Below are 144,179 nucleotides of genomic sequence, written 5' to 3'. Positions count from 1 at the left end.
AAACAAGAAAAGTTTATTCTTTCACAGTTCTGGAGGCTACAAGTCTGAAATCAAGGTATTTTCAGGCTTGTTCTCTCTCTGAAGGCTCTAGAGAAGAATTCTTTGCCTCGTCTAGCTTCAGAGGTTGCTGACAGCTCTTAGTTCGAAACAGCATAACTCCTATCTTGCCTCCATCTCCAGAGAGCCTGCTTCCCTGTGTGTCTTCTGTGTCTCTGTCTCAAACTACCCCTTTTATAAAGACAAATCCCACCCTAATCCAGTAAGACCTCATCTTAACTCAATTACATCTGCAAAGACCTCATTTTCGAATAAGGTCACATTCATAGGTGCCAGGGGTCAGGACACAGCAAACATATCATTTTGGGGGACACAGTCAAACCCACTGTGATGATGGTGATGCTGATGATGACGATAAGAAGAGAGAGAATAAGAGAAAGAAGGCAAATAATTCTTGAGCACTTAAGTGCCATGCAGCACGCTAAGTGCTCTGCCCGAATTATTTCATATAATCCCCTTAGAATATCTGTGAGAAAGGTGTCATACTCTTATTATCCTCATTTTTTTCAACCAAGAAATGTAGGCTCTGAGAGGTTAAGACTGTTGCCCAGGATAGAGTGAATTCGAGACCCACCCACCCACTTCTGATGGGACCCTGAGCCTAAGCTCCTAACCGCAATGCACTAGCTTTTTACAACACTACCCACTCCCTCTGAGGGTTTCGAAGCCTGATAAATACATCTTCTTCTTAGATTGTTCCTCCAGAGAGGAACTCCTGTATTTGTCCTTCCTTTCAATTCACTTTATGACTTCGAGGGAGACCTCTTCATCTGCAGTCACTATTTCTTTAACACCTAACGCTGTCCACTCTCCCTCTTTATCAGAGACATCATGAATCAGAGCCTTGGCGTCCTCAGCAGACAGCAGAAGCTGCCTAACGAGTATTGATTTTATTTGTTTTTTTACCTCTAATTTTACTGATATCTATTTGTGGAGGAGATATTGGTTTTACCAGAATCATAAGGGACAGATAAAAATTTATTCTTATAAACAAAGATGTTTAAGTTACAAATGCGAGTTACAGGAAAGAAAAATAGGAAGTAAATAATAATACAGGTGGTATGCAGACAGAGCAAAGAAAATGAGAGAGGATGATATGCAATGGCCTTAAGTTTGCAGAACGCTGGGTTGAGAAAGAACTTTGAACCTAACTCAGATTCAGAGGTGTTTTATGACAACCAACAGGAAGAGGAAAATGCAGGCATTGTCCCTGGAAATGCATAGCACGCTCATTAAAACTGGAAATTAAAGGAGTGTGTTTTCATTCCTGCATTTCAAGGCCTTTTCATTGAAAAGGAGATTTCGGTTTGGCTGGTCACTCACAACAGTGACTCATGCAACCACGCCTGTGTTCTCTGTGTTATTAAATATTGCTGCCACAGGGGTGGGTGGCACAGCAGGGCTGGGAGGAGGCAGCCGCTTTATTCGGAAGGTCTGGCAGGCCTCGGACGACGGCTCCTGATCTGAAAGGAGGTGATGTCAGCAAAGGGCAGGCCTGCAGTTTTCTCCCAGGAGCTGGGAGGGAAACGTGGAGAAGACCTATCGAATTGGTTGGTCCCCAAAGAACCAAATGTGCATTGAAGCTGGCACTGCAGAGGTGATGCCTAGTGACAATATATGCGAGGGCCTAATAGAGATGGCTCAACTAAGTGTTTAACTCATTATTTCAGCTTTTGTGTCTCTCATTGTTAAAATAATTCAAAGAATATATTACGGTGCTTTCAGATCAATGGTTTAAATTCGTGCTAAATGAGTCAGAAAAATCAATTAATTTGTAAAACCTTGTGGGTGAAAATAATGTCAGGTCTGTCTTTTTCCAGGCAGCAGATCTTTCAAGGTGATCTGGCTTACAATCTTCAAAGTTTCACTTTGTATATGAAATAAGAGATTTGGTTGGTTTGCTTACATCCTTCATTTATTTCCTAATTCATTCCACGAATATTTATTGAGCCCCTGCCATGTACCAGACACAGTCCTAGGCCCTAGAAATATAGGGATTGAATAAATGCAAGTTCTTACCTTCTTGGAGCTTAAATTTCACAGGGGAGGCAGACAATAAACAGATAAACATACGTCATGCCACATAGTGACTGCGCTTTAGAAACAAACATACAAATACACAGTGGAAGAGTGGAGAGAGAAATGAGGGCCCCTCTGAGGGGAGGACAGTCTGACTAATGAATCAATAAGCATTTATTGAACATCTACTATGTGCTAAACATTCTGTGGGTGGTTGGGGAAGAGTAGAGGGAATAAATAGATGTTTCTGAGCACACGCCTTATGGGCAAGCTATAAGTCACACAAGAGAACAATGATTATAAAAAATTAGGAGTCACTCCCATTTTAGAGTGAAGATATGGGGATTCGAAAAATTTTAATTGCTCTTCACAAACAGAAGAGTGCCAGCACTAAGAATGTCCCACAGATCTGTTTGGTTCTGAAGCTGTTTCACTCACGTCCTGTTCTCTTCTCTGTGCAGACAGAATTGGAGAAGGGACTGATGAATTAAACTCTCTTGCCACAAAGAGATCATCAGCTATCAGATATAAATTAAAAAACAGGGTCCTCTTGACCTGATTATCTTATTTCACCGATGAATTAAAAGTATTTGTGGGTCTTATGCATCTTGGATTCAGTTTTTGGAACATCCATTATTATTGATGATAATGGAAATAATTACAACCCAAAATTTTTTTAAAAAGTGGTTAATGTGCTTTTGAAGAACAGAAATTCTGACTCAGAAAAAAAAAAAAACGGAAGAAAAAAAAAAGTTGAGCACTTTGCAGATATCAAACCCAGACCTTTCTTCCTATGTTCCAGATTCATCTGTCCAACTGCTCACTAGCACCTCTGCTTTGATGTCTAGTCAACATCTCATCCTTAGCATGCCCCAAACTGAATCCTGATCTTCTCCCAGAAAACCGCTTCTCCCACCATTGTTCCCAACTCATATCCTAACTCCATCCTTCCATAGCTCAGGACAAAATCTCAGAGGTAGCCTTGCCTTCTCTTGGTATCCAGGCTCTCAGAAGATCATACTGACTCTCTTCTCAAAATACATGCAAAGTCCAACCACTTCTCTCCATCTCCTTTAGCATCCTGTTCCAAGACGTCATCACCTCTTACCTGGATGACTGCAACAGCTTCTTACGAGGAACTTCCAGCTTCTCTTCTTCCCTCTAGTCAATTCTCAACGCAGCAGACCAAGTGACCCCTTAAAAATGTGAGTTGGAACATGTCACCTTTGCTCAAACGCTTGCTCCCCATTTCACTCAAAGCAAAACCTAAGCTCTTACAGTGGCATCAAAGGACTTTGTGATATGCTCCCATCGCCTCTCTGACTGCTTCTCCTGCTGCTTTCCTCTTGTTCGTCTGCTCCTGGAACGTTGGTCTCCTTGCTTCTCCTCCATGTTCCCGGCACCCCTTCTGCCTCCATGGAGACTTTGCTCTAGGTCTTCTCTCTGCTGTGACACTCTTCCTCCCAGGTATCTATCTACTTGGCTAACTCCCTTGCCTCCTTCAGATCTTTGCTAAAATTCTACATTCCCAACCTTGACCACGCTACTTATAATGCAACCTGCCTTCTCTCCTGCTCTAGTATGCTCAGTCCCCTTTGCCCTCTGTTCTACTTTGTCTTTTTCCCATAGCGTAAGTATCGGCCCCGTCATACTGTATCGTCTATGATATGCATTGTCTGAATTTCCCTGCCAGAAGATAAGCTCCATTAGGACAGATATTGCTATTTTACTCACACCTCTGTTCATGTATTCCAAGCCCCCAAAGCAGTGTCTGGCAGAAGTAAACATGCAATAAATATTTGCAGAACAAATAAATGCATGCCCCAAACAAGAGACACTCCCCCAGCCCATCTACTTAACTTAGAGACCTGCATATTTACTTGTTTAACTGCAAAAGCCTGTAATAGTACTGTATGAAGACTGAGACAATAAGACTTCATTTTTTTTTTTTTCCAGTTAGTCTGCTCTGCTGATTGCATGCAAGCTAGGGATCCTGAATGTCATACCAACAACTCTGGGATTGGAAATAGAGTAACCATGAGTGGTTCAAAATTCACAGCTTGTGTGGGGAGTTCTGCAGTGTGGGCAGCACCTGGTTTGTCTCACAGGCAAACCCTCCAGGATAGGACAGCTGTACTGACATCACTTCGGAGGAGTTCTTATTTAGTTAGAAAATCTGACAAGATGTTCCCCTTTGCATCGTTGTTTATTCCCTTTCCAGAGAGAGAGAGAGATCAGAAGCTTTAGTGCCTCAATTTCTGCTGTAACAAAAATCTATCCACCGTTGTGTGATGAAGTGAGTGGCAGAGCAGCAAGAGGGAGAATACTTACCTACCAAGCAGGTAAGAGGAAATGGATGCAAAGCACAAGATAAGAGGCCTCTTTTGTGGGTATCACAGTCTGTCCTTACATTATCCCTGGAGGGAGAGAGGGAAAGTGGTACCTGTGCAGGGAGGTGGCAGTTGTGGTAGTGGGGAGATGAGGGGGGAAGATGTGAACCACCGTCTTGGGCAGCAGGACAGGGACTCACCAGGGAAGCCCAGTAGGTGTGTCCTAGTAAACTCAAGGCCCATTGGGTGGAAGTCATATGCGTAATGTGTCCATCGTGGCAACTTTATGTAAAAACAAAGAAATACATTGATGCTTAGAAAGAAAAATTAAAGAAGATAAAGCAAAATGCTAACTAATTAAAAAAAAAAGTTAGTCTGTCCATCAGTGTTAACGGAGCTTTTTCACACCCGGCTGTGGTTTTTCTTGGCTCCTCAGATGGGCTGGATGTGGAACAGCTAGGGATGGGCAATTCTGATGCCCTTACTCCCTGCGTATGAAGTAACGGTAGATACCAGGACAATTCCTGCTGAAGTAGGGAATCTATTTTTTTTAAAAAAAAATTATGCATGCTAACTTGTATCAACAGCCTTAAAAATACCCAAACCCTTTGATCCAGTAGTAACCTTTTGGAGTCCCTCTCTTAAAGAAATAATCCTCAACTACCCCAAAGCTTCAAACAAATAGATGTTAAAACTGGTGCATGGGTAAGAGCAAAAATTAGAAACGGTTCATGTGTCCAGTTATAGGAGAATGCTTAAGTCAACCAGAATGGTTAAGTGCACCCATGACACACAGGGCTCAGATTATGTTTGTGTTGTTGTCCACTATGGCCTTGTCTTTCCACAAGAGACAAATTGGGAAATACTTAAACATTTATAAATAATATGGTTAAATAGATTGTGGTCCACCATATAACAGGCAACTGTTAAGAATAATAAATAAATATATATATGCACAAGGAAAGATAGCCATGTAAATAAACTCCATTAAGTAAAGTTAAAATAAAACTTGTGAAGAAAATAAATAAATAAATAAATAAATAATAAAATTTTATAAATTAAAAAAAATAAAACAAAGTCAGTGCACAAAAATTTAAAAAATAAAAAATAAAAATAATTTATATAAATATCTAACCATTGTGCTGTACACCTTGAACTAATATTAAATTAAATCAAATTTAAAAAATAAAAAGTAAACTTCATTAAGGACAGGCTTTTTCTTCCTGCTTTGTTCACTAATACAGTATCAACATATAGAAGAGTACCAAGACATAGTAGATGCTCAATAAACAACTTTTCAGTAATAAATACGTTTCTTAGCAAAGAGAAAAAAATAGGCTACAAGAGAATGTAGACAATACAGTTGATTTGTGTGTGTGTGTGTTATACATGTATTTACATGTATACACACATATACTACTCTATCAGTAAGGATAGGATAGATAATACGGCTATAACAGATAACCGCTAAATGAAACCATCTGTTATTTCTCACTGACTTTATGTGTCCATCATGAGTAGGCTAGGAGCTCTGCTCTGTGTCACCGTCTCTCTGGAACTTGATGAAGCAGCTACAGACTGGAGCATTGCCAGTTGTCATGGCAGAGGGAACAAAAGCCCTGAAGGCCCTTATAGCAGCAATTAAATACTCACAAGTCATTGGCCAGAACTAGTCACATGGTCTAAACTAAAAAAAACAAACTAGCCAGCAATTACAATCATATGTGCCTGAAAGATGGAGAACTGGAAATATTTGGCAAACTGCACTACTACAAAACCATATTGGAAGATACACGTGGAATTGTTAAAAATAGTTATAACGGAAGAAAGAATTCGAGGAGGTGTGAGAGGTTAATTTTTAATTTTTTTGGTATACTACCGTTATTTTTTTTGACATTTCGCAACTAATTTATTATATAAGATACTTTTAGAAGTAAGTATAAATTTTAAAAGCATACATTAATGTAATGAAATATTCTGTAGCCTCAAAAATGTTTAGAAAATATTTTGATAACATAGAGGAGTTTTTATGCTATGATGTTAAGTAAAAAAGGTAAGATAAAACTTCTTTATATAGTATCATTTCAATTGTCTGAAGAAATGCTTAGAGAAAGAACACTAGGAAGAAATATGCCAAAATATTAAGTGATTTATTTGGGTATACTAGGGTGATGAGATTGTCTTGTCCTCCTCCTATTTCTTTAGACTCTGCAAGTTTTCCATAAAGATTAAGTGTTGCTATTATAATATGGATATATACACACACACATACACACACACACTCACACACACACACACACACACACACTAAAAAATGACTGATCTCCAGGGAAAAGATGGCCTGATATGTCAACTTTAACTCTTAATACATAAGTGGACAAATACGCTCAGAACCATAACTCTTCAGAACAAAAAAATAATCAGTAATAAATGGACATTCCCTGTCTCAGAAAACCTTGAATTATATAAAACCCCTGGAAAAAGGGGTGGGATGATAGCACACATAGTTCTTCTCTAGAGTTATTCGTTTAATATAAAATAAGGGGGAAAGCTAGCTTTTATAAGGACTTCTTTCAAATGCTATTCCAAAGTAAGATTTCTACAAAACTTCAAATATCAAAAAGAAATGAATTTTCCATTTTGCCAAAATAGATGATAGTTTTCAACTGGTCTTGATGAGAACACTCAGAAACAATGTTTGGATCCTACTTGTCTTATATATATATAATTGTATCTAAATTTCACATCATGTTGAATCAGAGAATTTTAAAGCTGAAAGGGCTCTTAGAAATAAGATTGAGATGGAAGCTTAAAGAGACAGGAAAAAATAATAGCTAGCATTTATTGGGTACTAGGTCCTTCGTGAAGTGCCTAATAGCAGGGTTTATCAACCTTGAAGCTACTGATACTTAAGGCCAGATAATTCTCTGTGGTGGCGGGGTGAGGTGTAAGATGTTTAGCAGCATCCCTGGCCTCTACCTGCTATATGCCAGTAGCATCCCCCCTCAGTTATGACAACCAAAATGTCTCCAGACATTACTAAATGTCTGCTTAGTGACATTTGAGAACCACTGCCATACAACCTTTTAAAAAAGATCCCTCATGACAACAGAGATATTATCATGCCCATTTTATAAGGGTAAGTACCTTCCTCCTAGTCACAGAGCTAATAAGCGACAGAACCAGGAGTCAAACCCAGCTCTCCATAACTCCAAGTGATAATAATGGTAACTACCAATGAGTAGACATTTATCTATAGTGTCAAGCACTGTGCTAAGCACTTAACATCCATGTCCTCAAAAATCCTCATGTCAGTTGTTAAGAAGTGAATCCACTCATTATTCTTGTTTTTTGTAGGAGCAAACGGAGGCTTAGCAAGGTTATCGAACTTAGCCAAGGTCACATAGCTAAAAAGCTGCAAGTCTGCATTGGAATGAAGCTGTCTGACTTCACACTTCACACTCTTCACCTTCAGCCTGAGGTTTTAGTATACCGCCAATAGAGGATGGGAGAGTTTCGAAAATGTGATTTGCTCATGCAATTAGAGGTAAGACCTGCTGTAATTGAGCTCATTGGTCATTCATTCATTCATTGCATATACTCGAACACTGGGGAGTGAGTATAGCATAGTCTAAAGAGCATGGTCTCAAATCCTGCTCTATCGATTACTAGCACGTTATTTAAGTTCTCTGAGTCTCAAGCCTCATTTTTCTTGTCTGTAAAATTAGGATAAGTGCCTACTTTTTAGGATTATTATCAAGAGAGAATGAAATAATGCATAGAAAATGCAGACCATAGTATGAAACACTAAAAGTGGTAGATAAAATTTATTAATAAATGTTATTATTGTTGTCGCTTCTCAGAAAAAAATTGAGTTGGCTAAGTTCTGAATGCATGCGGAGTTGAATAATATAAAAACAGCCAAGGAAAAAGTCATCATGCAAAGGAAATTCAATTGAAAAGCCAAAGCAATTCTGAAGTAGTCTAATATGATAGCATTTACCTGCTGTTCTATAAGTTAGCTTTTGAAAAAAATTCACATTAGCCCATGTGTATCATTAAAATTTTTTTTAAAATTGCCTTTATGTAGGCAAATGCAATGAGATTTTCTTATAACACAATTGCACTCTATAAAAACTAAAACGCATCCACAATTTTCTAGATTTCTTATCATCATTTTGCCTGTTTCTACTTTGAGGTTTGGGGGGCGAAAAGGAAAACAACTTCTGTTGCTAGGAACATTTCAATAAATGAAGATATTTCTCTGCCCACAAAGATGCCCCCATGAACCAGCTCTTCTGTTCTCCCCCAAACCAAATTACACACAGATGTATGGCTAAGTCTGAAGATGTTTATTAAGGCTAGTCATTTCGATTCTGAATTTAGTTACAGATTCAAGACACCAAATGGGAGGGATAAAAGGAATGGATGAATAATATAAATTCTTTCTCCCAGGGACATTTTGCTTTATCTGCTTTGAATCTAATCATCTGCCCAATTTGTATTTATCCTTACGCAAATTGGTTGAATGTTCTAGAAATCATATGAGAAAGCTAAGTATAATATCTAGAAGTCAGAATACAACATTGGGAAGTCTTATGGTCATTAGTTTTACTTTCTAAAGTTACCCCTAGGTAATATCCATGGAACTAGTTAATGTATCCACCCTGGATGGACCTTTCAGATTCCCATGTGGGAGATTAAATTTAAAAGGAAAATACATTTGAGAAAATATTAAGGTCCATATTAGAATAACCAGATTAATCTTTCTGAGACGTAATCAGGTTAATTTGTCTGGAAGGCAGTAGAGTCTAGTGGTTAGCTATGGGGAACTTTGGAGTTTGAAAAAACTGATTCAAATCCTAGTTTTGCTATTTAACTGCTGTGGCAAGCAGAGTCTGTGATGTCCTCGAAGGATTCTCGTCTCCTGGCATTGATGCCCTAATCGAACCCTCTCATTTTTACTGTGGGCTGGCCTGGTGACTTGCTTCTCACTGATAGAGTATCACAAAAGCGATGGGATGCCACTTCTGTGATGAGGGTTTGTAAGATGTGAGTTCTGTCTTTCTAGAAGCTTTTCTCACCTATCGGCTTCGATGGAATGAGCTTCTACGGTGTGAGCTGTCAGTGTTGGAAAGGGCATGTGCCAAGGGACCGAGGGTGGCTTTCGGCCAACAGCCAGCGGGGACCAGAAACCCTCAGGACAACAACCCTCAAGGAACTGAGTCCTGCTAACAATCAGGTAAGCGAGCTTGGAAGCAGATGCTTCCCCAGTCAGGGCTTCAGGTGAGACCCCAGCCCTGGCTGAAACCTGATTGCAGCCAGTTGAAGCCCATTAGTAGAGACCTAGCTAATCTACACCTGAACTCCTGACCCACAGAAATTATAAAATAATGAAGATTTGTTGCTCTAAGCTGTGAAGTATGAGATAATTTGTTACGTAGCGATAGATAACTAATACAGATGCTGTGCCACCTTGGGCAAGCCACTAAACCTCTCTGAGCCCAAGTTTCTCATCTGTATAATGGGGATGCCAATGCCTACCTGTCAGAGTGGCTGTGAGGATTTGGGAAGCTAAATGCCTAACATTGTAGCTGGTACTGTATAAGCTTACTTTAAAATTTACTTTTATTTTATTGATAACATTCTATATTCACGGTGCACACCAATCTCAGAAGTTAATTAATTCAATGTACAAGAGATTTACATAGATAAGCCAATGCTTTTTAGAAATCACACTTCAGGACCTCCTAACTCCTGCCCAGTGAGGGCTGGGGGAGTCGGTGGTGTGTCTGTAAGCCAGAGGAAAGAAGCCCCAAAGGGAGGCAACAGGAAACAAGCGTCTCAGAGAAAAACCTACCAGAAAGAGGAACATGTATGTGCTTGATAAGAGTGAACTGGTCTACCCGTGGCTCAGTGGTTAGTTTGGCAAATGTGGGAGGCATTGAGGAGTCTCGTACACTGTTGGTGGGAACAGAGGGCACTCTGACAAACCCCGTCAGCAGTTACCTGTGTATGCTCTTTAGCCTAATGACCCCATTTCTACGCACTTATCCTGAAGAAATTATTCAAAAAGTACACCAATATGTTTAAGCTATTCATTTCAATATTGCCTATAAATATTAGGTTGAACCATATGACCATATGTAATTGCCGATATTTTACCATTTTTGATCTATGAAAGACAGAAATTTCATGTAGTTTTGCTGAGAACAGAATTTTAAACAACTGCAGAATCCAAATGGAATTGTGAAACAATGGAATTTTACACACACACACATCCATACTTCTATAGGTATTTTAAAATTGAGATATATATATATATATATATATATATATATATATATATATATATATATATATACCAAACTGCTTACTATGGTAATGTATGGGAAGGATGGAGTTACAAAAAACTATCATTTCTCTTGATTGCTTTAACATTAAATAAAGACCATAACTTTATTAGGTAATTTGACTTTCCTGAAAAATTAAAGAAGTCCCTTAAATTTCACACATGCTACCATTTCTCATAATGCTGGAATACCCAGGTGGCAGACAAAACATGTGACCAAAACACCAATAATGAAAGGTCATAAAAGGAGAAAAAAAATAAAAAGAATTTGATATATGATATTTAAGAAATATAAGCATTTAAGTGCCAATGATGGAAAAAATGAGAATCTCGTTAGGCTTTCTCATTCTTATTTTTAGTATTGTTTTCAATTATAAAGAAAGAGACATTATGATTTCACGTCTTAGGCCTCTAACATCATGGAATTTCTGACATGGCTGTGAGCTCCCCTGGAAATATTGTTTACAGCCAATGGCTTCCTCTAATAAAGCACTAAGGGACAGAACAGGAAACCAAAGCTCTTTGCTCTCTAGTTTTCGAATTCCTCTTGCACTTAGTCTGTGACAAGAAGTGCAGGCCTACCTGTCATACTGATGTGTGGCGCTTGTGGCTGTTTTGCACATGTTGCTAGAGCCTTAACAACTGGGCCATAGGCTGTCCCAGTACAGTGTTAAGCACAAGGGCCAGCGTCGCTCAAGAACACAGGCTGGCTGACTGACATGAGGTCAGTTCTGTTGATGGTCCCATCCAAGGCCTTGCATGAAATGCCGTCAGCTTTGGATAATTTTGTTGTCTGCTGAACAGGTATTACTGGTAAGAAATTCAGAGGGTCAGGTAGGACTAGACTCCATGACTTTTCCTCCCGTCCTGAAGCCGTTCGTTACAGTAATGCTTCCCCGACATGAGGTGTTGCCTTAGTTTCTCATTGCTGCTGTGGTAACAAATTACCACAAACTTAATGGTGTCAAACAATATGGATTTATTGTCTTTCAGCTCTGGAGGTCAGAAGTCCAAAAAAGTTTCCCTGGGCTAAAATCGAGGTACCAGCAGAGCTGTGTTCCTTCTGGAGGCTCCAGGGGAAGATTTGCTTTCTTGCCTTTTACTACTCCTAGAAGTCACTGTCTTCCTTGCCTCATGTTTCCTTCCCTTCATCTTCAAAGCCAGCAGCATCGCATCTTCTACGCTCTCTGGATTTCTGACCTCTGCTTCTGTTGTCACAATGCCCCTCTCTCTGCTCCCGGAGTCACATCGCCTTCTCTTTCTCTACTTCCATCTCATAAGCCTTTCAATCTCACCAGTGACATCAAGGAGAAAGTCTCAGGTGGTGCTAACACATCTTTGGCAACTTTCTAACCCTTGCTAATCTTCCTGCTTTACCCAACAGCAGGCCTCAGAGCTTTTAGCAGACCGCATATCCACCTGGATTCCAGTAAAGTCTTCACTATATTTGTTTTTACAGTTACCTTCTATTAGGAGTTGGTGTGAGTTTTCCATTTTCAGTGGTGACTATACAGTTACTTTAAAATTTAATATTAAAAAATGACTTGATATTTCAAAATATATGAAATGAGTAAATAGTCCAGAAAGGATGCAAATAGGACCCAAAAAATGTGATGGCTGTTCCCAAATGACTGAAGTATGAGAAATACTAGCAGAATGCAAAGAACTGCCTAGTCAGAGACACAGGACCACAAGTTGCCTCTTCTGGGTGACTTTGTCAAGTTCCATTGTGAGTCTCTTTCCTACTCTATAAAATGTACATCATAAATGAAAATAATGTGTGTAACCCATGAGCACATGACAGATCCCAATAAGTAGTAACTGTTATTGTAATTATTTCTGTGATTGATTGAGTGTCAATAAATGAATTCCTTTAATTTTTCCTTTGTCATTCTCTAGGCATGACTTCCTCACACAATACATAGACTTGATAAACATGTCAAGCCTACTCTTGGTGATGAATGGTCTTGGATTATCCCGAATTCTCCTAAGAGACTGAGAGCTTATTTAAAAATTTCCCCTGAACATCATACCTCTTCAGTAGCCCTTCTCCTGATCTCTATATCACAGGTTCCTGGTTCCTATAGGCTGGGATCCCAGGTTCCCACATAAGCTGGCTGTGTTTAGCCATCAGTGGTACCCATGAGATATCGGAGAACAAGATGGAGTTATTTCTCCTCTTTCCTCTTTGCCTTGAGCAATGTCTCTAGCAAGGATTATGTCTTCACCTCGGCTCTAGCCCCAACTGACTGGCCTTCCATGGGACTTCCTTCTACCCAGTGATGCCTGCTTGGTAACATCACCTCTTCCCTCTGTCCCCAGCCTAGAGGTGGGAGTGGTTTCCTGTTGTAGCTAATCTCCGGTTGCCTCACTGATCACTGGCTTCTCAGCTCTTTTTCTGTTTGACTTTGGGCTAGTTATTTAGACTTTTGGAGCCTTAGTTCCCTCTTTTGTGAAATGGGAGAAGTTGTTGGATTGCTGTGAGGGTAAAATGGGAACACATAGAAGCTCAATGAGTTAGCCATTGCCATGGTTACTGCTTGTTCCTAGAGTCCCTGAAACCTCGCTGACATCTACTCCTTCTAGAAGCCTGCCTCTTTTGTCCCCATCATCTTGCACTAGCCCTGTCCATCTAAACTCTCCCATTCTGCTTCCTTGATCACCTTTCATCCTCCTCCTGTTTTTAACCTCGACCATGGGTGAATATGCTCTGCCCTTGGTTCTCCACAATTCTATCCCTACACTTACACCCATGATGTTGCTCAAGGGTTTAACTATCATCTTTACTCATGTAATTCCCAAATCTGTACCCCTAACTCTGAATTCTCCCTGAACTTGTATTACCAACTGAATATGAAGGTAAATATATAGATTTACTGAACCAAAAGGCAGTTTAGAGAACATGTAATCCAAGGGTCTCAAGCTTGGTTCCCTAGTGGGGACCAGGAAGATAACTTAAATGTGTGAGGCAGGCTGGGTGTAGATGACACATGGCAACTGATATTTGGCCTCAGTGTCGGGAAGACAATAGGGCATGGCGGAGGCTATGGGAAAACTGGGGACCACATGCACACGTCCAGTCTAAACAGGGCAGCTGACGCTCAGCTTCAGCCAACTGCTGGAGGCAGAAATCTGGGACTTTGTGCAAAATCACCCAATTTTGAAATGTTGGTAGCTAATTAAAATGTAAAACCCTGTGTAGAATAAACAAGTCACATCTGCTACCAGTTTGCCTACTCTGGTCTGATGCAATGTCCTCAATTTTAAAAGACCAAATGACAAGGGCCCAGAAGGGGTACGCAGTGGATTCATTGTTAACATTTGGCTCAGCTATAATCAGGATCCAGATTTGCTCACTCCAAATTCCCTCCCTCATATGATACTCTTTCAAAACTAACTCATTATCTTTTTTATTTTTTTTTTTTGGTCTTTCTTTCCCAAACTGGCTCTCCCTTCCAAATAACCCATTTCTGAGCACAGACTCAATTTTTCTTGTTTTCTCAGGCTAGAAACCCGCGCCTTTGACTCCCGTCTTACCATCCCTGTATTCATTCTGTCACCAGGTCCTCTCTTTCATAGCATTTCTGTCCTTCCTTTTGTCTTTTCTATTCTGACTGCCAGAACCTTATACCTATCGGGTTCAGGTGTCGGTTGCTCTCTTTATGTCCACTGCCTTCCAGTCAGAACCATGGTCTGTCTTAAAACATTACCTCTGCCTGGCACTCAGGTTTCTTCTGCCTGGCACTCAGGTTTCTTCCGTCTGGCCCCACTGAAGCAGTCTTACTTCCTGTTCTTCCCACAGTTGTATTTCTTCCCTTCCCTTCCTTCTTCTGCTCACATAGTTCATTACCCATGGTCACCTCTAGGAGGAGCTCAAGGCCCTCCTCCCTTCCCTCTGGTTGACTTTGTTGACCAAAGGCAACTGGGTCACGTTAAGGGGTGAAACTTTAGCACAAAATCAGAATTATATTCTGTTTCCTCCTTCTCTTGAAAGCATCCTGGCCAGATTTACCTATTATTAACCCTGGTAACAGTGACAATCATAACAGTACCATTTTTGAGAGGTGACTACATGCAAGTCAAGGTGTTTTTCCTATAGTTTCTCATTTAAATCTCCTCCAAACTCTATGAACTATTCAGTTTTGAAGATGAGGACCCTGTGTCTGAGAGAGGCCTGGGGACTTGCCTGAGGTCGTATGGCTAGTACGTGATGGAGCTGAGATGCTATTCAGCTCTGTCTCCTCCAGAGCCTAGCTCTCAATCCACACATGATGCTTTCCGGCAGCACTGGTGTAAAGTCTGGTGGCGGGGCCCATGCCTCACTTCTCCATATCCTTCATGCCACCTCAGTTTTCTGATCTGTCAAATGGCAATAACACAAATCTGTATCAGTTTCCTAGGGCTGCCGTAAAAATTACCGCAAACTGGATGGCTTAAACAACATAACAAGAATAGATGATCTCTCAGCTCTGGAGGCTGAAATCAAGGTTCTGGCAGGGCCATATTTCCTCCAGAGGCTCTGGGAAAGAATCCTTCCCTGATGCTCTCCTAGCTTCTCGCAGTCACCGGCAATCCTTTGTGTTCCTTGGCTGGTAGCTCTAACACTCCGATCTCTACATCCGTCATCACATGTCCTTCTCTATGTGTCTCTGTGTGTCCTCGCCCCTTCTTCTAAGAACACCAGTTATTGGGTTTAGGGCCCACCCTAATCCAACATGACCTCGTATTAACTTGATGACATCTACGAAGACCCTATTTCCAAATGAGGCCACATTCACAGGTTTCCACGGACATGAAATTCAGAGGGTGCCCCATTCAATCCAGTGTACAACGTTTCAGTGTTGTCGTGAAATTTAAGGCACAAATCCCGGTGCCCAGTCACTCAACAAATGTTATTGTATTTCTCTTGAAATTGTAGGGCAGCCGAGTCCTGGGCTCATGCTGTCTGTGCCAGTCAGCTAACAGACCAACACAGGAGTTGGGATATTTAGAACAAGTGTTTATTGTCAGAGCACAGGTAGCAGGTTAACAACACCTTTGAAACTGCCTTCCTTTCTCAGTCTGGCTCAGGATATTTAAGGGAAAACCTGGGCTTTATTCCAGAAGCTACGTGATGGTTCCGGGGGGGGTTGTCGTGCTTCATGGACCTGTCCCTCAGTGTGGTCCTCCGGTGGCGTTAGCAACCCAGGAACAAAGATGGGACTATTCTGGAAAGAATGCTGAACCAGAGGATTGCGATCAGTAAACGTAAGGGCATTCATCATAAGTTTCAAGGTAACTTGCTATGGCAGGGGATGTTCCAAGCTCTGGGTCAAGCTGCTGGGGACAATCTATTTTTAAGCTATAGGGTAAGGAAAAGTGAGGCCAGCGATGCTGTGAGGCCTCTACTATGGGGGTCCCAACCAGGCTCTTCTTTGCTCTCATCATACCTGCAGCAATAGGCTGAATGTTCATGTGCTGTCTGCTGGACTCAGGTAGTTGGCCTCATCTTAGAGTCTAGACAAACAGGTTTCCACTCCAGCTGCACATCAGAATCACCCAGGGGCATTTTAAAGAACAAAACTCAGGTTTCACCCAAGACAGATCCAATCAGAAACTCCAGGGTGAAGTGTGCGAGTGGGTATATTTAAAAAGCCACCCAAGTGATTGATCTAACACACAGCCCAGGGTTGAGAACCACACAGTGAGACTAATGTGGTCAGAGTCCCAAGAGAGAAAATCCAGATCATGTGATGGAGTTGCCTCTAGATGCAGCCTTTATTCTCCAGAACATTAGCTCAGTACAAAACCGGGCTAGTGCTTGGGGAAGATAAAAACCAGAAAGACTTGTCAGATTCATACTTGCGTAGTAATTCCTTCTTGTGGGAAACAAAGCACTGTTATAACACTAGCAAACAGGATTTGCTTCCAACCAAACTGTGCCCAGTGTGACAAAGGTGGAAAAATAAAATAAAAACAGAGGAGGGTCTGGGTGTGTCTGTAGTGTTTTCCGATGAAACTGATGGCTTTAAATTTAGTCTTGAGCCCCCAATGGCAGAAATGTCATCCAGAGAGGGCCAGGAATCAACTGTAGTTACTTTGCATGGACGCATGACACATCAAAGAAAAGCACAATGCAAGAGGCAGGTATCAAAATGTGCAGAATTCTGTCACCGTTGTCATTCATTTCAAAGTGATCCAAGATCAGGAACCTAAAGAGGCTGAATGGAATTTGAAATCCACCCTCGGGACTCTCAACATTAGTAAGTTTAATTGAGAAGCAAATTCAATTCAATTCAACATGTATTGCTTGAGGGCTTCCCATGTGTCAGGTCCTATTCTGAACAACTGGTATATTCCAATAGCGATATACACCTATCTATCTATCACCTATCTATCGATCAATCGATTGATCGATTGATCTATGGACCTATCTATTCATTATGCCTTGGGGAGCTTACCTCTCTGCAAAGAGCTTAAATTGTACACTAGATATACAATTGGGTTGAGAGGATTGGAACGTTGAGGAGAAAGCTTATTCTTGCTGAGAAAGGGAGAAAAGGATTTTTCACAGCCCAAACAGAGTAACTGCAAAAGATTTAAATGCTTCAGGAGGCTGAGTTCACTATTCAGATGAAGACAATGAAAATCGGAAAGTCAGAGTGAGCCCCCCACCATCATGCCAGAAGGTATTTACAAGGGGTGTTAAGCACTGTAGAGGAGACAAAAGAAATTAAACGGTGAACGAAAGCCTAAGTGAAGAAATTAAATTCAGGTTTCTGGATGAAAAAGAATGAGAATCATTAGTGTAATCTGCTTCAAAGGCCAAGAACTTTATTATAGCAGTCCAGGGTACTTTCAGCCATTCGCGCTTTGCATGCCAATCACGTGCCATTGGACAGAAGCACAGAACTAAGAGACAAGGCTCATTAGCTGCAAGTTGCTCGCCGGGGTTCTGAAGCGGTGCAGTGTCCACTTCTGCAACGATGGAAACGCTCCACGCTGTGCTGTCCAATATGGTAGCCACTGGCCAGATAAAAATATGAACGCCCAGTTACATTTGAATTCCATATAAACAACAAATGATTTTTTTTTCATCTAAATATTTTGGGACATACTTTATCTGAAATTCAAATTGAACTGACTATCCTATTTTTTTTCTCCCTAACTCTAGTTACCCTAGCCGTGTGTTTCTACTGAGCACTTGAAATGTGCCTAGCGGGACTGAGAAATTGTCACGTTATTTAATTTTGATTAACTTAAGTAGCCACATGTGGCAAGTGGCTACCACATTGACCTGCTTGATCTGAAGAGACAGGGCACATGAGAGGACCTCTGTCAGCGTGATTTTATGAGGGACAGTTTTCGAACTCAAATTCTCCATCGCTGGCTCTGAATGTTGGGAAGCCCTGCCTCAGTGCACAAGGAGCCAGTGAGCCAGTGCTGGGAGGTCTTCAGTGGCTTTCTGACATAATAAAGAGTACAATAATCACAAGCAATTTATTGAGCAATTGTTATGTGCTGTGATACACACTAAATCCTGCCAATAACTCTGTAGGTAATATGTGTAGGTAAATATTATCCCCACTTTATGAGTGAAGAAAACAAAGCTCAGAGAGGTTAAGTGACTTGCCGAAGGGCACAGAGCTAGTCTGTAGAATAAGCAAGTTTAAATTCAGGTCGTATGACTGACCAGCCTAGCTTCTAAATGATTATGGGCACAAGTTTTCAAAGCCAAGACTTAAGAAACTCTTAAAGCCAAATTGTAGGTGACGAAGAGGATTGGCATAGGTCTCAAGAGTGCCAAATGGGCACAGAAATTGACCATGAGAGGCAGAAAGAGGGTGAAAGGAGGAATCCTGATTTATCCATGTTTAGTAAGTGGTGGGATTGACTCCAGCCAAGTTACTTAGCTTCCTTGAGGCTCTATGATCTTGTTTTTAAAATGAAGTGAAACTTCATTTTATTTGGGGAATAAGAGGAGAGAATATGCAGGCAACGTCTTGGCATACACTCATAAAAAATAATTGTATATGATAATATACATAATAGTTATATTTTTCCTAATAATGAAAGCAAAATCTGTAAGCCTTACAACTCACCTAAGAGAGTTACAGTGATGTGTAAAAGGTCTCAAGGACATGATTGAACTTTCATGTTGGAGAACATAGATCTACCTGGAACATTTTAGAAATTTCTTTAGCATCTTGAAAAAAAAAAAGAGGGGGATAGGGAACGTGAAAGTCTTGTAACTACCAAGCCTGTGACAATATCAGTGAAGTCAGTAAATTTAAAAAAAAAAATTCATTTTGGGGTTTGAAGTACATATGGCATTTTGACCTAGTCAAAGCTATTTGTTTTCACCTGTAAAAAAAATGATCAAATGTGTAAAACACTGACATCCTCATGGACTTCCCTTTACCCTGGCCCCATCCCATCCCCTAATCCATCATTCCTGAGCCCCACCTGAAGAAGAGGTTCGGGTCAGGACTGAGTAAAGGTAAGGAGCATCTGTGTTTCCATTGCTTAGTAATTACATTGTGTTTTCACATTTCCATATGTTTTGAGTATGCTCCATCAGAAAGAACACCTTCCTTCACAGTGGAAAGATGACAGAGACCTGAGTTATGAGCCCAACTCTGGGACTCTTAACACTTCCAGAGAAGACAATAAAAATGTGTAGATATGTAGAAAGAGATTTATTTTAAGGAATTGGCTCATGCAATTATGGAGGATGGCAAGTCTAAAATCTACCAGGTGGGGTCAACAGTCTAGAGACCCAGGAAGAGCCCATGCTGCAGTTCGAATCCAAGGCCATCTGATGGTTGAATTCCCTCTTGCTTGGAGGAGGTCATTCTTTTGTTCTATTCAGACCTTCAACTGATTGGACGAGGCTCACCCACAATATGGAGGGCAATCTGCTTAATGAAAGTCCACTGATTTAAATGTAAATCTCATCCAAAAACATCCTCACAGAAGCATCCAGAATACTGTTTGACCAAATATCTGTGCACCAGGGGCCAACCAAGTTGATACATAAAATTAACCATCACACAGTGTAACCAGGAATGACTACACCCATTCAAGTAAAGCCCAAGCACTTCTCTCTAAATGAAGCCTCAGGCTTTTAGACCAAGCTCGCTGGCTCAAATCTATAAACCAACCTGGCTCATAATCCTAACAACCTTTATAGTCTAGTTTCACAAATCTGGGCAGATGAGAAATGAGGGAAGGAGGTAGAGAGTGAGGACTTGCTAGAGGCAGATGCCAGAAACAGTGAGAAGGGACAACTCACAGCCTGCCAGTGAGGAGGAGACAGAAGATCTATAAAAAGTAGACAGAACTATAAAAGCTCAGCTGCCTAGGGCCTTCGAGTGTTAGGACAAATTGTTCTGCTTGCTTCATGGAGTGAAGCTATAATACAGCCCAGTACAGCAACCAATGTTCTTAATAATATACCTGGGTCTCTAAATAACAGTGCGTGTGGATTACCTGTTATAAGGGGTGGAATGGAAGAAAAAGGACAGTTTTAAAGGGTGGGGGAAGGGCGTGGTAATCACTAGCTGATGTGCTTTCCCTCCACTCCAATCCTCACTTGCGTATGGGGAATACAGCAAATTATCTGTTGTCTCTTTTATATTTATTTATTTATTTATTTTTCCAGTAGCCATTCCCCTTTTCTCAGGGCAATGGTATCCAGATCTCATTTTAAGAGAACTGTGCTTTCCATCCTCAGGCATGTAATTTGGGTGAGATTGATACCACGCCTTCTCCAGGGGTGGCCCTTTGGCTTAAGCAGATCTAAACATGCCATTTATCCTTTTGATCCTGCTTCAGAGGGGAGCACATATCCCAAATGGCTATTTACTGGGGCGTCTAAGAAATAGAGGCTTCCTTCATCTCCTTACTAGATGGTGTCTCATGGGGGTGTGGTCTAGATCTGCTGTAGCCATTCTGCTCCTGCGAAGGGGGAGCCTAGACCGTCCAACTGATGAGACGAAGTCCTCTGTGGAGATTGAACATAAAGCCGAAACTACAAAAAGGAAAGAGGAGAGAAGTTGAATTCTTATGACATCTGGATCAAACCTCACCTGAAGCTGCCTAGAGTTTTAATTCATATACACTAATGGATTCCTTTTTTCTAATTATACCAATTTAAACGGATTTTTAGTTGTTTGCAGTGAAATGATACCTGGCTGATATAATAGGTGATTCCTGAACAGGATTTTGAAAGAGGAGTAATATTTTGGCCAGAAAAGAGAGTTGAAGGGTATTCCAACAACAGCAATAATAATAACAATATTAATAATATGAACTATAGCAAAAATGTATGCTCCCGAAACTATCTAGAGCTTCACTTACTCCTCACAAAACCATATGAGGTTGGTGTTATGATTATCTCATTTTAGATGAAGCTCAGAAAGATTAAGTGACTTGCCCAAGATCACACAGCTGAGAAGTGACCAAACAGGTCAGCCTGATGACCAGGAATATGTTCTTCTCGAGCTGCCTGTCTGCCTCCTCTAACCTTCCAGGCAGATATGTGAAAAGAAGAGGGGGCTGAAAGACCACTGTCAAAGGAGTGTGAAACCACTGATCTGTATGGTGATGATAGGGTATGGGGCAGGCAGTGAGGCGAAGAGGTTGTAGGACTCAGTGATGGACGAGGTGTAGTTGCAGCCATTACTGTTGTTTATGCAAAAAAATGCCCAAACCTGTAGACAACTTTCGTTAAGAGTTTATTTGAGTCCAAACTAATGACATACACCAGGGAGCAAGATCTTAAATGCTCTGGAGAATAACAGTTTTGTAGTTTCTTATATCTATTTGAAAGTAAGAAGGGCGGGTAAGGAAGAATATGACTGAAGGTAAGAGAGAAAGCAAGGTGGGAATCAGATTACAGGATAGTTAGTATTACCTGCTCTCATGAGGGTGATCAGGCTTTAGAAGGAGTAGTCTGAAGGGGGCATTTCAAAGGTGTGTTAACCTAGACAAGCACACACAGAGTGGACAGGGCTTGCTTAAGGCGAAGATAAACCTTTTATTAAAAAGTTATAGGCCTGGGCATGACCACCCACCATGACCTGCCCCGTTAGGGATTTATGATTAGAGCATCCTGTGAGGTTACTTTCCATAGAACCCCTTTTTTGTCCATATTAGCATCCCTTGGCAGCCATGCAGTTTTGAAGTTACTCACCATCACTGCCAATAGAGGTATCTATGCCCAACCACTGCACAAGTTCAAAGTGGGGTTATCTTGCCAAGACATTATATATTACTTATTCATGCAACAGCCATTGAGTGTCTATGCTCAGGCACCCTGCTTGGTGAGCAAGATAGTCAAGGTAACTGCCTTTGAACCTTACAGTAGAGTTGAGAAAGACAATTTTAAACAAAGTTACACCTGTAAACATATCATTACCAACTGTGCAAAAGGCTGAGGGCCAAGAACAGAGTGCTATAAAAAGAATGAGGGAGACTTAGTTTAGATCAGAAGAGCATGTGCCAGCTTGTAGGGTAAGGCCTTCAGCAGAGGGCTTGATGTTCAAATGAGCAGATGCATTCTAAGCAGGAGAAATTGCATATGCAAAGAGGGAGATTGATTTGCATGTCTAAAGAACCGAAGGAGTCTAAATGGTTGCAAAGTTAGTGGGTGAGAGGTAGGCACAGGCTGGATCTTGTAGGGCCTTGAGGCCACCTCAGGACTTCCTCCTTTAACATTTCCTGGAGGCACTGGGCCAGGCCATACCCAGGGAATAGGGATATAGTGGTTAATAAGGATGATAATAATAATGGCTAATATTTATTAAGTACTTACCACTTGCTATTAGAAATACTGTTTTAAGCACTTTGATGCACCTACTCATTTAAGCCTTCCAGCAACCCTATGTTGGAAGGTTGGAAACTAAATAACTTTAGTTAGAAACAAAGTGATTTTAGTTAGAAACATGAATTTTCAAGGTCGTACAATCAGTAATTGGCAACAGGCAGTCTGACTCCAGAACTCTTAGGCATTTATGCTCTTAATATGGGGGAGTGTCAAGTAAGAAAAGGTCCAAACCTGTAGAGAATTTTTATGAGTTTGAGCCAAACCGACAACAAACGCTAGGGAGCAAGATCTCAAATGCTCCAGGGAATAACAGTTTTGCAGCTTCTTTTATGCATTTGAGATTAGGGAGGGAAAAGAAGATTACACAGAGGCGAGAGAAAGCAAATCGGGGATTGGATTACAGGATAGTTAACAAGATTATATGCCCTCTTGAGGGTGGTATGGCTTATTTCAAAGGTATGTTAACCTAGATGCACAGAAACAATGGACAGGTCTCCCTTAAGGCAAAGATAAACCCTTTACTAAAAAGTTATAGGCCTGGGATGTGACCACCCACCATGACCTGCTTATTATGATCAGATCACCCTGTGAGGTCACTTTCCATAGAATCCTCCCCCTACACAGGAGGAAGAAACTCCTCTACCCACAAGGTTCTTTTAGCCTGATAATCAAATAAACATGAGACAGATTGGCAAGAGAAAATGACCACATTTAATTACATGCATATGTATGGGAACCCCACATACATAGGAGAATCAGAGACCCTACGTACATGGGCGGTTCAAAACCAGAAAAGGAAAATGAGGTAGATATGGCATTCTGAGCTAAGGATCCCCTTGAGGCTTCAGAGAGGAAGAAGGCCATTGCAGGGCAATGGAAGGGCAGACGTTCAGTAATTAGAAGTTTGCCCTGCCCTATAGACAGGCCAGAAAAAAGTTATCTCTGATAATCTCTTATTCTGGGCAAGACCCCTAATTCAAATTCTTCTAGGTAGTTAAAGGGTTGGGGGTGGACAGAAGTTTCTTAAGCCCACAGTGTCTTGGTTGCCTTTAGTTCAGAACAATTTGCATACCACAGAAGCACATCTTGGGGTAACTTGTTCTGAACCCCAACATTAACCACTATGATTTACTGCCTCTTGTCAAAGATTAGAGGACAGTCGTCCTGGTCATTTTAGCCACCCAAACAGTGCTTCAATTGTAGGTAGCTAGTTAAGAAGACAATTTTCCAAAATTGGCACAACATAAGAACTCCTGTGGCAGTTAAAACCAGACCCTTCTGGAGATTTAGATTCAGTAGGTTCACCCTGGAATTTGTATTTTTAACAAGTTTGACCAGTTCTGGCTCAGTAGTTCAGTTCAATGGCTTTTGCTGGACCCCCCTTGTTTGGGGTCAGTCACAGCTTCGCTGATTTTCTAGATGTGTGTCACCTTGTGCAAGCAGCTTCACCTCTCTGAGCATGTTTTTTCCATCTGACTAGAGAAGGTAATGATATAGATCATCTCCTAGGGCTGTTGTGCGGATTAAGTGAGCTGCGCAAAATGCTTAGAGCACTGTCTGATGTGTGAACCATCATGATGTTAATACCATGGTGATGTTGACTAGACGCTGAAGACGCCTCGTGATTAAGTGTCATAGATCACGGCTGGTGCTTGGAGGACTGACCTGGGACAGGGCCCAGTCCTTTTGACCTTAAGGTACGGTTCCCAGATAAAACACAGGCTCCCAGTTAAATCGGAATTTCGGACAAACGACGAAAAAAATGTTTAGCATAAATTGTCTCCCAAATATTGCATGAGACATATTTATACTAAGCAGTCATTCGTTGCTCATCTGGGCGTCCTGTATTTTCATTTGTTAAACCTGTCCACTGCAACTTTAGGGCAGAGCTGGCCCCCATCCCAAGATACCCGCTCTGCGCAGGGGGCAGTACTCTGGGAGGTGGCACTCGCCAGGCACCCCAGTCGATCCCAGAGGGGCCGCTCGAACTCCCGCCCCGCACAGGCAGCACTAGCGGCGCCCCGAGCGGCTGAGCCCCGCCCCGCCCCGCCCCGCACAGACGGTACCGCCCCGCGCGGGCCAAACCCGTCCGTCGGTTGGGTTGTGTGGAGTCGCGCCGCTCCCTCCCACGCAGTGTACTCAGGCGAGGCCAGAGACTCGCTCGCTATGTCGGCTGCGGAGGCGGGGGGTGTTTTCCACAGAGCCCGGGGCAGGACCCTGGACGCGTTTTCCGCAGGTACTGCCCGTCCCGTTACCTGGGGAGGGGATGACTACAGGGCTGCGGAACCTTTCTCAGGGGGAACTTGCAGTCCCGGTGTGCGCGCCACTGGCCGGACCGGGTTCCGGGCTGCACTCGGAGGCTGGGGACTACAATAAAGTCCCCTCCGCCCACCAGCCCGTCCACAGGGCGCAGTGCAGAGGAGAATGTCCGCGTGAGGAGTCTGGTCGTGGATCCTCGCCAGCCTTCACTTAACTTCCCTGAGAGAGAAGATAGAGTAAGACAGCAAAGGAGTTAATAGTAGCGGGGACTCTCCAGTTGGACTTGGTTTCCAAGCCTTGCCTTGGACTCGTTACCCAGCAAATCTGGGCCTCAGTTTTCTCACCTGTAAAATGGGAATAATTATAGTGACGATCTGTGTGGCACTCTATAAGCCCCTGGTGCGTGTTAGAGACCGTTATTTTTATTATGGTCCGTCATCATGATGATTATACTCTGTAATCACGGTTAGTTGCTGTAATATGAGTCATCCAGCAAAATATGAACAGTACCCATCAGAACAGTAGCAAGGGAAGGCAGTCAGGAGTTGCGTGAGAGTTAAATGCTTGGACTTTGGATTTAGGTAACCTGCCTCGCTGCAAAAATGGATTTGTTAGTACCTCATAGGTAACAGATTAAACAGATTAAAAGTGTTCTTTAGCAGATTAGAAGCATTTTTGTAACCCAGTGTCTGACACAGGCTACGTGCTAAGTGAATGTTAGCTCTAGAACTGTAAGTGGAGAGGGAAGTTTGTTCCTGGTTCCTTGGTCCTCTCTGTGGATTTTGCTGCCTGGTGTCAAATTCCTTCCCTTGAACTCACCAGTTTCGTAACCCAAAGGAAGAAGTCACACATGCCCTTCTCCGTCTGGCTTGTGCTCACCTTTCTTGCTCCATTCCCCTCCCCCAGTTCTGCCACACTGGTTTTCTTGACCTGAGTTTAAAAGGACCAAGACCAAGGTCCTTTTCTCAGGACCTTGGCACGTGCTTTTCCTTGCTCCCATAACTAATCTCAGAGCTGGTGGGCCTGGCTCTTTGTCCTCCATCACACCTTGTTTAAAGTTCAATCATTTCGTCAGACAGACTTTCCCTGGCTACCCTATCCAAAGTAGGTTTCTCCTATAATTCTCTTAAAACCTTGTTCTTTCTTTGCAGCTCTCATTATGGAATGTTAAGGTTCTGGAGAGCATGTAGGGGCCAGAAATAAAGCTGTGGTGGATTTTGGAAAATACAGTCTGCTGTATTACCCATTCTCTGAATGTTTTAATATGCCTTTTTTGCCCACTATAAGATTTTTGAGATTTATACATATCGATGTAAGTAGCTATATCTGGTTCACTCATTTTTCTGCTGGACAGTATTCCCTTGTGTAAATGTATATATTATACATTATGTTGTTGGATAAGCTGAGTATCCTCCCTTTGGCTCCCCAGATCTACTCTCTCTTCCCCACTGTGCTCCAGGACATTGAACTCTGTGGGCTTCAATGGGCTCTTCTTGTTGGGTGCGTCCTGAGCAGAGGACGGGGGAAGCAAAAGTCAGGGTGTTTATTCCCCCCAGCTTCCTCCTTGTGGGGTTTCCTTGGACTGGCTGTATTCCTTCCTGAAGGTCACTGCTTCTTTCAAGATAACCTTTCCGCTGGGACTTTTCAAATTTGGATAACCACTTGCTCCTTCCCTCCTTTCAGATGTAGGAGTGTAACAGCTTTGCTTTTTCTATCTTTGGGCTACTAAAGTGCCCAGAGTGTAGTTTTTCTACGCTGAACTCATCCCAAATAACCCCTTTTAAAACCCTCCTTTAATTATTCTATTTTGAGTATGCCTTTATTTCCTCCTAGGATCCTGATATGATGGAGTTGTTTGTTTTTCACTCCTGGTAACAGTGCTGTTAGGAACATTTTTTGGACAAGTCTTCTTGTGGGCCCATAGGGAAGTTTCTCCAGGGCATATAACCAGGAGCAAAGTTCTGGGACATAGGGCATAATCATCTCCAGCCTTACTAGATCTTGTTAAAATGCCTTCCAAAGCCCTGGCACCAAATTATACACCCACCAGCAGTGAATGAAAGTTCCTTGCTACTCTGGTATCTTTGTCTTTTCAGTTCTACAAGTATTTATTATGTTCCTATTGCATTCTCTAGTGTCTGTGGCGAGCAGAAAAAAGAAGGGGTGGAGAAGGCAAGCGGCATGCCCTCAGGGGCTCATAACCTGGGCAGAAAAATATAAATCTTGGCAAGTTATGGGCCCTGTAGACCACTGCAGTGAGAGGAGTTGAGATTTTAAGCACTGGTCCTGGGTGATGGTGGGGCCAGTAACTGAAATCGGGGAATAAGGAGTAGGGTCAGATTTGATGGGACTGATTTGGGAAGTGGTGGCTTTGAGGTGCCATCAGGAAATCAGGCAATTTGTGAGGCATAGGGTATAGATGGGGGTGGAGGTGTGGGTGCCAGAGAGGAGATGGTATTGCTGTAGGAGTCAATGGCATTGTTAAGGGGGAAAGTGTAGAATAGTGGACAGTGTGTATGTAGCTCGGATGCACCAATGTTTATGGGGTAAGAAGAAGAAACAGACATTGAAGGCCTTAGCAGAAAACAACTAGAAATTTTGGAAAATAAAACCAGGAGTTGGGCTTGGGCACCAGAGTTAGGCTTAAGGCAGGGTGGTACACAGGGTCAGATGTTGCAGACATGTAGGTGAATGTTAGCTGAGCTGAGGATGGCAGATTTGATTGTTATGTCACCTTGAAGACAACAATTTCAGTAGAGCTGTAGGGGGAATCCTGGTACATAGTGTTTGAGGAATGAGAGAGAGACTATAAAGTCAGCAAGGATAGGATTCTGTTTGGAGCCATTTAGTGATGCAAGGTAGGCATAAGTTAGAAGCAGCTTAAAGGAAGAATGATGCTGAAGAAGGCTGGAGGGTTTGAAATAATAATGATAAGAACAACAGGAGCATCTAACGTGTTTATGGCAGCCAAGCACTCTACTCTGGGCTATATGTAGGTTATCTCATGTTATCTTCAAAATAGTCCTGTCGAGGTAGCTATTATGATTATCCTCTTTTTACAGTAGGAAAAAAAAATCAAGCTCAGAAAGATGAGGCAGCTTGCTCAAGGTCATATGATTGGTCTGAGATTGGTCTGGGGTTGAAAATGCAAAAGGCAGGATATTTGTTGGAGAGAGATATCCGAGGAGATGAGAAAGGATGGGATCGAGGGCTCAGATGAGGGGTTGGCTCTGGGATCAGATGTACTCTTCTATCCGTCTATCTGTCCAACTGTTTGTCCACCCATCCATCTACCAGGCCATCCATCCACCAGTCTGTCCATCATATGTCCATCTCTTCATCTGTCTGTCGGTTCATCCATTTGCCCACTCCTCAAAAGTACTGAGCACTCGCCTTGTCCCAGCCATTGTGTTGGATGCCAAGTGCAGTGATGAGTGAAAAACAGATGTGAGTCTGCACCTGTGTCACGTAGCCACTTGGAAAGCCTGATTATGTCGTTGTGGTGGGGGTGGGGCTTCCAGTGGAGATTATGGGGATGCTGAGGTGTTGAAGCTTCCTAGCCCATTGGAGCTGCCACAGGGCTGCCAGTAGCACTAGAACCCCAGTCCACCCCCAAGCTGCCGTTCTTGCTGTCACTGACTTTTCCCTGGATTCTAGTTCCTTGTTAGCATTGCTGGCAATTTCAAGAGATGCCTTTGGAGGGTCCGGTGTCAGTCCAGGCTCTGGGAAGGTAGAACCTCGAGCTGGTAGAGTTGCCTCAAAGGCAGGCTTGGAGAGGACGGGAAGGAACTGGCTTTCCCTGCCTGTTACCCAAAGACACACTGCCTGTCGCAGAGGTTTGTTCATCTGAGGCAACAGTGCCTAAAATGACAGCCCTGACAGCTCTCACACTCACTGCTGGAAACCCCCTCCAGAACTGGCCAGGCACACGGTTTGTTTCCTGAGTGAAGCCTGGCAATGAGGAGAAGGAGTGCTGTCCTGGTCTGTTCAGTCTGCTCTGACACAGCACCAGCAGGCTGGTGGCTTTATAAACGCAGGTCTGGAGGCTAGGAGTCCGAGGCCAAGGCCCCTGCAGATTTGGTTTCTGGTGAGAGCCCCCTTCCTAGTTCACAGGTGGCCGTCTTCTCTCTGTGTCCTCACATGGTGGAAGCAGGGAGCAGCTCTGGGGTGTCATTAAAAGGGCACTAATCCATTACTAACCCCTCAAGACTTCATCACCTTCCAAGGGCCCCACCTCTAAGTAGCATATTGGGTGTTAGGTTTTGACAAAAGAATTTTGTGGTGGAGGGAGACACAGACATTCAGCCTTGGCAAGCACTTTAAGACCATTTCCCCTTGGTGATTTACTAGTCCCAGGCACTTCTTCCAGTAGTTACAGGTGAAGCTTGGCTTCAGTCACCCATTCCCTGTTAGCTAAATCTGCTAGGCTCTGTTGACAGATGTTTACAAAAAGTAAATTGCACATGTCTCACCTGAGAAGGCTCACATTCCTCAGGCACGTTCAGATATTCATTTTAATCAGGCGAATTGATAATTATATTTCCTTGACGCATATCCTAATCAAGACCACTTTCTCCTAGCAAATAATCGTCTTTCTGAAAGTTTACAAGATCTGTTTTGAAGAAATTCTCAAAGGGAGAAAAATCAAGATAAAATAAGTTTTAGAAATTACCTGTATTTAATTGTTTTCCAGCCCTGATCTGTTTTCCCAGTTCACTTTACCGCCAGAATATTTCCCCCTTAGCGAACAGGGCTCCTCCATGGTTTTCTTAAGAAGGTTACTTCCCGGACGTTTTAAAGCTCTGCAGCTGTTTCAGAGAAGCAGTTATATCACTGATCCTGAATATTTCTTGGTCCCCTCTGGAATCCCTCTCAAATGCAGAAAGTAAATGGAGTCTCTGTTAAAAAATCTCTCTCCTAAACTCCATCTCTTCCAGGTCTCACCTGAGACCTTTTCTGGGAAGAGTAGACCTGGAGATATTTATGCAAGTCTGAACAGGGTCGAAAATATTACTGTTTAAAATATTCTCACATATCAATGAAGAAAAGGAATAAATGCTTTTAATTATGCCATAATTTAGGCCAACCCCATCATTTATTTGAGAAGGGTTCCTATGACTAAAATAGGAATTTTGATTATTTATCCCCTCCTCATTAACATCATCAAAATTAGTGTGTCAAATTAGAGTGTAAAAAGTTCCCTTTATAACATTTCCAAGAGACAAATGAACTTTATTTTTCAATAAAGGCTGATTCTTTAGACTGCTGAAATTTTATTTTTGAGAATGTCTTTTTTCTTTGCTTTTCTATTTTTTAATAACCTTATCGAGGTACCATAATATTCACTCACTTTATGTTTACATTGGTTTTTTAAAAATTTACAGAGTGGTGCCCCATCACAGTTTTAGAACATCTCTGTCTCCCCAAAACAGAAACCTCGTGCCCACTTTCAGCCTCTTCCTGCTTCCACTCGGTGCAGGCAGCTGCCGCTTTGCTGCCGTAGCTTTGCTTTTTCTGGACGGTCCATACCAATGGAGCCATGTAATCTGTGGTCTTTTGTGACTGGCTTCTTTCCCTTTGCATAGTCTTTTCAGGATTCTCCAGAGTTAGAGCACATATCAGCCCTTCATTCCTTTTTATAGAACGGTATTCCATTGTGTGGGTAACCACATTTTGTTTACCCATTCACCCATTGAAGAATGTTGGATGTCTTCTGGACATTGATGGACATTCCCCCATCTCGACGATGGCTATTAGGAATAAAGCTGCCAAGAACATCCCTGTACAGGTTTTTGTATGGACGTACGTTTCATTTCTCTTGGGTAGATTCCTAGGGTTGGAATTGCTGTTTCACATAGGTAACTATGTTTAACTTTTTGAGGAACCACCAAACTGTTTTCTAAAACAGCTGTGCCATTTTACCTTTCATGATTTTTCCATATCCTTGTTGCTGTCTTTTTTAAAAATTATTATAACCAACCAAATGGGTGTGAAGTGGAGTCTCATGGTTTTGATGTGCATTTTTCTAATGGCTAACAATGTTGAACATCTTTTTTGCCATTTGTAATCTTTGCAGAAATGTCTATTTAGATCCTTTGCTCGGTTTTTAGTAAGGTTATTTGTGTTTTTCTCACTGAGATATCTTCATGTATTCTGGATACAAGACCTTTATCAGATATATTTGCAAATATTTTCTCCCATTCTTTGGATAGTCATTTTACTTTCTTGATGATATCATTCGCAGCACCAAAGCTTTAATTCTGATGATGTCCAAATTATCAACTTTATCTTTTATCACTTGTGCTTTCGATGTCGTATGTGAGAAATCTTTGCCTAACTCCAAATTGTGAAGACTTACTCCTGTGTTTTCTCTTAAGAGTATTGTAGTTTAAGCTCTTACGTTTAGATCTAGGTCCATATTGAGTTAATTTTTATGTATGGTGAAAGGTAAAGGTCTAGTTATTAGAAAATTTTCTTTTTTTTAAACTATGGTAAAAGCCTATTTTAACTACAGTAGAAGCTATTCTTTTGGCTAATGAGTAGAAAAAAATAGTTCAAGAGGGGAATCATAAAAATACCACTTTTTTTAAAAAAACATTTTTAATGTAAGCTATAAATGTGCATTCATTTACCAGTCTTTTGAGGTCGGGCCAAGGACGTGTCTTGGAGTTTGGGTTTGCAAGGCTAGATGGGCCTGCCATGTAGCCTCTCTTGCATAAACATTCATAATGAATCTTTTCCAGTTGGTTTTTTTCCAGTGGAGTAGTCAGTGAAAAAGCACTTGGAAAACACTCTGAGTGAAGAATGCTTCTAGGTTTATATTTCCTTTTTCTTCAAATCTTATACAGTTGTCTCCCCACCACCTAATTCAATAATATTTTTACCAGCTTGCCTTTATTGAGTCTTCCCAAAGCATACGTCTTAGTTTTATTAGAAACAACCCTTTTTATATTCATATTTTTCTGGTTTACATGTTTAATTAAAGTGCTAGCATAAACAGATTTGGGGACAACTCCTGATGGACGGACGTGTGGTGAGCAAACTCTGTGAGGGGCGGGGCCAGAGGTGCATAGGGCATGGGAAGGCCACTAGCTCGCCCTGAGGTATAGTCGGTGCCTTCAAGAGGGTGTGGAGTGTTGGCAGATCCTTCACGTCGGTCTAGGAGAGGTTTGTTAAGAGAGTGTCTGTCTCCTTCACAGAGAGGACTAACTGACAACTTCTTATATTTGTACAGTATGTGATTTTTAACTTTGCCAAACCCTCCAGTGAGGAAGGGCCAGTAACACAGGGCCACAATAGCGGGAGACTCCAGGAGACCCAGAACTGCTGTCAGACACTCAGGAAATATTCGTTGAGTTGCAAGAATGCCCAAACTCTCCATGTCGCCTTATGTAAAAGAAAGAAAACTAGCCATGCTAATGCCACAGGCCCTCATTTGTGAAACGAGGACAGAGCGTTGGCTAGGTCTGTGTTTAGGTGCAGCTGAGCTGATGTATGCAGTGACTTCACCTGTGCACTGGCATCATCAGCGTGAGGCATCATGGCACTTGTGTGATTTTAGGTTCCAAACTACTAAGTGGGAGGGCTTTGAAGAGAACGCAGCTCTTCAGGCTCCCAGCCCTTAGGCCTCCCTGCCAGGTCACACTGGAATAGGACAGAGTTCTCATCTTCCTGCTCCTCCCCACCTGCTCCTTCTTAGTTTTCCGCAACTCACCTGTTCAACCTGAGGTCCAGGAGCCATTCCCGAGCTCTGCTTCTCCCCTCCTTTCCGTGTCCAGGGTCCACAGTCCTGTCCGTCCCACCTCTAGAGCTCACCTTGGTTTTGTTCACCTCTTTCCCTCCCACCTCCCAGCACTGTGACCCTGGCCGCTCCATCTCTCACCCGGCGCCAGCAGCCTCGGCACCCAGTCTTGCCCCGCCAGCCCATTCCCTGTATGGCATTCAGTCATCTCTGAAACAAAAATTGGGTCTGTCACCCCTTGACATGTTTTCTCTGTCACCCCCCTCTTTTTCTCTCTGTTTTCTCGTTCTTCAGGTCACAGTTTAAAAGAAGCTTGTGCCGATTCTCCCAATTCTAAATTATGCCCGCTGTCATTCACCTTCACCCACTCTTTTCCTTTGCGACACTTACTGTAACTTCTGGTTGTGTATTTATTCCAGTGACTTTGATGTCTTTTCCTGCCTCCAGATTATAAATTCCTGGAGGTTAGGACAGTGTTGGCAGTAGTGGACACCCAGTGGCCATTTGGTATGTGAATAAACAAATGAATATGAATGAATACACTACCCCCGGATCACAGGTGTGTATCTGCCTAACCCGTTGCTCATTGCTTGCACATATCATGTGTTCTCTGGACAAAACAAAACAGAAACCAAGGTACTGGACCAATCAGTAGGGCCCTCGTGAACACCGTCCCCCTTGTGGGGGGGCCTTGTGGTTCGGGCAAGGAGGTTCCTGTTACCTGGCAGGGGCCCTCCCACAGAGCTGCGTCTGACCCACCTGGAAACTGCCTTCTCTCACCATCCGGGGCTCTGTTTGCCCAGCCTTGTGCCTCCAGGGCTGCCTCTGCCCCAGAAGAGCTCCGCCACCCACTCCTCTCGAAGCATCCACCGCCTGGGCCAGCAGCCGCCCGCTCTCTTGGCAGGGAAACATGGGGCCGGCGGAAAAAAAATCGAGCAAACATCCACCCAAACAGGCAAACCCTAGTGGAGTTCTACTTTTAACGTGAGAGAGGTTCGCGAAATGCCGTTTTTCCTCCTTGAGCCGTTGTCTAAAACAGCCTTGTCCAAAGCCAGTGATGCTGAGAGCTGCCTGGCCAAGTCATCCTGGCCCATCTGCCTTCTCGGAAGGGCTGCAGATAAGATTTTGGCAGGTCCTTCTTTCCCAAATGGCAAGTGTGGCAGCCAAGCCATGACTCAGAAGCTTTTGTGTATCTCACAAACTACCTTTTGAGTGCATTTAGGCCAAGAAAAGGGAGGTTGGGTAAATTCACTTGGTACTTAGGAAATGTCATTTGGAGACTCTGAGGCTATTGCTGTCACAGTTGATTATTTTGGGAGAGGTGGGGGTCCTGAAGGACACTATTTTTTTTTAACAGCTTCACATACCATACAATTCTCTCTTTTGAAGAGAACAATTCAGTGGCTTTTGGTCTTCAGAGTTGTGCAGCCATCACCACGGTCAGTATTGGAACATTTTCCCCACCCCAAAAAGAAACTCCAGTCGCTTAAGCCGTCACCCGCCTCCCTCCCTCCCAGCCGTAGGCGACCACTGTAGAGAGACACTATTAGCCGTTGTATTCTGGCAGTTTTACGGTTGGGGCATTTGGGTTGTTAAACCAGAAAGAGTCCCAAAGTGGTCAAGATTGTTTTGCTACTGCGTTTCGTTTTGTTTTGTTTTTGTTTACCACTAAAATAAGATTAGTCCCCAGAAAAGATGAGAGAGATTGCTGAAGACATTTAGATGGTGATTCACCGTGCAGATTGCTACTGTGAGAAACTGCAAAAATTGCATTTTGTTGGCTTTTGTTCTTTAGCCAGAAAGCCTCCAGGCGGCTGTAAAGATACCCATCTTTGCTGTTTTATAACTAAAGCAATATCCACAAGGAAAAGACGTGATGGGCAAAGCCTGTAAATATATGTGTATATATGTGTACACATATGTGTGTATATATCACCCAGTGTTTTCTGAACTCCACTGTGTGCTATAGGGAACAAAGAAATGGGTAGGATTTGATAGCTCTATCTGCTAAGACAGGGGCGGGAATAGTCATGGAAATAGAAGCTTACACTTGACTGCTGACTGTGCGCCAAGTCCAAGTGCTTTACGTAGATTAACTCATTAATTCTTCACAACAATCCTTTTGAGGTAGGTGCATTATTACCTTACAGATAAGGAAACTGAGGCCCAGAGAGGTTAAGGAACCTGTATTGTGTCACTTGCTTGGTAAAGGATGGAAATGGGAATTGAACCTAGCATTCAAGCCTCAGAATTGGGCTATACTGGGACTGGGTTAGGACTTCAGGAGATAGAGGCCCAGAGTGGTACAGGGACTTCGAGTCCTTCCCAGGCCCCCGTGTCCCGGTATGATCCATCTCCCACCTTAAATTCACATTTGCCCCTGGTCTCAGGAGTCTGGGTACTTGCCATGCCCTCTGCCTGGGGTGCGTCCCCACAGCTCCTCCCATGCCTGGCTCTTTCCCATCCTTCAGATCTCAGGTCCCATGTCGCTTCACAGCTCCATCTAACCAGAGCTCCCCCACCTACCAGTCGCTTTGTCCGTGGGCCCCCTGGTTGCTTCTGCAGTAGTACGGAGTGCATACACAGTGTTAACACGTTAGTTGTTGACCTGTTCATTGTTCATCTTCCCAATGTTCTATAAGGTCTTTAGGAATGGGACCTGTAGCCTTGCTCACTGCTGAGTCCAGCGACTAGTGTGGCACCTGTCATGTAGTGGATGCTCAAATGGGGCAAGGTGGCAGAGCTGCATCTGCTTGCAGGGGAGGGAGACAGGCGTGGTGGTAGAGACAGTGTTTGAGCTGGGCTGGGAAGGACAAAAGGAATCTCAGTGGTGAGGAGAGCTGGTAGAATGGAGACCATCCCTGGAGGAAGGGGTGTGTTGGAAGAGCAGGGAAGGGCCCATTGGAGGCATCCTGTGGAATGTCTTGTCCAAGGTTTCTGAACCTCAGCATTGACATTGGGCCAGACTATTCTTTGTTGTGGGACTGCCCTGTGTAATGTGGGATGTTTAGCAGCATCCCCGGCCTCTGTCGACTGGATGCCAGACATCTACCTCCCAGTGTGACATCCAAAAATGTCTCCAGACATCAGTGTCCCCTGGGGATCAAAATTATCCTTGGTTTACAGCCACGGGTCTAGTGGGAATAGTAATCCGTACAGCTATGAAAGTTTTGGGTTATGTTTTAGCTCCAAGTGCCAGAATGAGAGAGGATCCATTGCCGTCTTCATTTATCCCTTCACCAAATGTTTTCTCAATGCCTCCCACAGGGCAGGGACCAAACGATGCATGTTGACAATGTACTGGAAAGGGAAAGCAAACACAGGCTTCTCCTCATGGAAGACGGTGCGCCCTCAGCAGGAAAGTTTGAAGATCGGGGTGAGGGTTTTAGGAGGAGTCGCGCTGGTGGTGGTCGCCCGAGGTTGGTGAGGTTGGGAGCGCTAAATGGAGCTGTCCTGGTAGTGCCGGTGAGGATGGCGCACACCCGAGCTCAGAGATGCTGCAGGTTTGGCTCCAGACCACCTCCGTCAGCCGAGTATCGCAATATAGCGCACTGTAACCTTTTTGCTGTCAGAGGACCTGGCCTTCATTTGTAAAAAATACAGTGTCTGTGAGGTGCAATAAAGCAAAGTGCAGAACCAGGGCTGCCCGTGCTGGGGGAGATGGCACGGCTGTGACTGCACGCCGCCTGCTTGGCCGAACGCGCTGACACGTGACTCAGACACCTGTGGGTTGGTGGGCTGGGGTCCATGGTGGCACAACCAGGGCCATCAGGAAAAGGAGCCCGTCTTGTAGGAAAAATGATAAATTTGCTTGTGGGAGTGTTGAATTTAAGGTGACACTTGTCCCGACTGACAGGACAAGCTAGGGGCTTGGACATGTCCAGAAAAACAAACACTGCTTTATACTCACTTTTAGTTAATTCTGTGGCTTCCTAGTCTGATAGAAAAGTGTGGCCCCTGGAGTCCCAATTCATGTGTTATTTTGAGTCATATAAGTTAATAGGAGCCAAAACATTGACTTCTTAAATACTCTTACAATGCAATGATGTGGTGTTGTAATAATAGGAACCTTGTTAACCAGACTGCTGCTGATCAGAGTTGTAACCAGTATCTTATGATTTTAACTGTTTTCCAAAAGGCAAGCTAGATTTATAAAGTGAGGCTTTTCTTTATAAAAATTAAGAAAGCTATTTATCATTGTATTCCACCTTGAATTATTTGAGGTTGCCTATAAAGTAACAGGTTTAACACGTCAAGAGGGCATAAATTATAATATTAGTATTAATGAATGACATGACTGGCTCCCGTAGGCCTTTTCCTAGTTGGGTGATGAAAGTAGTGATTCCTTTGCTTTGGGAGTGCATTTATTATAGTTAGTCATTGATTAAGTGGTAATAGCAAAAGGATCAATGAACTTTTTGATTCTTGGTATATATTAAAAAGTCAGCTTTCATTAACAATTGACAAATATGCCCAAAAGGTATAATAAAAATGAGAGGAAATATATTGGCGGAGACAGATTCGAGAAAACATTTAGTTCATGATATTAAAAGTGCAAATTGTAAAGAGAGATTGCAGTTTGAATACCAGTCTTTCTTTCAGACAGGATATTGGCACATAAACAGTCTCATAGGAAAGATTAATGGTATGGCATTGTGCGAATTCTCAAAGATTTTTAAGATTCTTCTCTGTATGCAGTTGCTTTGTACCTGATGATGCCTAAAGGAGACTCACAGGCCTTTCCTGTCTATAGTTTAATGTCGCCCAAATCCACTGTCCTCTTATCCCTCCGTTTTGTGAGGTGCTTTCCCGTGCAGTCTCCATCAGTTAGCTGGAATTTCGAGGTGGCCAAATCTTGTGCTTCTCTATATGATGGGTAAATCAAATTTCTTTCTAAAGCCAATTTTTCCTTTAAAAATGTTTCTAAGTTAATTGAAAATTTAATTTAGATTATTTGATTTAGGCTGTAGTAACAGATTTTGGTAATTTATGATAGTAATGTAGAGCTTTTTTTTCCTGGTTTGTCATTTGGACAGACTTTAGCTCTCCTAGCTGGATAGTTCTCTGTAATCTCACCCGTGTGATCACCTGCCCCAAAGTCAGGGCTCTGGGGCAGAACAGGCCTAGTTCTGGCCCTCACCCCTGTGGATCATGATCTAGTTATTTGCCCTTGACATTGCTTGGTTTCCTCTTCCACACCACTGAGCAAAATGGAAGGGTTATCATAGATAATTGCTTGCCATTGCAGATGTACACAGGGGCCTGGCAGTGAATTGGGCCAGGTGTGGACTAAGCCGAATTTGGGTGCACATGTGAAGGGGCAGCCACTGGGGCCTGGTGTGGCCAGATTTTCCACAAGAAATCACAAAGCCAAGTGTATGTGTGAAACTCGTGAATTGAAAACGTTGGCAACAAATCAAAAATTTTATAAACACTGTATGAGCCAAACAGAGCACATCTTCTAGCCAGGCCACATCCAGAGATCTGAAGTTTGTAAGTTCTTGGGGAGATCAATTAGCACCCCATAGGAAATGGTCGTTCTGGGCCCTAGCTTGTACCCTGAATCAGCCCTGTGCTGTTGTTGGCAGGGATTGTGAGCATCACAGCGTACTGGGGAAAAGCTCTGGGCCTTGCCAGCATTATCTTTGTGTACAGTCTTCTTATTTACCAAAATGTCCTGTTCAAAGGAAATTTTTTGGAGACAAAAATGTCTTCGTGGAGGTGGACAGCTTTCAGGTTGGGCAGCACATTCCGCCTCTGTGGCTCTCCTCTTCAGATCAGCTTGGCAGCACGGAGGTTCTGAGCAGCGCAGGCAGCTGCTTAGTAACCTTGAACTTGAACCATGTCTAAGTTCCCTAGCCAGGCCTCAGTATCCCCCTCTGGTTAAATGAGAGGGTTGGTTAAAGTAAGTCTGAGAATCCCCCCAGTACTGACAAGTTTCCAGTTCTCCAGTGGGAAAAGGTGGGCCTATAAAATAAGCCTTTGGCCTCCTAGGATGGGTTGCAATAACAGGCTCCGTCAGCTCAGTACAGGGAATTTAAAGGGAGATGATTGGGTGGTAATGGATAATACCAAGAAATACCATATACCTGAGCTGCACACAGACAGGGACCTGAAAACGAATAGGAAAATATGTAAAACCAAACCAAAAACAAAAAAAACAAAAAGAAACGCCACCATTAACAACAAGAAAAAATCCTCCAAGTCATTATTTCAATTTAAACAAAAATCACTTTGCATGTTTCTCATAAAACATGTTTAGGCAGTTCCTTGATTAGTTGAAGGCCAGTGCTCCTCAAACTTGGATTTGCATACAAATTACCTGGAGATTTGTTAAAATGCAGATTCTGACTCAGTAGGCCTGGGATGGGCTGAAGATTCTGCCTTTCCAACAAATGCTCAGGGGATGTTGCTGCTGGTGGTTCACAGGCCTCACACACCTTGAGGACTGAGCTGTAGCTTAGCCTCGCCCTCTGAGCCCCAGAGCAACCGGCTTCATCACTCCCCTCTTGTCATCCTTGCCTCCTCCCTCTGCCTCAGCCCCCATTTCCAGGTAATTCTTCATTTGGGTCATCAGTAATTTACTCTTTAACCAGGCGATCTTATATTTAAGTTCTTTGACTAGGAAAAAATGCCCCCAGCCCCCCCCTGCGTCCCCCACTCCTTGATCTTTAAGTGTCTTTTCTAATGCTCTGATGTTATCAGGATGATTTAGGAATGGACCTCAGTATATCCAAACCTCCATGGCTTGAACTGCCAGAGTAATGCTTTCAGTGAGTTTAAGGAGAGAAGCTGGGCTGTGCCAGGGGCAGACACTCGCTCTGCCCCAGAAGGGATGGCATTGCAAATTCTCCCTGGCTCTTGTAGATATCAGCTAACTAATACCTGTGCCCTGCTCTGATAGTAACTCCAGACTTTGGTGAAATAATTTAATGCAAATGTTAACAGTTCACTTTCATTATATAAAAATTTGCCCTTTGAAGAGATGTACAAGATTCCTCCTTCTAGAACTAAGCCTTACAAGCCTCAAATAACTTTAATTCAGTCTTGATTAAAATTAAGGTGAGACCAAAGACCACAAACTTCTGTAGCAGGAACCTTAAGAGGATCCAGGTGCTTTTCAGAATGCAGAGCCTTGAGTCAACAAGTTGCGTTTGTTAGGTAGGTAATGTAGACAGAATAGTGAAATGTGAGCTGTCATTCATTTTAGGTCAGATCCATTTATTTTGTACCTTGTTATAAAATTGAGATTCTGTGTAAGATTTTACTAAGTAAACAAGTAATAATGAAAAACTTATTTTAATACCTCCAGGAACTATTTACTTTTCAAGACTATGACTGTCTTTGGAAACTATGTTTGTTAAAACGTTTGCTGCAGAAATCTGTTTATAAATTCTGTTGTAGAACATTGATTTATGCTTCAACCTTGGGGTGATATCACCTCCTTGATCTGGTTCCGATTAAATTATCCAGTTTAAACAGGTCTGCAGACTGCCTCAGAAACAGGAACATAGGTAAAAGTAAAAGCATTTATCGATGCAAAAAGGTTATTTTTTAAATAAAATAAATAAATGACGCTAAAAATGAACTTTAAAACACAAATCAGAATCTCAGTTTTTCTCATGGTGCCAAGCTTCAGCTCCTGCAGAAGCCTTACTGACTCCTTCCTGGCCCTTTGTCTTTACTGCCTGACCCATGGATATCTATTACTATGTGATAAATTACCCTGGAAGTTGGCAGCATGAAACAACCCACGTGTATGATCTCACAGTTGCTGTCAGGAATCTAAGTGCTGCTTGCCTAGGGACTGTCACAGGGTTCAGTCAGTGCCAGCTGGGGCTCTGGTCTCGTCTGAAGGCTCAGTTGGGGAGGCCCCTCCTTCCAATTCTCCTGTGGTTGTGGGGTTGGTGCACAGAGGCCTCCCTTGGTCCCTTGCCACGTTGGCCTCTCCACTGGGCTCATCTCATCATGGCAGCCTTTTTTCTCTAGAGTGGGGGCTCCAGGAGAGGAAGAAAGAGCAAGGAAGATGAGAGTCACACTCTCTTCTAACCATTTTACTGAGGTATGATTGACATGTAAAAAGCCGTACATATTTGATGTGTATAACTCGATGAGTTTGGGGATAGTTATACACCTGTGAAACCATCACCATGTCTTCCCAAAGTTGCCTGTTACCCTTGTTATTGCATGTGTGGGTAGTAAGAGGACAACATCTTAGCAGATTTTAGGTGTAGGACAGTGTTGTTACCTACAGGCACTACGCCGTGTGGCAGATCTCCAGGACTTCTTGATGTCGCATAACTGAAACTCTGTGCCCTTTGACCATCACCTTTCCATTTCCCCCGGCCTTCAGTCCTTGGCAACCATCATTCTACTCTCTACTTCTGTGAGCTCGACTACTTAAAAATCTGCATATATATGCGATTGGACAGAATTTGTCTTCTGTGACTGGCTTGTTTCACTTAGCGCAATGCCCTCCAGATCCAGCTGTATTGTCTCATGTGGCAGGATATCCTTCTTTTGTAAGGTTGAATAAATACCCAATTGTATGTGTGTACCACATTTGCTTTATCCATTCATCCATCGAGGGACATTTAGGTTCTTTCTATGTCTTGGTCTAGCCTTCTCCCTGAAGGGACGTTGTATCACCATTTTCGGTTTATTTGAAGGAAGTTACCAGGTTCAAGGATTGCACCAGGATGTGAATTTCCTGGTGCAGCCTCTTTGGGGCCATCTTGCAGTCTTTCTGCCCCACAGAGTAAGGTCTCAGTGAATGAGCCGAATCTGTTACGGTGCTGGGTCGCTGTCCTTAGCCGTGAGCTGCGTACCCCAAGGTTTCAGGAAGTCCTTGTTCAGACTGAGTTCAGGTTGGTTGTGATTTGACTGAGCAGCTAATACTCTAAGCTGTAGGTCAAGGACTGGCAGATTAACATGCATGTACAGTTTCTTCTATAAAGTATGTACAGGTTTGTTTGCATACTTGTCTTTTTAAGTTCCAAGAAAGGACTTAAGAAGGAAGGAAGGCCTAAAGGTAGAAGTCCACTTTAAAATGGCAGCAAGCTAGGTAGGTGTGGTGAGTCAGAGGGTAGCCATGGAATTTAAAGAGGTGACATAGACTGGCTCCTTCTTGCTATTTAGATCTCAGCTTAAACGACACCACCCAAGAGCCTTCCCTGTGCATCCAGTTTCTGTTCACTAGCACTTCCCTCTTTCTCCTGTCATGGCCCTTTCATGGCCCTGGGTACCCTCTGGCTCGATTCTCTGCTTGTTTTATTGCCTGTCTCCCCATGAGAACTGAGCCCAGGAGAGCAGGGACTTCAACTGTCTCAGTCCACCCATGTGAGGTCCATCTCGCGTGGGGTCTGTGAAACAGTAGGTTCTCAGTAAGTGCTTACCAAATAAATGAGTGAATGGAACACACAGACGAGAAGTGATTCCAAGCAACTTTTGGAAATTATAATATCTTAATGACTTCCCAAGGAAATACCACTTATTCAGTTAGCGTACAAAATGCATTAATGTATTTAAAAAAAGAAAAAAGATTGTGGGGTAGTTTTGTCCCTGTCACTTTGCCGCTGAGCTAGGAGGCAAGTCACGTCCCTTTCCTGGGCGCAGTTTCCTTAGAGGACAAATGCGAGGGCTGTAGAACGGGATCTTCAGACTGCTCCTTCCCCAGCCACTAGTCGTCCAGAGGCAGCTCTGTGTTTTCTACATTGGTCTGCCATGCAAGGTTTCGGTTGAAGAAAGGATTCTGTGGCCAAAAAACAAAACAAAACAAAAACCCCAGAACGTTTGAAACCCACACGGCTTCCATGCCTATTAATGGCCATTCCAGCTCTGCAGAGGCGGGCACCGGTTGTGGTTCTTTTGGCAGATCAGAGTAGAGACCTTTGGCCAGCAGAACCAATAGGAAGGGCAAGCCTGATAATTTCGATGCACATGACCTAGCCCCCTTTCCAAGAATCCCTTCTCCCTTCCTTTTTCCCTCCTCCCACCCCTCCAGCTTCACACTTCTCTTATGCCCACATCATGCTGCTTTTGAAATGTTAGCATCGATTTTTTTTTCACATTGACTAACTGATTTCAAGATTTCATTTCTGGCACGGCATTTCCCACCAGATAGCCAGAGCTTCCAAGCTCCAAGTTTTGTAATTAAAATTCTGTCACATCCCCTGAAACGGTGCAAATTGTGCCATTAAGCCTGGCACAGAAGATTTGAAAGCATTTCACCTAGTAATTTAAATATAATACTTTTGGCAGCTTTCAATTTGGGGTATTTTTAATTCTAATTAAAAAACTATTATTGAACATTAATACCTCTGTACAGCGTGCTGCTGCGCCTCAGGGCTCCATCTTGGCCAGCTAGCTTTTAACAAACAGCTCGTTTGTGTGGTGGTTGCAGCCCACGTGGCATTTCTTGGCCTTTGGGAATCACCAGGTCCCAGGCATAATTAGTATAAATCAAAATCCTCTAGACTGTGACAGGAAAATGGTATGTTTGAACAGCAGCTTATTAAAATGACCTACTTAATTTAAGAAAAATATTGTATCCACTCACACGGTAACCTGGGTCCTTTCCCTGACAGATTTTATAATATTTCTTCCTTCTCTTTTTTTTTTTTTCCTTATTTTATTTTATTTTTTTTAAGAAAAGGAAAGGGAATGGAAAGGCCCGTTCTACTTCATCCAGGGTACGGACCCGCAGTTCGGACTGATGAAGGCCTGGTCCACCGGGGACTGTGACAACAGTGGGGATGAGTGGGGCCAGGAGATTCGTCTCACTGAGCAGGCCGTTCAGGCCATCAACAAGCTGAACCCCAGACCCAGATTCTTTGTTCTGTGTGGGGACCTCATCCATGCCATGCCAGGTAAGACGTGGGTTGTTGCTGTGACCTGCTCTCCTTTACCCCGTCATGACCACATTTGGGGGGGCGGGGAAGATTTCTCTTAAAAGATGTCTTCATTTGGGAATGGCTCATTTCTTCTCGTGACTGCCGCAGTATCGTCGAACATCAGAAAGCACACACTCATTTCACATTTAGAATCTGGCGAGATTAATCACAGTAATTAGGCAGAGCTACAGTTCTGATGATCGAGCTTAATGTGAAAAATGGAACAGATTTCCACGTGTCACCTTTCCTTATCTCTAGGGGACAAACTTGAACTGCTTCCAGATAACAGCCATAAATGTAATCTTCTCTTCTCGTTTCCCCTCTTCTTACACTTTCATTTCTCCTGTATTTTTAGTGCTCTTTCAGTTTCAGGTGACAGAAATCTAACTTAACTGGATTAATTTTTTTAAGGTGTATATTACTTTGTGGGACTATAAATTAGATCAAGGGCAGTGCAGGTTTCAGGTCTGGCTGGATCCAGGCGTTCAGCGGTGTTTCAGGACATGGTCTCAGCATTGTTCAGCCCCGCTTTCCTTTGGGTTGGCTTCATTCTCACGCAGGCTCTCTCTGGGTAGTGGTTCCTGGGCATTCTAGGTTTACATCCTTCTTACAGAAACCACAGGAGAAAGAAGTATCTTATTCTTGGTGGTTCAGAGTCCCAGACTGATACCTATGTGGCCCAAATGGCCCGCTGAGGCCAGGGTGTGAGGTCAGCTGTACTGCAGCCACGTGAACGGAAGAGCGGGACGGTTCCACTAAAGAAGAGTAGGAAGCTGACAGTGTGACAATGATAGATGCCTTCTCGAACTCGCCATTATTTTTCTTCCCTACTCTGACAATCTTCTCTTTCAGACAAGAATAAAGCCCACTGAGCAAGTATAGGCAGGTGGAAACCACCTCTGCCTGTCAGGGAGGCAGAGCAGGCACCCATGGTCACTCTTATCTGGGCCCTGGTCTCTGCTTAATGGAATAGCCGTGACCTGGAAAACACTGCAGAAAACACTGCAGTGGCCGTGGCCGTTTGTTTTCATCTGCTGTTACCTTGTGAACAAGGATTCTTGAGTCTGGCGGAGATGGTCAGTGCCTTTAGAAGCTGAGACTCCTTGCAGTAAGGGGAGGTGCACTGATTCCTTCCCAACAAAGCTCACTTGTCTGGCAGCCTGTCTATCCAGAACAATCCCAGAATAGAGATGTGAGAATGGAAGAAGGGCCTCCCAGAATTGCTCTCTCAAAGTCCAGGCAGTGTGGTCAGCAGGGAACACCCTCAAACTTGCCCTCATTCTATTTACTAGTATTTTACACAAAGTCACGAGTGTGCACATGCTTACATCACTGACTCCCTCCAAGTAGAACTTGGTTACGTCATCCCTGGAGGAGCAGCCCGTCCTGCTGGTGGACCTCTACAAAGGTGCAGGACAATGGGGAAGAGAGAAGATAAGGCAGCGGACAAAGACTTAAACGAGGGCTCAGGTTGTTGGGATGCCAGCTTCACACCTTCCCCTGATGCACTAGGTAAACTTGGACAGACCCCTTACCTTCGTAGAGTCTCAGTTTCTGAGCCAAGAGCCCACTGGTACAGCAAGAATTTAAAACCTCAGCGATCTAGGGCTATGCAGTGCAGTGACAGACGACTCTGTATCTCTGTGCAGGTGCTGTGTGTCTCAGCAGCTCAGTCCAGAGACACGTGTATTCACAGGAAGGTGCTGGGTTTCAGTTTGTAGAGGGGTGAAATCTTAGTTGCCTGTGAACTTGGCCAGTTAAGGCTCTTGGCCAAGGGATCCTGAGTGCATAGATTGTACAGTGCTAAGGCGACCACAGAGTGCGCCTGTTTCTAAGGAGTTAGAAATAGTAGTAGGAGTCTTGGTTTGCACGGTAAACCAAGGTGATGTGTTAGTTACTTCGGAGCGGTCTGACTTGCAGTGAGCCCGTGTCTCTGGAATTGTTCGGCCCGGGAAGCACTGTCGCGTCTGCCGGAGCTCTCACTGGACCACACAGCGAGCAAACTTGTTTTTATTGGACACTTGAAAACCAGATCTGAATTTAACATTTTTCTGTTCAGTGGTTTCTTTTAAAATAGAGTATTATGAGAGTCACTAGAATTATATAACATGTTCTTGTAGATGTTTACTGAGTTGTTCTGAATTATGTTAATGTATTCAGTCACATTTCAAAATAAGACTTAAAATGAAAGCTTTCCATGCAATTACATTGCTCTTAAATAAAATAAACTGAACATAAGAAAATTAAAAGATAGTTTTTATGATCAACTCTACCAGTTGGTCAGAAGACCTCATAAATGCGAACTGGCAAACTTTTGAATATGTGTTTTGTATTCATTGTGACCAAAGCAGGGTTTATTTCTGTTCTGAAGATTTGGACTGTTTTGTGGAACTGTAACTGAGCCAGCGAAAGGACTGTAACTGTTTTGAATATTGTGGTCTGAGATTAAACGGAATGTTTTAAAACTAGTTACCATTTTTTAATATGCAATTAGTTGCTTACCCTCGTTTAGCTCATATGCAGAGGCAGACACTAGAAAAGTAATTATTTGCCCCGGCTGCTTAGCACATTATTAACTGTCAAATGTATATATTAATGGGCAAATAAAATCAGGAAACATACTTTTAATTCTACCATAAATAATATCTTGGGCCAAGTAGTTTTAAGTTCAAACTGGAGAAAATGAACTTTATGGATAATTCTTTTTCCAAAGAAAGTCACGGCACGCTTTTGCAATGTGAATATCCGTCGTCATATTTATTGTGTGCAAACTAAGTCCCAGGTGCAGCGCTAGACGTAATCGTTGGAAATGAGAGACCAGAAGGATCTGCGGAGCCTAGAGTCTAGTGAGCGGAGTGGAAAACCAGGGGTGGTGAGAGGAGCCTTTGGAGCCAAGAAATTGAGGACAAAACCCATTGAGTTTTGAAATACGTCTTATTCTGCAGACATCTTTCTTGTTATCTTGGTATTTTCTTATTTTATAAAGCTTCTCTATGGGATAGGCCACATTATAAATAGCGAATGAAGATTTGTACACATGTTGAGGCCATTGATTTTCAATCTTTCACTCTTAAGCCCAGGGTTACTTTCTTCTGTCCTCCTGATGTTGAAGCATTGACCCACTGATACTGTCCCCGGGAGCCTCGTTAGATTTCAGCAATTATGTGGAAGGCCGACAGACTGGAACACGATGATGCAATTAGAGTGCAAGAGATTCCCCTCAGCCTGTAGCGCAGCTTGTTATTAACACGTGTGCCCAGCCTTGTTTATTAAAAATGGCCATGACCAAACAAAACAGGTAATGCAGGAGGAATTCTTCCGTTGGTATAGTCTCCTTGAAGAATTCTTTGTGTATTGCCCTCAACTTGGGCACCTGTTACCTGATTTCCTTTTAGGTGATGATTTGTCCCCAGGAAATCCTCTGTTATGTATATCGAGGCAAGCCTGCATTATTCCAGAAGATAGTGTGTTAGTTTCCTGAGGCTGCTGCTGTAACAAACTCCTACAAATTTAGTGGCTTCAAATAACACAGATTTATCCTCTTACAGCTCTGGAGGTCAGAAGTCTCAAGTGAGTCCTCAGAATCGCCATCCTTCTAGAGGTTTCAGCTTCTAGACGCTGCCCTCGTTTCTTGTAATATGGCCCCTTCCTCCATCTTCAAAGCCAGAAACAGCATCATCTCTCCTCTCTGACTTTTGATTCATCCTCTCATATTCTATTATCCCTACCCTCCTGCTTCCTCTTATAAAAACCCTCATGATTGCATCGGCCGGTTCAGATAACCCACGGTAACCTCTCCATCTCAAATCCTTAACTTTATCACATCTACAAATTACCCTTTTGCCATGTAAGGTAACATATTCACAGATTCTGGGGATTGGGATGTGCACATCTTTGGGGGGCCGTTTTTCAACCTACCACAGATGGCATAGGATGGAACTCAGGGTCTGTTATGTGCCAGGAACTGCATTGCTAGCTCACCTAGTCGTTATAGTTATGAAAAGGAGGTGTCATTGTAATGTCCATTTTAACCCATGGTGGAAATCGGCTCAGAGCAATTAAGTGCTTATCCCAGGGTCACTCAGCTTGTAAATGGTGGAGTCAGGATCTAACTCTAATCTATCTGTTTCCAAACTTCATGCTCTTTCTACTATGGCCTCACTCAAAAAGGGTGGTCCCTGGAGAGCAGCCAGGAGCTCGTTTGAATTGTAGAATTTCTACCCCACTCAGAACTAATGACACAGAATCAGCATTTTAACAAGATGCCCAGGTGAATCTTAGGGACAGTCAAGTTTGAGAAGCACTTTGCTAGACTAAAATGCTCAAGGCCCTGCATTTTTTACTTTTCAATGTGCTATGTACAGTTTTTTTTCTGTACACAGAGGTTTGTGAAAAGATAATGGGGTTTAGCCAGAAAACTCTCATTACCATGCTCTGTTTTACTTTCTAAACAATAGTTTGAATAACTAAAGCGGTGACCTCCACTATGGAGAGCTTCCAAAACATAACTTAGCCAAAATATTCAGGAAGACAACCACACGTACTTGCTTTCAAAGGCTCTCTCTGTGGAATGGACAGGAGAGCTAGACCTGGTTCATTGATTTGGGTCACGTACATGTGCATAATCCCTTATCTGCCATTCCAAAATTCAGAAAGCTCTGAAAACTGAGTTTTTCTTAAGTTTGAAACTAATTCAGTTGGCAGCAAAACTGACCTGAACTGACATGAGGCTATAGTCTCTATCCTATTCAGTGAGAATATTTATATGTTCATATGTTTTGCTAGCAAAATATTACTCAAGCTTGAGGTGTTAGTTAATATGTGCCCTGTGCCCTTTATTAGTATTTTAAAGTTTGAATAACTCCAAATTTCCAATCAGATCTGGCCCAGACTATTGTGGATGAGAACATATAGGTCTACAGTATTGATAACGCTGGATTTATAGATGAAGAAACCGTTTGTTACTAGAAGCACAGGCTTTATCCTCCCTCTGATTTAATGTTGTTCCTTAACTTAACTTCTGCACATCCACTGAGCAGTAACCACATTTCAGTTTCAAAGTTGAAATGATCCCGGGCATCTTATATTTGAATTTTGGGGGATCATTTCTGTTGGGATCAAAGTGACTGAATATGAAAATGGAATTAAATTCAGAAATGATTCTGACAAATTGAAGGAGAAGGTATGTGCACAAAGGTGATTGCTATAGATAAGTGCAGAATAATCCACTTAGGTGGAAAAATCTTAACTTCAAGGTAGAGAAGGACTGGGCTTCTGCAGATATGGCTGTAAAAGCCTGGAGAGTAAAGGCATCAACTGAGTGGTAGCTAGGAGATGCTATTGGAATGCAAAGCAGAATTACAAATGGAATCCTTTCCGTAAAGACCCAAGTGATGCCTGAAAAGCTCTGCCTTAGCCCTCCACCTTAAATTAGATGCGAAGGGCTGGGCCAAGTCCAAATGAGAGGAGCCACGGCCAGATGACCACCCGGACTCCTTTCCTACTTGGAGATTTCTAATTCTGTGTTGAACGGATAGAATTGGCAGATACGGCCATTGAGCAAAGATGGAATGCTTTGATGATTTGGTCTTCAGGCAGAGAATAAGCCATTGTCCTTTCGTCATTCACACAGTCCAGGAGGGTTGGTATTTATTTTCCCCCAGCTAGACAGGCACAAATGCATGAACATAATTCTGGTACAAGACAGACTAAGATAAGCAAAGCCTCAGAGTCATAATTTTGAAAACCAAAGCCAGGATTAATGCTCTGGCCAGGAAAGAGCTTTATCTCATTTCTCCAACCTTCTGCAAGTTCACCTTCCCACAAGCTTAATTCTAAATTCTTAAAGGGCAGTATGTGTGTATCTGTATTGGTGTGTATTTTCATCTCGCAGCCAACACTCCTGGGCATATGGAAGGTATTCAGTGAATGCAAGTCAAATAAATCACTGTTTCCCATGATCCTTAGCAAGTAGCTAGCACATGGTAGGCACTCAATATAAATTTCTATATCAAATGAACAGTCTACTTATTTATTTAACAGATCTCCTTTCAATGCTTGCTTCATGCTAGGCGCTGTTCTAGATGCTTGTGCTATGTCATTGAATAAAACAGACGAGAATCGTGCTTGACCTAGAAATAAGGAATATGGACACATGGAAATATGAAATTCTTTTCATTCTCATCTTTTGTAGGATTCAAACTCAGGTAGATACGGATCTGTTTTATTGTTATTTTATTAGATTTTTAAATTATCCAAGTAACATGTGAATATGTTCTCTTTGTAAAGATTTAAAATCTGTATCTAGAATAAACTGTGTAACTCCCTCAAGTCCTTCTGTTGGGGTCACCATAGTTAAAAGTGTGTACATGTCTTATGTGACATCATTCTGTGCACATTGTTCTGTGACTGACTTTTTACCCTTTCATCTGTCTGGAAAAATCCTTTTATGTAGATACATAGAGGTTTATGTCAGGCTTTTAATAACGGCATTGCATTCTGTGGATTGGACTCTCATAATTGGTTAATCCTCTCTTCCAGTCAGAGCTAGGGGTGATAATCTCCCCGTGTGGGAGCTAATCTAGACAGTGCTGCTATCAGCCTTTCTTCTCCAGGCAGCTTTTCTTTAGGCCTGGAGTCAGAATGGATCGGCTGGGTTTGAGATCTGCTTTAGCATCTGCGTTGAGTGAGCACTAGCCAGTTCACTATGTAGTTCCCTGGAGGACATCGCTTGGGCCTGACCCACACTTCCCTTCCGGAGTATGTCTTTTGTGCAACTAGTACATTAGTCCCTGTCATCCAAGTGATAAGTGCCTGCACTGCCTGCAGCACCATAGGCAAGCAGAAAGTGTCCGCTGAACGAAGCCCTTTTGTCCCTATTACCGTAGGATTTGCTGTTGTTTTTAGAAGAAGCTTAGTTAACTCAGGTTTATTTCCTCAGCTGTATAATTAGCCTTGTGTTTTTATTTTAAATGCCTGTTCTAGGTGCTAAGAAATGCCCGGATTTAAAGACAATGTGCTGTACCGCCAAACCGGGGGTCATGTGGGTGCCAGAGAGTGACACGCCTTAGTTGAAATACACCAGGCCCTGGAATGTGCAGGCAGGCCGGAGCTTTCAGCCAGCCCTGTGGCTCTTGGCTCCTTCACACCCATTGGAAGCTCGGGGAGAGCAGCCAGGCAATCAACAACACTGCCTGCCTTCTGCTGAGGCTGATTGAAAGTGGTTTGAGCTAATTTACCTAATATTGCTAATTAGGGAACTCGGAGCATTACTTGGAGAGTCGTTTCTGATTAGGTGTGTGATCAGAAGCAGCGAGGTTGGCTGTGGTAATCACCCTCCCACCCGGCTAGCATGTGCCACATGGCCTCGTGGCTGAGGGGCCGCGCTTGCTGCTGGCTCTGTCACCTCTTTGTTCCCGGTCCCGGCATCTTAACCTGTGGTTTGTCTTTGTTTTCTTCTTATTTTTTGGCTTTTATTTTATTTTTTAGAATTTTCAATCACAGTTAACATGCAACATGATATCAGTTTCAATGTTAACCTGTTTTGTGCCTTGGACCCCTTGGCAGGTTGGTGAAGCCTCTGGCCCAGACCACCTCTCAGAATAATGTTTTTAAATGCATAAAACAAAACGCATAGATTTAAAAGGAAATCAATTATATTGAAATACAGTTATCAAAATATTTTTAAAATTATTCTGTAGAGTGAAGCGCATGCTTCTTTGTTGATCTGTTATGTAACACGATCTAACAGCAGGGCTAAGAACTACCATAATTTCAAATTGGTGCTTAAACAACATTGCAAGATAGCTACAACAACCATACATAATGGGATGTAAAACCTCTGTGCTTTCTCTTGGTGACAAAGTCACAGGGGTATTAATACATCTGATTTTTTTTTTAATCAGCTTCATAGTAGAAGGAAATGCTAAATGATCAGTTAGAGATGATTAAAAATGTAGTTTCCCCCCAACCCCATCCAGGTTCACAGATCTCCCCAGACCCCAGGTTAAGAGCCCTTATCCATGTACACACAGGGACACACTCCTGCTTGACTAGTTGGAGCTGTCTCTTCATGGTCAATCTGTGGATATTATAATTGAGCAAAGCGTAAACTCAATGGCAGAAACTCTACCTTTAATTAAACGCTCAAGCCTTCTTAATCTCAACGAGGAAAACAGGATGTTTGATTATTCAATGAGATTAAATGACTGAAGCAGAATAATAAGAGCTAGTCAACAGTTGCCCTTTGATTAAGGAACAAAAAAATCCTTTTGTATTCTTTCTCTCTGATTTCCAGTGTTTGGATCAAAAACTGAAAATTGAGAGATCCTTGTCTTATATTTTGTTTGTTTCATGAAACATGAGAAGGCTTAAAACAAACAGAAACACGACATAAAAATATAAGTAAGAAACGACCAGTCATTACCAAAGAAAATACAGGTTGTATAAGAAGTCAAGATCAGAGGGAGGGAGCCAGATACAAATAGCAGACCTTAATGGCTGTTGTGGTTCATAAGATAGAAGTTTAGCCAGAGAAAAAAGAGGGAGTTGTCAAAGAAATAAAATCATACCTGTATCTAAGAGGGACACAGCTTTTCATAGAAAATCTTAGATTTAAAAGAAACTTTATGAGGATTCCCTTCTGGGGCACTAAAAATATAGTCCAATGGGGGACTTCTAGAGGCAGGTTTCTTAACCTGAGTGCCAGGTCCGTGAACAAGGTTCATCTGGCCAGTGAGACCCATAAAATTGGGCAGAGTCCAGGGGGTTTTGCATAGATGCTTTGGGGGTGGAGTGGGGAAAAAGTCTAGCTTGCATCACATTCTTTAAAAGCTCCATGACTCAAAAGGAAGATAAGGAGCCAAGCAGCAAAAATCATGTATGATCTGAGTGGTCTTGTTCTCTACTCCCATCTGAGGACTCTGTCTCTTGTAGCGAGCGGTGACTGTAGAGGCCATTAGGCAGTGAACCTGTGGCAGTCTGCATAGAGGTGCTGGACTAGCCCTCTGAGCAGAACAGCACTAGAGCCTACTGTCACCCTCCGCTCTTCCTTAGGGGTTTTCTGGGGATGGTGGGTGGATGCTGTGAAAGCTTGCAGAGTCCCCTGGCACACCGATGTGGCAGAGACACAACCAGTACCTTGCTAGTTGGTGTTTAGCTGATCAGAATATTTATATCTTTCCTTTCATTGCTTTTTTTCTGTGAACACTCATTTCCTAGAATTGGAATATTTCACCTCCTTAATGGGCCTGTTTTCTGCAACGAATGCAATACTAAAAAGGAGCATGATTCCAAAGGACTTTAATTATCAAGTAATTGGTCAAGTGATCAGATGTGAAGTGAAAAAAATAATGAGAGGTTGGAAAATGGAGCACATTTAAATGCTAAGACTGGTGAAGACATCTGTTTTGTAATATAGAAACTCACCTGCATGTTTGGAATTCTTTATTGTTCCCTCCAGTTCCTGAATAATTTATTGGGGAACCATGGTAGGTTCTTTTCAATATATATTATTTGGGCTGTATGAGAAATTTATTACTCCTTCCTTTTTAAATATATTATTTGGGTGAAATACTGTTGTCATCCATAAATATTCTTTTGAAGAAATTCTGCATTGCTCTCTAAGGTAGCAACGTTAGAAATTTCATTTGTATAATATACCTTCCATAGTCTTTTTTTCCCAAGACACATTAAAGTATATTCTACATCATACCAAAACCCCCTATTATGTCAAACAGTTTATTTTGTTAATTGTATCCTAAGTTGGCTTACAGTAAGTTTCTATAAATGTCTGGGAACAGCCAATGTAATAAGCTGTGGCTGTTAGATGCAAAATTAAATGAATCTTGTCTAATAACATGTATAATTTAAAAATTGGTAGAACCTGATTAAGCTTGATCTGTTAGCAATGTAGGTGCCGGATCACTGCATGAGTAATGTTTATGCTTGCAAAGTTTCAGATCAATGAATTTACATACCTCAATTAATTAGGAAAAGATAATGGAGAAGATTTGAGATGGAAAGGGTTATGGCTCCGTAAATTCTCCAGGATTAGTTGAAAGTAAATGTTTTTAATCGAAGTAATAAATCATTTTCTTAAGTTCCACTCGAGGCTGCTCATGGCACCTTGTTCCCAGTCCTACTCCCCTCTTGTTCCACAAGTCACTGTTTGTGCCCTTGACTATTGGCCGTTGAAATAAGGCAGGTAATTTAACCTTAATTCATTTACTCATTTGTTGTGTGATTAGTAACAAGTAAGTGTGGAGGATCTGCTTATGTGCCTGGTACTGCTCAGCAAGAAACAAACCCAGTGCCTGTCCTCAGGAAGCTTACAGGCTGGTCAGGGAGGGAGGAGGGCAGCGAAAAGCCATACAAATGCGATAAAGTGGCGGCCTTGTGAGTGATACCGCGTGCGTGGTGACCGTGTGGGGAGCGGTGAGCGGTGTGCCGTCATGGTCTGGCAGGGCAGAGGAGGCTTCCTTGAAGCAAGTAGGGTTGGGTCGCCCCGCCATGCTCATGGTTTAAAAAGACCAGACCAAACCAAACACTACCAGAAAGTACGCAGACAAAAAGTCAAATTTCCTGCCACCACTGACCAACTTCTCAGAGAAAAACCACTGTTATTAGTTTTTCACGAACGATGACAGAAAATTGTCATGTTTATGTACACTTGCCCATATAGCGTTTTGTAAAAAGCACAAATGGGAGCAAAGCAGACACAACATCTGTTGACGTGGTTCCTGATGTCTTTCCATAGCATCTCACACACACGTGCTCACTTCAGTGCACAGGATACCAGAAGTGCTGGAGCTGTCCCCGACTGGCAGACAGTTATGTCATGCCTTGTTCTGTCATGACCGGTGCTGTGGGGCCCCTGGCTGGGCCCACACCACTGCATACATGTGCGGCTGTTAAGGACGTGGCCAGGGAGTCAGGTTGCTTAAACTCCTGGGTCCCTGTTTCCTAGCCGGACCACCCTGGGCAAGTTACCTCATCTCTCTGTAGCTGAGTTTCCTTATCTGTAAAATGCAGATAATAATGGTCTCTACTTCATAGGCTTCTCATAAATCTTAAAAAAAAAAAATGTTTACAATACTGTCTGGCCATCCAATAACTGCAATTACTTCTACAAATTGGGTTTTTATTTTTTGAAATAAAAGCTTTATTGAGCTATAATTCCTATACCATATAAATCACCCATTTAAAGTGTACAATTCCGTGGCTTTTAGTATATTCACAGAGTTGTGCAGCCAGTACCACATTCAGTTTTAGAACGTGTTCATCAACCCCAAAAGGAGCCTCCTGCCTGTTAGCACTCACCCCCTATTTCTCTTCAACCTCATCCCCAGCCCCAGGCACCCACTAATCTGCTTTGTGTCTTTATGGATTTGGCTGTTCTGGGTATTTCATATAAATGGAGTCATACAAAATGTGGTCCTTTGTGACCAGCTTCTTTCACTGGGCCGTTTACAGTGTTCATCTACATTGTCGCGGGTATCAGTATTTTGTTCCCTTTTATGTCGGAATAATATTCCATTGTATGGATAGGCCACATTTTATTTTCTGTTGTTATTCTGTGAGATAAATTCTTAGAAACAGTTTTTTAAATCAAATAGTAATATAAAGGAAAGTGGAAATTAGGCTTTTGTCCTAATAATATGGGGCAACTAGTACATTTTACTCTTTTACTCCATTACTAAATAATATCTCTAAAAAGATCAAACTTAGTATCTTCTTTGTATTCCTCATTCCCCCCCACCCCCCCAAAAAAGTAAACATGGAGGGTTTTTAATGTGGAAGCTAAATTCCCAGGGCACAAAGGTGAGGGAAGAGTCCAGGAGTGGCTCGCCTCTCTGCCTCAGGCAGGCCCCAGGTTGCCATCTCAAATAGCTGAGAGCCTATTTTTTGTAAGACTCTAACTCTACCTTTTTACTGAATTTTAATTAAAGATATTTTGTCTGAAAATGAAATCCAAACTTCTGGAAAAGAAGCAGCCACTGTGGAAAACAGTAACTAAGAATAGAATGACTGTGTGACCCAGCAATCCCTTCTCTGGGTATTTACCCCCCAAACCTGAAAACATCTACAAAGATATATGCACCCCAATATTCATAGCGGCATTATTCACGGTGGCCAGGACGTGGAACCAACCAAAGTATCCTTCGATAGATGATTGGATGAAGAAGATATAGTACATATATACAATGGATTGTTACTCTGCCATAAGATGACATACTGCCATTTGCAACAACATGAATGGATCTCAAGATAATCATGCTAAGTGAAATAAGTCAGACAAAAAGTAGAGAACCGTATGATTTCACTTGTGTGGAATATAAATCTGAAAGCAACAAACAGACACGACAAACAGAGACTCATGGACACGGACAGTGGATTAGTAGTTGCTAGATGGAAGCGGGGGAGGGGGGAGGTAGATAGGGTAAAGGGAGTCAAATATTTGGTGATGGAAGGAAGTTTAACTTTGGGTGGTGAAGGAACAGAACACATGATGCAATATACATATGTAATTGAATTGGTATACCTGAAACCTATTTGATTTTATTAACCAATGTCACCCCAATAATTTTAATTAAAAAAAAAAACAAAACAGCAAGTTTACTAAGTTTAGTTGAGCTGCTGGTATTTATAGCCACATGTTATTTCTTTTTAAGTAATCACTTCAAAAAACAGTCTTCCCTGATTCCTTCCTTATCATTAGTAAACTTAAGTGGCCTCTGGACATTGGGAAGAGCTTGTTACTATTAAAAGTAACACTCGTGGCAGCATAGAGCCACTGAGGTAGCTGTATTATGATGAAATAATAGTATTTTTATCCCCTCTCTTGGATGAGGACATTCAGGTCTGACAGCTCACCCAGGACTGCCCGCTGGTGTTATGGCACTGTGGATGAGCCCCGCTCACTAACGGAGAGTGGACTTTTACTGGAACCTCACGAAATACAGCCACCCTAGTACAGCCATTCATAAGATGAATCCTTTGTCTGCTTCCCTCCGGTGGGCCAGGGCTGCATGAAAACTAAGGAAAGAGGGTGCTGAAGGAGGAGGAAAGGGTTCCCTACTCAGCTCTGACGACAGCACGCCCTAGGTGTGCTTTTGGATCTAAACCTACAAAATACAAAATGACCTGTCTTCGTACCTGTGTAAGGGCAAAGCCATGTTTCTGTAGTGGAAATAGGTGCTGTGGAGCTGTGTGTAATCCAGGCCGTCCTGCCAGCCTTGGGCCACATCTGCGCTGTCAGGTTTAGGTTAATAGGATGGTATTGGCATGGGAATTGCTTCTCTTTGTTTAACAGACCAGGGCAGCAGTACTCAAAGATGTCACATTTTAAAATTTCACTTATCAGTAAATTAAAAATGGTCCCCAGAGTCCCTAATCCAGAGATCTCCAAACTCTTGGCACATGCTGTAGGAGACTCACAGCGCTTCCAAACAGGAGACATTTTTTGTTCTCAGTGAGCAGGCCTGCTCACAGCAACCTGCCCCGGACCTCTGGGCCTCCAGCAGCATGAAATTTAGACCATATCATTATAGCAGCCTCTAGACTCCACTAAGGGTGCGTACGATCACCTTGTCCAAACATCTTACATTGCTGTCTTAAACTCTTTGTTCATTCCGAGACATGTAAAATTTAACAATTATTTGGAAAAGACAGAAAAAGATACTTGCCGTAGACATTTATCCTTCTTGACCTCCCACTTTCTTTGAACTCCACTTTTACTCCAGTGTGTGTCTTGGAGGCAGAAACTACCTGCTGTGATTAAAGCCAGGTGTCCTAATGTTCTTTCCAGCCTCCCTTGCAGCTGGGACAAAGGCATGTGACCCGGTCTCAACTACTCAGACCCACTTGAAGCAGATCTTGAATCTTCAGCTGTTGACACAAAGGAGGCAGGCTTTGTCCTGGTGAGGGAGTTGGCAGCTACATCCACTTTCCAGGGGTGGCAGCGGGCCTGGTCCCAGCATTGTGGCATCCAGCATCACCATGAGCAGTGTTGGCCAGGGTGGCGGGTGGTCTGTGCCCAGGCCAGTGTTAATCCCTGGAAGCATTTTTGCATGTGTTTGAGGGGCTGCTTCTGCCCTCTTAGGCTCGAAACCTTGTTGTCCAGCTTTCTGTAAAGCTCACAGCTACCCAATAATCCTTTAGTAAATTGCTTCTCTGCTCAAACTAGCCGGAGCCAGTTGTTTGCAACAGAGAACCTGGCTGATGGGAGCTTCCACAAGCACTCTTTCCAGTTGCTTCCCAGAATACCCTCAGGGCCAGAGTTTGCTCTGTGCCTCACCCTGGGTCCATCTGCCTGGCTATTGCACTTACACCTCAGTTCGTCATGTGAAAATCAAACTCGCTCTCTTGGAGCTTCTTTCTTATTTGGTAGTATGTCATGGTTCCCTCAATCACAAGGATGTGAACTTTTGGGATTCATTCTTGAGCCATCCTTCCTCTTACCCGCTCTCTGCCCTGTTTTGCCCACCCTCCCTGTAGCTCGACTTACGTCTGCCAAGTTAGCCCCAGGCATGCACGCCAGGACCTCACAGCTGCCTCCTGAGTGAGCTCTCTGCCAGCAGGGTGGCCCCTCAACACATTGTCCCTTCCATTGCCTCCCTGATCCACCTTCACTGTGTCCTGTGCTTGGCCCCATCACCCCTGTGGTGTTCTTGTTACAAAATGGCCTCAGTCCTATACCTCTCCCTGCGTCCCCACTCTGCAGCGTGACTTTGCAGCTCTTCCCATTGGGAGGCAGAGTGTGTTTCCCCACATTCCTCCCACCTCGCATTGGCAGAGGAGCAGTGTGAGGCAGTGATTAAGAGCATGCGCAACGGCGTCCATATTCCCAGGCTTCACCCTGTCACGGCCATGTGACTTTCGGCCACCTCCTCTGTACATTTAGGCTGATCATGATGCCTACTTCGGAAGCCTGTTGTGGGATGAAGTGAGATAGTGGTGATAAAAGGGCCGAGTCCCATCTGTGTCGTTGCTGTTGTCACTGTCGTCATTGTCATCATCACCTCTTCCTTTGCAGTTCAGCGCCATTTTCCATCTTCTTGAAAACGTCTCCACAAGTACCAGCTTTTAGTGATTCCTTCTACTTGTAAACTCAACAGTCCATCTGCTTCGTTCGCGAGGTGCCGAGCTCGGGTTGTCGTCTGCTGCATCTGTGTGATGTACAGTCTAGTTAGAGTCTGGGTTTGGAGTCAGAAGATGTGACTAATTAACCTTGTGACTTCAGACTAGTTACTTAACTTCTCCAAGCCTCAGACTCTATAAAACATGGAGAGTAATAGTTGCATCAATGGACAGTGGGAGGGTTAACCGAACACAGGCTGAGAGACGTTTCGCACACCATCTGGCACGTGATGAGCACTCAGTAATTGTAACGACTGTTAGTGGTGTTGCTGCTTGTCTTCCCTCCCAGCTTGTGAACCTCTCGAAGACATGTTCTCTGCCACTTATTCCTTAGTGTCCCAGAACCTACTGCAGTAACTGATGCACAGCAGGTGCTCAAAGCATATAAGCTTTTTGGAGACAGCCAGACCGGAGTTTAAAACTAAGTATCATTTAGGAGATTTTGACCTTGGGCAAGATCCTCGACCTTGCTGAGCACCTGCTTCCTTATCTGGAAGCCAGGGGGGCTAATACCTACGTTCCTGGGTTCTTTGGAAGATTAAACAAGATCAGAAATTAGAGGGCTTGTGACAGCCTTTGATTATGGCAGTAATGGAGTGATGCCCTGGCTTGTTTCCTTTATCATGTGACACTATACTAGGCCACGTAGTATTACTATGTCCCTTTTCCTGCAGGAAGCAAAAATATAAGGAATAGGAAGGGGCTTTTTTTTTTTTCTTAGATTGTCCAGCTCTTACTCAGAATATTCCCAAAGCTTGCACAGAAAACAGCAACAGCCAAGAGAGCCCTATGAAGGAAAGTGGATGTTTGATTACATGATTTGCCTAAATGACTATTTCCTCTTCTGCCTTTCATTGCCATGTATTTTGCTCTGTTTTAGAGCAGTCCTAGCTATCTACCAAATTTATTTGGAAACATGGTCTTTTCAGCCAAATGCTCTGACACACCACCATCTCCTGTAAATAATTACACAGCGTTTGAATCTGGCATCATCTGACAGCACGCTAGGAGCACTTGTTATCCTTTTCTAAAAGACTGCCATTGGGGCTGCTTGGTAGATCATCCTGAAGGAACGAAGCCTGCCTGGGATGCACTGTCACTCACTAGGACGCTTCTGCTGCCTAGACCTCCGTGGAGCATGCCGGCATAGGGTCTGAGGCTCTGTCTGTAAAGTACCAGGTGCTCGGAGGGGGACCAGTCGAGGCATTCAGTCACGTGGGTTTTTCTTTTCATTTTTTTCTCTTTTTCTTTTTGAATTGAAACCTTTTATTTTAATTGAGGTATAATTGACATATAACATTATATTGGTTACAGTTAAATAATAATAATTCAATATTTGTAGATATTATGAAATGATCACCACAATAAGTCCAGTTAACATCTGTCACCATACATACCTACAAAAATTTTTTTCTTATGATGAGAACTTTTAATATCTACTCTCTTAGCACTTCCAGATATGCAGTACAGTATTATTAACTTTAATAGGTTTTTCTTTTCAAGTGTATGAAGGTCCTTCTGTACAGCTCAGGTTGGCAAACTCTATGGGCAGACTGCATTACATGGAGCTCTTAGCATTGATGGTAATGTTTGTAGTTATACTCTGGAGCTCTGTATTACCCCAAATTACGGTGACCAGCCAGTCTGGTTTGCTGGGGACTACTGTCCTGGTTTCAGCACCACAAATTCTCGCATCCTGGGAAACCCCTTAGCTTGGGCAAACTGAAATGGTTGGTTACTCTCAGTGCGCTATAAAGGGTTCTCCTATACCCAGATTATAGTTTGTGAAGATGAACATTTTTCAGGGCATTGTAACTAAAAATTTTAGAAATGAGACATGGAAAGTGGTTGATACATGCACTTAATATAATTGTTCACCAGCCTAGGAAATAACCCACTGGGGACTGAAGGAGCATCGTAGTAGTTGAGATCTATAATTTTAATCTCACGGGTTAAAGTTGTACCCTAGACTTCCCTAAACACTCTTTAATTGCTTACTTTTGTCTGATTTATTATTTTCTTGGCTGGCTTTCCTGTCATTTCTCAAGAGAATCACTAACTGTTGTTAAATAAATACATCTCTGCTGCTGCTTCCCCTGGAGCATTTGCACAGAACTACCCATGTGAGAGGCAGCTCTGTTGCAAGTCACTCCTGTAATTTGTAGCATTGATCCTTGTGACTTTTCATTTGAGGCTCTTATTTAAAACCGTAGTTGTGGTTACCGCTTCAGCACCACGGACAGCACACCGTCCAAACCACCCATCCTGTGGACATCTTATTGTGCCTGTTCTAGGTGATATGCAGTTGAACCAACTTCCGCTTCTTTGAGGCATCTTGCAGAGGAGCCCAGTGCAAATTTTAAATATGCCATTTAAGCTGTATTTTGCATTTCGCTGTCTCAAACATACCTTCCAAATTAGTTGAATGTGTCTAGCTGTTTCATATGATGAAGTAAGAGTGAAGTAATTTTATTATAAGGATGTGAGCCTTCTCAAAAACATTTATATCTGTTGCAAAAAATGATCTAACATCCCATCTAGTAGATAAATAAAGACATATTGAAATACTTACAGGAGGGCCACCCTGGGAGAATTTCAGTGATTAACCCATGGAGGTCACTGTGGTAGTAGTCATAAAAATGAGGCAATTCCAATGCCAAAAGACACCCTTCAGAAACCATTTGACTTCATTTTTGCTGTTTCACACCCTAGACTGTTCATCTGAGTCTTGAATATGCCACTTGCCCTATAACTTTCTGTGTGCAGAAGTTTTAATGTGAGTCTGACCCCACCTTTTCCTGCTAGACTTTAATATTTTCTTTAAGTCTGTCCACTGTCAGGTTAAAGGTGAGCTGTTATTCTCTTGGTCTCTTCTTGTCAGCAATAGAGAAGTTCCTGCCCAAACTGGATTTTTATAAATAGAATGCGCTAGAGAATCTTAGAGGGTCTCTGCAGTTTATCCTTCTGTAACGCAAAGAATGAGCTTGAACTGCGCCCTCATCCCGCAGTTTGTTTAATCAAATTTGGGTAGATAGATTTAGAAATGGTGCCCCGACCAGTGTACAGAATAGGAGGGGGAGCGGCCCATGTATGTGTGTGCACGTGTGTGCACGTCTGTGCCTGTGTGCACATGAACACGCCATAGCAGATCTGAAACCAGCAAGCTCATGAAAGTTTCTTTGAACTAAGAGAGCTTTATATGGTTTGGGTTTGGCTTGAAAACATCCTGTCACTGAACGAGAGACTCTGAAACCTTGACTAGTGGGTTCAGAGGCCACAGTGCTCTTGAGTGTGCCACTCTGTTATTGAGATTGAATTTGAGAACCAAATATCTCTGTTTTCTTCTACCTGAGAAAGCTGTGCCACACAAAGAAATAAAGAATCAGAGCCTAAAAAGACTGACAGCCGGAGAGGAAAGCCGTGAGAACGCCAGTGAGGTCGCATGTGTTGTAATGAAATGACCACGATGAACTTTTCAGTAACTCGAAGCCTCATTCTTGGCTCTGTGGTTCGTTCTTGTCCAGGCTCTCCACAGCCCTCACTGGAGAAGCAGCTACAGTTCCCCTTTTCCTGGGTCACTTACCAAATAGGGCTGGATTTCCCAGTAGCTAGACTTACAGGAGTAACCAGAAAAGGGGGGATTCCCACAGGGAGTCTGATCCAGGTAAAGAAAGAAAGCACCGGCTCCATGTGGCACATAGGACGTATGTTCAAAGTAGCCCATGCAGTGCTGGCGGGAGGAGCGTGGACACCAGATTTTGGAGGAAGGGGGGATTTATGAGAATCTGGAAGAAAGGTGATTCTATTATAGAAGAGATGCCCACTCAAACTAGCTTAAGAAAAAAAAGTGGCTGGGGTTGGGGGAGGGGTCGGGACTCGGGAATTTCATAGACTCCGGGGGCAGGAACTCGATAGAACTGAGGAAGGAGGGAAAGTGTGGGGATAGAGACGGGAGAGGCAGCGTCAGTGACTGGCCCTCATGGCCTCTGCTTCACTGAAGACCAGCTTCCTCGGTTTTGGTGCACGTACGGGATGGTCCGTGTTCTGCCTTCACATTAGTTCCCAGCGCAGCTTTTGAGTGAGATGCACAGATATCCAAGGTCCAATTTCAGACTCCCAGAGAGAACAAACATGTGGTTGGCTCAGTTGGGGACAGATGTCTCCTGAGGCTAATCAGCCATTGCTATGGGGATGACTCCTGGCGTTCATCCCCATAAATGTGTTTGGGGTTGGGGGGAATGGGTTAGTATCTTCAATCAGAAGGTATTTACTGAAATTTGTCTAGAGAGAGAGCATTTCAGTTCATTGCTTAAGATTCATTGGATGCAAGCAATGGAAACCAAGTGGCCAATTTTAAAAAAAGAAAAGGGAATTAACTGCACAGCATTGCAGGCGAAGCTGAAATACAGGCGTTTGGAAAGCAGAGGGACCCGACCAGCATGGGGAGCTGGGACGCAGAGCTTAATGGGAGATCTTCCCGCAGCACTGCTGTCCAGATGCATCTGCTTCTGCCATTTTTCATCCCTGTGTTGCTCCACTCAAGAATCAGTTTCAGGGAGAGGAAGGCTGACAGGCCCAGTGGGTGTACACACCCAGCCTTGGCCAGGAAGAGCAGGGGAGCACGTCATCTTACGTAACAGCCCCAGTGGAGCCTGCGAACAACTGGGGAAAGGTAGTTCTGCAAACCAGAATGGTGGAGTGACCCAAAAAAGACCAGATGGATCAACATATCTGCCCCAAAGAGAGCCGTGAAGATAGTCAAGAGTCTGGTGTCATTTTTGAAAGCACTTCATTTGTAGCGTGTATATTAATTAGTCTGCTTAGGCTGCTATAACAAATTATCATAGACTGGGTGGTGTAAACAACAGACATTTATTTCTTCCAGTTCTGGAGGCTGGAAGTCCAAGATCAAGGTGCCAGTAGATCTGGTGAGAGCCCTCATCCTGGTTTGTGTACAGCTGCCTTCTTGTATCCCCAAGAGAGCTGAGAAAGGAAGCAAGCTCTCTTGAGTCTGTTGTCATGAGGACACTAACTAATCCCTCTCATGACCTGATCACCCCTCGAAGACCCATACCTCTTAGCACCACCACCCCGGGAGTTAGGATTTTAACATATGAATTGGTGGGAGAGGCATAAACATTCAGTTCATAGCATGTTAAAAAATCCAGTAATTTTTCAAAGAAATATTTTTGGTGGTTGATATAGGATATGAGAAAAAAATTTAATGATAAATTCGCAGCGCACTGAATTTACGATGGTTCAGACAAGCTGAATTTGCTTTAACTTCATTTTACTGTTGGTCTTTAGCTTGTAAATCTTAAAGGCAAGCGAGTTTGGAGTTGGTATTGCCACACAGGTGGAATAAAAAATTTATATAATTTTTCATACCATTACTTACAGTCTCTATTAATTCATTTGTTTACCTGTCAGGATAGCCCTCAAGTAACTGGTTTTCAGAGTTTAATAAATTTGATCTACTCAAAAATGACACAAATTGATTTATCCCCACGAATCTGAAGGCAACCGTGATTGAACAGAAGGCAGTTAGGGGAATTAAGTGGGAGCTGTCAAGATTAAACAAAGCTTCCCTATTTGTGTGGTAGAGTAACAGATAACATGAGCGTTTCTTATCCATCATGGCGACTCATTAAACCCAAACAGCGATTCAGGTAGGCTTTTTAAGATCTAAAGGATGTTTTTACCAAATTCCAGTTACAATCTGTGATATTCTTGAATAGATTTTCCTAAAGAAAAAAAAACGAGCCCTTTTATTTTAAAATAGTACTTAGCCTCTTCTGTATTCCTGTTGTGTTTGATTTTATAGACTAGAACTAGTTTATTATAAGAAACTTTTATCTTCAAGGCAAACTTGTGCTCATCTGCTCATTAATTTAGGGAGTAGTGGGAAACCCCGGGACCTGGAGGTCAGACAGAACTGGATTTTTGTTCTGGCACTACTTTCTCTTAGCTCTGGTGACTCTAGGAAGCTTTCTTGTTATTTCCAATTCAGTTTGTTTATTGAGTTGCCTGCCATAGGCATTTCTCGTATTTTAACATTGAGTCTTCAAAATCTTACTGAGGATTAGGTATTAGGCTACATATTTTTAGAGTTTTAAATGTTTCAGCATTTTGAAAAACTAGAAAGCGTAAAGAACACCCAAAATAGTCTAAAGATTAATAAGGTGAACACACAGCCAGCTTCCAAAATAAAACATTAACAATGCTGTTGAAACCGCCTCTGTGCCAGTTTGTTAGGGATTAAGCGCAAGTGACAGAAAATCCAAATAACAGTGGACTGTGTGTTTTTTTCTCTCAAGTAATGAGAAGTTTGGAGATAGATATTCCTGAGACCCAGGCTTTTCTAGCTTTGTGCTTCTTCATCTGTAGTGTGGCCTTCGTTTGCATGCTTACACGATGGCTGCTGGAGCTGCAGCCATCACATCTGAGTTCCGTGAAGGAGGAGACACCAATGGCAATAGGGTTTTTCAGGAAAGCCCATCCAGCGATTTCCATTCTGGAGACCAGAATTGTATTGGAAAATGTAGTTATTAGCAGACGCCATTTTCGCTGCCATCAAAATGTAGGTTCTTTTAGTAAGGAAGAAAAGAAGGGTTATTAGGCAGCTCGTAGCTCCTCCCTGACAGGTAAACATTATCCTAAAGTAGGAGGTTTTTAAAAAAAATTTCATCTCTGTATATTTTTTTTATATGTGTATGTATCTCTCAGAAACATATAAGCTTATTTTACATACTTTTAAACATCACGTCAGTGGTGTCATATCCTGCGTGTGTTCTACCACAACTTGCCTTTTACCCCTCACTCAGTGTGTTGCTCATCTACATTCATGTGTAGCATTATAGTTCATTTATTTTTACTGTTGGAGAGTATTTTAGTATATGACAGCACCATAGTTTACTTACCCATTATGTTGTTATTGGACATATAAGATGTTTTTAGTTTTTTGCTACTATATATACCTGCTTCTGTTCCATTGATTAATCAATTGATTGATTTTTCTCCTTGTTATGAGTGCCATTTTTCTGCTTATTTACATTTCTGGTAATTTTTGGTTAGAGTCCAGGCATAGTGAATTTTACCAGGTTGGACACTAGATTTTTCTGTCTTCCTCTAAATGTTTTTGAGCCAGTTAAGTTATTTGGAAACAGCTGTTCCATTCTGTCTGGTTTCTGAGTTTGTTACACAGGAGCAGAGCAGAGTTTGGTTTGGGACTAATTTCGCCCCACTCCCGAAGCAAACCCCCGAGCATTCTGCCCTGTGGTGTTCCTTTCTAACTGGTGGGTACAGGAATTGTTCCCGGCCCTGTGAGGGCGCCAGGGACTATTCCCGCTGGTCCTTTCAGGTGTTTCTTTCCTTGGCCCGGGGTAGTTTCCTCACATGTGTCCATCAGTTCTTACTGTATGTAGGCTCGAGGGCGACACTCAGCCGATACCTGGGATTCTCTGTCAGTGCAGCTCTCTCCACGCTGCTTCTCTGCCCTCGGATGCTTGATGCCTTGATAAATGTTTTCCTAACGCGGGGAGACCTCCCTACTCTTCCCAAGTCTCCTGTCCCCGCAGCATGGCCTGGGAACAATCCATGCAGTGTCCGGGCGGTCGTAGGGCTCATCTCACTGGTTTCCTGTCTCTTATGGTCACTGACTACTGTGGCCTTCCTGTTCAGGGTGTTACGTGCCATTGGTTCACATTCGTCCAGTTTTTCAGTTGTTCCAGGCAGGAGGGTAAATCCAGTGTGTGTTTCTGGTTGGCTGGAAGCAGACAGAAGTCCTCATTGTGGTTTCAGTTTCCTTTCTGTAATTACAGAGGTTGAATATCTTTTCACATGTGGTGTCACCTGACCTCATGGATTTTCTCTTCCCCAAATTGTCTGTTCATCTCGGCCTATTTTTTTCCCCTCTGAGATATAGATGTCTTTTTCTAGTAACTTGGAACTTTTTTCCCAAGAAGTTTTCAAGCATACAGTACGTTGGTTAGACATTCATATAGTTTATAAAACGATCCCCCTAATTGCTCCTTCTCTCCTCTGGCTCTCCACCTCGCCATTACGTTAGTGCTGACTGCATTCCCTATGCCGTGCTCCTCATCCCCATGACTATCTATCAGCTACTAATTTGTATTCCTTTAACCCTTCACCCCATTCTCCTGGCCCCCCAACCTCCCCTGGGGCTGTCAGATTGTCCTCTATACTTCTGAGTCTGTTTTTGATTAGTTTGTTCTTTTTGTTCTTTAGATTCTGCATATAAGTGAAATCATATGGTATTTATCTTTCTCTCTCTGACTTATTTCACTCAGCATAATAACCTCTAGGTCCATCCATGTCATTGCAAATGGTAGGATTTCATTTCTTTTAATGACTAAGTTATATTCCATTGTATATATGAACCATAACTTCTTTATACAGTCGTCTGTTGATGGACATTTAGGTTGATTCCATATCTTGCCTATTGTGAATTGTGCTGCCATGTACATAAGGGTGCGTAGATCTTTACGAATTGTTATTTTGGTTTTCTTTAGATAGTGCAGTTGCTAGGTCAAAAAGTATATCCATTTTTAATTTTTTGAGAAACCTCTAGACTGTTTTCCATAGTGGCTGTACCAATGTGCAATCCCACAACAGTGTGCAAGGGTTCCCTTTTCTCCGCATCCTCATCAACAGTTGTTGTTCTTTGATTTATTGATGATGGCCATTCTGAGAGGTGTGAGGTGCTATCGCATTGTGGTTTTAATTTGCATTTGGAGTAGTTCTTTATGTATTATACAGATTACTCTTGTCAGCTTATATTGGTTATTGCTAACTTTTCTTAGATATAATTATTTTTTATCTAAATTTATTGGGGTGACAGTGGTTAACAAAATTACATAGGTTTCAAGTGTACAGTTCTATAATACGTCATCTGTATATTGAATTGTGTGTTCACCATGCACAGGCAAATCTCCCTCTGTCACCATGTATTTGACTCCTTTTCCCTTATCTACCTCCCCTCCTCCCTTGCCCTCTGGTAACCGCTAAACTTGTTTGTGTCTATAGATTTTATTTGTCTTATTTTTTTGCTGCTTTCAGTTTTATATCTCACATAGGAGTGAAATCATGGTTCTCAGCTTTTTCTGACTTATTTTGCTTAGCATAATAATCTCAAGATCCATCTATATCATCGTATAAGACCTGAAACAATAAATTGTACTAACATAGTACGTAGGTACTAAACTTATGGACCTTGGTCTTAGAGAGGATTTTATGAATTTGACCTCAAAGGCAAGGAAAGTAAAAGCAAAAATAAATGAATGAGACTTTATCAAACTAAGAAGCTTCTGTACAGCAAAAGAAACCATAAACAAAACAAAGAAGCACCCAACCAAATGGGAGAAGATATTTGCAAACAACACCTTCGATAAGGGGCTAATATCCAAAATATATAAAGAGCTCATGCAACTCAACAACAACAAAAAACAAACAACCTAATAAAAAAATGGGCAGAGGACCTGAATAGACACTTCTCCCAAGAAGATACAGAAACAAACGGCCAAGAGACATGAAAAGATGCTCAATTTCACTAGCTGTTAGGGTAATGCAAATTAAAACAAGGAGATACCACCTCATACCTGTTAGAATGGCTGTTATCAACAAGACAAGTAATAACTGTTGGAGAGGTTGTGGGGAACCTTCATACACTGCTCGTGGGAATGTCAATTGGTACAGCCGCTGTGGAAAACAGTATGCAGATTCCTCAAAACATTAAGAATAGAATTATATGACCCAACAATCCCTCTTCTGGGTATCTATCCCCCAAATTTGTAAACATTTATCCATAAAGATATATGCACTCCTGTGTTCATTTAAAAGATTTAATTATCTTTTTATTTAAAAAATTATTTTTTCGATTCACAGAAGTTTAAGTTTTAATGTAGTCTAATTTGTCAATTTCCTTTATGGTCAGTGCATTTTTTGTTTTGTTTAAGAAATCATTCCTTACCCTGAGGTCATTAAGATACTCTACTCTCTTTTCTTCTAAAAGCTTAAAGGGTCTTTAATACTGAGGTCTTTAATTTGGAACTGATTTTTGTGTGTGGTAGTAATAGGGACCCAATTCTATTTTATTTTTTTCCAGTTGGGATTGCCATTTACCCCAGCACCATTTAATGAATAGTCTGTCCAAGAAAGAGTCAGTATGACAGGACCACTCACAAGGTCGCCCTTGGCTGGCATCCGGGAACCTGGATTTTGGGAAGGCTCCCACCATTCCCAGAGCTGGTAGGAGGGGCTCACTATGCCTAAACCATACGAACAAGTGGTTTATGCTGAACATTCTCTTTCCTCCTGCGAGTCTGGAATGGAAGTACGTGCCAGGCAAAGGCTGCCTGTGTGGCTGGCCCCCCATAAAACACCTGGGCACAGGGTCTGTAATGAGCCTCCTTGGTAGAGAGCATGTCACATGTGTTGTCACAGCCGCTGCTGGAGGAGTTAAGCACATCCTGTATGACTCCACTGAGAGGACTTGTGGAAGCTGGCACCCAATTTCCTGCATACCTAACCCCATGTACTGATCCCTTTGCTGATCTTGGTCTGTGTTCTTTGCTGGGATAAGTCACAGCATGAGTTTTATGTGCTGAGTCCTATAAATCCTTCTAACAAGTCATCAAACCTGGGGGTGATCATGGGGACCCCTAACACGCTGTTCTTTCCCTGCTGATGTTAAAATAATCCTGAGATGTAGGTACTGAGCAATGTTCCTGACTACTCTTAAACTTTAGTTTTTTTCATTTAAACATCTAAACCCCCTTCCTTTTCAGGTGTTTTATATGATGCCTGGTACATCCCCTACATACTCAATTAATGATAATTAATAACCATCAGAAAGGAACAGGTAAAATGCTGTGGTAGTTTGGAAGAAAACGTTTAATATTCAGCAGTAAATCTTTTCGGCAGGCATATTTTATGTTTTCGCAAATAGTGAAAGAAATTTTCCCATACCTATTTAAGATTGGCAGTCATAAATTTTTTTTAAATCAGCTTGGAATATTTATAGTTCCTTTGATATCCTTAGTTAGGAATTTTCTACCTTCCTAATCTTGTCTGAGAATTTAAAATCCCAAGGTGGTTTTAACAGGCTTCATATTTCTGCCCTTGTGTCACGCTATGGACTGTGTTTGCGTCCCACCCCCGAGATTCACTTGTTGAGATCGTAACCCTCATGTGATGGTTTCAGAGGTAGGGCCTTTGGGAAGTTATTAGATCATTGGGGGCACAGCTCTTATAATTGGGATCAGTGCCCTTATAAAAAGGGACCCCAGAGAGCCCCCTCACCCCTCTTTCTACCATGTGAGGATGCAGCGAGAAGTTGGCCATCTGTGACTTGAAAGAGATCCTCACCAGATCCTGACCTGACCACCACCCTGATCTTAGACTCCCAGCCTCCAGAACTGTGCAAAGTAAGTTTCTGCTGTTTTATAAGCCATTCCATCTGTAGCCCTTTGTTATAGCAGCCCGAACTGACCGAGACATGCCACTCTGATTTCTAACGTAGCAAGCCAGCTCTTCAGCCAGTTGCTTTTATCCATGTAATGCTTCTTTAGGTAGTAGTTCAGTCCCAGTTAAATGACTCCATTAGCATAGTTGAAAAGCATGTCTACAGGTATTTAAAAGAATCTATTTTATCATGTTTTAAATACTGTTGACTTTGATTGTAGATAGGAAGGCAGGTGAGCACACATCAAATGATTGGCATTACATACTAGAAATTTTAAGTTGCAGCACAGTTATCTGTGAACCCTCACATAAAATTCCAACAGATGTCTTATTTGGTCATTCAGTATCTGTGGTCCCATAGAAATTCACACGCTTGCCCCGCTTTTCAAGTGATTTTTTCTGGTGGCTTGTGTGAACAGATCAGTAATGTCCAACTAATTTCTTCCCCTAATGAAGATAAGCAAATAGTCATGCCCATTTCAAAAACTGCCCTGAATTGAGCTCAGATAAGTCTTTAAATTGCGCCCACCGTGAATGAAGTCCCTCTGTCACTCCCAGTGACTGCCGTCTCTCTCTACTCACATGTGATTCTCCGCAGCTCTCCATTAACAGGTAACAGGTCTGTCTCAATTCACTTATTCTACAGGAAAGCATCCAAAGGAGGATTTATTTTTTTCTGTCCATTTTTTAAAGTCTGATATGAAACCATTCCGAGTGTCTCTGGTGCCATTTATGAGGCAGAACAGCTCTTTCTGATGACTTATGTCGCCTGCTGCTGCCCACCACATTGTACGTACCATCCAGCTAGTTGGCCAGAAGTTATGGTCATACTTCGTCATAATTGGGTCCCAATACATTGCTGTGTCAGGCCATGCTCCTGGTTTGTAAATGGCAGTGTTCGCTGGTGCATTGCTGCCCCCTTAGGGCCTTAAAGTCAGTTACCAAGCACGTTGAATAGCTGTGCACCTTTAGCATTTTCTCCTTTGACCAGGTGAGGAAAGCCAGTACCTCACTTAGGAAAGTGTTTGGCTGCAATTAACAGACCACCGAAGTACGGGGAGCTTAAACAAATCGGGTTCCGCAGTGCACCAGCCCAGCAGTGCCCTGGGGGACGCAGGGTCTTCCCAGCTTTAAGCACCATCATCCTTAGTGTCCTGGCTTTCGTCTTCCCGTTTGTTGCCTTGTGATCTCAGATGGCTGCGTTACCACCTGTGGAACCCCTTTTATCAGGTAAGCAAATACTTCCCCAGCATTGTGCTTTCTGTATATACCTTCACCCCTGCCCCATACCCCCCACCAGCTGGATGTCTTATCGGTCAGATCTGGGTCACATGGCCATTCCTGGACTCCAGGGCGTCTTGGGAGACAGGGAAAAGGAATGTGCCTGTTGGCTTGGGCCAATCATAGTTCTTTAGCTGGGCATGGCACATTGCTTCCCGAATACCATCATGACCCACTCGGAGTACCTGCCCCTGCCCTCCTCAGCTGGCTCAGAACCCCCGATGCATGAAGCTGGGAGTTTCAGTTACCCCATTCTTCATAACACTAATGATATATTCTAATTTTACATTTATTTGTGAGTTCTTTTAATTGTCCTTATCCTCAGTAGACAGTAAATTCCATGAGAGCAAGGATGAGGCCTATGTTTTGGGGTTTTTTTTAGGTGAGGCAACCCTTGGTTGACCTCACAGATTGCAAGGACCTTGTCAGCTTACAGTCCCTTACTTTTTATTTTTTACACTTATAGCACCTGGTCTTCCTAGGTGGTCTCCCATCTAAGTACTAAACAGGCCCGACCCTGCTTAGCTTCCGAGATCAGACGGGATCGGGCTTTTGCAGGGTGGCATGGCCATAGACGATTTGTATTCTTTAAGAACGTTTTTGGCTGCAGGTTTAAACAAAATAGCTTAAATAAAGTGGGGCTTATTTTTCTTCCATAATAACAAGTCTAAATGTAGGCAGCTCTTGGCATTGATGAATTTGCTTAACACGGTCACAATCACATCTCTGCCATGTTTTTGTTACTTAACTCATGGTTACAAGATGGCTGCTACAGCCCAGCCATCTCCTCCATGTTTAAGTGAAGAAGGAAGGTAGAGAGGCCTTACCAGTGACATCTGACACTTTTTTCAAGAAAGCAGCATCCCCAGAATTCTCCCAGCCAATTTCTGCTTGTGTCACCTTGTCAGTTGGCCACCCTCAGCTACGAAGGAGTCTGAAAACCATGTGTGTATTTTTTCCAGCCTCCGTACTGGAGGTAAACAAGAGAGGAAATGGGAGGTAGGCTAGCCCGGCAATAGTGGTCTGCCCCACCTGTGTTGCCCCAACATTTATCTGAACAAATGATTTGGTATTAGTGGACAGGAAAAGCTCACCTGCCTTGATTCTTTCTTCGTTCACGCATTCATCGTCTAGTATGAGCCAGGCTCTATACTAGTCACTCTATACTCACATTTTCTTAATCTTATGACACTTCTTGCAAGTTAGATATTATATTTATTTCAGAATTAGAAATGGAATCTCAGGAAGAATAAATGACTCCCCTAAGGTGATGCAGGTCTGTAAGGGGCAGAACCCGGACTCAGACCCGAACCTTCTTCCCTCCCTCCCTCCCTCTGGAGCCTCTCGCCTTCCATAGTGCTACACTGCCTCCCAGAACGATTTTAGCTGATCCTGTGAAAACTGCATTTGACATTTTTCTACCAGGGGGCAATGATTATTAGCCTGCCAGAGTTCAGCTTCCACATTAAACGTGTTGGCAAAAGCAATTTGCTAATAATATTGCAACTATAATTTGGGGTGATTTTGTATTTGGGGTCTAATAAGGTGATATTCATTTTATGAGCAGGGTTATAATTTTTAGTGCAGAGCCCTGTGTGGTAGGCTACTTAATAAACATTTACCCAGCGGTTAGTCCATACTCTTAATGCTCTAAATAATTTGCATAACTTTTTCCTGTTTGAGTAGGTAAGGCACTTTGCCGGGAGTTTTTGCCCTTTTTTATTCCTGGAAACCCCAGCATTCTTGTTACAGAATAAATGAAACAGCGGTCATCTGTATTCGTGTCCACAGCTTACAGTTATGCATTTGTGAATTAAAACATTCAGAGATTTCATTCCTGTACCATTAAAAAATAATATGTGTGGGTTTTTTTATTATAAAAGTAATAGATGCACAATTGAAAAAAATTGGGGAAGAATGAGAAAAATCACTCATAATTCTGTACTACCCAGAGGTAACGACTATTAACATTTTTGGCATATTTTCTCCCTAATATTTAAAAAGAAATTATTTTGCATAACTGAGTTCATGCATTATTTACAGTTTTGTGTGCTGCAATTTTTCATGTAACAAACGAGCCTCCTTGTTACTAGGGTGTGATTGGCTGTGCGTAATGTTCCTTCACTAAGAACGCACCATCCTTCACAATTTCAAAATGCTCACTACAAAGAAACAGTGCTGTATGTAGCCTTAAGTACAATATTTTAAAGTTGATATTTTCGATATTATTTTACATAACTTTAACATAGAAACATTTTCTTGATACATATGCTTCAGGATCTGCCTCTTACTATTAAGATGCTGTAAATGTGTCTTGCGGAGTTACATAGCAAGGTCCACTCTCCTGTTTGTCTGTTGTGTGCTGACTTCCTCCTGCCCAGCATGAGGGTGCTGACCTCCAGGCCCAGTTTATCAAGGCAGCAGCGCCGAAGCACGTCTCCTACTCAGCCATCTCCTCCCTCCTCTCCCCTCCCCAGAGCTGCCGAATGGAATGACTCACAGCCGCCCGAGCCAGGCCCCTCAGAGCTGCAGAGCACCACCCTGACACCCACTAGCTTCTGAGAAACCGCAGCCCGTGTTTCAGGAGGGGTTTCTGTGATTTCTTCCATGGCTGGGGCTGATGCTAAAGTTAGTATGGAGAAAATATTTTTTTTGTTGGGTTTGTTTTGGTTTTGTGATTCGAGGCCTGGAAAATAATTTATTCTACTTTGTGATATGGTAAATGTTACAAATATGAGAACTTACTAGAGAAGTTTGTTTTTAAATTTTTAGAAAAGGATATTTCATGTATTTTCTTCAAAAGACATCATTTTCTCCTACCTTCAATATGTAATTTTAGGGAGTGACTTTTTAGCAATCTGCAGGGCATATTCCAACTCTGTGTTATGAAGAATTAAGAACTGGTGCCTTGTGTTCTTCCAGTTCTAAGCCCTTGCCTTTGACCTTTTGTTTTCTTTGTCTATACCTATATGAACCTGCATGTGATTGCATTGCTGTTGGACTTTGCAAGTGGCTGTTTCCAACACAGAAGTAGTTACTCCGAAGGATTGCTCTGCAGATAACTCACGTGTCTGCTAACAGAAGCCTGCCAGTCTTAGCATGGCTTTGTGCATGGGAGTCTAGTCCCGAGCCCTTTCCTTACAAAGCAGTGACAGGAACTTGAGGATGTTCTCCTGTTTTGCTCTGTTGGGCCTTGGGGGTAGGGATGCCCAGGCTTTTCCAAGAGGCTGGTCTCTTAGAGCAGGAGTCCTCAACCCCCGGGCCACAGACCAGTACCAGTCCATGGTTTGTTAGGAACCGGGCCGCACAGCAGGAGGTAAGCGGCAGGTGAACTCCCCAGCGCTAGCATCACCGCCTCAGCTCCACCTCAGATCCTCCAGCTGGGGCCCGCTGTCTTAGAGAATAACGCGACCACCAGCCAGCCTTGCTTTCCTCTCTCATCGTGCGGAGGAGGATGTGCATCTGGGGGCGTGAGTGCTGTGGAGGGTGGTTTGATGGTGTGCATAGAATAGTTTGAGGCTGTCTTTACTGAAAGCGAGCATGACTTTGAGTTGCATATTTCTTTATTTCTGCCTTTAACTCTACATTTGGCTCTTTATAGAAAATTATTTATAGTGGAATATCCATGGTGTAAAGAATGCCCCTCCCCCCCGAAAGAAAGAACACACCATCCTTTATTGATGGACATTTGGATTATCTTATGTATGTTATGATATGAGCCTTGAATTGCTAACATTTTCTAAGGGAAGAATTATCCAAATCCTGACACATCATTTAGAAGGTCCTCTTACTGCCACACAAAACACATCGTCATTGATGAACGTCAGTCATTCTTATTGACCTGCTGACTTTTCCATGGTAGAACAAGATGCTAGAAATTTTTATATATAAAAAAATGACCAGATCCTTCAGTCTTGCAGGCATGTGTCCTGTCCCTGACATTGAGAGAATGAATACTAAAAATACAGAGAACATTACTCAGGTTGTTCCTCCAGCTGTCCCCTTCGACTGTTCCATATATGGCTACCACTCTGGTGACCTCAAGCCCCTCTGTGGCCCGCCCCTTGTCCTTTTTCTCCTCACAGCTCAGCCAGTCCCTTTGGCCTCTGCAACCTCATATGATTAATAGAATTCTGGGTTAGAATTTACTTTGATTCTTTTAAAGATGATCGCCAGAAGCTTCCAGACAACAAGGCCAGAATCCAAAGGTATTTCTGCCTCCTCCTCAGTGGACGGTGCTGAGTGATACAGGGACATGCTGCACACAGCGTTCAGCCCACTTCCGAGGGCCTGGTTCTCTGATGGTGGAAGCCACCCCAGACATGGGGTGCCACAGTCCCGTGCCCAGCTCACTGTGACGAAATCAGAACACAGGAGCCTGAGCAGCAAGCTCAATCAGGCTCCAAGGGCCCAGGAGATCTTGTTTCTAAGGTGGGGGGAGGTGGTCTATCCATGTATACCTCCCTACGGCCGAGATGATGGCCTGTGAGGATATCGAGGCCCACCTCTCCTCCACCATTGGGAAGTTTAATTAAAATAGAACTTCCTTTCCTCTCTGGGGGCACTGAAGGGCTCCCCCCCGCCCATTAACCTCTTGTAGAAACATTTCATCTGCGTGTGAGAGAGGCTTCTCACAGTACCTAGGAAACACACCATGTTCTCCTCCTTTATTTTATTTATGTAACTAACGTTCATATAGGGCTTGCTGTGTGTCAGACATCATTCTAAGTGCTTTGCAAAGATGAACTCATTTAATCTTTAAAAAAATTCTACAAAGCAGGCAGTATAATTATACATAGTTACACTCTGTATAATTTATCTTTGGGGAAGGGGCACCTGGATCTTGGTGCAAATTGCTTTATAGTCATAGGCTGTTCATCCCATCTTTTTTCAGAAGAGATGAATAAGGAAAAGTTGTCCCATGGTGTGTGTCTTTGGGGCAGAGTTTCAGGCCCATGAAAAAGAGTTGCCCCCAGGGTCTCCTGGACATCCTTAACCATCACTGATTTCGAGATAGAGAACATTGGCTGCAGCTACTAAAGTCCTACCAGCTGACCCTGCAATCACTGCTCCCTACTTCTTCTCTGCCTATTGGCAGGGTTCACCTCATTTCATTTCCTGCGTCTTTCCGCTTGACTGGTATAATACTGGAGCTCCAGGCCAGGCACCTGTTCCTGGGCTTTGAATATTCTGAGAAAACACCAGGAGGACCAGAGGAGTGAGACATGCCGTTTATTGCTCACGATACAGGTGAACTCCGATGGCAGCCAGTTGGAGCTGCGAAACCGCACCAGGCCAAGAGCAGGCTAAGTTTTATGCACCCAAGCAGTGTGGGGGACTGTCTCATTGGGGGAGCAGCCGCCTTCTCAGGCTGATGGAGTTGGCACTGCCAGAAGCCCTTTGGGTACTGCTTTTCTTGGCTGCTGGCCAAGCACTCTTCAGTCTTCTGAGTATATGGAGGGGCTGTGTTCTGAGTTAGCCATGCAACTGGTCTCTGAAGTCTGGTGCTGGGCGTGGGAGAGGAGTTGGGCATGAGCCCTTTCGTCTCTGGCCTGGCTGATCTCTGCTTGCCTCAAGGCCTTCCCTTGCAGTGTGTTCTTCATGGGCCATCCACGAGGACTCGTGACCGATCCACTGTGTTCAGCTTCCACCCCTTTCCTCCTCTGCTCCGGTGAGGGCTCTCATGGGAACCCTGCAGACACTTAGGGAAGTTGAATGACATAGACTTAAATACCTCTGAGGGTGAGGAAGTAATATTTTTAATTACAGAAAATGTTGTGTAATGGTTTACATAGGTTATGGGATTGCCATTTTATGGTAAATAAAAATAGTGTTATGATGTACAGTTCTGCTTTCTGTGATTTAGGTTTTCATCATTGTCAGTGTTATATATGCAAGCAGATTAATGAGTTAAATAGTTGTACACAGAATGTCGAGAAGCAGTAGCTCACACCTCCTCACCTGTCCATCGCTCACTTCCCAGAGGCCACCACTGTCAACGCTTTTGGCTAATTTTATCGATAGTCACTTTCATAATTCTAAATAATGTGCTCATCTTGCTCATCATTTCTGGATCTGCTTATTGTTATATATTGAATTTGCATCTTTGTTAAATCCTAATTCTGGTTATATCAGTATTCAGTATTAATAATAGTCCATCTATATGTACATTATTTTAAGCATTATTCACAACTGGGCCATGTTGTACACCATGATGATTTTTCCTGCACATTTTATTTGTATTTCCTAAGTAAAAGTTCTTAGTTTTTTAAGATGTACTAATTCAACCTTAGTCTCTTCTCCCAAAGGTATAAGTGCATAAACTTACTGTCAGTACATTGAAAAACATTAGACATTCTATCAACTTCTTGAAGAAATTTCTCCTCGGGCCCTCTGTTCTCTGACTGGCTATCTACGCCCACCAGCAGCAGGCACCTCGGGGTCTCTGTCCCCATCTAGGGCCTGCTGCCCTCCCCTCGCTCACGTTGGATCCCATTTCCTTCCTTTTTAGATGGACCACATCCTCTTGCAGCTTCTGGGGAAGAATTCACATTTGGAAGTATCTTCATTCCGTCCTCACACTGAATCGATAGTTTGGCAGTTTGGCTGGGTGGAGAGCGTTAGGTGAGGAGTCCTTTTCTCTCAGAATTTCGAAAGCTTTGCTCCTTTGTCTTTGCTTGTTCGGTGTGGATTTTAAGAGGTTCAATTCCATTCCGATTCCATGCTGGAGACTTGCAGGATCTTCTCTTTGTGTCCGGGTTCTGAAATATCACTGGGATGTACTGTGGTGCGAATCTCCTTAATCTGTTTAAAGTCATGGGCTTTGAATCCTTTAAAATTATTTCATTGATCATTCTCCTCTGTGAGTTTTTCTGTATTCTCTGGTACTCATATTATTCAGATGTTGGACTTCCTATACTGTTCCTCAAATATTATCTACCCCCCACCCTGCCCCACCCCATTTCCTTGCTTATTCTATTTCCCGAGATATTTCCATAGCTTTGTCTTTGAAGACTTCTGGATTTTTATTTCTGCTGCGATAGTCTTAATTCCCAAGAGCTTTTTTGGTCATTACTATTTTTAAAATAGCATCCTGTAATTGTTTGATGAATGTGGTATCTTCTCTTCTCTCTCTGAGAATAGTAATGATAGTTTTTTTTCCTTTTCCTTAAATAGTCTCTGTTGCCTCCTTTCTGATTGTTTTGGTATGCCTTTCATATTGGACACTTTCTTCAGGTGTCTAATGATCCTCAGCCAGCTGCCCCAGTTTGAGTGCAGGGAAAACAACATGCAGCATGAAAAAGCTGATTGGACGCTTTGTGTCTGGGGTCTCACATCTCATGTCTTCCCCACAGAGTGAGGCCTCCCCTTTCCTCAGTGTCCATGTCTTTCGGTCTTTCGTTGGCTCTCAGATGCCCCGGAGGGCTCCGCCTGGCTGCTCTCATTTGGAGGATCAAGGCTGTGATCACAAAATCAGGGTCAAACCTCCTATCTTAATCTTCCTGTCTTCACAGTGAGACTCCCGCCCTCGACTACCTGCCGGGCCTCAGAATCTTCCTGTTTACTCTTTACAAAAACTAAAGCCCCCACCTGCCAAAGTGAGGACAGTGGTCCAGCTTCATGGAATTTCAAGCCATCTTCGTTTTGGCTATCTCTTACTCCCATTTCCAAGGATTTTTTTCTTTTTGTTTTTCTTTATTTAAAAAAATTGAGATTTAATATAAAGTAAAATGGAATTAATCCAAAGTAAAGAGATCAAACGTGCAAATCCATCCTTAACCATTACTCAGATCGAGATAGAGAATATTGGCTGCATGCCAGAAGGCTCCCTCGTGCATCTTCTCTATCAGTAACCTCTCTGTCACTATCAGTTGGGTTTGCCTGTTCTTGAACTTCATAAAAATGGAGTTGTGTAATATGTATTCTTCTCGTTTCTTTTACTGTATATGCTGTCTGAGAGTCATCCATGTTATTTCACGTAGCAGCAGTTTGTTATTGCTGTGTGTTACCGGTCTAATGATTATCCACTAATTTCACTGTTGCTGGATATCTAGGTTATTTCTATTTTGAGACTCCTATGAATAAAGCTGCTACGACCTTCCTGTCTTTTAGCAGACCTACACACTCATTTCTTTGGGTATAGTCCTGGGAGTGGAATTGCTGGGGCATGGGGAAGATTTGGGTTTAGCTTTTACAAAAACCACCAAAGAGTTTTTAAAAGTGCCCGTACCAAGCCAGTCTCGACTTCCCAATCACCAGCTGAATATCTAACTTTCCGAATTGAATAAGCCTATCACCACTTGTTTATCTGCTTTCTGGTTTTTATATTTCTGTGGCTGTTTTCTCCTTTCCCATTATCTTTGTCCTTGAGAGTTTACTGTCTTTGCATTAGGGGTTGTGGAAGGAACAGAGCTAAGAGTTTTCAAGCCACCATCTTTAACTGGAAGCCTCTGTTGCAATTTCAATTAAGATGGCTTTCGGCTCTCAGTATCACCAACCATACTTACCCTTGTGTTTTCTATGAGTTACTTCTACTTAAAGGTTTTATAAAAACAAGGTTTTTTGCTCTCAGACTTTCACAGCTACTCCAGACATTGTTTTCTACATTCTGCATTGTCAACAAAATGACAAGATAATGCTGATCTCAAGTCTTCATCAGATAAAGATAGATAAAGAACACAGACTGAAGGTATTATTTGTGGGATTCTTTCCCTTAAATTTTTCCCTTAGGTTGCAAAACCCTGAGTATATTATTATATTTAGGATTTTCAAGCTGATCAGATTATGTTTGGATCTAGGCAAATCTGAATACCCTACTGTGTCACCTCGTGATATCCCAAGTGTGTGTCAGGTGTTCCCCTCACCCCAGGGGACACTAGGACTGAGAGGCACAGTGGAACCCTTGAGCCCCGAACTGGAAGTCAGATAGTGCTTCCCCAAAGAACCGATGATGCACGTTGACTCCTGCCCATCCCCGGGGCTCCCTCCGGGGACTCCTTCCTTTGCAGAGATTGCAACAAGCAGGGCAGGGATGGCCATGAGGAGTCCCAAACATCTTCTCTGCTCACAGTGGTGGAGACCATGCCTACAGACAAGGTGACAGGCACGCTCAGTGCCTGAGTCGCTCCTGAGTTCCCGTGCTCTGGGCGTCCCTTCCATTTACTGCCCAGACCCTCCCCCAGGAGGACTGGCTCTTTGTCCTCTACTTAGTGTCTTATCCTTCCTGCATCGCAGAATCAACAAGACCATGCTTCTCCTCCTCTGGTTACAGTTCGCTTCCTTTGCTATGGTTTTACTCATTAGAATAATATTAGCATGAGGAGGGGCCCCAGTTACCTGGTATACCAGGCATGTGGCATGTTACTTGTAGTACAGTAACAGGCTTGTTAGGATGCAGTAATGCAGGTGCTTAGCTCATGGTTAGAATTCCATGAATGATGGCTGCCATCACATTTGTTATTTCTTCTTGTAAAGTGAGCTAAGTAATCCAGGGACGTTATTTGCTTCATTTGATCAAACTCCAACTGTGACCTTGGCTCACTTCACTCTTTCTTTCTTTGGGGTCTCAAGAATATAATCAGCCTTCAAACCCTTCATTTTTATCTCCCCTGCTTCTTCATATATCAGAGATAAGTTATCCTAAAACTGCTAATTTGGTTTATTTTACTTCTATTAATGTAACAAATAATATTTCTAAGTATAGATAACCACAAAATTATACCTTTACCAACCCTCTAATCAGATGCACTTACTGTGCTTATTACATAATACATTTCTCTCCTCTAGTATATTAAATTCCCTTATGATCAGTTACCTATGGGTATAAATAGTGGTTAGATTTCTATGCTAGCTGGTAAGAGCAATTTTGAAAGGATGAAAAGACACAAAATCTGGCAACAATAACAAATCTGGAATGTTTTGCTGGGCAAATAAACATTGTGGCTGGGGAATGAAGCTTGATTGTAACTCTTAGATAGTTGAATCAGTTTTTGTGAGTTAGCCTGAGATCTAACCACCAGTTATAATATTATTTCTGTGACAAACCCTAATTGCTTTCCAAGCAGCCAATTTTTATGAACAGACTTTTGCACACAATGCATTTGTAAAATAAACACCACTCTAAGAGGTTAAAAATTTTTTATAATTCTAGAGTCTTTCCTTTTTAGTGCTGGATGCTGCAAGGGGATAATTTACAAAGCAACAATTTATTAACTCGTGAAAGTTGATAAATCCATATTGTAATGTTCCTAAGTGCAGAATTATAATGAATTCAGAAATTGTAGAGCCTCATCTTTATTTGAGGACTTCACATCACTTTATCAGAATGGAATGCTTACATAGAAATGGCTTTGATATCCAGAATTTCCCCCGTAGTTCCAGGGACCTCCCTGATCCTGTTGGCAGATCTGACAGTTTGGTCAAAGGAGTTTGCTGCTGTATATCCCCTGTTACCATCAGCTGGAATGCCTGTCTGAGTGATTAAATTGGATACATCTCAGTAAGTCTCTCGGACTCCCCTGTATTTGACACACACTTGGTACTAGCTGTACCTGGTAAACCCAGGGTCACAGTGTTTATTGTTGAAAGCCTGTGTGGATTATGATCTGTGTTGTCATTTAGTGGTTCCCTGACGGGATCTGTGAGGACGGTCCTTAACATCGAGTGGAGGTGTCCCTCGTCCTGACATCTCTGGCATAATTAAGCCTTGTGTTCACATTCTAAGCTTCATAGGGGAAAGGACAGTGTCCTCATTCATCACACTGTCCCAGGCACCTAGCTCCATACACGTGATGTCATTGTTTATATTTTTTTCCCATTCATCAAAAATAGGTATAGCAAGATTACTGTTGCTGCTTTATATCTACAGAAAGTACAGTTTGCTCACCTGTAAATGCCAGTAATAGAAAGTACACAGTTAAGTAAGAGGTGGTATCATGGTGACAGGACTGTTGTCATGACGAAAGAGTATGTGGGAATGCTTACCCCGGTAGGGGCATGTTTACAATTGATTGTTGCAAAAGAGAGCGCAGCCGGTTGGTCACAGAGTGGGATTTGGGATGCCGGGTCTCTCCACTGCCCCAGTGTCCACCTGTGAACCTTACTGATGAGCCAGATTCCAGGCCAAGCCTCTGTGGCTGAGCCCCGGGCTTTGTGCAGCTCATCTGAGTCCTCATTCCCTGTCCCCTCCCCTCCCCCGTGACTGTAGTAAACCTTAGTTTGCTCACCTGTAAATGCCAGTAATAGAACAGTGGGATCGATGCCATGTGAACCCAAAATAGCATGATCCCCGCCCCTCCCAAAAAAAGCCTTTCTTGATGCTTTAGCTTTGAAGTAACACAAATACCTTCAAATTTGACATTTGTCAAGAATTGTGTCACTGTAGAGCTGGAGAAACCAATGAATAAATGCCAAATTATATCTTTGTGCTCTTGCAAAATGACAGGGACACTCCAGTTGGTACACAAATATGCATTTCTGTTTCAGGACTAGTCTTGAAATGTGCAAGTTTTGAATTGGGCAAGGTTTCAGAAGGTGTCTCTTGCATAAGGTACCAAAGGCCGTTCATTGCAGCATTAAAGGGAGGATGGATGTAAGGATGGATGAGGTAAAATATAGGAAGATGAGATTGAGTATATGTAACTTTGAATTGCTCGTGATTGGGAGAGGCGGGCCATGGTACAGGCAGGTGACACACTGAAAAAGTTCGTGCTGGTGGCTGCGCGGGAGCAGATTGCACAGGGGTACTTGTGGAGGTGAGGGGCCAGCCAGAAGGTTACTGCAGCAAGCTAAAACCAGGGGTCCTGCAGTTCCGTGTTGCAAGAGGGATAGGTAAAGCGGGTTTAACTAGGACGAAGGCCCACTCTCCTGGGGAGATGCTTGAATACTGTACACAGTTCCTGGGGGTTAGAATTTAAGCATACGGATTATTTTTTTGGTGGGAGGGAGGAGGAGAACAGTTCAGCTTATAACAGGCAGATGCTACTACCTATTGTGGCTTCACAGATCGATATAAGCCATAAGTTGTATATTTAACTGTCTAAAAATTGACCACAGTTCTGTTAGGGAAAGAGACTTGAGAGGACAGAGAGGAATGGGCCGTGTAGAAGTGGATGGGGCTGGGTGGAGATGCCGCTGAAGCTTCTGATCTCATCAGATAGCCTGGCCTGGGGAGGAAGGGTCCTGAGGCTGCCGAGATCAGGGAGAGGAGGGACTAGAGACGGGTGTTTGGTGCTTGTCCCATTGTCTTCCTGTTTATTTCTGTACTCAGACAACCCCGAATTAGACCAAATCCACACACGTTGACCGAACATCTTCGTTGTGCAAAGAAAATGCGCTGGAGACGGCTCCTCTCTCATGGCCCGGCCTTGGGTAGGGGCCGTGGCGAAGCCAGTGTCCACGTGAAGTCCCAGGCGGAAGGAAGCGCCGAGGGCTAGGGTTGGCAGAGAAGGCTACGTGGGTGTGAAAGGGTCTGGCAAAGTCCAGCCGTGGTCTCTCCGGGACGGGAAGCTTTCCCATCGAAGACCGATTCCTCTGCTTCCCCTCAGCGGGAGACGTCATTGGGTTTGCAGGTGACTCCTCAGAGTGTGCTTACGAGGGCCGTATTGATTGTTGTTCTTTTCGCTGCTATGGGTATTGAACCGGGAGGTCCACTCCATATCCTGAGTGAGCAGCACGTTACATCACCTGACTGTGCCTCTGCTCGCTATTTAAGTTAAATTTTCCTGACAGTGGTTGAGTATATCAGCATCAGTTCTCATTAGAGTCTTGTGCCAGTGGGGACTAGGGAATAGAGAGATCTTATTTTCTTTCACTAAGCAACATCCTTTCTTGTCCTGTTGCTACAGAGAATATTGGTTTGCTTGTTCTTGTTGAAAAAAAAAGGAAAAACTTATTACGGAAACAGTAAAGAGATTCACAACGCTGTTTAAATCTATTTGTGGCGTCTGTTATTTAGACAACCTCCATAGCAAAGAGAGAACAGTCTGAAGATCTCGGAGGTGGATGGTTTCTAACAGTAGTTTGCTGGTGGAATTTCGCCATCACTGCGTGTTGCTGGCTGGGGTGGGGATGGTCAAAGAGGAGAGGAATCCCACGCGTTTGCAGTTTGTTTCTTGTTCCACCTTCTCTGTAACCAGGTTATGTTCTCTAGTACTTTGCAATAGCTTCTTTTTTCCTTTACCCCCCGAAGGGAAAACAAAATGTATATTATCAGGATGTTTTTTGCTTGCCACGTAAGCACTAAATTTCTGTAGTATCTTCCTGCACTTCTGGTCGAGATATACTTTAAATGAGGCATAGTGGCTATTTTCCCTTCAAAAGATAGAACCCTAAGCTGGAAAAAAAAAATGGCAGTGACGTGGACACCTGCGTTCTTGGAAGTGAAGTAACCCACCTGGGTTCTCAATAAACAATAAATTGCAGTGCATTAAAATCCTAAGAAAAGCTCCATAGCCAAGAGTTCATCTCATTCCCTCGAAGGGTTTTACCATTGCTTCTGAAATATTATGGCAGTATTTCATGAATAGCCATCTCAGGTCCATGCTGATGTTTACTTTTAATCTACCATGCCCCACAGAGTTCAAATGTGGAATAAATGAACCAGGCATGGGCTTTTTATCCTAATAACAACATATCATTCTGTTTAGTCATATCGAGCCATAAACTGAGCTTTGCACAGAATCTGTTTGAAATCAGAAACCAATGTTACTATCAAAGGCATGGAAGAGAAGGTGGTGGTTCCTTAGCTGAAACACGAAGCTCTGGGGAAGAGCGCTGAGCACATGCACAGGAACAGCAGCCTGTTGAGAAAGACTCGCCAGCAACTGAAGCCCCACATGGGTGTCCGGGGTCAGATACAGCTGAGAACACAGAAGAGGACCCGACACTTTGATACTTTAGGGCTAAGACTGCCTTCTCAGTGGACAGGGCCGCAGGCGAGAAGGCCTGGTCCTACGTGGCTCTAACCAGTCTCTTCTAGGGTGCCATCCCTTTGGGCGAAAAACGGTGCCACCAACTCATTAAACTGAGGGGCACCCCCTGCAGATGACGGACTGTGCCAGGACACCAGGCTCTTACGTGGGCTTGTCCGGGAGTGTATGAAGTCACCCCGTTTTGTCGGTTCTGACAGTGGCCCAATGACAACATACACATGCGTGTGTGTGGACAGTGCAATGTGTGCGCAGTTAACACTCATGTAGTTAGTTGTATGTGTTTAATTTGTAATTATTGTAGGTAATGCATGTCTATGGGGAAAATCAAATCCTGTGTGTAGGTAGGCGGCGGTAAATCAGTCCTCCTCCAGCCCAGGCGTCAGTTTTCCTCCCGGGACAAGTACTAGGTTCTGTGTATCTTTCCCAGGTACATTTCTAAGCAGAGGTGCATATTTTTTTCTTATATTTTGTTTTCACAATCTCTTTACATTTTTAATAGAGAATTTATTTATATGGATCAACTTTCATAAGTTACAAAAGAATGTAAAAAATGTATAAGATGTTCTCTCCTAACCCGTTTCTCTCCCTAGAGGAACATAGTACCAATTTTTAAGACATCCTTCCAAAGATAGTATATGCACATGTGTTTGTATAGTTCCCGTTTTCTCTTTTACACATAAGAGGTAGCAAATTCTTCACAATGCACAGGCATACCACATTTTACCGAGCTTACAGATGTTGCTTCCTCCCCGCCCCCGTCGCAAATCAAAGGCAGGACCCTCCACTAGTAAAAAAGATGACCACTCGCTTTATTGCGATGGCCTGGAACCGAGCTCGCAGTCTCTCTGAGGTGAGCCTGTACCGATCTTTCTTCCCCTCAATGTAGACAGTCTACCTCATTCTTTTTTTGTGTGGCTACATAGTGTTTCATTGATTGGCTAGACCATAATTTATTTGCCCAGTCTCCTATCCACGTTGACTTAGGTTGCCTGTGACAGTATGCTACAGGACCAGAGTCGGGGGAAGCAAGGGCGGCATCTGGGGAGCTGGATTTAAGGGGGCACTCGGTCGTGGGGTCGTGCAGATGCAGGGCCAGCCCTTGCACAAACCTGGGAGTGGCGACCTCCTCAAGTCTTACCCTCGCTCCCCTGTCTGTGCTCTTACAGACAGGCTGCAATAAACATTCTTGTTTGTACTTTTTTTTGCACATCTTGTTGGGAAAATTCCCAGATGTTAAAATGTTGGTGACAAAGTGTATCCGTGTGAGTTTTCAAATTTGAATAAAGAAGACCTTCTGCACTCCAGCCAACACTGTAAGAAGGAACCGGTTTCTCTTACATTCTCGCCAACAAATTGTATTAGCAACACTTTCTGATTGTCGTTAGCTGGATGGGTAACATATCAAGAAAAATGTGGTCAGGCCGATTAACTCTTTAAGTGATCGTCGTCTTGCATCTCCATGTAGACCCACGGAGTTTCCTGCAGCTCGCTCTCTCCCCCGGATCACGTTCACCCTGCATCTGCTCATGATACCAGCCAGGAGATGGTGTATGGCCCTTTTCCATCCGTAGCTGAGAGCACCAGCTCTGGAGTCAGGCTGGGTTAACCCGATGGGACCTGGATTTCGGGTTGCCAGATTTAGCAAATAAAAATACAGGAATATACTAAAAAAATTATCCATTTGAATTCACTTTTAACTGGATGTTTTATATTTTATCTAGCAGCCCTACCTGGGTTAAAATTCAGCCATGCCACTTAGGAACTCTGTGACCTTGAACGAGGGCCTCCCCTGTGCCTCAGTTTCCTCATTTGTATTCCTAATTCTACTGCATAGGGTTCTCGTAGGAGTGAATGAGATAGCTGTGTAAAGCACTTAGCTCGGTGCTGAGTACACAGTAGACACTCCAAAAATGTAAGCAAGCTCCCTTTATTACTCTGGCTGGCACACGCTTCACTGCCCCACTTTCCAGAAAGCGTCAGGTCTTCCTTCTGACGCCTCTGCCTTTGCCCTGCCATTCCTTTGCCTAGGAGCGCCCCTTGCTGTTGAGGGCAGGCCCCGGTTCCTCCTAAGCCTTGTGCTGTTGCGTCCTCTGGGAAGGCTATCTCGCGCCCCCCGGCCGTGTTGGTTACCCCAACATGTGCTTCCACAGGGCCTGGTGTTCCCATCACCTACCTTTACAGTGCGTGGTCATCACCTGTTTCCATGTCTGGTTCCGCTCTGGACTTTGAACTCCAAGAGAACAAAGATAACATCTCACTTAACACTAGTGTGGCCATGACCTAGCACACAGTAGGACAGCAGGTGTTGAGTAAACGCCTAGCTGAAGACAAATAATTTCTGTTCTTCTAGCCTTTGATGACTGGGGCTTTTTAGATTTTTGCCTCTGGCTTTGAAAGAGCAGTGACTGTATTTGGAATTGAACTGTGAAACTCCTATTAACTTTTCATTAGGTTGTATATTTAAAATCCCAGATGGAACCCAAGATTTAGAGGCATAGCCACGGGTGCCCGACTCCAGATTATAAAATAGAATCTTAAAGTAAAAAGAGGCAATCATTCTAAATAAGACCTTTTCACGCTTCTGACACCCCAGCAACTATAACAGAAGTGAATTGTGCTCATTTCTTTCTGTGAGGGGACTTGCCAGCCCCAGAGATGAATCTGCTTATAACTGTCCCAGAGCTGCTTTGTCTCTGGACATTGCATTGTCCTATGTCTTGCATGTGCCCAGTGGTATTTTGTTAAGTCAAATATTCCATTGCTATATATGTACACATCTTATAGTAAGTAGCAGCAGAGTTGGCTCTAAAGAATCTAAATACTAGAGAGATGATCACTTTGGAGAAGGGGGGGAGTAACCTTGGCTGGCAAGAACAAGTTCACACAATGACAGAACATTCACGTATTTTCTCCTCCGTGTTTTCTCACTCAGACAGGATGAAGCTTGTATACGTTTAGATCGTCTCCTTTCTTCCCATTTCTAGTGTCACACCCCGGTTCCAGCTTTTATTTCCTCTTGGCTGAAAACCATAAAATAGCTCCTCTGCCAGCCCCTCTCTGGCCATTCACCCCACTGTAACCCGTCCCGTCTGCCTTTTGCAGGGGGACCTGCATGAGGACATAGCCCTTCCAACATGCCACCCTTCTCAGAACACGTCGGGGCGCCCGTGCCCTCACCGCTCCCTCCCTTGTATAGGGCAGGGGCACGGGGCATCGAGACATTATTTTCAGAAGTGCCTGTCACCTTTAGTCTCTGGGCGTGGGCCAACCCTGCTGGGTCACGGTCCAGTTCCAGAACAGTTCATGGCCGTGAGCGTGTCTGCACTGACAGAAACCCAAACCAGCTTTCCTGAAAGTCCCTGTGCCGCTTCAGCGGTGGACCGTGAGCTTAGCTATCCTCGACTCTACAGTTACCACAGGATGAGCCTAAAATTCATTAGGAAATCTAGGGGACTCGGAATAGCGAAAACAGCCTTGCATGAAGAACAAAGTCGGAGGCTCACTTCCTGATGTTACACTTACTGAAAAGCTGCAGTTATCAAGCTCTGTGGTGCTGGCTTAAGGATAGATATATGAAGCAGTGGGATAGAATTAAGAGTCCAGAAATAAACCCTCGCTTTTAGGGTCAATTGATTTCTGAGAGAGTTGCCGAGATACTTCAGTGAGGAAAGGCTCGTCTTGACGACAAATGGTGCGGGGCCAACGGGATAGCCACATTCCAAAGAGTGGACCTACCTCTTTCTTCTCTTTTTATTTATTTTATTAGGATTAAATATAAAAATACTTCAGTGAGATCTAGAAATCCTCAACTCCTAGGCATCTGACAGTGCAGATAAAAGTAAATGAAAACAAAAGTTGGCAGAATTACAAGGAGAAATGGATCGGTCCACAATTACAATGGCAACTTAACTAAGTCTTTCAGAAATTGATGCAGACCAGTGGACCAAAAGCAAAGGATAATGACAGGAGATTTGAATCACACCATTAACAGGTTTGATTGAGTGGAAATATGAGGATCTCCACATTCAACAATTAGAGAATACACAGTCTTCGTAAGCTCACATGGGATATTTAGAAAAACTGGCATGTCCTTGGCTTAAAGGAAATCTCGCTGCTGCTAATCTCTTCACAGTCATAATTTCTGAAATGGTTTTGTCTGTTCCCTGTGTTTCTTTCCTGAGTTCTATGAGTTCCTATTTCACATCCGCCTATTTTATGACCATCTAGACTGAATTCCTTTATTTCTGCTTTATGGTCTGTCTTAGCCATAATTGTTTCATATAGACTTTTCTACTTTCTTGTTAATTCATGATGAAAATGAAATATTGGGTATCATTTTCCTGTTTACGACAATGTTTTTCAGGCGAGTTTTCATCATCCCTAAGAAAGCAGGCTCTTCTTTTTTATTCTTAGGCTGGCTTTGCACGATGCCAGGCAAACTCCTCAGGACTAAAATGCTGCGGAATGTTGTCCTTTCTGCTACTCTCGGTAACGCTTCATAACATCTGAAACTGCTGGGCGCACATCTATAATTTCCTGGACAAGTTATCGAACTCCTTGGTTTGAAGGGAAGAATTTGTGTGTCTTCGGCTCTCGGCTGGCCCCCAGTAATGAAATCAGTGCCTTATACGTAGTGGGCACTGAGTAAATATTTGCTGAATAAATGGCTCAAAAAAACAGATGTGGGACTGAATAGGTCATTAAAACACCCATTTATTAAAGTTTTAATATGTTATAGGAAGTATGGAGGCGAGGAGGGTCCCCACACGCTTTCCAACTCTTTATCAGAATAGTGACCTTCAGACTGAATCCTGTGTGCAGGACGGTACGCTTAACGTTAAGATGTTGAGCCCTCGCACCCTGACGCCATGTTAGTAGCATGTAAAGCGCCTCATTCCCTGTATGAGGGGCACAGTGAGACGCATGTGCCATTGGCCAAGCCATTCCGGTTCTGAGAAGTTTTCCCGTGAAGATGCTCACACAATCTGCAGGGCCACGAACGCAGTATGAAAACTTCTGGTTGGGGCCTGGGGCTCAGAGCTGGGCCCACACACTGCAGGCGTGCACATCGTGACCTGCTGAGATGGGGCAGAGATGTTACAACTATTTATATTTGTTTTTCATCTAAATAAAAGATAGAAACTAAGCTTCACTATTATTTAGTATTACTCTCCCATCTCTCAGGGAGCAGCGCTGGGTCAGATGGCCACTCGGGCATTGAATTTCCAGGGCGTCCCGGGAGGACAGTTCAACCCAGGGGGACAAGTGTCCATCTCACTTGTCGATCTGCTTTTAGCACATGGGTGTTTTGCAGTTTCCACGTGCCGGGATGAAGGGATTTCTAGGTTCTTCTCTCTTGTTCGGTGTTGGTAAATGCATAAGCAGCCTTGGCCATGTCAGGACGTGACCCTCACTCTTGCAGGGATGCCCTGGCGGAAGGAGCAGACGGCAGACCTGCAGCGGGTGCTCAGGCACGTGGACAGCGAGATCCCGCTGGTCCTCGTCAGCGGCAACCACGACGTGGGCAACGTCCCCACCCCCGAGACCATCGCAGAGTTTCAGCAGACGTGGGGAGATGACTATTTCAGCTTCTGGGTCGGGGGCGTCCTGTTCCTGGTCCTCAACTCCCAGTTCCTGTACAACTCCTCCGGGTGCCCTGCCTTGAAGCAGGCCCAGGACGCGTGGCTGGATCAGCAGCTGGGCCTCGCGAAGCAGCGCAGGTGCCAGCACGCCATCGTCTTCCAGCACATCCCGCTGTTCCTCCAGAGCATCGACGAGGACGACAACTACTTCAACCTTACCCGGGCCATTCGGAGGGAGGTGGCCGACAAGTTCACCAGAGCAGGTAGCTCCTGGGCCCCTGGCGTCTGGGTGGAAGGGTGATCTGAAGAGGCGGCTTCCGGATCCTTCTCCTGCCCCTCTGCAGCTGGGCAAAGGGGAGAGAGCAGCCCAGCTCTGTCACTCACTGGCCGTGTGGCCTTGGAGAAGCCACGTAGCCCTTCTGAGCCTCAGTTTCCTCGTCTGCGAGGTAGGAATAGCAGAAGTAGCTCTCCTAGGCTGGTTGTGAGCAGCTAAGGATGGGGGCCCTGCAGGTAGTGGGTTAGCAGTGAGGGGGGCTCCGAGTGTGGCTCCGTGTGCCCCAGAAGGAGGAAGATGCCAAGGCACCTGTCCTCGTTTCTCTGAGAGGCAGGCCGATCTTCAAGAGCCAGGCTTCATGCTCGCATCACCTGTAACCGGGAGCCTCGAATGGGCTGTATCAGGCAGGTCCTGGGCCTCGCCAGCTTTCCTTTAGAGAGACGGAGTCCTCCAGAACCAGGTCAGGGAAGCGAAGCCAGTGTGATCTCACTGCGCTGTGTGTCTTTAGCTGATCACACCTTTGACACGTGCACGCACACTCACACAAAAGGAAGTCGCTCCCTTGGTGGAGACCTCAGCTGCCGCTGGTGCTCGGTGTGGCACCACCTCACACACACATTTCTCCTGGGAGCATCTGCAGTATCCTCGCACGGAAAACAGTGTGTTCTGAGTTAGCAGTGATCTGGCAGTATTCCGGTTTTGACAACTGTGTGTCTTTGTTTTGGTCGTAATGCCTCCTTTTAGATCTTTCTCGAGTACTTCATCAGACTTTTCTAAAATTTAAATATATTTACTTATTAGAGGGTAGGGAGAGGGAGGAAGCCTGACCCAGTAACGAACACTCGTTGAAAAAAAAAAAATTCTGACACCCTTCTTTTCATGCTTGAGCATTAAATGTGTTCTCATTTACTTGCAAAACGTACAATAGGCCCTTCTGTATTTTTGAGGCATTTCACAAAAAGCTTGCATAATTGGAGACATTTTCCAACTGTTCCATAGAGATGAAGTTAGAAAACTTCTATTAAGGCCTTTGAAATTTTATGCCATGCTTGAGTTGGTGCAGAAAACCGTTCTGATGACAAGGAAATGAAGTGTCAAGATGGCATCAGCACCATCACGGAGACTATTTTGTAACAGAATAATGTCAGAGAGAACGTTTAATGCCACACAAACGATTCCTTTTACATCAGACGTTAAATGATGCACATGCCATCCGCCAGGCTGCTCTTTGTTCTCCGTTCGTCAACCACAGTCTTGAGTGGCATGTGGTTTCCTGTCGTAGGATGGAGCACACGTGCACCGCGATCACCCCCAGATACGGAGACCTGTAGACACTTGTAAAGAGAGAGCCCACAGTTCTCACACGGCATCCTCGGGAAAGCCTGCTGCCCGCCTACCAGGAGCCCCAGAGGGGGCATCATCTCGGGTACTGCAGCCTCCTCACCTGTCAGGCCTGCAGCCCCGCACGCTCCAAAAGGATGTGCAGGCACACCCAGACCTGGTCTTTGTCTCGGAGGTGGACCCCACAGAGACGAGTAGCTGCCACCACAGTGCCAGCTGATTGATTTAGGGCGAGGCTGAACCCGTCCCCTCAGCCCCAGTAGCACAGCCTCCTTCTGTAGTCACAGTGACATGGGACACCAAATTATCATCGAGAGGTTGCTTGCTAAGCGTGGCACAGAGCGCGGAGCTAGCCTTCTTATTCCACTCGGAACAGCCTGAGGCTCCAGGGCCCCGATGGACCACCTCCAGTGGGGCCTGCTTGCCCAGGAAGACTGATAAAGCTTGTGTCTTTATCTTACCTCCTTAATCTCTCCAGTCTGTCCAGTTCTTTAGGCCACCCAGCTGGGTCATAGCGACAGCGCTGAGCTAGGCCTTGCCCCACTCTTACCCCATTCCAGTCCATTCTCCACCCGGCAGCCAGAGGGGCATATGGCTCCTCAGCCTCCGCCCTGCTGAGGCCTCCTCACCCCCTGGAGAAGCCAGACCCTTCACCGCCGTCTCTACCTCGTCGGTTCCACCTGGCCAACTCCTACCCAAGCTTGACACCTTCTGTACGAGGTGCCGCAAGCCCCACCTGCCTTCCTCTTCATCTTCCCTTGGTCCCAGCAGATTTGTACGTCTTGACTTGCCCAAGTGCCCCACCAGGCTCTGAGCTTCTTGAGCACAGGCACGCTGTTCTCTCCCCCTCTGCGTCTAGAAGGCCCAGCTCGGGTCTTAGTGCATAGTGAATGCCTCCTCGAGGTTTGCGGGGCGGACGAAGGACTGCAGCTCTCTGACTCATGCCCTTTCCCTCAGTGGCCAGCTGACACAGCTCGTGTCTTTGTTTGGCACCCACTGTATGCTAGGCACAGAGCAGACCAAGTCTGTGTTCTTGCTGGGCTCCAGGCATTCCTCCCATGGTGTGTCCCGAGTGTCAGCCCACATCACACAGCCTCCAAGTCCTTCAGTCTTGGGGAGAGCCTCGTGTTAGTCTTTCTGCTCTGATCCACATGCTGGCTTTCTAGGTTCACTCAGCAGTCAGTTGCTCTCTTCATAAGTGGCCCCCCGGTATTTCCACTGGGGACCCCTTCACGTATGTATGAGATGGTGTCCTCTTCTTGGCTTCTGGCCTTCGGATCTTCATCTCAACCTGCTGCTACAAAGAAAACCAGAGAGATGGGTGCCCTGCCTGCAGTCATTTGTCAGTTTCAGCGGCTTAACCAAAGCAGGCCCTTTGCTTAATGGCCTTTCAAACACAGAACAAGCCATGGGCAACTTCCGGAAGAGAGCGGGTCAGAGATGGACACAGCTCTGTGGCAGGCTAAGTGATCTGTTTGGTTTAAGAGGCTCAGGTAGGTGGCTCTCACGAGGAATAGATGTGCCCATGGCTCAGTTATGCAGGAGATTACTTGGGGCACAGCATTGTAATTTGAACTCATTTTGGAAAGTCAGAAGTTCAGATGACATTTTGTGAAATTAATTAACTTAAAGACCATCATAAAATTGGGGGCGATGCTGGCAGATGGTATTTAATATTGCCTTTGCTTTTCCCCCACAGAGCAATATTATTCCCTAATACTATTTTGGTCTCATTTATCTCCTTGTGCTTAAAATGCCAGTACTCAAAAATATGTCAAAAGCTCATCAGAATATCCAGGGTAGCTTTTAATTACGATAATTGTGTTGTTATAAAATATCCTTTGCAAGAGCACATCCCTCCTCAAACCACCACGGAGGTAAAACCCAGCTTCCTTCCAGCAAGCTTACTGAATAATTCTGAGTCATTGTGTGGGATGCATCAGTGATTTAATAACGAACACCGTTGCACTGATTTCCAAATGGGACGAGGGAGCGGAGGGGGAGGGGTGTCACTGTACAGTGGGCCACTGCATGCATGGGGCTGCGTCTGTGAATCGAAGCCTGCAAACTTCCCAGCTCAGGTTTCCCTAGAAACAGATGCATTCTGTCTCTACTTCTGAAGCTCAACAGGAAACTGCCTTTGTATAATACAAAAATATCAATAGCCAGTGCAAATAAATAGTTATCAGGGCAGGACAGATGCACAGATGTGAAGCAGCGCCCGGTCTTCTCTGTCTTCTTTTTGCTCTGCCTGAGGATAATCAATTTCATCATCTCCATGGGATGTAGAAATTGGTTTTCCCCTTAATTCACCTGATACCTAGTTGAAGTTGCAAAGATAGATAGCAGATAATGAAATGTTGGTTGAACCTGGCCATTGTCTCTGTCTCTTGTGCCTTTTTCAGCATAAGGTTAATATGCGACCCAGCCAATATGGATTCCAATTTAAAAACTGAGTATTAAAAAACAAAAGTCCAGCTATTTAACTGCTTGCTTTTATGTTTCGTTACCTTTTCTTTTTTCCACTCTCAACAGAGAGATTAGAACTGTATAGTAGAGAGCCCAGAGCGAATTTGGCAATTATGAAAAATCCAATAAGTCGATCTTCCTGCAAAAGTTAATGAGTAATTTCACAGAATTATAGTTTTATCTCTAGTATTTATGCTTAAAAAAAAAAAAAAAAAAAACTAGAGGGAGAGAGATCTTAGCCCAAGGTTATGGTTTTAGAATTTCAAAGTTTTAAAGAACAAAAAGGTTAGGTTTCCAGGGTTCACTTTATAGGAAAAAAATAAAACATCAAATTCTACCCTAACATCTTACCGTGTCGTATTATTTGTTCATATCCTGCTTCTTTCAGGAATCCCAGCTTTGCTCACCTTTGTAAGCCAGCCACTGGCCAAGACTGCCACATAGTAGCCCCTCCGTAAATAAATATTCGTTAAATGGCATTGTTTTAAGCTTGACTCAGGTCTGTTCTTCAGCAGAATCATAGGTACCGTCCCTGTAGACTGGTGTTTACCGACCGACCGTGAGGTGGGGACGCGTTACCCAGAGCAGGGGTTGGCAGGCTTCTTCTGCAGAGGGCCAGACATTCTGGGCTGCAGTCTTACAATCTTGTACGGCCTGTAGGCCAGCTCTACCTTTGAAGCATGAAGGCCGCCTCAGACTGAGTGCCAGTTATTTACAAAAACAGGTGGCTGGCCTACAGGCCGTAGTTTTCCCACCCTTGGTTAGAGAAAAATTCCTATTTCAGTGTGTCACTCTTTCTCCCCGCAAGACGTTGTCCATACTATGCATGTGTCCAGCTCCAGGATGCTTGTGGTGGCACCACTGTGACAACACCCTGAGCAAGACTCAGGTTCTGCAGTGGAGGGCGTGCCTGGGTGAGGCACACTCCATCGGAGGCCCGTGGTATAATCGGAGGTGGGGGTGGAGGCGGGAGGGTACGTGGGAGGCACTTAAAATTTAACACGTGTTTATTTGAACATACCTTAAAAAAATATAACTAGTTCACCAACTGAAAGAAAAACATGAAGTAAATAATAGTATGGGGAGTATGTGGGTAAGGCAAAACTCACGAAGGTGGGACAGGGTGACTGACGTGTTGGCGCTGGCAGGACAGGCGACGCCACGTAACGCCAAGGGCGAGCAGACAGGCTTTGACGCTGGACAGACAGGTTCAAACCCTCTGGTGCTTCGCCCCCGCTGAGCGGCTCCCCAGAAGCTGCTGAACGCCTCTCTTCCTTAGTCTTCTCACTCGTTAAGCACAGGTGTCGTCCCAACCTCGTAGGGTTGGCCTGAGAATCAAGTAGAGTGAGGTGTGTGTAAAAGCTCTTGGCGTTGTGCTGGAGCATAGTATGTGCTTGATAAAAAGGGTTCTTTGTTGTCCTGTGACCCTGGACTGAGTTTCGAGCACCCAGCAGGCAAGTTTGCTCTGGTGGCATCTGGCTGTGTCCTGTAGTCCGAGTGGTACTCCTCACCCCAGGCTGGGGGTTGGCAGGAGGGGCAGGAACTCCTTGCACGTGAGAATCTCCAGGCAAGGAGAGGCACGTGGAGTCCGGGGGCATGACTGCAGTGTGCTAACTTAACTTTGTAAATTGAAGAGGAAGGAATTAACAGCTCTTCCTAGTACGACCTACAGGAAGTGAAGCTAGACAGGAAACCTCTTGGCTCCCAGGACGTGCAGGAAGGTGGACTATCTCAGGGGGTCTGAGACTTCACCACGGGTGTGGAATGCATGTTATTTTAGTTTTATCAAAAGAGTGTATTCGTTTAAAAGATTGGGAAGCACTGAATTGATGGAAAATTCCTATGGAATTTAGTGCTAGAATTTGACTCTTCATGTATTTTTTTAAAGCACATATCTCACCAACTAATGTGTTAGTAAACACGTCTTTGAAGGCATAACTTCATAGTCAGAGTTTTCTGAATCTAGTAAATGTGTCCACAGGACAATGGCAATCGTCTTAGGATGCCCGCTGTTTAAAATGCATTTTAAAAACTATCTTAATGGTTCTCTTTTAACTATCAAGGGAGAACTCACAAACAATCCTTTTTAAGCATCTGTAGAATCTAGAGTTTCTAGCTTGAGGAATTTACCCTCTTTAATATTTTTTTTACGATTTGGTCTTGAGTTCATTTTTCCAAGGTTTAGTCTGTCTTATGGCTCAGTCAATTCACCACCATAAAGACATCATGCTTTAGTCATTTGATGTCTACGTTTCATTCTTTATAAACCTAGATAAAAGACCAACCGCCGAAGCTACATCTGGTGCAAAGTGATGGATTGCATTTCTCACTTTGGAGGTATCCTTAACAGTTGGGCTAATTAAAGCTAAAATCAAGTCCCGATGGTAAATATTTATAAGTCGAGAATCTGGCATGTGTAAATGTGTACTGCTGGTTCCCAAAGTTAAGGCAGCGTTTATTCATTTCAACAGATACGTGGGCCCTGTGCTAGGCACTGAGGACAGAGATGAACAAAGCAGGTAGCGGTTCCTTCTCAGTATTGAAGATCACTCTTCAACTAAAAATCATGAAGCTCGTTGAAAAGTCTCATTGCAGCATTCAGAAAGGAGCCACGAGCGCATGGGGAACAGTGGTATCTGTTTAAATGTGTCAAGTCAAAATATTATATCCTCTCTTTTTGGGTCATAGTTTAAAAATAGCAATTAGTGTCATTCTGAAATGAGCAGTGGGACTCCTTTGTCAGACTGAAATATCCCTCGCTTGGCCGAGCGCTCTTCCGATACCAGCTCAAGGTGTTTTTCATTTGCTGGACTTGCTTTCATTTAAGAGGCGTTTGCCCCTACTATTCCCAACAGTATAAGTACAAATTTAGGCTATTGCTACGTAAAATAAGCTAGAAGCTGCTTTAATTTCATTTTTCTAGTTTACTTAACAAAAGTGTTTGCACGTTGGTGGTTCATTTGGAAGTAAGAGAATGGCACCCGTTTGGTGACGCCTCCTGGTGCAGACACGGTGCTTCGCGCCCCCTCTCACAGCCCCAGGGATGTTTTGGCCATGTCGGCGGTGTAGGCAAGGACACTGAGCACACGGCAGCAAGAGGCAAGGCAGGGCCTCTCCGGCCCCTGAGTCCATTTTAAACGGACATTATTGACACGTAAGAAGGAGGAAAAAGACTTTTTCTTTGACGTCTTCTTTATGTAAGGCACTATTGGGAGTCCAGGTGAGGCGTTACCTGCAGGAACATCGCCCAGGTAGCAGCCACGTTAGCCGTGAGCCTCCTGCCAGCGTAGGGGTCTGTGCTTCTGTCTCCCTGAGAGGACTGTCACCTCACTTCGTCCATGGTGCCACTGAAGGAAGTACCTCACAGAGCAGTTTTCTTCCTGAAAAGGCAGATGATTAACAAGCTACTTGAGAGCCATGAATAGTTCCGTTGTTTTTTTTTTTTTATTACATGATCGTCAGTGGATGTTCCCATTGTCACCACAGCCTGCACGACAACCCTACAAGGTGTTGCTGTTCTCTGCATTTTACGGACGAGCTCCAGTCGTGGAGGCTGAATCACTTGTTCAGGTCACAGAGGCAGGAATAGCGATAGTCAGGTTTTTGCGGGGATCAAATGAGATCATCTAACACCTTGACAGTGTCTGGTTCCTGGTAAGTGCTCAGTAATGGCAGGGCTGTTAATATTATCCATCTTCCTGTCCTCATTATCATTATCAAACATGTGAATGACAATATTAGATAAATCCAAGTGTAAGGAACTTATTTGCTCTTTTTCTTTGAGTTCATACCTCTGACCCGCTGCTGGGTTGCCCAGGTGTTACCAGAATTGGAACCCGAGTCTTTCTGGCTCTGTTCTTTCTACTCCTGCTCTGCCCACCACACTGGGGTGTCATGTCCCAGGGACAGCTCGATGACATGCCACCAGTGGGTGCTAAAAAACACAGGGTAACCAGCTTCCTCGACTGTCAGTTTTACTCCATAAGCCACTTAAAACACAATTAACATTACATTAATCTAATAATAATCACCACTTATTAAATACTAGACCACGGTGCTATTCTGACTTTACAGACAAGGAAACAGGCACAGAGAGACTGATCAGCTCACCCGGATCCACAGAGCTGGGAGGTGGCAAAGCTGGGCCCGGGTCCCACGGCTCTGACTCTGGGGTCTCTTAACCTCATTGCTGTCGGGGTAGTGAGTTGAGTGCATGAGGAGCCAGGCCACCTTGTGCTGGGCCAGGTCCCACCTGCTCACCACCAGTGTCCACCTTCTCCCTGCCCTTCTTCAAGGCTGTCTCAGGGAAGGAGCTGGTCCAGCCAGACGTAGGGGCTCAGAATGGGAATGCCTGAAGAGGTCTGCAGAGTGAGGGCCCAGGGGGTCTCCTCGGTGTGGCAGGCCTCTCTTGTCCCAGGAAACAGCATTTTTTTTTTTTCCAGGATAAGCCTCTCAGCTTATCCTTTCACCCTGAGTGTGTGAATTGTGCTTTCTGCAGACAAAGACGCTGTTTTTGGTGTTTTCATGAAACACAGGGATCTGTTCCACCCCGACAGACTCCCCGGCTGGCTCCCCAGCGGTACAGTTTCAGGTGGGCTCTTATCTGAGGATTTATGAGCACCCACAAAATCTCACTTAAAAAATAGGGACTGCAGCTCATAGAAAAGATTGAAAAAAGTAAAGGTGGATTTGAGACATTATCTTGAAAACAAAGACAAACTATGGCAACCAGTTTATTTCAAGTCGTATTGGATAAAGTAGTGGCTGTTACTGCAGATATACACCAACCCTTGGAATGAACAAAGACTAAGTCACGTCGGCTTGGATTCCTTGACCGACATTGTCTAAAATACTTGTTTGAGAGCACCCTGCACTTGACATTTGATGCCAGCAGCAGCATCACTGAGGGTCATTTTCCTAAGAGAAAAACACATTCGCATTTTCCCAAGGGCCTCTTCCATAATCTGGGTATCGCCGTTCTCAAGAACCGGCGTGTGTGTGTATTCACTCTGCCAAAGCCGTATGTGTCAGTGACTTCGCTGTAGTTCCCCAGTTCCCCAGTGTCACTTTCTTCGCTTTGTGAAATCCTGCGTCTTTGGTATGATTTGTGACTTAATGCAAAGGTGCTGTCTGCCTGGTTGCCCGGGTTGGGGCGTTCTGAGTAGGGGCTTGGTTTACTTGCGATCCCTTCATTAATGTTTTCGTGTTATTAAGAAGTTCCTTCTTTTCGTACAGCTGAAATCGTATCATATGAGCATTTTAGAAGCATGACTTTGACATACATAGTGTCATTCAAAATCTTCTCCAAACCACAGATATTTTGTACTACATAGACACACTGGTTCATTGCACATTTAAGTTGTTTCCATTTTTTCTCTGTGATAAACACTCCTGTCTTCAGCTTCTTTGTGCACACACAAGCCCAAATCTTAGAAATGCATGTACATTTTTAAATTTATGAAACAAACGCCTGAACTTGGTCTTGGTAAGGTCATGTGACAAGTCCTGTTTTGCGGAAGAGGTTCAGCATTCTCACCGGAAGAGCTGTTGGCCCTTTTGATGCTGGGATCGGGTACTTTGCTTATTCTTACATTCATCTGTGCATTCGTGAACACTTACCGCACACACCGTCTGCATTTGGAAATGGGAGGACAAAGATGATAAGTACCAGTCTCACCCTTGAGGAGCTCAGCGTCTAGGGGGAACAGTTGGAAGAACCAGAGACTTCCTGTTCATGCACAGGTCTTAGAGTGGGGACTTCATGACACCTAGAGAGTTTTTTTAATATTTAAATTCCTCTCTCCATAAATCACAGTTGAAGATGTGTAAGTCCTTGGCTTGCTACCTGTTAGATGGGGGCGTGGTTTCCCTTAAGAGCGTCCGACCTGTTGCCGTGGATAGCCTCCACATCAGGGACATTTCGTTCCTCCTCCCTTTTTCCTGCGTTATTTTTTCTCCTTCCTTCCTTTACTTCAGTTCCTAACAACCTTTACTTCATGGTTGTGTCTTTATGAAATCACTCCGTCGAATGTTTGCCTTGGGGCACATGTTCAGTTAATTCATTAGATCTGGAATTTCCCACTCGGTGCCAAGCCCAGGTATCATGGCAAAGACCACTTTCAAGAGAAGGAAATCTTTTTTGGGTGATTGATCCATCAGCACACGGAAGCACTGCGATCAGTGCCCCCACTTCCTGCCTCAGAGCAGGTGATGGGACAGCCATTCTTAACCTTGTCGAGGTCAGTGACCCTCTGGCCAGAGGTGCCCACTTCTTTTAAAAGTGAAGCCAAGTGCCTTTGGTACAGCAGCGGGCAGTCAAAGGGGACTTCGGCTGTAACTGTATAAAAATTATATAATTTTTTCTTTCTTAAAAACTGTAAAAGCAGATCTTATAAAATGTTAATGTGGGGGGTGGGAATATAAATGTATATAACATTTTATACTCATCTGAATCTTCTGAGTTTCTGAATAAATGAATAAGGAATAATGAAAAGAATCCCTATGATGAAGTCTAGGCAGAGGGTTGGCAGACTGTTTCTGTAAAGGGCCGGCGAGTAAATACTTTAGACTCTGTGGACCACAGGCAGAATTGAGGACATTACATCGATACTTATGTAAACCTGAACGTAGCCACTGAATAGTATAAGAAGCATTCTCAGCTCACATTCCTGTTAAGCAGGCAGACAGTAGGCTGCGGTTTGCTGACCCCTGGTCTGGGTACTTAAGATCAATCACGGTTGACACTTACAGTTAAGGACAATAGTTACTGAGTGTCAGTGTTACAGAGTATGCCATTTAGCATCTTCTACCCTTAATCTCGTCTAGCCACAAGTAAAAGGCTAAAAATCTAAGGAAGGAAAAGATTTTCTTCCTTTGTTTCTGGTTGACCATGTTTTGGGTGTCTTAATGACACGCACTCCGCCTCTGATGTGCGTGACCTGCTTCTCACTTCCAAACCACCACTACCTTGGGTCCACGCCTCGGTCCAGCCGAGCGCACGGTCCCTCAGAAAGCAGCCTCGCAAGCGTTGGAAAGGATGATGAAACGCCGAACGCTTCCGCGGAAGCGCCCCGGATCCCACCGTGCCCAGGAAGCGCCCGGGGCCTCTGGGAGAGCGGGCAGACTCTGTTCCTTTGGTTCCTTTTGGCCGTGCCCCAGCTCACGCGGCTCAGAATAAGTAAGTTCATCGTCGCATGTAAATAGAAAGTTGCCGGGCTGTCTGCCCAGCCAGCTCGGGGGCCAGGATCGTGCCGCCCCACTCTCCACGTGGCCCTTCTCTTCGATTGGACCTTCTCAGGTGGCTGCCAGAGCTCTGGTCATCACCTCAGGCATGACAACCCCTGGAGGCAGAGGGGGGACTTTTTAAAAGAAACAACATTCCTCAGGACCCCCAGCGGGCATCCCCCACAGCTCTCTATGCAGACCTGGGCTGCAGACCTTGCCCCACCCTCGGGTGGCTGTAAGAAGGGGACTGCCACAGCCGCCTCGATCTAGGTCTCAGGGATGAAGCCCAGGACTGCCCCGACAGTACGTTTCCCAGGAAAGAATCAGGAAAAAGGGCACGGATACTGGAGGCAGCCAGCATTATGTCCTGTGACAAGGAAGGAAGAGCTCACGTTCACACCATGTCCCCAGTGAGCCTGTGCTAGGGGTTTAAACACACCATCTCTGAGACTCAGCAACTCCACGAGGCATCTGTTATCATCCTCTCCCCCTTTTTCTTGACTGAGGGAACGGATGTCCAGGAGGTAAAGTAGCTGGTCATGCCGCGTCTAAGTAACAGACAGGATTCAGAGTCAGCGCTCATTCCACTGTCTCTGACTTCCACCCACGGGAGGCCGGTGTTCCCCGCAAGAGGGACAGACGCCCAGGGAACGTGGCAATGCTGTGTCACATCAGAAGCTACCGGGACGCTTCATTTCCTTAGATAATTTTGGCAAAGAGGGGAAATTCCGGTTTATCCGCCAGGACACCTACTAAAACATGAGTTGCCACAGGTTTCATACATTCATTCACCATTCGCCTTTAGCGCAGCTCTGTGCTTTCTGGAGGTGGAGATTCGGTTCAGTAGAGACTTGGCCTTTGCCCTCACAGACCGGCAGGGTCACCAAGGTGGGGATGAGAAATCGCAGGATGAGCAGAGGAGTGTTTGAGGAGCCGGAGGGAGGAGAACCAACTCGGTCCAGCTTGGCCGGAATGTTTTCCTGAGGAGAGGAGCAAGCGGGGTCTTGAAGGATGGACATGAGTTCATCAGGCCGATGTGGGCAGAGAGAGGGCATTTGAGACCCTGGGCGGAGCGTGGGCAAGACTGGAGCCACCGAACAGCCCTGCGTGTGCTGGAGCTGGCACCGAAGCTGCTTGGCGCCTAGAGCGGGGCTCAGGTGTTGATGCTACGGAGCAGGAGCCACATCAGGAGCCCGAGGTGGTGCAGGAGCGTGGGAAGTTTTACGTGAATTGGCAGATCAGGCTTTGCATTTTAGAAAGCCTGCTGTGCAGCTTCGGCTGCACATATACTAGAAAGACGACCTTGCTCAGCCTGTCCAGGATGCATTTTCTCTTCAGGACGCCAGCACGACAAGCAGAAAACACTTCTCTCCAGACCCTGTTAATAGCTACATGTGGCCCAGTCTTGGAATTTAGCAAGTGCGGCTTTCAGGAAAGCTGTTTGTTGGTCCTTCCCTCTTCTTCCTGCTTGAAACTTGGACACAATGCTTGGAAGCCCATCAGCTACCTTGCAGTCTCGAGGACAAAGCCACAAGCTGAAGATGGCAGAGCAGAAAGAACAGAAAGAGCCTGGATCCTTAGTGAAATCCTCAAGCAGCTGTTCCCACCCCAGCTGCCCACCTCCTTTCTTTTTATGGGGTGGAACAGCGAGCACAAATACCGGCACACCCTTGACTGGCTTGAGCCACTTGACCGCTGTGTCCTGGCACATCTGGGGACAGAAGGGAGGGGAGACTGGAAGGAAGATGAGACCAGGCAGCCACAAAGACCAGCCTGAGGATGGAGAGCGGAGAGGGCTGTGAGCAGTTTCAGGCAGAAAAACCAATGGGACGCGTGGCCCGGGAGTGGTGGGGATGGAGTCTTCAGGGACCCTGCGTCACCTGGTGACTGTGCGCTCTGGCCCAGGGAAGCCCGCCGAGGAGCGGGCACGGGGGCGAAGGGCATGAATGTGAGTGCGCACGCAGCGCCTGCCCGGACGTCAGGAGACGGCTCCTTCAAGCTGTCCAAGAGCTGAGTTGGGCCGGGAAATGATTGGGAGTCGTGGCAGGTGAGGTGGCCGAGGTTACCGTAGAGACTGTGGTCATCTAGCGACGAGAGAAGGGCCTGGATGGTGCCAAGGGAAGGCCACCTTCTGAAGGCTGTGGGAAAGCACACTAATGCAGCAAATGCCGTGTCTTTAAGGAATGTCTACCTGATTGGAACCCTTCTTTCCCCAGTTATGAAAATGGAGCTGACCTTCCTGAGGTCCCCACATTTCTGTGGCTGCAGCGCTGCCCTCCGGGACCTCTCTGGCTCGATGCTGACCTAGAGCTCTCGTTCCCTAGCAGATTTCATCTCCAGCATTCTGCAAAACTCTCCCTTCCGTGACTTGCTGCCACCTCTGTCTACCTCCCTCAAGTATTTTTGGACGGATTTCCAATTTGATACATGAACATGCCGTCAGTCAAAACAATCTTTTTAATGAGCCTCTTGTCCTGACAGCTGTGTTTAAGATAGGACACGGAAAATGGGTAATGGAAATCTAGGAAATTGTCCGTTCTGGATTGAAACCTTAATCTGTGCCCTGCGTTCCATCTCACATGCAAGCCTGCCATCTTCTTTTAAAAATAAAGAGGAGATTATGAATAGCGATAAAGATGTAATTTGTGCAAATGAAAAAGAGATCTTCTGATCAGATACTTAGAGGAGGATGAGAGGACGGTATAATTATTGAGCACTGCCTGAGTACGTCACACGCAGCTTCCTGCTATGACCTTGGGTACAGCTCCGAGTCTCACTTGATCATCTTAGCGACCCTGGGGGTGGTTGGTATTCCTACCTTCCACGTGGGGAAACAGGTCAGAAAGGTTGCTGGACATGCTGTGCTCACACCGCATGCCACCCCAGGACTGAGGTCCAACCCCGCGTCCCCCGACCCTCACCCACCCCAAGCTGCCTGCTTCTCTGGCAACCAAACATTAAATATAACAAAATACAGCCATCCTCTGGCATTTCACACAGGTTAAGAATTCTCAAGTCAACAGGAAGGGGGAAAATTAAATTTAAAAGTCGAGCATAGCCTCCCATGTGGAAAAGCATAGGGCAAGTGAGCCTAAGGCTGCAGGAGCGTAATTAATCCTCGAGTCCCTGGCGGAGAAGCGATGCTGTTCGTAGCCACTGTCCCCGGCTTGGGAGCGAGGACAGCCGGGCCCTCCAGGCCCGAGAGGAACTACTTCCCAGCGGCACCCCTCTGGGCCCAGGGTCCAGTGAGGCCCCGTGCTCCAACGTGGGGAAGGCTGGGTCCTTCCTGACTGGTGGGGGACAGTGGTGGAAGTGGAAACCCGTCCTCAACAGTTGCTGTCAGGTGTCGGCGTGATGACGCCGGCGAGTCTCTCCCATCCGCTCTTCTTTGGGACTTCAGCGACAAACCGCTCAGTCCTGATGAAGCCGGAGACGCCCAGCCCTTGGGGTTCTCTGACCCACCTCTCTGCAGTCATTCTCCCTCCCACCTTCTCGTAGTTTGCATGAAGAGGAGCCTTGAAAGGGAAGAATATAAATTTTGTCGATTATTATTTGGATGAAGCAAGAAAAGTGTCATTTACATGGCTTTTTTTTTTAACAGAGAAAACTGGGGGACTTTTTTTTTTTTAAGAAGAAGAAAAAAGTCTTCTAGTTGTAGAGTATGAGCTGGCCTTGAGTGAAGGTCATTTCAACACCTGGGCCATTATTACATCCTACCCAAGCAAAACATAAAAAAGGAAAAGAGAGAGAATCTGAAGAGGTGGCGGTGAATCCTTAAGACAAGCCAGATGTTTCACATCATGTGGACCAGACCTCTGGACAAATGCCTGGGGTGACCAGATGTTTGAGTGTTTGCGCTCACAGGAGGAGAGGCATGAACCCAGGTTCCAGTAGTGGCGCCACCCAGGACTACCTGGCTCCGTGGTAATGAAGTCACCAGCTGTCTGGGGCTGCTCACACCCTTCAGAAGATACGAGCTCAGCTCCCCACGGGGATGATGCTTCCCTCACCTAGGTCAGGTCACACAGAGGCAGGGCTGCTGGGCTTGGGTGCTTCGGTGACCTGAGAGACTCTTCCTGTGCTGGTGATCCTCAGCAAACAGGACAGATGGCTCCTCGCTGACACACTGCCTTCGGGGCTGGAAACAGACTCCTTCCTCCCCAGAGGCGTTCCACCCCAGGTCCCAGGGCTCCCAGAGGCTGGGCTGACTCTGAGCAACTGTCCCCCTCTATCTGAGCCGTCCTTGCAGGGCTGAAAGGCTCTGAACCTACCTGACCTCCCAGTTTAAAGTAGAGAGTGACCACCCAACAGCCTCGATTTTCCATACTGAAATATAGTTTACGGGATTTTACAAGGTAGCTCTGAGACAGAGCTACTGTACATCCTGAGTGGAACAATTATAAGATGTAGTGTTGAGAGATGAAAACAAGTCACAAATCCATAGATAGCTTACCTCATTCTCTTAAAATTGTATGTATTTGTATATATGTGTTTCTGTAGACCTGTATATACTATGTTATTAGTACAGACATTTAGATTGTCTGGACAATACACACTGAACTTATAAAATGGGAAGAGATTTCCTTCCCCTTCTTGATGCTCTATATTTTTACATTTGATTTTATTTTTAGCAAGTCTGCATTGCTTTTTTTCTTTTAACTTTTTATGCAGAAATATTTTTGAGCTTCCAGAAAAACTACAAGTAAAAAAGAACATCTAAATATACCCTTTACCCACATTGTCTGGCATTTTGCCCCAGTTGCCTTATTTTTTATTATTTGTGAGAGATATTGTAAATAATATACATGTTTCTGATCTAAGGGTCAGTTACATCCTGTGTGTTTTCTTCTTTTCCCTTGTCTCACACAAAAGGAAGGCTAGTGTGTGTACATTTCTGCACTCGACTCACATAATTTTTCTTGGCGCCCAACCCACGTGGCTTCGGGCAGGCCTTTCTCCTTCACAGGCGCACCGTGTGGGCCATCGTTAATTCAGCTGTGCTCCGGAGGCAGAAAGACAATAAATAGTGGAAAGAAAATGTAAAAGCCACTGAAAAGAGTAAGCTGCTGCTCTGATTGAAAGTCTTTGTTCTTTTTAAAGTAGGTGGGGCTGTGGGAGGTTTCAGGGCCGGGGAACCCTCTGCTGCCCCTGCCACCGCAAACAGAGTGACAGAGGGGGACGGAGGTCCAGTCGACCTCCTTAGGTAGGGATCCCTGGAGGCAGCGCCCAGGACAGGTTGTAGAACACATGAGGGGGCATCTCAGGAGCACAGATGTGAAGAGAAGATGTAGGACCGGGTAGGGAGCAAAGCCGAGCAGGGCTGTGTGCTCAGCTGCAGTCACCTCCCAGTCCCAGCCCCTAAGCACAGACCCCGCCCCAGAGCACAGACCCCACCCCGGAGGTAATCCCACCTGAGGCCTGAGGGCCAACCCTCCCACCCCATGTATGATGACCCATTTTAGGGATGTCAATTTAAAGTAATACACGTGGGGAGGCTTGTTCACAGTGCCTGGCCCATAGTAGATCTTCGGCAAATGATAGCTATTACTATTAAGGTCATTATTCCCTTTTTCCCCCCATAATAGCTTTATTGATAGACCATACCATGAACGTACCATACAACTCACTTATCTAAAGTGTACAATTCAGTGATTTTCAGTATAGTCACAGAGGCGTTCGTACGTCACCACTGTCAATTTTAGAACATTTTCATGATCCTTTAAAGAAACCCTCTCCCTTAGCAGTCACTGCCCCATTTCCTCCCCAACCCCCTCCCTCTCTCCCTGCCCTAGAAATCTACTTTCCGTCCCTCTAGATGTGCCTGTTCTGGATAGTTCATGTAGATAGAATCATAGGCTACATGGTCTGGGGCTCACCTTTTGCTTCTTCGTGTCATTCAGTCACTGGCTCTGACCCCCACCGAGGAGAGGAAACCTGAGTGAGGTGGCCTTGGGTCCACTGTTCAGGTCTCAGGGGCAGGGCTGCTGTGAGCCACTGGCAGCCAGCCCTCCCAGGAGCTGGAGGGTGGACACAAGCCTGTAAAGGGACACTAAAATGTCCACCTGAGTAACTCGGGCGAAGGGGCTTTGGTGCAAGTGAGATGATAGGGATTATCCGGCGTGATAAAGAACAGGGAAGGCAGCAGTCGCTCAGGAGTTCTGGGTAAACAGAACCCCGTGGTACGTTCCCCTGGGCAGTCTCCGCTGTCACCTGTGCAGGGCTCTCGGGTGATCACCAAGTTCAAGGGTGACGTCTCAGTGACCAAACTCTTAACACCCTTGCTGGGAATTTAAATTGGTTCATTTTCTGAAGGATAATTTGAAAGTCATATCAAAAAGCTAAATTTGGGGACTATGAGAGATTAAATTCCCTCCCCTGAGATCAAGAATAAGAAGAGGATGCCTGCTTTCATCACTCGTTTTTAGCAGCATATCGGAGGTTCCTGCCATTATACAAAGCAAGAAGGAGCATAAAGATGAGAAAAGAAGTAAACCGGTTCCTGTTTACAGATGACATAATTGTTGACTTAGAAAATCTCAGAAATCTACAAAACAATTACTAGAACTAATGAATTCAGCAAGGTCTCAGGATATCAGGTTAATAGACAAAAATCAATTATATTCTTATATGCTAGTGGCAAACAATTATCAAGTGAAATTGTAAAAATAATTCAGTTTGCAGTAGCACCAAGGAACATAAAATGCCTAGGAATGGCAAAGGATATGTTAAGACCTCTGCTCTAAAAGACTACGAAACATTGCCAAGAGTTACAGAGAAGACCTGAGTAGATGGAAAGATAGGCCACGTTCATGGGTTGGAAGACTGTTGTTAACGTGGCTTTTCCCTCAAATTGACCTACAGATCCAACATAACACCAACCGAAATTCCTGCAGTTTTATTTGGAGTAGAAATCTGCGAGCCAATTCTAAAATTTCTGCAAGTTACATAAAGTAGGAAAACGGTTTTGAAAAAAAAGGGCCAAGTTGAAAGACCGACCTGCTTGGTTTCAAGACTAACTATAAACTGACAGTGATCAAGACTGTTTGGCACTGGGTATACAAAGATAAACAGATATCAGTGGAACAGAAAAGTGGGTTCAGAAACAGATCCAAACGTGGACGGTCAGTCAGTTTGTATCAGAGGTGCTGAGATTCTGAAAGCAGCCATAGTGTCCATTGCCAGTCAAACGGGTAACCAAATTCCAGGATAGCCAGCCATACAATGGAATAAAAAGGATGAACTCTTAATACACGGATGAAACTTTCAAAATCATGCCTTCATGATTCTTTAATGAAATCTTTAAAAAATATGCTGTGTGAAAGAAGCCAGACACCCCCTCTCTCCAAAAAAGTGTGTACTGTACGATTCCATTTACATAAAATCCCCCAAATCGACCTATAGGGAGAAGCAGCAAGTCAGCGGTTGCCTGGGACACGGAGGGAGTGATTCCACAGGGCCACGATAGACGTGTTCATGATCTTGATTGAGGTGATGGTTTCAGGTGTGTAGATATGTTAAAACTGATCAAACATGCAGTTCATGGTTCTTCAGTTAGACCTTACGTCGTACCAAAAAAGTAGAGGCAGCTTTCACCCAACAGTTCAACTTCTTAACGAAATTTGGAAACTGTTAACTCGGGAGCCCGCCTTTTTTGTCTATTTGTATATGTGGTATCGTCATAATTTTTGCTCTGCAAAAGTGCCTTGTATTTGCCATGTGATATTAATAATTGAGCGCTTCTATTAAAGAAACATTCTGTGCTTTAATTACTATAATAATGGCTGTCATTCATTAGGTGGCTGCTACAGGCCAGGCACAAGACTGCTCTTTCTCACAATAGCAGCCTGACAAAGTGGCTGTATCATCCCCACTTTACAGATGACGAATCTAAGGCCATTCAGTTGGAAAGCGCCAGGGCTGGCATTGGATTTCCACATCCGCCTCAGAGCGGCGCCGTTCAGTACAGCAGCTGCCACCAGCTACATGTGGCCCTACATGCAAATTACACACTGGACTTTCAAGACGTAGTATGAAAATAAAAACAGAAGATGAGTAATCTTTTATATATTGATTACACGTTGAATGAATGATAATATTTTAGATACATTGGGCTAAACGCATAACTAAACTTCATCTGATCTGTTGCTTTTTACTCTTTGAATGTAGCTACTAGAAAAATTACACGTGAGGTTCACACTGTTTCTCTTGAACAGGGTCGCCACAGAGCTCTTTCCGCTTCACGTGGTCTGTGTAAAGAATTGCTAGCAAGTTAATTCAGCAGCATATGTTTATATCGATTGAGTATAAACTATATGCTGGTTAAATTTATAGTTTCTCTTATTGGTACACGTGTTTACCCTATAAACCCATTAGCTATTTAACGTCAAGCAAAAACAGCAAGCGGTTCTTTTCAGCATGTCAGGCCTGAATCTCACTGTTAGATGGAAGGGTGTGGACTCCTCAGCTGAAGGGAGACACGGAAGTCTCCTTCTCACCATCGGAGCAGATGCTCTTGTTTATGGGAAAATTGACCATTTCTTTGTTCATTAAAGCACTGGTCTGTTGGGCAAGTACACTTTTCTCCCCCGGTCAGAATGGCAGTTTTATAAACTAAACTAGAAATTACTGTTTTCTTTGTTGTTGTCTTCATTTTTAAGCAGCACAGAAGCTTCTAGTTTTTGAAGGATCAAGAAACCGTGATCGAACTTTGATCTCCAGATGTATTTGCTTTTTAAGATGGTATGCCTTCTTCCTCAGTTACTGGGGGTCGCCCTTCTCCCTTTCATGTTTTTTATTGGGCCACAGCCACATGTTCACATACTTCCTGTGGCTGCTTCCCAGCTACAAAGGAAGGTAAAGTTGAATAGTTGCAACAGAGACCGCATGGCCTAGAATATTTACTATCCGGCCCTTTACAGAAAATGTTTGCAGAGCCCAGGTCAGTTAAGTTACAAGTAATCCTCAAAGCCGTGTCGTGCAATGTCCATAAGATCCCACTCAAGTTAACAGCAGTGGGGATGGGAGGGTTTGAATCCGTGAGTAGTGGGATGCTTATGCTCACCGCCAGGAGGAAAGGAAGCCGTGAACCTGAGCTGGGTACTTGGGTCCATTTCTATTTAATCCGGTCTAGTGTAGCCCTCTCTCTGGCCTTGCCTCCCCTGCCCTCCAGCTGAGCCAGATCTGACCTGGAACCCTGGAAAACAGGCATCAATTTCTCCACGTGTTAGATGTCTGGCGAGGACTCAGAAGGCTAGAGAGGAAAGACAGGCCTGCCCGAGGCCAGTCAGCAGGGGCTGCTGCCGCTGCTGCTGTTACTTAGTTCCTGCTGCTTCCTAAACACGCCTGACTCCTGCCCTTCGCTCACATGTCCCGTCCTTGACGTGCCTGTATTCTCCGTCCACTGTATTTTACGGCAGGTGTTTGGTTAGGAGTGCCGACTCTGGGTTCACATCCCAGCCCTGCCACTTTGAGGCCAAAGTGGGCAAACTGAGATAATAACCATTCCTTCTTCATGGGGGAGACTGTGGGGATTAAGTGACCTAAAACACAAAAAGTGTTGAGAACGATGTCTGGCAGATGGTGAGTACTCCATAAACATTGCTTATTACTATTACTATTGTTTCAGGACGGGTGAATCCCCCCAAGCGAGGACGCAGGTCCTACATTGAGAGAGAGAGAGAGGACCCTTGACTATGCAAAAGGAAAGAATTCAAGTGCACGCCAGAGTTAGAGACAAAAGGAAAGTTTAATAGAGAAGGAGTAACGCTCCACAGACTGAGACATGGTCTCCTCTCAGAGACAGAATGAGAGAGCCCCCGAGTGTTGGAGGAATTTGGTTTTACATCTGTTTCCTCTCCGGGTGTGGGTACGCGGTGTTACAGCATGGAGAAATAGTTGTCAGTCATCTCTGCAGGAATCTTCCCATGGGTTCCCCTGGTCTGGCCATGTCGATCAGCCAAGTTCCCGTGCCCAGTAGCATGTAGCAGGCTCTGAATACAACCTGGTTTAATATTTAGTCGATTTACGTAGTTCTCATGCCTCTTTCCTATGTTGTCATCGCCATAATCATGATCCTCCTTCAAGTCCCGGGTCTGACACAAAGAGCTGAAAGGAGCTGGGGTTGTGGTTAGGTCAAAGCCACCCTCTCCAGGAAGCTTTTCCGCGTCTGCAGTGCCATGATCCTTGGCACTTTGTACCTTTAGGGGGTAGACAGAGCATGTGCTTCTGAGTCACCGTGATTCAGGTACACATCCTACCTGTGTGCCCCCAGGCAAGTTACTTAATTTCTCTGTGCCTCGTTCTCTCACCTGTGGAAGTGGGGAAGGGTGAGTTAATATCTTCCTCACGGGGGTCTTTAGAAGGCTCAACTGAGTTGATACATAAGCACATGCTCAGCTCAGAGTGGCTGTTCAGTAAATAACACGCTGCTGAACCCCATTTTTTGTCACCTTGTGCGTTGTGAATAGCTCTTTACTACCGAACTGTAGGGCAGGCCTTAATCTTTCGGTTGCTAGGAATGGTGGGCGGAAGCCCCACTATGCTCCAGTAGCACCTGGCACCAAGAGGAGCTTGTCACAAATGTTTATCGCCTCGAATTGGCTGAAGAAGCAGCATCCTGCCTCACCCAGAGGAAACGGAGCTGGCCTTTTCCTCTCTCCACATTCCCTGGCAGTCCTGGGCTTAGGCACTTCGGCATTTGGAAAGGTATATGCTGGTGACATTTTGAGAGTGATTATACTGGAATCTGGAATCTCTAAATTAGCAATTCAGGACCGTGACATAGTGGTGAAGAACCTCTGGCTGAATGAGTCTGGTGGGCCTTGACCCCTATTTCATATCAGCAGCTGCACCTCCCAGGCCTGCTTAGGAAGCGCTGCGCCCCTGCCACCCGGGCCTCCTGCTATGGCCTCCTGGCTGCCTGCTGAGGAAATTCTTTACCTGCAGGAAGGATTATTTATACCTGCTTTCTGAGCATTCACATCCAGTCTTTATATTACCTTCCTTTCTTTTTTTATGAGTCACAAGTTGTTCCTTACCACTGAGACAGTAAATTGGAATGTGACTCATGATCTACAGCAGGAGCTGGCCAACCGAACTTGTTCATACTTTCCGGGCCTAAGTCTCACTAGGGCCAGAGGACGCCAGTTTTTAATATCAAAACTGTACTGGAGTGGATCCCGATTTCCTGATTGATTCGAGGCAAGTTTCATTCGTGGCAAGTATTCAAATATTAGAATATCAAATTATACAGAGATTGCATCCCAATCCTCTGATTGATTTGAAATGAATTTGAGTCAAGACAGCTTAAAAATAGCTTTTATAGTGTCTTTATGACTTGATACCATGGAGAAATAAGTATGAGGCTGATGCCACAGCAGACGTCTCCTGTCGATGCGGGGACCGCCTTTGCTGGGAATTCTTCTTCTGGCGGTAATTTAAAAAGATGCTTGTCATCTCCGTTCAGCAGTTCATAATTCAAAAACAATCTATACGTAGTACTCAATTAAGGAACCATAGAGTCATGTTGGCCAGATGACTGATGAACAGCTCAAATGGAAATCTGCACAACTCTGGAAAACACCTCTAAAATCAATCCCCCGTCAGGGAAACCATGACTGATTAATACATTCCTTGCCTCCATTGAGTTGTGAATCAATGCGTCCCTATCAAAAGCTAATAGAAAGCTGAGATGGGCAGAACTTCTTACAAGTCCCGTGGCCTGTCGGCGTGCCAGGGGCAGGAGTGTAACTCGGACAAGAGCGTGCACGGTGCAGAGCCAGCACGTCGAGTCTGTGTCCCCCTCCAGCAGTGAGCAGCTGACCCTGCCCTGGAGGGCATCTCGAGGGAGACGACGGGCACCTCGTTACCAGCATCCGAGCTCTCCTCCAGATGCCCGTCAGCCATGAGGCAGGCGTCGTTACTCTTCTGACAAGTGCGGGAATCAAGGCTTACACATTGCAGTGACCTGCCCGAGGTTCCAAAGGAGAGAGCCTGAGTCTGCAGGGCCGGCTGAGGGCTTGGGGTCTGACATGAGAGCACCCACTTTCCGATCCTGGTAGCCCTGTTTTCTAACTGTAACTTTGCCTTAGTTTCTGAACTTCTCCGGGCCTCAGTTTTGTCTGTAAAATGGGGACAATTCGTGTCTCTAGGACATAGGCCCATCAGGGGGACTCAGCAAGATGATGGATGAACAGTCCTTGGCATCCCGTGCTGTCCTCAGCCCCCTCTGCCTCGGTATTGCCCTTCATGGAGCAGCATGGGAACATGAGCCTGCACGCGCCAGGAGGTGGGAAGCGGACTCAGAAACTCCCACCACCAAATCCTCCCCGGGCTTCTGGTGCAGGTTCCCACCCAAGAAGAGCCCCCCGTGATCCCCACCCCGGCCTCATCCCTGTGAATCGGTTTTCACCAGGCCAACCAGAGCCACCCCAGGGCCACCCGAGCCTTAGACTCCACCTCAGAGCCCTGGACTCTGCCCAGAACCTGGGGGCGCTCTTCGTGTGCTCCCCACTTTGCAGCAGGCTCTGGCCTCCTGCCTGACCAGCCCTCTGAACTCATCACAGGGTCCTCGCATGGCTTCTCATTCAGGACTCCAAAATGTTCTTCATTGCAGTGGGGGTGGCAGGGAGCTCATTCTCCAGAGGGGAGAGGGTTCCTGACAGATGGCTCTGCTCACTGGCAGCCTCCCAGTCTTTATTCCTATTTCCTAGTCCTCTTTAGGCATCTTTGCTCATGTGAGAATTCACATTCGGTCAATTTTCTGCGACGTGGGACATTAACGATAAATGGCAAGCCTTAGGGGCCTGGAACGGGAGGATGGATGGGACTGTGCATTGCAAAGAAGCCCAGCCAACCACGGTCCACTGAGGTCTGCTCTGAACGTCCTGCCGGTCACTCGCAGGCTCCCGTCTACAAATGCCAGTTAATACGGCGTGAAATTCAAACGTAAATGAGTTTTTACAGCTAATTACGGTTAATGCGAGTTACTTTCAAAATTGCCATACATTCCTTTCAGAATAGTACAATTTGCAACTATGAATTAGGCATAAAGAGCCAGATTTCACAAACATAATTTAGCGTACAACAAAGTAATAATGCTAAGTGCTTTCCTACTGGTCATTTGGAGCTTCTTGAGGCGGGACTAATGGCACACAGTCCCATTCGGGCCTCTGAGGGCGATATGGCTTTGAAACCCCATCCAGGCAGCAGAGGAAGCAGTCATTTCACAGCCCTCCAGTCTGAGTGATCAGGAGCAGGTCACATCTCCAGGCCCTGGGATGGTGGCACCTCCATGCTCTGTCATCCTTTCCCTGGTTTATCTCCCACACCACCTCTAGGCCTTTCATGTCACCTTGGTTTTGATCAGTTCGTGACTACTGCAGACATAACAGTGATAAAAAAGTAGCAGGCCATGCCCCGCCTTGCTAATCCCACCCACCGCCCTCACCGTGAAATCACCAGTACAAGGAGTTGAGTGTATACTTTGCCCCATTCACTTGGGGGGGGGGAGGTTACAAACACACGCTCACACCCCTCTTATACACACGCTATCTTTATTTTACAAAAATGGGATGACAGTATATATCAGTATATGTAAATCTACTTCTTTTTTAATACACATAATTTATCCAGTCTTTCATAAATGAACATTACAAACAGTGCCACAGAGAACCGTCTACTGGATATATTCGTGCCCACAGACACAACTCATCTGCATCTGTGGACTCTTTGCTGGGTATTTCTGAAGGAAAAGAGTTGTATCTGTTTGCATCCTCATAACAGGAAATGGAAGTAGCTGTTTCTTCCCGCAGGGAAACCTGGGACACATTTCCATCCGTAGCTGTGGACCTCAGCTGGCAGAGAGCCACACCTGCCCACAGGTGGCTCTGAGTTCCTGTGGCGTGTGGGTGACTGTGGTCTCGAGAGCTCTGTCGAAAGTCTCCCAGAATCCTGCTAACCATATTTCCTTCATACCTTTTGGAATTGTCATTAAATGTGGTTCAGTTCCATCACTACAAGGCTCCCTCCTGCCACACCCACTCCCAAGTCCCTTTATCCCTGTCCTTAACTCCTCGCAACCAGATCTGTAATCTCGTCATTTCAAGACCGTGGTATAAGATGGAAGCGTACAGCATGGGACCTTCTGAGTCAGCGTGATGTCCTCGATACCCGTCCACGTGGTGTGTGACAGTCGTTCCTTCCTTTTTTATTGCTGAGCTGCGTTCCGTGGTGTCGATGTGCCACACTTTAGCCATTCACCTGCTGAAAATGGTCTCCGTTTTCTGGCTGTTACACATAAAGCTGCCCTGAACACCTACGTACAGATTTTTGAGTGCGCATAACCTTCCATTTCTGTGGAATAAACGACCAGGAGTGCTGTTGCTAGGTCATATGGTAATTGCACGTTTAGTCTTATAAGAAACTGGCAGGTCGTTTTCCAGACCTGCCGGTTTCTTATAAGACTAAACGTGCAATCAGCACCGTTAAGAGTGAACCAATTTCTCTGCAGCAGAGCCAGCGTTCAGTGTGAGAAACGCCGTAAAATTTTTGTTTGATTGTTGTAGTTACTGCAATTCCCCTCCCCCCACCACGTTGCTGATTAAAAGCTATAAAATCCATTTCTAATACTTTTGAAAATTACCCATATAATTTTTTACAATAGACTTCTAAATTTTGGAACAATTTTAGATTTACATAAAAATTACAGACGTAACATAGAGAATTCCCATATACCGCAGACCCACGTTCTCCCACCGTTAATACCTTACACGGCTGCGGTATATTTTTTACAGTTAAGGAACCAGTATTGATACATTTTTACTAGCTAAAGTCTATAATCAGATTCCCTTACTTTTTACCTCATGAACTTTTCCTGCTCCAGGTCCCATTTGATGTACCGCATTATAACCAGGCATCACACTGCCTTAGTCTCCTCCTGATGTGACACTTTCTCAGACTCTCCTTGTTTTTAGTGACCTTGACAGTTTTGGGCAGTGCTGGTCAGCATTTGTAGACTCTCTCTCTATTAGGATTTGTCTGATTTTTGTCTCGTGCTGAGGTTATGAGCCTTGGGAAGACCACACAGGTAAAATGCCATTTTCATCACAGTCATATCAAAGGCACAGCCTTTCGACATGACTTACCATCAGTGTTGATGTTTGTTCCATTGCTCTACTGTAAAGTTACTCTTGACAGGAAGTCACTGTGCAGGGTCCACACCTAGGGGGTGGGGAGTTACGCCCCACCTCCCCGAGGGTAGCGTATCTATGTAAATTAGTTATTATTCCTCTGTATGGGAGATTTGTGTCTTTTTCCTACATGTATTTATTTAATCATTTATATTAGATTCATGGATGTTTTTATACTGGGTTATAATTTAATACTAGTTGTTTCTTTTTGGCTTATTTTTTTCCCTTCAAATGGTTAAGTTTGGGCATTAGGAGCACTTTCAGTTAGCTGCTGTGTCCCTTAGACATGCCCCCATCATTGTGAGCTCTGGAACTCTTGCTTACTTCCTGTCTCTCCCAGATACTCCAGGCTTGTCTTGTTCATTTCTTGCCCCAGCCCTAAAGCTGGCCATTTGGCCAAGAATCCATAGTTCGTCTTGTTGGAGAACAGTATTAGAAACTAAGACCTCGACACTAGGTGTGCTCATTGCTGGGATGTGCCCTTGCTTCTCAGGCAGAAATGTGTATCCAAATACCGACCTGAATATATACACATCTAGAACTATTTCTGTACGTAACCATCTGCTTCCATAGTAAGCTAAACATGAGCTCATACTGATGAGCCGAACTCTAATCTGACCCACGTGGATCATTCTAGCCTCCTCCCCTTCCCATACCTTTTTTTTTTTATTGTATTTTTATTGGGCTATATAACTCACATATCATAAAATTTACCCTTTTAAAAGTTTAAAGTTCAGTGCTTTTAACATATTCACAAAGTTGTGCCATTATACCCACTGGCTCATTCCGGACGATTTTTACCATTCCATAAGGAAATCCTGTGCCTGTTAGCGGCCACTCCCCATTCCCTTATCCCCTCTTCCCCGAGCCCCTGACAAACAAAATCTTCCTTCTTTCTCTATGGATTTGCCTATTCTGGACATTTTATATAAATGGAATCATATAGTGTGTGGCCTTTTGTATCTGATTCTTTCACCCTGCATAATATTTTTGAGGTCAATCCATGTTGTAACATGTATCAGTACTTTGTTCCTTTTTATGGATGGATAACATCCTATTATATGGATGTATAACATTTTGTTTGTCCGTTCATCAGTCAGTGGACATTTAGGTTGTTTATATTTTTTAGGCTATTGTGAATAATGCTGTTTAGAATATCCATTTACAGTTTTTGCATTGATGTATATTTTCATTTCTCTTGACTATCTACATAGGCGTGAAATTGCTGGGTTTCGTGGTAACTATATGTTTAACATTTTGAGGACCTGCCCAAGTGTTTTCCCAAAATGGCTGCAACATTTTCTATTTCCACCAGCATGTATGAGGGTTCCAATTTCTCCAAATCCCTATGAACACCTATTCATTTCCATCTTTTTGATTATAACTATTCTAATGGGTGTGAAGTGATCTCATTGTGGTTTTTGATTTGGCATTTCCCTAATGATCGATGATGTTAAACATCTTTTCATGTGCTTATTGGTCTTTTGTATATCTTCTTTAGAAATGTTTGTTCACATCCTTTGCCCATTTGTTAATTTGGTTGTATTTTTATTGTTGAATTATATGATTTTTAAAAATATTTTCTGGAATATTAGATTCTTATCAGATATATGATTTGTACATATTTTCTCTCATTCCATGGGTTATCTTTTCACTTTCTTGATACTGTTATTTTTTTTATTCTTTTTAATTTTTCGAAAGCAAGTTCGTTATATTTATAGTGAAATTCACTTTTCAAAGTTTCTCACTCATCCCCTATCCCTTGCACCTTTGGGAACCATCAGCTCCTTCTCTATATCTATGGGTCTGTTTTTATTTTTATTTTGTTTATTCATTTGTTTTGTTCTTTTTAGATTGCACATATAACTGAAATCTTAACAGTATTTATTCTTTTGACTTATTTCACTTAACAATGTTCTTTGAATCCATTCATATTGTCATAAATGGCAAGATTTAATTCTTTTTTATATCCGAATAATATTCCAATGTGGTGTGTGTGTGTGTGTATGTGATATATAGATATATATAGATATAGATATAGATATAGATCTATATATCACATCTTTATCCTTATCCTTTCATCTATTGATGAACATCTAGGTTGCTTCCATGTCTTGGCTATTGTAAATAATGCTGCAATGAACGTAGGTTCATATATCTTTTCAAATTAGTGTTCTTGTTTTCTTCAGATTAATACCAAGTAGTGGAATTGCTGAGTCATATGGTAGTTCTATTTTTAATTTTTTGAGGAACCGCCATACTATTTTCCATGGTGGCTGTACCAAGTTTCAGTCCCACTAACAATGCATGAGGGTTCCCTTTTCTCCACAGCCTCACCAACACTGGTTGTTTGTTGATTTATTGATGATAGCCATTCTGACAGGTATGAGGTGATATCTTCTTATGGTTTTAATTTGCATTTCTCTAATTAATGATGTTGAGCATCTTTTCATATGTCTATTGGCCATCCATATTGGCCAAATGTCTGTTTAGGTCCTCTGCCTATTTTTAATTGGATTGATTATCTTTTTGGTGTTAATTTGTATGAGTTCCTTATTTATTCTGGACATTAACTTCTTATTGAATATATTATTGGCAAATATCTTTTCCCATTTATTGGGTTGTCTTTTCATTTGATTGATGGTTTTCTTCACTGTGCAAAAACTTTTTGATTTGATGTTGTCCCATTTATTTTTTTTTTCTCCCCTTGCTTGAGGGGACATAGCCAAAAAAATATTGCTAAGAAAAATGTCAAAGAGTTTACTGCCTATGTTTTCTTCTAGGAGTTTTATGGTTTCGAGTCTTACATTTAAACCTTTAATTCTTTTTGAGTTTATTCTTGTATATGGTGTAAAAAAGTGGTCCAGTCTCATTCTTTTTGCATGTATCTGTCCAGTTTGCCCAACACCACTTATTGGATAGCTTGTCTTTACCCCATTGTATATTCTTGCCTCCTTTGTAATAGATTAATTGACCATATAAATGAAGGTTAATTTCTTGACTCTATTCTATTCCATTGATCTGTATATCTGTTTTTATGCCACTACCATACTGATTTGATTATTATAGCTTTATAGTGTAGTGTGATATATCAGGGAGTGAGATATCTCCCACTTTGTTCTTTCTCAAGATTTTTTTGGCTATTTGGGGTCTTTTGTAGTTCCATGCAAGTTTTAGGGTTAGTTGTTCTAATTCTAAGAATGCCATTGGTATTTTGATAAAGACTGCACTGAATCTTGTATACTGCTTTAGGTAGTAAGGACATTTTAACAACATCAATGCTTCCAGCTCACGAGCAAGGTACATCCTTCTGTTTCTTTATGTCTTCTTCAGTTTCTTTCTTCGGTGTCTTAGTTTTCTGAGTACCACTCTTTCACCTCTTTGGTTAAATTTATTCCTAGGTATTTTATGCTTTTTGTTGCTGTAAATCTTAATAATGTTCTTTGAAGCACAGAAGTTTTAATTTTGATGAAGTACAATTTATTTTTAATTTGGATGCTTTTACTCATTTTTAAGAATTGTGATAATTATATAGATTTTTTTTCTAGCAAAATATAGTTATTCATTATCATCTTCCTTCCAAACATGACAGTTACTTTTATATGCTTTAATTATTCATTGAACGTCCCATCTTGACATGTTTGTTTGAGTTTGTTTCACTTTAACATTAAAAAATAGTTTTTCGAAGAAAATCAGTAGATAATTAAATTTACCAAAATATTTTATCAATGTTTGCTGATTTAAAAAATTTATCCCTTCCCTGCTAAAACATCTCTCCTAATAATTCTTTTAGTGAAGGTTTGGAAATGGTAAACTTTTAGTTTTATATGTCCAAACATGTATTTATTTTGCCCTTAAACTTGAATGGTAGTTTAGGTAAATATAAAATTTGAGGTTCATAGTTACTTGCCTTCAGCATTTTAAAGGTATGGCTCCTTAATTCTGTTATTGCTGAGATGCCTGCTCTCACATTGTCATTCCTTTGTAATATTTTTACCATGATGTCTTTTTAAGGTTTTTCTCTTTGATGTACCACAATTTTACTATGGTATATGTCGGTTTAAATTGACTTTTGTTTATCCTACCGAATACTTTTTATCTGAAGATTCATATATTCCTTCTTTCTGTAAAATTCCCAGCTATTATTTCTTGGAATTAGTCTTACTATTATTTCATCATATACTATTATTTTATCATTTCATAATCTTACTATTATTACATCCTCAGTGGAGGATGTAAATCCTCTTAAGCATCCATTGCAGCCTCTTAATCTGACCCTTGGGTTCTCTGAACTGCTTTTTTATATTGCTTGTAGGTCTGGGTCTCTGTGTTGTCTTCCGGTCCTCAGTTCTACCTTTTAGTTTATTAATTTCTTCTTTGATAGTGTTCAGTCTAGAATTCATGCTGCTTATTGAGATTGTTTTTGTTTTAAATTGTAATGGTTATATCTTTTATGTCCATTTCTAAATTTTTATTACCAGCTATTCTCATTCAATTCATGCCTTTTTGTTTTGTTTTGTTTCATAACATGTGTTGTTTTTTTTTAAATGGATATCACTCCTTTATTAAGGATTTTCTGATATCCTGAATACATTTATTTAAAATACTTTCCAGTATTTTATCATTGATTTCATCTGGAGTGAATTCATGTTCCTAATTGAAGAGTTTGTAGACACAGCGTGAGATTTTTTTCGTGCGTGGTGGAATTTTTTAATTTCAGGCTCAGTTTGAGTAAGAGGTATTTTTGCGTTTTCGTTTTTTTCTTACTTTCTCTCTTGACTAACTTCCCCCGTCTACTGGTTTTGGCTCCCTCTACTCCGGCCCCCACCTGGGACCAGGCCTTGTAATAGTGCTTCAGCACCCTTGGCCCACGGCAATGCTGGGAAAACGTTTCCAGCCCTGGACTTAAGACCGTGTCTTGCTCCCGCCCAGACCCAGAGGCAGCTATAAGCCCCAGCCCCGTGGTGTGCTGGGGACAGCACCTACCAGCTCCGAATGCGAATTAGTAAGTATTAAGGAATTTTGTGAACTGGTTGTTAAACAGCCATTATTAAAAATTAAATTATACATAAACTCATCATTAAATAAATCATTTCAAAAGAAAAGGTAATAAATACTCGGAACTTACCGCTTTCTAGTTACGTGGTCACGAATCACTATCGACCGTGCCCCCACGGCCGCTCCCTGCGCTTGCCGGCGGAAGCACCGCGTCACGGAGACCCGCGGCATCTCTTCCCACTTCCGGCTCCGTGACGTCACGTGGAGACTTGAAGTCAGCCATCCTAAGAGTGTTTAAACCGTGGCTATTAGGAAACATTACAAATTACACCCCCCACCCTTTTTCCCTGGAGTCCTTGTTAAACGCAGCAGCGCAGCACTGCGGGCAGTGGGCATCAGCAGTCTTCTCGTCTCCTTCCATAAACGGGGGGCCAGGCTTGTCTTTCAGAAATTGCTTTTGGTCTCAATTATCTTCTAAAAGCTTAACTCGGGGCAGCAGTGTAACCCCACTCTCATTGCTCTGCCTTCCTGCTTTGCTCTTGATCCACAGATCTTTCTGTTTTGCTTCTGGTTCATAGTGCTATTTATTTGGTGTTGAGGATGCCTCTGTCCTTTGGCTTTTCTTTTTATGTTGTATCCATCATTGCTTTAAGTTTAGAGTGGAGGCTGTACATTAAATATTGAACATGCTGTGCTGTCTTGACTAGAACACCATAAACGTTATTTTTTGTAGACATATAACTTCCATCGTAGGGCTGCTTATATGGTCTTCGTAATATTTCCTTCAGGCTTCTTCATCCCCCCCAATCATCTTCTCTTCTCTGTTCTTGTTTCCTCGTACTTTCCTGTACTAGTCATGACAAATGTGATAATAACATATTGTATATATGAGTTATCCCTGAAAAGATTCTGGATGTCGTATACGCTGCCCTCTTGTTTATTATATACCGAGTGATAGTATACATTTATTATAATAATATCCTATTGTTCACAGAAAACATTGGTGCCCCAGATCACCTGAATGGAAGTCTTTGGCCCCCTAATGTTTTTTTTTCCATTTCCCACAGGTGTCAAAGCTGTATTCTCAGGCCACTACCACAGAAATGCCGGGGGCACCTACCAGAACCTTGAAATGGTGGTGTCGTCTGCCATCGGATGCCAGTTGGGCCAAGACCCCCATGGGCTCCGAGTCGTGGTGGTCACTGCTGAGAAAATCATTCATCGGTACTACAGTTTAGATGAGCTGAGTGAGAGAGGAATAGAAGACGACCTGATGAATTTGATGAAGAAAAAATGATTGCTGTTTATGGTCCATTCACTTTTCCTTCCCCAGTTTTTTCTCTTCATTTTGCCAGAAACAGCAGCTGCACACAACCACTTACTGAATATAAAAGTATACCAGGCAGATTTGTGAATTTATGTCCTTTCGCGTAAGTCAGAGAGCTGGGTCCGATCCCAAATTATATTTGAAAGAGAACTGCCTTCCCTTTGAAAAAGGGATGGGGTTGAGGCTGGGAATAAAAGAATAAATGATAATGGAATATCTCTGCATGGGTGTCTGAGTGACTCTTCCTGTCGATGTGTTTCTCAGCTTTCTGGAGTTCTCTGTTTTTGAATTAGATTGTTTTCAGGTAGCACTTAGCGAAATGTTTACCAGCGGATCTCAATCCCAACTCGATATTCACGTGCAATCTTTGATAATTCCTCGAACAAACTGCATCTGAGCGTGTTAAATTGTGGTCATGGCTCCACACCTGGCAAAACAGAGGTCATTCCTTTTCTCTCCCAACAAGACAAACAGTGTGTGCCACGGCCAGAGCCGTGTAGGCTCATTTTAACAAGGAGCCGAGTAGCCAACATGTGCTGTTAAATTCTGAGACTTCTATGATTGCTGATGGTGCAGTTGATACAAGTCAGAGCTTGAGTTGGCCCTCCTGGAGACTAGAAACGTCACCTTTGCACATAAATTAGCCATATGTAAAAATCTCATCCATGGGATTGGAAGCAGAGCCCTAAAGTCATTCGGCAGCTCGTCCTGAGTTCATTGCCATTCCCATTCGATGCTGCTGTAACTGCAGGTTGGTGCCCTCGTGCGGTCAGAATGACCCTCCATCCATGAGACTCTTTACTGTGTCCACTTGGACGGAAGAAGCAAGAATCGATGCAGAGTCTCACAAGCAAAAAAGCAGAAATTCCGGTGGGGTTTTTAAAAACTTCTTTCAGCCACGTTGTTTTAGTTGGTGCCAACTCCGATTAAATTCACCAGTGCGGTGGAGCGTGGATGGTTAAAGTCAGCATTGTTCTCATACAGTCTGCTTTGCTGCGTCTTCTCGGCAACTCCCGACCACAGTGTCATTTCACCCATGTCGTCTTTTTCAGCAGTCATCCTGGTGGACAAGGAGCCTAGGTATTCTCAGTCCTGCCAGAACGTCTCACAGCGTCACGCAATAGCATTCAGTCATCTTAAAACACCGGTAACAACCGACTGGGTACCGATGAACTGCAAAGTCCATTTAAATTAAAAGACTTTCTTGTGAAAAAGTTGTAGTCGACATAGCAAAACCACGAGAAATTAAATAGGAAGATAATTAGATATGTAAATTCATAAAGAACAAAAGACAAGAAGTTAATTATACCACCGATGGTGACATACCGTAGCTCATTGTTATGCGGCACGGGAAGCTTAAAATTTTTTCAAATTAGAATGCTCTTTAGTGTTTTGCTGCGTTCTTGCTTTGTATTCATTTTCCTTTACAACAGGTGTGGATATAAGTTCAAGAAGAGGAAGTCAGTAAGTGGCATCATAAGTAATAAGCCACATGTTTGCTGCCTGGGATATCGTAATACTGAGGGTGAGCTGCCATGTACGTGTACCAGGATCATAAACACAGACGTGGAGCTCCGGGGGGCGGCGGGGATCGGGAAGAGTTCAGTCACTGTGGCCTGATGGAGCCATCTTTGTCGCGTACGTGTGCAAATTGCTTTGGACTGTGGCACTTGAGTTTTGGAGAGGAACCAGAGATAATTAACAGCAATAGAAATGAACCTCACTAAGTCTTCCCTAGAAACCTTGGAAGTAAAAGAACTGATTCAAAACTCAGCAAGAGTATGCTAAGAATAGGGAGTCATATGAAATTTTAAAGTAACCAAACAGCAGTATTCACCAACAGTAAATGCATTTAAAGTGAGGAAATGATTTCGTAGGTAAACATGGATTATTCTGATAATAGATAATTACCAATGCATTCACTTATGAGTCCTTTAAAAAAAAAAAGTTTTAAAAAAGTGCCTCATACTGTGAAAAACAAGAAAACACTCTTTCATAAGTGCTATGGTGTTGAGTTTTTATTATGTGCTGAGTACTGTTTTCAGTGCTTTGGCTAAGGGAGGTGGAGCCATTGGCCAAGGTCATGCAGCTCATCAGTGGGGAGGGAAGGATCAAGATGCAAGCATTCCAGCTGTCAAGTCCGTGCTCCTTAATACTACCTTCTCTTTTCTGGATAAAGTTGATCATGAGTGAGAGGTTCGTGCCAGCTCAGCCCATGGCCACACTGCAGTATGCAGCACCTTTGACCGTCTTTCCTGGGCAAGAACCCAGTGTTAACTGGCGGCCCTGGGACTTCATCCGGGAGTTTGAAATGCTTAGGCAGGGCCCAGAACCCTTCTCCGATTGCATCAGGTTCAGGTTGGCAGAGCCCATCCAAGGAGCAGAGCAGGTGGTTCTAGACAGAGATTTCCACAGGAGGAGATTGCGAAACAGAATCGAACTGTGATGGGCCGCAGGGCACAGCTCTGCCCACGTGGTAAATACAGCAAATGCTTTGTCAGGTGATGCTGCAATCCGTGTTTATCGCTTCCACCCCGGAGAGTAGGAACCCTGAAACTCTCTCCAGGCGAGGGGCTGCCAACGGGAAAGGTTATGTAAAATGATCTGAAATTGGGTTGTAAAGAAGAGGGGAGGGGAGATGATCATCTAACTGCATTCACATTTTACAATAAGTAAGTTTATCTCTAGTCTTCAGTCATGCTTCTCCTGAGGTTAGAGAACGGAAGGAAGAAAGTCTAGTAAACGTTACAGAGACAGCGCTCAGAGCATTTCATAATAGCTTGTGCTTTTCAGCATTGTGAGGTTGTCAGTCTCTGATAGAGAATTACAAGGCAAACACAACCATTTGTCTTTTGTTCCTGCATAAGATACTGAGTTATATATATATAACTGTAGAAACTAAACACATATAATAGTTTAATGTTATAATCTCTATTCTAATGCGAAATCTTTTGAGAAAAGGTAGCAAAAACATCATTTGCATTTACTTGAACTCTTAAAACTTATTCCCCAAGTAGTGCCTAAAACAGCTTTGTGTAGTCATGAAATTAAGTAGCGATAATGTATTGAGCTCGGGGAGGAAAAGATGATTTAGGAGGAAATTGTCAAGGCAAGTCCTATTAAAAGCTTTGTGTAATAGACACCAGGGATTTCTTGTTCAGGTAACCTTAGCAGTTTTGGTTGTACGTGCAAAAGATAGTACTTGACAGGTAATATTGATTTTTTTTATAACTTCGAAGAATACCGTCATGCCATTGGATGGATATAGACATATATATCATATAGACATATATGTCTATAATTCTTTTCTAGGAATAATGACTTATAGCATCTTTCTAGAGAACATTTTACTGACTAAATTCTTTTTCCTCTAATGGATTTCTATTTCCAAATTTTTTTTAACATAAGTGACTGTAAACACATATATATAGATTGAATTTTTCCTTTAGGTTTTATCTATGTGAATAGAGTTGATTGAATATGAATAATTACAAGATACCTTTCATTCTATTCTGATACTTGTCTTCAAAAAGTAATTTTCATTAAAGTAACTTGGCACCTCATCTGGAATATAGTCCAGACTCCCCTTCCTGAGACTGCCCAGGCCCCGCGCTCTGCCCCATACCCACCTGCCAGCCTCGTCTGTACGGCCTTGCCCTTGAGTTGACCATCCCACTGCCCTTTGCACTTGGTGTCTGCTCTGATGGGAATTAGCTTCTTGTTATCTATCGTTTTGACTTCCGCTTAAAAGTCACTCCTCAGAGAGGCCCTTCCTCGCCATTCTGTCTGTGGTCATGTTCCCCACCCCCAGGCGTCACCTCACGGCACATTACGAAGAAATCTGCTTGTCTCGTGCTCTTGCCGTGTATCCCCCACCAGAATGCAAGCTCCAGAACACCAGGGGCCTTGTCCTGCTCCTCTCTTCCTAATGCTTAGAACTGTGTCTGGGGCACAGGGTAGCTGCTCAGCGAATAGCTGGCAATGAATGTGGAATAAGTAAAGTGAGTCATGATATGTAGCAATGCTAATTATCAGCATCAACAGTGCAGGGGAGGAAGGAAAGAAGGCCATATTCCTAAGCCTCGTGGCAGTTCTTTTGGGATTGTCCTCAAGGTTAGGTATTGTCAGCCAGTCAGTAAGTAACAGCCTTGCCGTCATTTTTGGTTCTCCCCTCACAGTGAAGAAATTGGAGGTAATGAGACAAGTGTCCTTGGCTCTTAGTAATTCTAAGCCCAGCTCCCTGAACGAATACACAGCAGGTGAGCCCAGAGAAGGGACGGATTCTAGCCTAACGGTTCCATGGGAAGATGTAAAGGAGATGGCTGGAAATACAAGTATGAAACTCAGAAGAAAGTGAAAGATGCATCTTGGAAGTGCCGCCTGCAGAGGTTATGTGAATGAATGAGATTCCTGAGAAAATTTAGCAGCACTAGAAGAGACCTAAGGACAGAACGTTAAAATAGACCTTTAGAGAACATCTTCGTTTCAGCGAAGGAAGAGAAGGATGGAAGCCACAGAAGGAGTGCAGGGGGTCGTTTTCTTAAAGTCCACACTGGTACACCCTGAGCAAACAGGAAAAGGAATTGGCTTCGCTTGGCGTTTAGTGGGTTAAGTCCCCACAGACCAGCTCTCCTACAGATATCTGCAAACTCTAAACCACTGCCTGGTGATTTGGAGAGAAGCAGGGAACTCAAAACTCCCCGCCTAACCACACACACACTTTTCCCTGTGAACAAACCACAGTTGTAGAGCAGCACATCAGCGATGGACAAAATTTTTACCCTAAAGTCCACCATCTGTTAAAGCTCAAGTCACTGGAGAGTAAGGAATCCCACAGGGGGAGAGCCAGAGATGTAGGTGACCTTCACACAGATCTCTGGCTTACCTCTTTGTGTGAACAGAACAGACACAGCAGCAGAAGCTAAGGAATCAAACTGAGATTTGAACTACTGTCCAGAGCAAGCGAGAGACAACTCACAGTTTGAATCTAGTCGAGTTAATTCCCTGCTCAAGCAAAACCCTCACCATTTAGGGATATAACAGAATCCCGATTCTCCACAACATAATGTTGTGGAGATGCTCTCCAGAATCAGTTGGTATACAACCAAAAAAAAAAAGAAAAAAAGAAAAAAAACGAGTCGCTCTCAAGGGAAAAGACAATATTAAGATGTCTCAGACGTTGGAATTATCACACTAGGGTAGTGAAGCAGCTACTAATAAAAAAATATGTTTGAAATGAATGGGGGGAGAAGACATCTAATAAATAGGACGTATAAAAATAATCAAATGGAAATTTCAGAACTGAAAAAAATACAGCATATGAAAATTTAAAATTCCCTAGATGGGCTTAATAGCAAAATGGAGATGTGAGAGGGAACGAATCAGTGAACATAAAGATAAATGAAGAGAAATTATTCAATTTAAAGACAAAGAGAAAAGGAATGGAAAACAATTAAAGCTTCAGGGACCTGTGGGACAATGTCAGAGGGTCTAATGTACATCCGATATGAGACTCAAAAAGGAAAGAAAAAATGAGCAGAAAAGCAGCCGAAGAAATTAGAGCCAACAGCTTTCCATATCTGATAAAAGACAAAAAGTTACAAATTCCCGACGTTTAGCAAACAGAACACATGAACCATAACAAAATATTGCCAAATTGGACTTTTTATAAAGATTCTACTCTTTAGAAGATTTCCCTTAGGAAATGGAAGGCAAACCATAGGCCGGAAAGATAGATTTGCAACACATTTACCAGATAAAAGGCTTGTTTCCAGAAGGTGTAAAGAATTCTTGCATTAAATTAGAAAAAAATAGTTTAAAAAAGTGGGCAAAATATTTGAACAGACATTTAATAAGAGAAAATATATGAATGGCCGGTAAGCACATGAAAAATACTCAGTGTCTCAGCCAGCATGAAAGTGCAGATTAAAATGACAATGAGATACCATCTGTCCCTCACTAGAATAGCTAAAATAGAAAAGTTTCACAATACCAAGTGTTGGTGAGAGTTTCTACAACTAACTGTAACATCGTGATTTATAATAAATACATATTTAGTCTTTATCTCTGTCCCTGGCAGAGTTCCTAAAACCCTTGGAATTTCCTAAGTGATTTTCATAACAAGCCCCTTTCTACCATACCTGAGTTTATGTTAATGAGATGACTTCTGTGAAGCCCTTAAGGATGGGGGCTGGTTGCCAGGGGAACCAACAATCTGATTAGAGGGTGGGAATTTTTAGCCACATCCCCCATCCTCTGGTAGAGAGTCTGGAAGTTGAATTAATCACTAATGTCCAATGAGTTACTCAATCATGCCTATGTAATGAAGCCTCCATTACGCACAAAAAAGATGGGGTTCAGAGAGCTTCTGAGTTAGTGAACACATGGGGATTCAGGGAGAGTGGCAAGCCTGGAGAGAACATGAAAGTTCCATGCCCCTTCCCACACACCTTGCCCTATGCCTCTCTATCTAGCTGTTCCTGAGTTATATCCTTTTATAATAAGCTGGTAATTTAGTAAGTAAAATGTTTCCTGAGTTTTGTGAGCCAGGGAATTGGCAAATTAATTGAACCTAATTGAGGGGGTTGTGGGAACCTCTGATCTGTCGCAGGTTGGGCAGAAGCACAGGTGACAGTCCAGACTTGCAGTTGGTGTCTGAAGTAGAAGGTGGGAGGAGTCTTGTGAGACAGCCCTTACCTTGTGGGATCTGATGCTGTCTCTAGTTAGATAGTATCAAAATTGAGTTAACTCGTAGGGCACCAAGCTGGAATAGCAGAATTGTCTGCTGTGGGGGAAAACATTCGGTGCCTGGAAGTGCCAAAAGTGAAGTATTCTATGAGTAAAGGGAAGGAATTTTTCCTATGAACTAACTCATATATATTCCTGGCGAGACTGTAAATGGTACAGCCATGTTAGAAAACAGTTTGGCAGTTTCTTAAAAAATTAAACATATGACCCAGCAATTCTGCTCATAGCGATTTACCCTATTTACCCAAGAAAAATGTAAACATATATCCATACAAAAACTTGCACATAGCAGCTTATTTGTAATAACAGCTGAAAACTAGAAACGACTCGGTAGCTGAATGGGTAAGCAAAATGTGGTACATTCACACAATGGGATACTACTCAGGGGTAATAAGGAAGGACTGTCGATACGAACAACCACATGGATGAATCTCAAAGTCGTCATGCCTAGTGAAAGAAGTCACTCCTTTCCATACATAAAGTCAGTTCTGTTTACAGAGAAGTCTAGAAAATGCAGGCTGTAGTGACAGAAGGCAGATCAGTGTTGCCTGAGAACAAGGGACAGCCTGAAAGGGGACACAAGGAGACTTTTGGGGTGACAGAGTGTTCTGTATCTTTTGTGCAGTTGTTTCACAGATGTATAATCTGCCATAACTCATCGAATGAACCATTTTAAATATGTGGAGCTTAGCAGTTTGACATAATGTGTATCTCAATAAAGTTTAAAAATAATTTATATTATGATTTTTGCTGTTTACAGTAAAAAGTTTTTATATTTAGAATTAGCCAGCTGGACTCAGTTGAGATGATCCCGATTTTGTTGGCAGCATCCAAAGCGTCACAGTTGGGAGCTAGTCGAACATGCCTTCTCCTCTCCATCAGGCCTGATCAGGGTGTTGACCTTGGCCTCATCAGAGTCACAGAGCTTCTTCACAGCCTGTCTGATCTGGTGCTCGTTGGCCTTGACATCCACAGTGAAAAGAAGTGTGTTGTTGTCTTCTCTCTTCTTCATGGCTGACTCAGTAGTTGGGGGACTTGATGATAATGTGGTGGCCAAGCTTGTTTCTCCTGGGGGTGCTCTTCCGCGGACACTTGGGCTTCCTCGTGGAGCCAGTGTCTTGGGTTGTCAGAGGCGGGTGACATGTGGAGCCGCTTTTTTGTGTGGCCGTGGACGCCTTTCAGCACTGCTTTGTCTTTGAAGCCTTTGCTTTGGCTTCACCATCGGGAGAAGCAAGGGCTTCCTTCTTCGCGTTTGGCACCATCTTTGTGAAAAGCCCCAAATAATTTATTTTAAAGGAATTTATGCAGCTTGGGAAAAGTAGTTTTTCCAGAGGAGCGTCTGTCAGTCGCAGCTAGGGAGGCGTTTTGTCACGCTGGGTGCTGTATGCAGAGCTCCGGTGCCTCTGAAGTCAGAGCCAGGTTTGAGTCCATTCCCTTGGGTCTGACTGTGACCAGGGACTCAAGCAAGACTTCCTGACCTCTCTGTACCTCGGGTCCTCATCAGTGGGCACGCACACACTCCCTCAGGTGCAATGCTCTCGCTGTTGTTCCAGTATCGGATCAGAAGCGGCTTTACCAGTAGGGGGAGCCTTTTTCTTACACACCGTCATCTCTGAAGTCAGTGTTTCTGGGGTGGGGGGGTGGGGGGGTTCCGGCAGCTCAAGGCCAGGGCTGTGTGGACGCCCCCGTGACTCCTATGACAACATGGCTGCCCAGCTCCAGGCATCACATCCTCCCAGAGACAGGGAGAGAGTCCTGATAGGGTGGGTCTTCACCTCCAGAGTCGCACAAGCCCCCAACAGATTCCCCACAGCTTCTCCCGTCGGCCAGAACCAGAAATGCCAACGACGCAACCCGACAGACGTCACAGTTTCCATAAAGACAGGCGGGCTGAGGGTCCGCGACCATCGGCGGTTGTGAGAGAGCGCCTCACTGAGCACGGACGGGAAGGCCGCACGACGAGAGGCTTAGGAAGTGGGTCAGTGAGAAGGGGAAGGGAAGAGGAGAGACGGGCTTCTCCAAGGGATTTGGGAGGAGGTGAGACTGAGAGTTAGTAAGTGGAGAAAAGCGTGGGTCGAGCCTGGTAACGGAAGGAGGAAGTAATCAAGAGCACGAGGGTAAAAATGGACACGGAAAAGGAAAATAACTGATAGAACGAGGACTTTGCAAGGGGAAAGCAATGGGTTCGGGAGCACAGCCTTGGCCGCGAGGGAAGAATGAAGAGGATGGGGAGGGTGCTGATGCAAGAGAGTGGAGGGACCGGGATTGATTGGTCGATCGACCGATTGATTGACAGGCATATTCCACCTGCAGATGCATTTCTCAGAGGTACTCTGTGTCTTGTGCATCATCGTGGAGCAGATGAGACTTTCTGGACTTACGTATTGTTCACTTTCGCCTTGTCAGACAAAAGCTCCCATCTGTGCAGAACCGGTAACTGACGGACTCTGCAGCTCTGCCTCCAGGCGGACCATGTGGGTGCGTCGTGGACGTTGAAGGAGAACACGTTGAGCGTGTGGCTTACTGCCGTACCGTATAAAACTCTTTTTGGGCTTTAAAGCTGTCCTTTCACGCTTTTGTGGGAAACTTAGACAATTTCATCTCTTATACTATCTCTGAAAGACTCTCTGGATTTGTTTTTTTTTGTTTTTTTTTTTAATCTACCAGCTGGCACATCACATTCCTCAACCACATATTTTAGCTGTCACAGATTTCCTGAAAAGCCATGTAAATGAACTTGTTCTGTACTTATCATGTAGGCTGCACTTCCCTGGTCCAGTGTTTGTTGGATAAGACCATGAGCCCCTGAGGGCAGAAACAGCATCTTGCTGGCGACTGCCTTCTCAACACCTGGCCCAGGGCCTGGCACCACGCATAAATATTGGTTGACTCCCTGCTGATACGCTCCACTCAGCAGCCCTCCCACGTCACGAGCCTTCCTTCTGATTTTTAATCCATCCAAAGACACTTGCCAAATAGGTGCTATGCCCTGCGCCAAGCACCAGCAAACGGCAGCCCTTGACTTCATCCAGACCGTTAATACTCATACTTCCTATGTCCCAGGCAGCCTTTTCTGCTCCCTTCTATCCTGGGGAAGCTTTGACACCAGCGGCACTAATTGCTACTTTTGTGATGACAATTCCTACATAAACCATTTTTAAGTTGAGATGAACTGCTAAGCCTTGGGGTCACATACACCAGCCGTCAACTGGACAGCATGACAGCATCCTCAGCACAGCTCAGGCACACTGTTTAAAAACACTTTCTCTTCTGTCGTTCCCAGTCTTGACGAGTGGCAGCATCCTGCACACAGCTGCCTTGAATCGGAAACCCAGCCCCCACCTCCCTCTGCCCCACGTGCCATGTCTGGTCTCTCACCTCTTAAACACCTCAGTGCCCCTGGACCCTTGGCTCAGTGGTTGACAGCAGCAGCTCCAAAGACAGACTCTGAACCCAAATCCCATCTGGGCCGCCAATGGCTGTCCAACTTGGGGCAAGTTCTTACCTTCTGCAAACCTTCACGTCCTCATCTGTAAAACAAGGGTAATGATGGTACCTGTGCGAGGATTAAGTGAAACACTGTGCATTGAGCTGTTAGCCCCATGCCAGGCACACAGTGGGCACTCAGTAAAAGTCGTCCTGCTCACTGAACCATTGCTGCAGTCTGCTAAGCCATCTCCCTCCCTCTGGGATGCCTTGCCTCTTCCCAGCCATGGAAGGAGGGAGGAACGGAGGCCGGGGAAAAAGCTGCTGATGGAACAGAGTTTGGGTTTGAGTCCTGGCCCTGTCACTCAATAAATCTGTGGCTTTGGGCAGGTAATGTCCTATTTGGGGAACTGGGTTTCCTTATAAAAAAGGTACAATATAGCACCTTCTCCATAAGGTTTAAATGGGCTTATTCCTTAGTGTATTGACATAGTGTTAGGTGCAGAATATACACACGATAATAATAATGGCACCAATCATCATCAAACGTCACACGTTTGTTTCCCCACCCCCGCCCCCAGCACAGAGCCCTGCAGTGCATGACGGGGGTGCCCACTGCCCCGTAATTCCTCATGTGCTCAGCCTCCCAGATCGGCTCCTTAAAAATAGATATTCATTCCCGAACTAGGATAACATCGTTGACGACAATTATGAAAGGTCCCTGAGAGTGGGCATGGCAACAGGGGAAGGAGAAAGAGAAGGCAGCTGCGAGGGACGGCATAGTAGCAGTCCGTATTTTTATAATTCAGCCTCAAAAGGAGAGAAGAATCTGCCCTCTCGTCAGCGAGGGAGGGGACAGCTGAGACAGACACGGGAGAAGTCCGCTACATGGCCAGTCACTCTTCGGGTCACTTCGGGTGTCTGAACTCGCAGAATGTGGACAACGACCCAATCCCATTTCATTATCCCCATTTTACAAATGAGGGCGCTGGGCTCACACAACTCGTAAGTGGCAGAGCCATGTGCTTCCAAAACCCATGACTGCTACACTGCACCAAGCTCCAAGTGGCCTGCCTGGGTCCGGCATGGGGCAAGCCCCCAGCCCCCCGCAATGGGAAGGTGGGGGCGATACACAAACCGTCTTCGCCACACGGCATCACTCATGTGGCAGGCGGGACCCCGGCTCGTCCTCTCCCAACACGGAGGACCCTCCACTCGTCATGGAGTCAGGCTGGAAAGCGCATTCTTCCCACCCTAAAATTCTGTCTCCTCTGACAAATGGAACCAAGTTCGGTCTATTTAATTATTCGATTTAGTTAAGTAGCTTTTGTCCTCTCTCTCCAAAGAATTCTAGTGATAAATTCTAGTTCCCCAAAAGAGCTCCAGCAGAGGGGTTTCTGGGCCAACCTTACACACCCACGGAGACTCTGCAGCTCCCGGCACGGAGGAAAAGGAAGTTCCATTAGCTTTATTTACTTCTCCCGACATAATGGGCCAGCGGAGTATAAACGCTGATGTCACATCTAATTAGCGGCGCCCTCTGCCCCCCTGGTCACAGTACTCCGTCTGGCTCATGTGTGTGGACGGGGCGATTTCTCAGGGAGCAGCTTTATGAGCTGGTTCTCCCACGGAGCTGCTCTAATTATCATTTAAGAAAACAAGCTCTTTGATGCTGTGTAGACAGCCGGGCAACATCTCTCCCGCAGGGCTGGTAACCATAGCACCCTTTCGGAGCACGGTGACTCTTTCGAGGGTGCTAACGCCGGACTCAAGGGGACCAGGAATTAGGAACTCGTCTCTGCCTCTCTCTGTCCTGGACACCTGGCTGACCGTGGCTGCAGTTGGGTTCTTCCAGGGCCCTAAACATAACTGCCTGCGTTGGGATGAGTTTTGCCAAACACCAGAAGTTCCTATTAAACCAGCAGAGCAATCATCCACCCCTGGGTACCATTTATTGTTTTGACATCAAACCCAGCAAAAAGGAAAATGGTTCAATACATAAAGGATTAGAGCAGATACAAATATTAATTGATACTGATAAATTTCACAGCATGCTTTTGTTGAAAAAGGGAAAAAAGCAGGGGAATAATTTGAATTCCCCAGCGGCAGGATTCCATGGAGCTTTGGAGAGGCAGAGATTTTGAGAGGAGTTAATTACAGTCTGAGAATGTCCGTCGGGCGGCAGTGCTTTCTTCCGGCTTCATGCCCCTCGGTTCCGGGGAATCCGTAGGAGAAGCCGTGCTCCCTCAGAGGATGGAGGGCGTACGGTCCGTCCCAGTTGCTCTAAGGACGTTGCCCTTTTGACCCTTGTCTTTGGGTCAGTCCCCAGGTCCCCCTGCATTCTCAGCCTCTGCCCTGAGCTCTGACTGTCCCCGGTCCCTCTGCCTTGGCTGACCAAGCAGGACTTTGGTTTGCCTACAGCTCCTTCTGACGGGAAGCTGTCTCTTTCCGCCAGTTCCACTCAACACGTTGCCACGGTGAGCCCGGCGTGCTCCCAGCGTGTGTGCCAAAGCTCCTTCCCGCCTTTCACTCGTCTACGTACTCGTTCTGCACATTCTCGGCCACCTGCTCTGAGCCTGGGATTCGCCTCATGGCTCATTCTCTTTGAAATCGTCAGCCGGTCCATCAGCTCATCCATCTTTCACAGAAGGCTTCAGAACCTTAACAATCTCCTTGGCCACCCCAAACCTACCTTCATCTGAGTTGGCTTAGTGGCCATGTGAACCACCACATGCCACCGGCGTCTGTCGCTTATACCTGTGCAGCGTCCATTGCCCCTTCTGGTTCTACTTTGGGGGCCCTCCTCTCCCCTACTTTAGTCTACTTTGCTGCTTAAGCCTGTTTTCTGTTCGCAAACCAAAAGAGGCCCGACTAATACACCATGTCACATGCTGATCTTAGTTCCCATTATCTTCTCCATTGCAGCTCTGCAAGGGACTCCCACAAGCCAGAGTTCGGGGCTGGGTAAAGGCATCATGGGCGTGACAAAGGGGTCACGCACCCCGACGGACCAGGAGACAGACAGCGCAGACTCCCGGGAGAGGTACCGTCCTGTCTGGGGCAGGGGGGAGGTGCGCCGACACGTCAGAGATGCGTATTCATGACTCTCAAATGGTCCTGCAAACACTCGTTGAGCACCTGCACCTCGCCAGGCCCTCTTCCAGGCCAGGGCTAGAGCAGTGGACAGTGAGGTGGACGCCTGGTTAAGTAACGCCCACTGGCTCGTACCTCTCACCGAAACCCTCCCGTCATGATGTGACAGTGGCCAGGTAGCTTCCCCGCCCCACCCTGAGCGTTAAAAAGATGAAAATCCCGGGAACTTTTAGTATGGCATGTGCTTGCCACTCGGATGGCTTTTATTCTGCCAAATAGAATAGACACTGTTATTATATGTTTTCAAAATCTATGCCATTTACAACTTATAAATTGATGCTCCAGTTCATGATAAGCTATTTGATATCATATTTCTCTCTATTGCCACCTTCCATCTGAGAAGAGCGGGATCAGTTAATCTGGCAATTGAGTTTCCAGACACATCTGGATGTAGAAAGGAAATCCTTAGAGTTCTGCTATGGACTGCAGGTTCGTGTCTCCCCCATAGGTGATGATATTGGGAGGTGGGGCCTTGGAGAGGCGATTAGAATGCATGAGAGCGAGGTGTCTCTCTCCCTCTCTCTCCCCCTCTCCGTCTTGGCCACGTGAGGACACAGTGGGAAGGCAGCCATCTGCAAACCAGTGAGGGCGCCCTAACTGGGAACCCGGGCGTTGCTGGCATGCCATGTCGGAATGTTAGGACCCCGGTCTTAATTACGACAGGAGAAGGGCTTGAGAAAGGCAGTGACGACAGTAGGTGACAGAAGCATGGTGAGCTGATTCAAGAGCTATATGTCATCATGTCTTATGATCCAATCAGAATATTCTGTTTCACAAGCAGGAAACTGGAATCAGAGGGGTGACAAGCGTTATTCAAGGTGATTCAATGATAGGAAAAAGCAGAAGGGAGGGCAGCCGAGTTGGCCTGGACAACCCCGGGCTGTGGTCCAAATGATAAATGCCAGAGAAGAGAAGAGAAGGAAATGATGAACAGGGTATCAGCCTAAGATAAACAACACATCTAACACACACACAGCTCCCGAATGAGAAAGTCAAAAGGTTACTGGTTAGTTGAAGAAGAGACAGTGTAATTATAAGGCTGTCAGAAGTGGCAGCCGGGGTCAGCCCATGACCCAGCCCTCCACGCCTGGCAGGGACGCTGGAGGGGGAGGTGGGCCGTGGGCACCCTGCCAGCCTTCCTGGCATTCAGCTTCTCTGGGGAGGGTGCTGCTCTGTGCCCTGCCTCCTCCCTCGGCAGCGGAACCTGTGGACGCCTCTCTAAGACAGCGGAAGCCTGTTGACAGCACGTCCCACCTCTGCGGTCACATGATAAGAGGTTATTTCCAGCATCCCACTTTTAGCCACACATTAAACAGAAGGGGTCCTTCCCTTTTCCGTTGATAATGACCCCCTGCCTCTAAAGAGGTGGCTTTTCAGTGTCTTTCTTGAGAAAAAGAGATGGTGACTCACATCTCACAAGCCTGAAATCAGTAGTTTCTGGGCAAATGCATGTAAGTATGGGTAAATACCTTCAAGTTAATCTCTCTAATCAATAGTCTCTCCTTTTATCAGGAAAGGGGCAGACGGGAAGATGGGAAGAGGTTTTAAAAGGAACACAGAGACCAGAGACAAACAGTTCCACTAAATTCTACTGAAGGTTTAGAGGAGAATACGTAATTCTGGAATGTGAGGGCTAGAAAGACCCTATAAGAGAATCTAGTGTAGCAATGACCAATAAAGGGCATTCTCACCATGGCCTCCCGCCCACACCCATGCCGGACATTAATAATCGATCACAGCAGGTCGCCCCCTGAATTCTCCTAGAGACACGTTTCAGGCATTCATTGTCAATCACGATTATCACCCCTGATCCACATTGTCTCACACAGCAAAACTTAAACTGAGTTAAAAATAGAGTTCCTCAGTCACACCGGCCTCATAGCAGGTGCTCAGTAGTCACACGTTGCTAGCGGCTACTACAGAGGACGGCGTATAATAGGACATTTCGGCCATTGCAGAAAGTTCCAGGCAAGGCCACCCTAGATCAATGTTTTCCAAATGTCAGGCATTCATGCATCTGTATGCTTTTTGCCACATCGACTCACTTTTTTCAAAGGAGTTTGTGCAACCCCAGGAGAAAGGTAAAACAAAACAAAATGAAAACTACAGAGAAGCTCCCCCAGAGCCCACAGTGACATCAAGGGCTGAATTAAGCCACTTCGGAACCACCTGCCCCAGGCTGCTCATTCCCTGAGCTAATGAACGTCCTTTCTCCGCTCGGGCCACTTCTAGCCAGGCATTCCTTCACTTGCAGCCCCAAAACTGTTGCACTCTGTTTCGGAAGAGAGTCGGGGGAGCAGCCAGGGGAACAAGTGCCCAGGGTCGCACAGCTGGGGTGTCAGTGCCCTCAGCCGCCTTCTGGTGCAGCAGGGCCCCTCAGAAAGAGAGGACGCTCTGCAGAGCTCATGATGTCGCATGTGTGGGGCCCTCACACCCTGCAGCCCCTCGGGGCCTTCGGACGGGCCGTGTGCCCGATGCCGCCCAGCCCCCCGTTGTTTGACTTCCGGGAGCTGTTCCGGCCAATGACCGAGTCTGCGGAAGGGGGTAGTGGAGATCTTCGGTCTGTAGCCATGCCGGACAGCAGCTGTGGGTAACCTGCTACTTGTGACTGGTGTCTGAAGTGGGGGGGCCTTCTCGTGAGACAGAGCCTCTGACCTGGGGTCCGCGTTAACTCTGAGTAGTGTCAGAACTGAACCATGGACCACGTAGCTGGCGTCGCAGAGACTTGCTTGCGGGGCGGGGGTGGGGTGGGGGGAGACCCCACCCATCGTGTCTCAGAGGTGGAGTGGGTGCTCACAGGAGCGCTTTCCCCAGACAGCCTCCCTGGCCCCTGCTCTGTTCCTCCGTGAACCTTCATTTCCTCACCCATGAAATGTCCCTCATAATGGCTACCGCATAGGGTTAAATAAAAATTAAATAAGATAATAAACCTGGAAGCATTTTGAAGCTAAATATTAAATAGTCTATATTATCCCTTTCCTGTTACACTGAATTACTTAAGGGCAAAGAGCGTTTCACCTTAAAAAGATTTTTTAATCCCCAGTTCTTAGCGAAGGATTTGACACACGCCAGAGTGCTCGATAAACGTTTGTTAATGAAAAAATAGCTGATGTTTAATGAGCTCTTATTAGGGGTTATCTTATTTAATACTTACAGCCCCTTGAGATAGATAAATATTATTCACTCCATCTTACGGACGAGGAAAGAAAGGCTCAGAGAAGTTGGGTAAGTGGTGGAAGGAGGCCTCGAACTCCCTATAATGGGTGAGCAAGACTCGAATGAACAGAGAAAGATCTTTCTAAAGGGGGCGACTTGTAATAAAGCTTTGCTTCCTCGTCTGTAGAGCGTCTGGCTCATAGTAGGAGCTGAGCGTGGTTCCGCTCCTTTGCTCATTAAATAAACCTGAAGTAAGAGAGAACCCCCCACCCCCACACAGCTGAGACCCCTCAGCTCCCCCGTTAATGAACAGCCAGAAGGCCTGACAGGCACGCCAGTTTGCCCTGAGGCTGCCCAGCTGTGGGCCATATCAATCAGGTGCTTAAGGTCCAGCCACGCCCAGCCTTGGGTCTTTCCTCGGGCAAGCCCAGGAGGAGGCCTCCAGAGGTCAGAGAGGTGAGCGGCGCCCCTTTCCCGTCTCTGAGGCAGACCTAGGCAGCCTCGTGGACCTCAGGTGTGCGTCCCTGTCCCTGGTGACTCAGCCTTGGGCCAGGCCTCGGACGTTTCAGGGACTCAGATGAAGGCTGGAATTCAGGGAGGAGAGGGGATTATTGGAGGAAGGCTGAGCCTGGGGGCGGGGCAGCAGCCGCAGGCGACGCAGGAGGGGAAGGGGACAGGGGAGGAGAGGAGAAAGCCTGGCACCCGACAGCGCTGCAGGGACAGACAGAACCTCTGGGAGAGGGGACTGGGACCAGAGGCCAAGTGCCAGGTGGAGGCTTTCAAAACCGAAAGCTTCACATTCTGGACCGTGTTCTTGGAGAGAGATTAGAAAGGAGAGCGACTCCCCTCCCGCCTCATCCCTTTGTCCCCCCTGTCGGCTCTGACCTAATTAGGAAGTGGCTCCGGCTCCGGAGCCTGCTGTGCTGGGAGCAGCCACTGCGTCCCAGGCGATTACCTGGGAGACACAGATTTCCAAGTCCCCAGCTCTCATGGCACCTGTGTCTCCCTCGTGAAAGCACAGCACGCATTGCCCTCTCCAGTGGATCTCGGGAAATCACCTTGAGGCGGAGGTGCTCCTGGGGAAAACTGAAGAGGGACAAGTGTGATCCAGCATGCAGAGCCTCGTGATGGCAAGAGGGGTCTGGCCCACTGAAGGGCGGGAGAGCAGGCCTGGAGGGGGCCGATCCAGGACGAAGGCCAGTTTTTCACATGCTGGTAGGGGCGGCTGAGAAGTGACTGACCACGGCAGTATAGCTTGAGAATGAAAGGAGGGATAGGGCTGCCTGAAGAAGGGGCCCTAAGCCCGGCCTGGGAGGTCAGGGAGGGCTTCCTGGAGGGGGTGGACAAGGAGGCAGAAGTCAAGGGTGTTTGCTGGCCACGGAAGCAGCTTTAGCCTCATGAAGTTGGGGTTTAGGGGCTGGTGGAGCTGGGACGCGTGCTCACAGAGCAGCGGTTCTCAAAGTGTGCTCCCCAGGCCAGCAGCGGCAGCATCGCCTGGGGGATGGTTAGAACCGCGTGCTCTCAGGCCCCGCCCAGACCTGCTGACTCAGACTCCGAGGGCGGGGCCCAGGCACCTAGAGTTTAACAAACCCTCCTGGCGATGGGGATGCAGTGGGGAGTCTGAGAAGCACCAGCACCGTTACCTGGCAGCTGAGGTGTCGGCTCCTGCTGCCGCCTGCCTGTCTGGACCACAGCTGGTGTAGGTGTTTCAGGAGCTCGTACGACTTGATGGGCCTCGAAGAAAAGACTGTAAATAAGGTATCAGGTACCCGGTCTTGAAAGGGGCCTTCACAAGCCAGGGAGGCCTCGTTAGCTTTGCGTCAAGTTTGCCTCTGGGTGGGCAGCTCTCCTGAGGCAGAGAGAAGGCGGAAGCCGAAAGCACAGGACTGTTGGTCCCTTCCCATCCCACAGGCTGGCCCGTGGCTTTGCCCCAGTGGAGGGATTCTACCCGGCTCATGTGGACCACCAAGGAGGTGCCACACTGCTCGCGTGCTGGAGGCCATGGGCTCCAGCTGTCACGTGCACCTGGCCTACTAAACACGGCCGCCTGGGCCCACCCCTAGACCGATCAGTCCCTCTGGAGCTGGGCTGAGAGTGGGCCTAGCTAGACTCGCTTCTGTACCCTGTGTGCCCATCAGTGCCTGACCCAGACTGATGTTAGCCTGAGAGAATGTAGGACTGAGCCTTCGCAGTGAACTTGAACCTTAGGTCTGGGCTCAGTGCTCTGACTGCCACTCCCTTGCTTTGTCATTAGTTTTCTAATCTGCAAAATGCAGATGATGGCACCGTGAGAGACTTAGAAGTGAAAATACGTGCGTCTGCTTAGCAGGGGACTAGGATGCAGTAGGTGCTTCACAGCCCACCTGCCTTTGAAAGGGCCCCTGGTGCATAGGGTGCACACAGCAGTGATGCGAATACTTTCGCCTGACACATGATGGATTATGCTCGGTTATGGGACAGGTATTAGGTAATCTCAGAGGGGGAGACTGAGGCGTGGGAGAACATGCCCTGTCTGGTGGTCTTGCCCCCATAGCACCAGTCAGCTGGGGAGAACATGGGACGCAAATTCACTTCCAAAATGTCTGTCCTCGGGCAAGTCCCCGGGTTATTCTCTGTAAAATGGTGAAAATGACAGTTGCCATTTCACAAGTGACTGAGAGTTAAGCGAGGGCCTGACACACAGTCAGTCGGTTCTCACGGGCTGATTCCCTTCTCCTTGGTACCATCTCGACGGGATATCCTAAGGAGCAAGGCTCCAGAAGGGCCACCAGTGCCCCGAGTCCCCCAAGGGGAGTTGAGAGTCCTTGCTGGCGATTGGGGGGTGGTGGGGACAACACACACAGCAGGGAACAGCAGAAGGGAGGGAGCAGGGTTTAGGGACGGCTAGCTCTGGTTCCAGCAGCGGGGGCGGAGGGATGGGGTGGGGGGCTTTGCCACTTAATAGTGTGACGCTAACATGCTACTTTCCTTTTCTGAGACTGCGTTTTAATCTGTAAACTGGAGAGGTACAGGTTATTGATAAAGAACAGAAAGCACTGGGCGCCACAGGCTGGTCTGCTCAGGGGATAGAAACTATTGCTTTTTATTCTCATTCTTCTTATTTCCATTGTTATTTACTGTTTAGAGCACGAAAGCTCAAAACGTGCCCATTAAGGACTGGGCTATGGGCCTCGTGGAAAAACAGTCGCAGCAGAAACAGAAAAAGACGACAGGATGGTCCCATCGGAGGAATGGAAGGTGCCTGTGTCGGAGGACGGGCGGGCAGCAGGGGTAAGTTGACATTTTCATGACTATTGATCCGAGAGCCATCGCATCAGGGTTCAGGAGGCCGAGAGCTGCGGTCCACCTACTGGCAGGACCTGGATCTACATGGGCAGATTTATTTTAGAACCGCATTGCCCTGTAGTAGGTCGCCACCAGCCGCACCTGGCTTTCACACGTGAAATGTGGCCGGTCCCTATGACTGAGAAACTCAGGGTGCGGGTTTTGTTCAGTTTTAATTTAGAATAAATTCTAAAACCCGATAATCAATTCAGTTACTGAGGAAAAACTTAAAGGTATGTTTGGAACAATATGTGAATCTTCTTTTTCAGTGGAATGTTTTATGAAATTTAAAACATCTTCTATAGAAATTTAGTATCTGAATTAAGTATAAAATACTGAATTTCAAAGAGTGTTCCTCCAAAACAAACAAAAAAATATTTAGCTAAGAATTTTATAGCAAGTTAAAATAATACTTTTAATATATTGAGTTAAATACAGTAAAATTAATGTCACCTGTTTTTACTTTTTAACATGGATCCTAGAAAGTTCTAAATTACATGCATGGCTTGCCTCTATTTCCTTGGATGACACTGCTCTACAGGGTTCATCAAATTTATTTTTGACAACATGAAGTATTACTGGTATTAAGCCAAATTTGGTATTCAAAAATGGTATCTCATTTGTTTTCAATTTTCCTTGATTTTCATTGGGGTCACATGCTTTCTTGGGTTTATTGGCTT

General features: G+C 44.4%; 1 protein-coding gene, 1 long non-coding RNA gene and 2 pseudogenes across 6 annotated transcripts in view; 2 read left to right on the top strand and 2 right to left on the bottom strand.

Annotated features, from left to right (window-relative positions):
- The first annotated feature begins 24,618 nt into the window (after positions 1 to 24,618).
- On the top strand, positions 24,619 to 123,917 carry CPPED1 (calcineurin like phosphoesterase domain containing 1). 5 transcript variants are annotated; one of them, XM_039885371.1, is made up of 4 exons: positions 24,620 to 24,803; positions 43,217 to 43,435; positions 90,713 to 91,135; positions 99,088 to 99,152. In XM_039885371.1, exons 1-4 carry the CDS (start codon positions 24,734 to 24,736, stop codon positions 99,135 to 99,137), a joined length of 762 nt encoding a protein of 253 aa, XP_039741305.1. In that variant the 5' UTR covers positions 24,620 to 24,733; the 3' UTR covers positions 99,138 to 99,152. The 5 variants fall into 5 exon arrangements, with proteins under 5 accessions (XP_039741307.1, XP_039741305.1, XP_039741308.1 ...); XM_039885369.1 differs by lacking the exon at positions 99,088 to 99,152 and adding an exon at positions 123,434 to 123,917 and having other exon boundaries at positions 24,624 to 24,803; XM_039885370.1 differs by lacking the exons at positions 24,620 to 24,803; positions 99,088 to 99,152 and adding exons at positions 24,923 to 25,062; positions 123,434 to 123,917.
- Positions 71,817 to 71,935, bottom strand: LOC120620712 (uncharacterized; annotated as a pseudogene).
- A 6,347-nt stretch (positions 123,918 to 130,264) lies between the features above and the next one.
- LOC120620513 (60S ribosomal protein L23a-like) lies at positions 130,265 to 131,702 on the bottom strand (annotated as a pseudogene).
- Positions 131,703 to 136,089: 4,387 nt separating this feature from the next.
- LOC120620403 (uncharacterized) overlaps positions 136,090 to 144,179 on the top strand; it is a 71,086-nt gene continuing 62,996 nt past the window's right edge. The window contains exons 1-2 of the long non-coding RNA XR_005657844.1: positions 136,090 to 136,909; positions 143,300 to 143,445. This is a non-coding gene — a long non-coding RNA (uncharacterized LOC120620403). The remainder of the gene's footprint in view (positions 136,910 to 143,299; positions 143,446 to 144,179) is intronic.

This window comes from Pteropus medius, unplaced genomic scaffold (genome assembly GCF_902729225.1).
Source record: "Pteropus medius unplaced genomic scaffold, Ma_sr-lr_union100, whole genome shotgun sequence".
In the NCBI taxonomy this organism is placed as follows: Eukaryota; Metazoa; Chordata; class Mammalia; order Chiroptera; family Pteropodidae; genus Pteropus; species Pteropus medius.
Note: the sequence above shows the minus strand (reverse complement) of the source record. Positions and strands in the feature narration are given on the sequence as shown.

What these genes read in the sequence shown, in the direction of transcription:
- CPPED1 (XM_039885369.1), top strand. Translation starts at nt 24,734, where the DNA reads ATGTCGGCTGCGGAGGCGGGGGGTGTTTTCCACAGAGCCCGGGGCAGG. An exon ending in CCTGGACGCGTTTTCCGCAG is followed by an intron (nt 24,804 to 43,216) that starts GTACTGCCCGTC and finishes ATTTTTTTTAAG; the next exon opens with AAAAGGAAAGGGAATGGAAA. An exon ending in CGACAAGTTCACCAGAGCAG is followed by an intron (nt 91,136 to 123,433) that starts GTAGCTCCTGGG and finishes CATTTCCCACAG; the next exon opens with GTGTCAAAGCTGTATTCTCA.